The sequence below is a fragment of the Diplotaxodon limnothrissa genome, linkage group LG20 (assembly GCF_057381915.1).
Source record: "Diplotaxodon limnothrissa isolate DT_005_m linkage group LG20, D_limnothrissa_male_GT1.1, whole genome shotgun sequence".
In the NCBI taxonomy this organism is placed as follows: domain Eukaryota; kingdom Metazoa; phylum Chordata; class Actinopteri; order Cichliformes; family Cichlidae; genus Diplotaxodon; species Diplotaxodon limnothrissa.
Window position 1 is genome coordinate 5,288,381 of NC_140615.1, and position 124,121 is coordinate 5,412,501.

General features: G+C 40.6%; 9 protein-coding genes across 16 annotated transcripts; 3 read left to right on the top strand and 6 right to left on the bottom strand.

Annotated features, from left to right (window-relative positions):
* Positions 1–13,654: 13,654 nt before the first annotated feature.
* kcnc4 (potassium voltage-gated channel, Shaw-related subfamily, member 4) lies at positions 13,655–37,240 on the bottom strand. The gene is made up of 4 exons (XM_085345642.1): positions 36,322–37,240; positions 19,107–20,043; positions 18,261–18,437; positions 13,655–13,722 (listed from the first exon to the last, which is right to left on the bottom strand). The coding sequence occupies exons 1-4, from the start codon at positions 36,934–36,936 to the stop codon at positions 13,655–13,657; spliced, it is 1,797 nt and encodes a 598-aa protein (XP_085201768.1). The 5' UTR covers positions 36,937–37,240.
* Positions 37,241–39,173: 1,933 nt separating this feature from the next.
* Positions 39,174–41,881, bottom strand: hspa1b (heat shock protein family A (Hsp70) member 1B). The gene is made up of 2 exons (XM_085344234.1): positions 41,800–41,881; positions 39,174–41,279 (listed from the first exon to the last, which is right to left on the bottom strand). Exon 2 carries the CDS (start codon positions 41,259–41,261, stop codon positions 39,342–39,344), a length of 1,920 nt encoding a protein of 639 aa, XP_085200360.1. The 5' UTR covers positions 41,262–41,279; positions 41,800–41,881; the 3' UTR covers positions 39,174–39,341.
* Positions 41,882–43,290: 1,409 nt separating this feature from the next.
* Positions 43,291–59,327, bottom strand: ahcyl1 (adenosylhomocysteinase-like 1). 2 transcript variants are annotated; one of them, XM_085345652.1, is made up of 17 exons: positions 58,864–59,327; positions 51,013–51,127; positions 50,598–50,741; positions 49,818–49,918; positions 49,606–49,708; positions 49,251–49,345; positions 49,045–49,151; positions 47,588–47,704; positions 47,424–47,487; positions 47,238–47,326; positions 47,026–47,096; positions 46,632–46,726; positions 44,658–44,756; positions 44,458–44,526; positions 44,224–44,302; positions 43,573–43,693; positions 43,291–43,461 (listed from the first exon to the last, which is right to left on the bottom strand). In XM_085345652.1, the coding sequence occupies exons 1-17, from the start codon at positions 59,053–59,055 to the stop codon at positions 43,455–43,457; spliced, it is 1,668 nt and encodes a 555-aa protein (XP_085201778.1). In that variant the 5' UTR covers positions 59,056–59,327; the 3' UTR covers positions 43,291–43,454. The 2 variants fall into 2 exon arrangements, with proteins under 2 accessions (XP_085201778.1, XP_085201779.1); XM_085345653.1 differs by lacking the exon at positions 43,291–43,461 and having other exon boundaries at positions 43,569–43,693.
* A 2,323-nt stretch (positions 59,328–61,650) lies between these two features.
* Positions 61,651–68,395, bottom strand: nfyal (nuclear transcription factor Y, alpha, like). Of its 7 annotated transcripts, none has more exons than XM_085344111.1 (10): positions 68,321–68,395; positions 67,461–67,561; positions 66,056–66,139; positions 64,957–65,103; positions 64,524–64,655; positions 64,305–64,407; positions 64,019–64,188; positions 63,059–63,232; positions 62,793–62,903; positions 61,651–62,649 (listed from the first exon to the last, which is right to left on the bottom strand). In XM_085344111.1, the coding sequence occupies exons 2-10, from the start codon at positions 67,539–67,541 to the stop codon at positions 62,593–62,595; spliced, it is 1,059 nt and encodes a 352-aa protein (XP_085200237.1). In that variant the 5' UTR covers positions 67,542–67,561; positions 68,321–68,395; the 3' UTR covers positions 61,651–62,592. The 7 variants fall into 7 exon arrangements, with proteins under 7 accessions (XP_085200237.1, XP_085200239.1, XP_085200238.1 ...); XM_085344113.1 differs by having other exon boundaries at positions 62,793–62,900; positions 64,037–64,188; positions 66,053–66,139; XM_085344112.1 differs by having other exon boundaries at positions 64,037–64,188; positions 66,053–66,139.
* A 391-nt stretch (positions 68,396–68,786) lies between these two features.
* On the top strand, positions 68,787–70,088 carry ngrn (neugrin, neurite outgrowth associated). The gene is made up of 3 exons (XM_085345143.1): positions 68,787–69,155; positions 69,269–69,379; positions 69,466–70,088. The coding sequence occupies exons 1-3, from the start codon at positions 68,920–68,922 to the stop codon at positions 70,040–70,042; spliced, it is 924 nt and encodes a 307-aa protein (XP_085201269.1). The 5' UTR covers positions 68,787–68,919; the 3' UTR covers positions 70,043–70,088.
* A 1,564-nt stretch (positions 70,089–71,652) lies between these two features.
* sort1b (sortilin 1b) lies at positions 71,653–89,428 on the bottom strand. Its single transcript, XM_085343877.1, has 20 exons — positions 88,808–89,428; positions 87,280–87,339; positions 87,034–87,107; positions 86,843–86,945; positions 86,561–86,722; positions 86,195–86,268; positions 85,095–85,144; positions 84,610–84,737; positions 83,985–84,129; positions 83,349–83,504; positions 82,864–82,970; positions 79,150–79,252; positions 78,842–79,013; positions 77,622–77,812; positions 77,329–77,518; positions 76,931–77,047; positions 75,981–76,089; positions 74,025–74,137; positions 73,714–73,843; positions 71,653–73,372 (listed from the first exon to the last, which is right to left on the bottom strand). Exons 1-20 carry the CDS (start codon positions 89,078–89,080, stop codon positions 73,358–73,360), a joined length of 2,472 nt encoding a protein of 823 aa, XP_085200003.1. The 5' UTR covers positions 89,081–89,428; the 3' UTR covers positions 71,653–73,357.
* Positions 89,429–96,631: 7,203 nt separating this feature from the next.
* On the top strand, positions 96,632–100,021 carry sypl2b (synaptophysin-like 2b). The gene is made up of 6 exons (XM_085344073.1): positions 96,632–96,793; positions 96,938–97,015; positions 97,694–97,812; positions 97,916–98,111; positions 98,459–98,650; positions 98,764–100,021. The coding sequence occupies exons 1-6, from the start codon at positions 96,776–96,778 to the stop codon at positions 98,869–98,871; spliced, it is 711 nt and encodes a 236-aa protein (XP_085200199.1). The 5' UTR covers positions 96,632–96,775; the 3' UTR covers positions 98,872–100,021.
* Positions 100,022–100,630: 609 nt separating this feature from the next.
* Positions 100,631–106,460, top strand: atxn7l2b (ataxin 7-like 2b). Its single transcript, XM_085345154.1, has 9 exons — positions 100,631–100,727; positions 101,220–101,288; positions 102,502–102,814; positions 103,041–103,258; positions 103,459–103,541; positions 103,718–103,902; positions 104,314–104,482; positions 104,712–104,833; positions 105,779–106,460. Exons 1-9 carry the CDS (start codon positions 100,631–100,633, stop codon positions 106,296–106,298), a joined length of 1,776 nt encoding a protein of 591 aa, XP_085201280.1. The 3' UTR covers positions 106,299–106,460.
* Positions 106,461–112,759: 6,299 nt separating this feature from the next.
* Positions 112,760–114,395, bottom strand: amigo1 (adhesion molecule with Ig-like domain 1). The gene has a single exon (XM_085344722.1). It carries the CDS (start codon positions 114,393–114,395, stop codon positions 112,851–112,853), a length of 1,545 nt encoding a protein of 514 aa, XP_085200848.1. The 3' UTR covers positions 112,760–112,850.
* Positions 114,396–124,121: the final 9,726 nt, after the last annotated feature.

Sequence of the window (124,121 nt, forward strand, 5' to 3'; positions counted from 1 at the left end):
TTGGCTTTCCAGTGCACTTTGAAGAACGTCTTCCCATTCTGTCATGTCGTAAACAGATCATTTCCCGCCACAGTGTAACATGGGAGACCCACAGATAGGCTGTGATGACTTAATAATGCACATACAGAGAAACTGTACGTGCACGCGCATTGATGGGAATTACACCAGCAGAAGATGTTTATCTAAAATCAGCGCACAAAGCCAAGACGCTACTTCCCATTTTCCCACTGCCACGCCACCTGATCCGGGAAAAGACTGTGTCTGCGGACATTTTTCACACTTTAACCGGCATTTTCCTGGCAGACTGAGTTTGCGTGGGCAGAGATCCATCAGTCATATTCTCACAGGCGCTTTCAGCTACTGTCAGCTTCCACAGCAGAGGCCAAATGGTCCTGTGCAAGGCCTGTTAAGAGGACCGGCCGAGGGGCCCTGACGGCTCATTAGTGTTTGACCAGCTCGTTGCAAACAACGCTGAGCTTCAGCAACACTGACAGTAAAGAAGGCTACACAGGCAGTATTTTCATCCAGTGAAGCTTTTTATTCGTTACTTTCTTTGAATTCAGCCTCTTAAGAGGTTTTTAGAGACCTCCAGCTTAGAACAATTGTATTATTTAAGCTACACATATTACTAGAATCTATTTCACTTTTTTCTTCTCTGTTGTAACAGAATCTTAAAATGATTTACAATTTGTTGTTACAATAACGTCAGTGAGAGATAAAGCCATATGTATTCTTCAATCTAACAGTAATGTTCAAAGCTGAAAAATTAAACCTGTAAGGTGTCATTTATAATTGGTGATGACCCCAACCCAAGCCCTAAGCCTTTGAAATCAGAATGTCATTTTTGCTATTTTTTAATTGTCTCAAATCTTGACAAACAGGAAGTAAAGGAAATAATCGTCGTTACCTGCACAAATCTAAAGCATTTACTGTTTTTCCAAAAAGAAAAGTCAGTTCTGCTTTTCTTGGCTTGGACATCATAGTAAGCCAATAAAAAAAGTGGTAGAATTTGCAGCTCCTTGATTGTCCACCTCAGACTGGGTTAAAAAATAAAATAAAATAAAATAAAATAAAATACTCACAAACAGTCACGTTAAAATGTCCAGCTCCACAGCAGCATAATCAGGTTTGCAAAGAACTGTTGGGTTTCCTTTGATAGTCCCACCCTTTGTAACAATTGTGATGGTGGCTTTTTTTCTCACTGTGAAAACTTTCTTAACGTTTGAATCATCATCATCACCACACCCATGCCCAATGGATTCTAAATTGGATGCCTGTTAGGCTTAGCCTCCATTAAATCAAATAATTTACCCTTTGATAGGGTTGATATACTTACACACACGTGTTTTGGTACTTTAGTTATTGTATCCCTATTATCAGCGCCTGTGTGACAGCCATAGTTTCTGAATTCACCTATCCAAGCTCCATAGTCAGCTAGTGACATGTTAATCCAGCCTTTCACCCAGTACTGTGTACCTTCAGGCTCTGCAGAGATCCAAAAACCAGTGGCTGATGTCCATCCTCTATATACAGGGTGTGGTTTTAATAGTCTCAAAACTGGAGTGCAGAATCAAAATAGCTCCAAAATGGGACTTTATAACTAATGTGACGGTAAGGAGAACGCAGAGTAGCACACACTCTCAAAATGTAATACTTTGATATATTTTATGCATCTCTCCTGCCAAATCGCTGTCATGTTTTCATACAACTGTGTTGGAAACAATTTGTTCTATAACCTTTTTTAAACTTGTCAGTCTAATTTCATCATATTTAGCTGACAGGCACAGTTAGCTTCAAGCCAACACTACACAGACTAATAACAACAACAACAACAACAACAACAACAATAATAATAATAATAATAATAATAGTAATAATGTATACTTTATTGATCCCTGTGGGGAAATTAGTCTCTCTGCATTTGACCCATTCACTCAGTGAAGCAGTGGGCAGCCACTAAGCAGGCGCACGGGGGAGCAGTGTGTAGGTAGCACTCTACCTACTGAGCTATCCCTGCCCCTTACTGAGGATATTTGGAAAATTCTGCCTTCTGGGTTGTTTATCTTTTAGCCAAACACATGATTGACAGTTTTTAAAAAAGCAGAGATTATACTGATGCTGAATTTAACCTCTTCGCACCTGCAGTGCTGTTTCAACAACTAAGTAGGAAACGTAGCCTCAGACAGAGATTAGGAGCAAGTTACAGAGTTCACTTCTTTCTGACATCTTTCACAAAGCATTCTTCAAGACCTGAAAAAAGACTTTTATGTTGGAAATCAATGGAATTTATTTATAGGGAATAAATAAATACAGTGTTACAAAGTCAGGAAATCAGTTTCAGTTACCGGTATGATGTCTGGAGAATTATAATGCTTTAACTGATGTCTACCAAGTAAATTGGTTTACAGCAACACTTAAAACTGATGTCTAAATATATGCATATATGTATATAAAGTGATGAAGGATAACAGTCATAATTAGCTGTGAGACTATTTGGACACAAAGAAACAGGTAGAGCAGGTCACAAGAGGCAGCTGTTTCCACTCCGTTTGTTTTTTCCTGTTGGATGAGCAGCAAGTTGAGTACAAGGCTTCATGCATTGGTGGGAGAGTTGGAGAGGTCAGTTATCTGACGCAGATAGAAGGGAAGCAGGAAGTAAGGGGAGAAGTTTAAGAAATACCCAAATTTAATGTGCATCACACCAAATAATTTAATGAGATAAAGGGAGACATATGGAGAGGGAGAAGGGTGAAATAAATAAAGACAGAAACCATGAAGAAATGTTAATGTAATGTTGTTAAGCAAAAGATCTCATAGATGATGCCTCTCAGAAAATCCTCAGAGCTGTGGGGACAGGAGCCGTTATCTCGATGCACACTCAATCCCTGCCGAACCACAATGCTTGAGACCTGGACACCAACTGAAAACCAACTTTCCTCAATAGCAGCATCATCAGCCCCAACTGTGAAGAGAAGAACAATTCATATTTACCTTTGCACAGAAGCCACAAATATCTTGAGATGAACAATCAGAGGGCTGTTTTTTAAACTACAGCATTGTAGCAACGCAAGGCAGAATGTCCTGCAAAAGCTGCGAGGTGCATATAGAAACCTTAACGTGTAAACACGGGAAGTTAAAAACAAAAACAACACTCCAGTACTGAGAAATTTCTCCCATACAGTTTCCTTTTTTAGCATTTATGCTCACATTCATCTTCGCATAAAAGCTATCTGTATCTGTGGGGTTGAAAGGTTAGAGGTAAACAGGAAGAGTCTTTGAATAGCACCAGGAAGCAAGAGCGAGTGTAGAGGTGCCAGGATCCATCAGAGGCATAAACAAACAAGCCCATAAACCAACACTGGTCAAATCAGGATTTCAGGAGTGATCAAATCAACAATCTGGTACATTTTGTAAAAAGAAGGAATGACACTGGTCAGCCCCACCACATCAAAAAGCTGGAAGACCACAGAAGACAGATCCGAGAATTATTTCCAGGTCAGGAAAAACAGCTTCACAACATCTGCACCAGGTAAACAACACTCTGGAGGTCAGTGTCAAAGTCTTAAATCAAGTAACACCTTTGTGAATAGAAATACAGCAATTTTACAACAAGGTAAAAAACACTGTTTACACTCAATTATAAAAAACCCAGATTAGACGTTGCCAGAAAACATCTAAAAGAGTTTGCACTGTTCTGGAAAACAATCTTTTTGAGGCTCATAAAATGGGAGACTTTGTGCAAAAATGGTTGTAAGTCATAAACATTTAATGTAACGCACTTATGATAAACCCTTTGATTTAAAGCTGAAAGTCTGAGCTTTAATCACATGTTAGTCGTTTGATTTAAAATCCACTGTAGTGGTGCAGAGAGGAAAAACTACAAAAATGTTGTTTTATTGTCAACAAAAACATATATTATATGATGCATACTTTAATTTCTTTGTGTCTATTTGTAGTCCTATTGGATTTTCTCTCAGGCAGCTTGATTTCTGTTTAACAGATAGCTGTGAATTTGATCAACATTTGAGATATTCCTCTCGAGGAACATTTCCCTGGTAAGTTATTTTTAGAAGCAGTATCCGGCTTTCGGTCTTTTTGTCTTTTTTTAAACGTTAAATAAATAAGATAATCTGTGGAGAGCACAGTTGAAATTGCATTAACAAAGACTGTATTCAGCTCTAGTCTAATGTATTCTACGAGGGCTCCAGTCCATGACCCTAACCGAATAAGCTGTTAAGAAAACGAATGGATGATATCTAAAATTGGTTGCAATTTGTGCAGACGTTTGTGGTTCTTAAACGATGCGTCCTAAAGGATTTTGATAAAGTTTTCTTCCACAACCAGCTGAAGGTTAGCGGAACCAATGATTTATATTCCTGAATCACTGGATTAAAATTCTAATTTCTCTAACACCTGAAAGCTAATCAGCCTCAGCTTTTCTTTGTGTTCACCAGACCGGTGACCAGAACATGATGACAATGTGAGCATCTAAAACCCCCTAGGTCTCTTCAAACACAGCTTCAAGTCACATAATCCACAATCAAAGCAGGACACCTGACATAACTACGATCAGAAAACTAACAATTCTTTGACAACTCGTTAAGAATTTGAAGGTAGCACAGCAGTTCATGAAAGGACGACGTTGGTGCCTCAATGATTCTCTAGCTACCTGTAAGTGGGTGGGGATGGGTGGGGTGGGGTAGGAGGTTATCACTAATGCATTAGGCATTTAATGGCCCCAGTCAAGAGGGATAATTGCACAGATTCAGCCATTGTGTTGGAGTGCAGCTCTGAAACACCCCGTCTTTAATGACAGCTGAAGAGCAGTGGGCACTGATTAGAGCGCCACGAGAGAAAGAGTGTATGTTCTCATTCTCTAACTCCTCATTGATTTCAGAATACAATAAAAGCTTCATTATGCATTCCTAATGATGTACTTTGTACTTTGAGGCTGAAAGTTTCAAATGCAGCGTCACTGTAAAGACAGCGTTTTAACAAAACTTTGCAATATGTGAAAAAGAAATATTTTCAAGGAGCGATAAATATTCATACGCTCCGAGTGTTTACTTCTATTATCCATTTGTTTAATTATTTCCTTTCAGAAATTCAGGAAGTATTTGCATGGGAATAAATCGATCCAGCATTTCAAACACTTGACAAGGCAAATGCACATGCTAATAGCAAAGTTATTTCCCGCCTGTCTTTAGACATAATAATGGTCGAGCTCTTATAGATGACATCCATCCTCTCTGAGAGGAATCTCATCTCCAGTGACGTGAATTTACTAATTGGCAGCATAGAGCTTTAAGCTGTCCAGCAAACACTCAAACTTCTAGAAACTTCCCACTTAGTTAAGCTGACTTAGATTCACAAGAAAAAGTCTTCTTGGAAACAAACTATTGTCAAACTGTTTACAAGGACAGTCCGACAGCTGAGACGAGGGTGGGCTTCTCAGAAAAGCATTAAGAAGAAGCAGGGTGTTTTTTTTTTTGTTTCTGTTTGTTTTGTTTTGTGTTTTTTTTAAACCAGCTGGCGCAAATCCAACCAAGCCATTTGTTGAAGGCACATTATTGAGACGTCATTCTTTTCCAGGGCAGGAACATGACCAGCATGTTTGACTGTCAGGAAACGTGAGGGGTGAAAGGCTGAGTACACGTAGTGTGTTGTTTTCTCATGTAACAACTACTAATGTGTGCACTCTTTTTTGTACTTTATGTAGTGATTCTTTTTTCACAAATATCTAAAAGCTAAATATGGTAAGTCTATATTTTTAATATTCTAATATTTAATATAATATCTTTTAAAGAGACATCCTGTGTTTGATAACTATGCTTATTTCCATTCTTCCTGACAGTTGACACACTGTGTGCCACTCCCATTTACGAACACACATATCTAACACCATGCATCTAGCTCCTAATGCATGTAAACTGGCACCTTCATTATTCACCATTTATTTATTTTTCCATATAATGAATATGATCCTTGATGAGCTTGTAATGAATGCCCGGGCCTTGCTCTGGCTCAATGACTCATAAGCTGCAACTTGATCACTTATTAAGATGTGAATGCACAACATCTGAGCCTCGGGGGGAAATAGAAAATAGCAATTATTTATTCATTTACCTCTTTTTGGGGAAAAAAGAAGCAACAGATTTTATAATTTTATAACTTCTGTGATATAGTGGATGTACGAGGACACATACTAAGCAACAGCGATAAAACCACACTGATCAAACCTTTTGTTTTGGTATTATTTCAGTCATATGCTGTTAGCAACTAACTTAGCTGTTAGTCGCCCTTCCTTTTGAAGCTACATCCAGTAAACTTCATCTCTGTTAGTGCTCAGTCATAACACATTACATCCACCCCCAGCTGAGGATAAGTTGAGCCTTAATCAGGCTTGAAAGCCTGCCAGCTAGAATTCAAGTACCAATTTAAATCAAATACAATGCAGTTTCTGATTACAGAGGTCCGGGGTGTTCAGAGGGTTTGCTGCTGATGGTTTGAGCCATGTTTGTTGTGGTTAGAATAAGAAAAAGACATTTAAAAAAAAGAGCCGTGGCAAGAGTGGGAGTCTGATTTATAGTCCGCCAGGGTCAGCACTGATGGAGCTGTAGATTCAAAGGCCAATATAAATGTTCTTTCATTCCTGGTTCTACTTTTTACACTAACGCACACGCACGAACGCACGTGCGCACAAACACACACACACATAGACACAGGAGAGCAGGGAATGCTGTCCATTAGTGACCTACAAGTGGCCGGCCTTCTGCCAAACATAATGCTTCTGTTGTGGGGGTGAACTCACTTTAGGGTAGTTGACTGAGAAATAATTCTCCTGCTCTTCACAGATCATTACTTCTTCATCCCTGCTCACATGGTTGGACTGCTTTTACTTAATATTTAGCATTTTGTTCTTGTGGCTTTTCAGTTTAAGGCAATCATGATAGTAACACATATATTTGGTCTGTGAGGTTAGACTCCAACCACCTCGTGACCTGAAATATGATAAGTGGAAGAAAATAGATGGATGATTTGATGGCATCACAGCTGAAGACAGATCTGATCATCCTGATAATTGTGGTTTATTACAGTCTGGCTCATGTTTCTTACACCATCATCTCTATTCATCAACAGTCGAACACTAGTTTATCACGAGCTAGCTTTATAGCTTAAAAGTTATTTATTCCTTACTAGCCTAATTGGAGAGGATGTCTCAAAAAATACTCATTTTTAAAAGCGCTACAGAAAAATAAGGATATCTTTAAGTAACTGACATATGACACGCATCATTTCCTTTAGTATTTACTGTACTACTATACACCCAAGACACCATTCTAAAAGCCATTTTATTCTTTCAAATATAAGATAATTTATAGGAAAAGACAGTGTGATAAGTTGTGTCTTTGTGTCCTCAGTGTCACAACCTTACTGTGACCTAAAATAAAGATGTTAGTAATTTTATTTCATTAAGATTTTAATTTCAAACCAAGTACTAAAGAAGCAGCAGATGATAATGATGATGGCGTCTCTTGGGCGGATGTGTAGCTTTACTGAGCATCTGCTCGAGCTCTGAAAGGCAATTTTGAGGTTGTTTTTAAAGTGGCATGATGCTTGAACTAAGAAAGTGAAGAGAGAAAAGTTGAAAAAAGAAAGCTGAGCCCCAAAGCGCCATCTGCATAGCAACCATAACCTCTCTACCAATCCTCTGAGTGTGGTGCAGCTGCTTTGGATTCTGATGTGTTTGATATGGCATCGTTGCAGACATTCAAAGCTGCTTCAACTGTTTTTGACAAAAGAACTGAAACAATAATTACAACATTCACTTGTGATCTTAAATTGCAGAGATAGGTAAAAGTATCTTCTGAATATCTTCTGAGCCTGGAAACATTTTGTCAATCAGAACAGAAAAGCAAACGGTGGATGTGAATAAATGCACAGACCGTCTCGTAACCTGAATAAATTCTGCAAAGGTCAGTTCAATGAATTGATCCAGTCCTATCTTTTCACATGCTTTAATCATGGTAAATGGCCTGTATTTGTATAGCGCTTTACTAGTCCCTAAGGACCCCAAAGCGCTTTACACATCCAGTCATCCACCCATTCACACACACATTCACACACCACAGAGCTTTTAGAATTGCTGGGCCACCGTATGCCAATAATGATGCACAATTCAAACATATGGCAAAAGAGCCTTCAAATAACATTAGTAGTCACCCTCTGCATTACATACACGTAAAGCCACATAAAAAAGAAGAAGTGTATTATGCCACCAGGCAAAATAAGTCAGGATGGTTTCTTTTCCACGGTGTTGCACCAGTGAATCAAACTGTGAAATGGCTCAGGCTCAGCCTCTCTCCATGGAAACTGGGCTCAATATTGTCATGACAACCTTCAACAAAGGAGGAAAAAAATCATGGAAGTAACAAGGGGAAACAATAAAAAGGCCTAATCAAGGGTGACAGGACAAGCCCAGTTTCCATCTCTGACTGGTTTTCCTCTACTGAGCTCATCTTATTTCATGAATCACATCCTGATACATGTCACTCATCTTTCTCCAAGCCCCCCTCCAAAGCTGCATCACTAACGTAGTTATTCAGGTACGGAAAAACGATCAATTACTAGCAGGTGACTGCTTTGTGTGAATATAGTCATTAAAATGCAGCATTCAGCAAATGTTCCAGCTGGGCAATAGTTACCCCAGAGCAGAGAGACATAAAACATAAATTTACAGAGGGCTGTTAAAGTGCTATTTCCCCATGGAGTAAGTGAGATCATTTGTGTTGTATGTTGTAAGCATGTGGCTTTTGCGCTGGTGCATTGACTCCAGTTGTAATATATGAACAGTACATTCTAATATGAAGCAAAAATTACCAGCTCTTACAGACAGAAACTAGAAACAAATAACATTCATGCATCAGTCACCCCATGCACCTCATTCGCCCACAATATAAAAAGCTTAACAGCATCTTAGAAATAAACTGAATTCTGGTGCTTCTTTAAATTGTGCAACTGGCAGCATGGATTTGCTTTGTTGCAAAAAGTGAAAAAAAAAAAAAAAATCTAAAATGTTTAAACAAGCAAAAATGCATCTAGTTGGCACAGAACCAGCCAATCTCTTCTCTTTAATATTTAAAATGTGGAGTCCATTAATAACTCCCATTTTCTCTTGGAGGCAGTGGTTTTAATAAATATAATGTAAAAGCCAGCCTCAATCCCACATAAACAGGAAATCAGGAAAATTGGTTGACTGGAATCTGCTGTATTTACTAAAACACAGTTTACAGGAAGGTATCTTCTCTAAGTGTTTTTGAACCTATTTCAGTTTCTTTTGTCTCTTCTATGTAACATATTAGCTACTGTTACCACTTCCTTACTTACCTGCACTGTATCACTGGCTTATTTGGCATTTTAACAGTCACTCCAAATCTGAGCACTGGCCAAAAGTGATTTCACCATCAGAAGGCTTACTTCAAGTTACGTTTGCAGTATAAATGTAAACAGCTCAGAAATGTTCTTTAGCTGAACTAAACTACTGGTTGGGTTTCCTGCCAGACTGGTTTGTCAGTCTGGTTACCTATTTTTTTCTGGTTGAGTGGTTGGTTGTTTTTATACTTGTTCTGCTTTAGTTATACTGTGCTTTTCTCTTCCTTTACTTGCTGAGTTGGCTGTGACTCAGGGAGTGGAGTAGGTTGTCTGCCAATCAGAACATTGGTTGTCCAACCCCCTATCCTCCAACCTGTACCTCAAAGTATCCTTGGGCAAGATTCCAAGTTGCCCCTCAATGCATCAATCCAAGTATGTGTGTGGGAACATTAAGTTTTTTGTTTTTTTTTTAAGTGTTGTATGCATGGGGCTTGTAGTAAGAAACCACTTGCTCAAGTGAGCTCAAATTGAATAGAAACGTATTTTAAAAGTAGTAGTCTATTTACTAGAGCAGGGCGATGTGACCAAAAATATTTATCACGATATACATTTGAAAATTTGCGATAACGATATAACTGACGATATAATTGACACTAGACAAAATGCTTTACAACTCCACAACTTTATTAGTGTAAAAAAAAAATCATCAATGTATTTTCACTTAAACAAGCAGCTGTTTTTTTATGTGCATTAAAGTTATATAAAAATTTAACAGTGCAAATGCAAATTCCTTGCTGACAGTTTAACCAAAAGGCATTTCCAGAGGAAACTGGCCGACATATCCTCAGCATAACCATGTATAATATCCACAAAACTTAAAAAGAGGTTATACACACACAATAAGGTAATATTATGTTGAAGCACGGTACGTATCACTCCGCGAAGCTCCTGCCAACGATAGCCGTAATGCTCCTACAATCCATCAAGCGGTGCGGCTTCGTAGCTCAGCAAAGTCGTACTAAAACATTTGACAGATTTTTGAGCGCCGTGTACCACAGAAAATTGTTTCGAGGTCAGTAAACACAACCAGAATTCACACATAAGGCACACGGGATTATAAGGGGCACTGTCAATTTTCAGAAAAATCAAAGGATTTACCTTTACAAAGCACTACCAAAAATAGTGCTTTGTTGTGTATCTGATGGACGAAAGCTAAACCAGTTTCACACCACTGGAGTTGCAGCATTTTTACAAACCAATTCTGGTTCATCTGTTTCATTCTACGATAGGCTTTCGCCCTTCTCATTCTCCGTCGCCGGCACGCTTTTTCTGCCATGTGCGAAAACAAAGGCACTGCTCATGCGCGTTTTACCCATGTTCTATCGCGATATTTCATTTTCTTCTCGTTGCCCGACATTATACCGGTATTACCGTGAACGGTATGATATGGCCCAGCCCTACTATTTACCTTGCACTTTTAGAGTATCTTAGTCTCTCTCTTCTCACACAAAGCAGGAACACACACACGAACAACAGGAAGCACACTTGCAAGATAAGAAACATTCAACCACACTTTGCAGCTAAACACCACTATAAACAACTTTCTAACAAACAAGCAGACTCAAAAAAAAATTTCTTTGATTTCTCTTTCGATCTCGTTATCTCAGTCTCACCGTTTCATCTCTCATTTCTATGTCAGTTTTATTCAAAATAATTGATCGTTTTCGCAATAATTTTAACAAAATCCTCCAAACCACAGCAAATTGAAAATTGTTTATATGACTGCATGTTTCTAGTCACAAATGTTCCATGTTTTAAATAACTGGAACTCATTTCAGTCACATCCAGTAGTTGTGCAAGTGCACGTAACTTCCACACTTTTTAATTTCTGTAAAACTGAGATTAGGAAACATAATAAGAGCATCATCTTCATTTTGTCATGCTTCTTATCTCAGTCTAACCAGTCTCTCTCAGTCCTCAGAGCTTTTAGTAAAAGACGGTGTGTACCTTTTTTATGAATACATGCCTTCTTGTTTTACACTTACCCATGACAACTTGCCATCCTCCCTCCCTTTGTTGCCATAGTGCTTTGCATTGTATTGCCAAGCATCAGAATGTTTCCTGTGTGCAACGACAGTAATGACGATCATGCTGGGCTGAGGTGGATGCATGTGTGTCTGTGAGGATGTGTGTGATAGAAAGAGTGGCGCTTCTTGCATGTGGCACACAGAGAGAGTTGGAGACGGAGGCAGCCGAGCAGTAATTAGCGTTGCCTGTCATACCAAATCTCCATGGAGACGTGTTCTGTAAGTCATCTACACCTTTGGTACATAATCGTGGAAGCTCAGGAGAGCAGGAAGCACAGCTGTGACTGCCGTTACACCACTCTGAACAAGCACAGCATCAACCTGTATAGTCTGGTGTTCGCTCTATAAATAGCTATACAGTAGAGGTGCTGTGATGACACAAACTTTGCAACGTGCAGTGGGAAGAATATGTGGATGCAATGCAAGCTGTGAATGAAAATAACAACGCACAACGCTCAGTTTATCTTCAACATCTGTGAAGAAATTGATTTTATTTGATTTTCTGCATATAAATGCATGCCTACATGGTTAAACATCACACCCACACACTCAAACAGGCACGCATACATACACACATGACATCTTACCGGGTTAAAAACCATCACGGTCACCTACACAGTGCATACTGGGGAAATGTTAAACCAGCCTACTGTGCTTGACCGTCATATTTGAGTACACGGAACAGGGAAAACAGGAAATGAGGCTTAAAAGGTGAATTATTAAAATAAGCTTTCATTGGTCAACAGCAATTTTAACGTTGCATCCACATGAACAGACAAGAAAAGAGCTTAATGACCTAGAGTATTGCACTGTGCTACATACATACAGCTGTGCTTATATATTACAAACATCTGCATCAGCATAGAAAGATTCTAATGAAGGTAAAATGAGCTTTCCCTTTGTTTATTTAACATAAGGCCACTATGGTAGACCATGAGGACTAGATTATAAGTCTTGAAAAAAGAAAAAGACTCCTGCTTCTCTTTTCCAAATATGTAACAGAGTTTTTACAATACAAGTAGACGTGTTAACTTACCAATTGAATTACACTACTGCACACATTTAAACTCCATTACTCAACATGAGGCACAAGTGGAGATGATGATATTGTACTGTATGTATCTTTACCAACATGTACTGAAAGTCTTTTACCATCTAATCTAATTGAGTCTACATTTGGTCCTCACTCAACCAGTAATGATACATCAATTGTGTATAGCTAATGTAACAGACAGACAATACTGCTCCATTGATTTTCTTTTCTTTTGTTAAACTCTTATTGTACAAGGATTTACAAACAATGTGTTTCCTGGCCGGGTTCGTATCACATCTAGTCCCTGGCAAAGTATCTGCATGTTTCCATGTGGTTGGTTCTAAAAAGCAGCAGAACAGAGACCACATAATAAAATAAAATAAAAAACGTGGGTCTAATTTGTTGACATCGATCAATGACTTCAAGTTTCCATCTTGTCCTTTTTCACAGTAGGCGTTTTGCTGTACAAACCTACATTCACAAGCAGATTTTCTCACTCCTTATACAATGTAGGGGTTTTGCTGATGTGTGTTGACTCCCAAAATAGACACATGATAATAGAAAGTAACATGGTAACGAATGTAACAACACATAAAAAAGGATGTTTACAACAGACTCACAAAAGCCCCTGAAAACTTTCTTTAAGTTTTAGGTCTGTAAAATGTAATATTCACAATTACTTTTTTTTTTTAATCCAAGTTGACTAAGAGTGTCTTTTTTGAAAACCCAGATTATCGAGTGTGTGGCTTCAATTTGAATTATAGTGACCGAACGCCAGATTCAGATTCAACTGGTGCACGGAGGAATGTGATATCACACTTTCTCGACTTCAAATCAGGCAGAGAAGTGACCTTAACGTCACTTTGGAATAAATCTGTGATGCTTTTTTCAGAGCCTTGGAGTCAAGCTATGACATATCCACTAAATAAAATGCATATGAATGGTAGCCATTTTTTGGAGTATCATACAATGCTTGAGCATGCAGTACATGCAAAATGCTCTCTAACATGTAAGTAAGTGTACAAGTGATAAATGTGCTATGCAACTTAAAACAAAAGTTCTCATCCTGAATTCAAAGAATCTCTTCAGCAGTTCATTCAGGAAGGGAAGTGTACGCCACTGAGGAAATCACGCTCTTTCTCCTTTTCATAGCCAATCAGCATCAGGTCAGAGTGGTGACCTCCGGCTGAGCATAGTTTCCCGTGGCCGCAAGGATGTCTTTACAGCTCTCTGTCAGGAAACACAAAGGACAGAATGACAATGAAATATAGTGACTTAGCATAAAAAACACTGAAACTGACCCAAGCGAGTGTGCTATAACCTAAGAACAACGGGGTCACCACCCTTCCCTCCATTATTAATTAATCCTAGGAAAGAAGAAGCCCTAAATGTGGATGCATATAATAATAATAAAACTAAACGTATTTCTTGACTATTAAAATCTTTATTTTCAACAACCAACAAATCAGTTAATATTTTAACTCTATTTCACAGACAAAAACAATACTTTTATTTGAACTTCACATGGGAGCCAGATGTTTCACTGTGACCATCCGTGTTGTTAATGGAAACCTATTAGTGGGAATCATATCTGAGGAATCACTTGGGAATATGGCGGCTCGCTTGAGCTTGGAAAACCTTCCTCTTCTCATCTGTATAGCTTCCTGCCACTTCCTCTTGCAGCACTTGAACTGTTTGCTATACTATTATGCACACAAACGGGTGGTTATCTCATCACAAATACACAAATACAATGTGCTTTTGAATCCCTGTGATGACCTTAGTCACTGCAAAAGCACTGTCTTTTTGTCCTGTTCCTGATAACCATCCAGGCATCTTCAAGCCTGCATCCATCTATCTATTCCTCTAATTACAGCCACACTGCCCTAGTGAAATATTAGATGTACCTTTATATCCTGTAACCCTGTAACTCACCAAAACCATCTCCCTTTGCCACATAGCTCTAAAAAGCGACTTTCAAATGTTGGCTAACAACTGAGTTTTTTTTCTTTTTAATTCTGCACTGAGCACTAAACACTGAGCACTTCTTGCAGATAATGTGCACTAAAATGTGTTGTGTACGTGTGATATAATCCACTGTAACAGACTGGGATATCATTATGTACATACTCACCAGATACCAGGCTAAGAATTGAATTACCCCCCCTCCTCTCTCTCACACACAGATTTGTATTAAGGTGTTCTGGCTTTTCTCATCTTCCTATTGTTTTTGTCTCTGTGACCAGAATAGCGCTTATATGGTGATCTCATGAGCTGACCAGACAATTTTCCATTATTAGAAAGCTCAGTATGAAACCAAGGTCGGACAGTTTCACCCCATTTGTGTCATTTTCATTGTGTTTGTGAGGCTGTACATTTATATAGTGACAGATTACTTCGTCCCCTGAGTAAACCTGTCCACAAACATCACTTCTTCTCATTTAGGACAGATTTAATTGTGCATGCTTTTTTTATTATATTTTATTTTGTTCATATGACAACATGCCATTATAACTAGCACCAATTTACATCAACATCTTCAGGCAATGACAAGTTATTCAGGAACATTTCTGTATAATGAGCTGTTAAAAAAATACATGGGTGTACTCTCCTAGGAGAAAAGCTACCATAAGTGCTCCAGTTATGATAAACCCTGGTAGTGAAATAAACCTCCGCAAAGTGCAGGGTTTCAGCAAAACACCTTCAGCAATGTTGGACTGTTTGCACACAATTGTCAGGATGTTGACTGGATAGTGCTCAGGGTGTCAGGAATCAATCCACGGCTGCCAAATATAGAGCCTCTTCTCACAAGAGGCTTTTGGGTAGTTTGGAAAGCTCAGACATGAGATGCAGCGGTCATTCAAGCAGACAGAGATGGCAGGGTCACAGCAGAATTACAGCAACTTTGTCTCACCCTCACCCCCCATCTTCTGTTTAAGAATAATAGCGTTGCATACAAACGTGTAGCTTACACGGTTATGTGTGCTGATGTGATCTAGAAGTCAATAAATAAATAAATAAACAATTCAAGTCATGATTTTCATCTTGTGTCTTTAACTGTATCATTTTTTCCTCACATGCTAGGCTTGGTACCCTGCGAACACTTGTGCACTAATCCTAACCTGAGTACTAACTGTGCACACAGAGAGATTGATGATGCAATTAGGGCTCAATTGATTTTCTATTGATCTGAGTGGTAAATAATGGTTGAAACAGGATTTACTCCCTTAGAGGTGAAAGACAGGTGTTTGAATTCAATTCAATTTTATTTATATAGCGCCAAATCACAGCAAAAGTCGCCTCAAGGTGCTTCATAGATACAGAGAAAAACCCAACAATCATATGACCCCCTATGAGCAAGCACTTTGGCGACAGTGGGAAGGAAAAACTCTCTTTTAACAGGAAGAAACCTCCGGCAGAACCAGGCTCAGGGAGGGGCGGGGCGATCTGCTGCAACCTGGTTTGAAGGGTCCTGCGAAACATTCGTTGTGCTGTTCATCTCTCTGTTCTTTTTGTTAGATCAACTATAAGCACAATTTATGATGATTATTGAAACTTTGCTACAAGTAACTACTAATGTTTTACATTTCTTAAACATTTGTGTTTTTGTGTGTCATTTTTTACAGGTATTCATATCTTGCCACACAATGCACACTCCATGTACTGTAGGTATGAAGTTTAGAATAGCTTATAAGCACCACTGAAAGCATCTTAGCACTCTGCATACTCAGAATCAGAAAAAAGACAAAACACTGTGTTCCTTTTAGCCTTGCTAGCAGCAGGAAACTGTGATGGCATTATCTGTCAATCACTCTGTCAATCAAACTCACACTTCAGGTAAGACAAAAACATTCATCCCACAACTATACAACATCTTTCCCAAAAAATTGGTAAAGATATTCATGTTCCCCTCAGGGCTAAATATTTTATAAAAGAAAAAAGAAAACATTGCTCCTCTTCTCATTTTTTTTCTCCTCAATCTGTGAATTATTCTTGTAGTATAAAACAAAAACATTAAATTCCCTTTAACTTTGTATTCTTCATGTATGTCATGGAACCTGGGCTGTTGCCTGAGCTTTGAATTTTTGTTTTGTACAGTCTTTGTTTAGCACATGTTTCCTACATGATTTCTTCAAGATTAGTTGTTCAATCCAGTCTTTCGGTTTCTTACTATTATTTTCGCTTTATTTTGCAATCTAGTTTCTGTTTGTCGGCATGGTTATAGTTTAACTTTAATTCCTGCCCCGTGTCCCCTCATATCTTGGTGTTAAGCCTCTCTATGTCAAGCGTTTCCCATTTGTTACTTATTTTGGTAGCTGTTGTGTTCTTGTCGTTGTGTTCTTGTTGTTGTGTTGTGTTCCTGCTTGACTTCCATTGTCTCATTATCTTTAAATAGCTTCAGCTGTGTTTAGTTCCCCACCTGTTTCCCCTTCCCTCGTTGCCTCTTGCATATTTAAACTCTTTGATCTTTAGTAATTATACTTACTATCATAGCTAATTTATAATATAAGGTGTAATTTTAACATATAAGGTCATAATTTTACATAAAATCAGGAGTTACGTATTGATGCAAAAAATTGGTATTGTTAAAATTTTAGCATGACGATGTTGAAAATAGTCAATTGTCTCCATATTTTAGAATAAACTGTGTAGAAAAATCTACATGCATGTACTCCATAAGTGAAGTTAAGGCTAAAGCCAGCAAGGGGTAATGCTAGTCATTGCAAAAGAAAGTGGAATTGTTTGTGAAAATGATCCTACTTTTCTTTTGATTTTTTTTACCCCAGTTAACATTTTTCCAACAACTTTACTTTGTCAGTTGATGCTTTAACATATCTTGAATATAGCAACAGTGTCATGGTCCTGGGCCATGTTGGCCCAGTATTCTTAGTTTTCTTGTATTTTTGTATTTTGTTCCTTAGGCCATGTTTCCTGAGTTGCCCTGTTGTGTTGTTCCCTAAGTGTTTTCCCTTCGTGGCCTTTACCCCCTGTGTGCCCCTCTGTGTATCTGTGAGCCCTCGTCTCTCCTTATGTTTTATTCCATGTTTCCCCTGCCCGTTATGTCTAAGTTCTCCCCGTGCTCTCTCTCCCCCCTGTGTGCCCTCTGTGTATTTATGAGCCCTCGTCTCCCTTTGTGGTTGTTTCATGTTTCCCCAGCCCGTTATGTCTGTGTTTTCCCCGTGCTCTCTCTCCTCCTGTCTGAACCTCTGTACTTCCTGTTTGACTGCCCGTCTCCCGTCAGTGTTATGTTCACCCCGCCCTGTCTCGTTATGATTATCTGTGTCAGCTGTGTTCCCCGTGTGTTCCCACTTTCCTCGTTAACCCTCTGTGTATTTCTGTCTGCGTCTCCCTCTGTTCGGCGTCGCGTTCTCCCTCATTGCTGTGTGGATTCCCTGTGTCTCCCTACGAGTGTTAGTTTATTGATTCCCAGTTTAGTTGAGTTCTGTATTTCCTATGTTCTGCCTGTCAGCAATAAAGCTGCTTTTGAGTTCATCCCCGTGTTTGTGAATCTTGCGATTGGGTCCTCCTCCCGCCTGCCACACAGCCGATCCATGACAAACAGTGGTCCAATTTAGAGTAAAACAGACACTAAAGCGGGCTATGCTACCATAGAACTGGAAGTTATTTCTGTGTGAGTATGCAGTATCCCTCAGCTTGTCAGTCATATCCAACCCGCACTTATTTTTTCAAATCAACAAGGTAGTGACAGCCAAAATGCTAAACTTGGAGCTTCATATCTGGCTCAAATGCAGCATGTACGTACTCACCAGTTTGAACGCTGGGGTTCTCTGAGGTTAGGAGGAAGCAGGTGCCCTCTTTCTTATTCTTGTCTCGACCTCGGGAACACCGCAATGTCCACTTTTCGCTGGGGGACAGCGGCTGGGTCAAACTACAGCCTTCCTCATCTGAAAGGGCCACATTTGCATCCCCGTTCTGTTTGGAGTCTGGACAGGAAGACAAAAATACATGCCAACATAAATGGCAAAGTTGATACAGACCCGAGGGCCCACACAAAGGCAGACAGAGGTATATTGCACAAAACTGGTATTTTTCTGTGATGAAATCCAGTTTGACTGAGATGCTAGGAGAGGTAATTTAATCCCGGTATGATGCTGTCATTGTGACTAAGTGCAGTTCATCTGTCAAGCAAACTCTACAAAACCTACAAAGTACAAGACTTGAAACACGATAGCTCTTTGTACTACTACTACAGTGCAACATTGATACAGTGCAACTTAAGATTAAAAGGTCAGTTTTCATGGTTCACACATGATGCATAAGTTTGTCCTCCAACCTACTGCAAGTGAATGGATGGGGTTTTTTGGTGCTGCCAAGAACAATTTCAAGTAATAAAATAATCTCCATAGACTGAAACACTTTTTTTGCCCCCACTACTCTTAGTGAGGCCACAAAGAGAACATTTGGCAGGAAGCATCTCCAGTGAAACCATGTTACTGCTTAAGGTTAAATAGTGTGTGCTTCAAAAACAAAACTGCCCCAGAAAACCTGAGCACGTGAAACACCGTCACCTGCATGGTAGCCACAACAAATGGTTTGTGAGAAAACATGCCTCTGACATTTTAGAGAGTTTAAAAATTGTACTGTAGCCTCACCTGAGCGGTTCCTACTGATGTTCTCCTCAGGAGCCAGTGGACACGTGTCACTCTGAGTACTGTCTCTGTGCGAGTTTGTTTCTGACTTCCCAAACGAGGCTGAGTCAGTTGGAGCATCAGGGTTTGGGTTGTGCTTCTTCTTCTTTTTTGGCAGCTTCTGTTTTGCCATAGCCAGCGAGTAGTACATCCCAAAGTTATTGACGATGACGGGAACCGGCATAGCAATGGTCAGCACCCCAGCCAGTGCACAAAGTGCCCCTACCATCATGCCGAGCCACGTCTGTGGATACATGTCTCCATAGCCCAGTGTGGTCATAGTGACCACTGCCCACCAAAAGCTGATGGGGATATTCTTGAAGTGCGTGTGATTGCAGCCTGTGGGGTCATTAGGCTGGATTCCAATACGCTCAGCATAGTAAATCATGGTGGCAAAGATTAGCACACCTAGCGCCAAGAAGATAATAAGCAAGAGGAATTCATTGACACTAGCCCTCAACGTGTGACCCAGGACACGCAGGCCTACAAAGTGGCGCGTCAGCTTGAAAATCCGGAGGATTCGAACAAACCGGACCACACGGAGGAAGTTTAGCACATCATTGGCAGCTTTGGATGACAGACTTTTCAGAGCCAACTCCAGGTAGAATGGTAGAATGGCCACAAAGTCAATGATGTTGAGCGTGTTTCTGATGAAGACTACTTTGTCTGGGCAGGATATTATGCGCACCAGAAATTCAAACGTGAACCAGACTACACAGATGCCCTCCACGGTGAAGAGGACTGGGTTGGTCACTATTTCGTTGCTTGTGATGTTCTTTGTCATGTTGCCCTGTACAACATGGTCCGTCCGGTTTCGCACTTCATAGAAGGCATCGTGGGTCTCCAGGCAGAATGTGGTGATCGACACCAGGATGAAGAAGAGAGAGGCAAGTGCAACTCCCTGGAGGAGAAAGATAATGACTATTAATCAATACAATGTTATGTCAACCCACAATTAGTGAACAGCCAGTATAGGGTTTCTAAAGCTCAAACCACCATCTGCATGATGCGCCCATGCTAGAAACGAGTTTTCAATTAACACGATATATAATAAGACCTCTTTTATCTTCAAACTTCAAAGTTTAAAAAAAAGGATGTGCCAATCAACTATCGTGTGTTGAAGGATTTTATTACTGGGGGAGGTAATGAGCGTCAGTTGACTGACAATAAGCAAACACTGTATTTATGTATCACTGGAAAACTTAACTCAGGCACAACAACTTAATGATTTAAGTTTGTTGTGACTGATCATTGCCTGTGAAGCGAGTTTCACATAGGAGGATAAAAATGAGCCCTCAGTATCCCCAACTATACTGACCGAATGCAAAAAACGCAGGTAAAAAAATAACAATATGACACATACAAACAACCAAATTATATCTGGAATCATTTCCAGAGGAACATTTGTCCAGTAGCTTGACTAATGCAGCAGCAAGATAGCTGTGAATTAATAAAGTTAACATTTATACTCAAACAATTTCCCAGGTTTAACAAACGCAATTTTTTAAACATGTCTCCATGTAAAATTTTGCCAAGTAAACTAAACCCAAATCCAAAACCTTCACAATCATCCACTAATCATCTGTGTAACTGAGATGAAAGCAAAGGTCCTAATGAGTTCTCGTATGGCTTGCTGGCATGCGCTTTCATAATTACTTACAAAGTGAATGTATTTTTTGAACCAAATGCAAGAACATGTTATGAATAGTTAAGCTCAAGAAATAAAAGCTCACAGTTAGTCATCCAGTCCAAGTGAAACCCTCCCTCAGAAACATCAGACTCATTATTCTACCACTTTGCCTCCTCAGGGCATGCTATTTACCTGTCAGGAAATAATGGTTCAGATTGTCTTCAACAGCTCTACTTAGTAGGTGGCATTTTCTTTATGCTTATTTGAAAATGCTCTTTGTCTGTGGGAGAGCGAGGACAATGTTCTCAGAGAAAACAGACCAATTTAACACCAATTACTTTCCATGAACGTATAGACTGAACCATGCTGACAGAAGACGTGATTCTAATAACGCTGGCTGAGACGGGCACAAACAGCAGGGGGTGCTAATACAGTAACAACACCTGCAAAAATAATATGAACAGTCTTTAACATATCATTTTATTTATTTATTTTTTACAACACAAATCACTCTATGACTCACAAAGGAAACAGAAAGGGGAAAACAAGCAGAGTGTCCTGATGCAAAACTGAGAGGAGAGAATGCTGAACGCCTTACAGCCTCCGTACGTGTTTTAGAGCATGTGTTCTGCATGCAAGCCTTCCCTTGTATGAAAAATAGGGTCAAATAGCTTTTATGGTTGCTGACAGGCAAAATGAACAATGTGGCTCCACAGCATTCACCTGGTCCAGCACAATGGCTGTGCGCGTCTATGTTTGTGTTAACGCTGTGTGCTTACTCATACATGATATGTCTTTATTGTTTACTGATACCTGGGCAAATTGTAGTGCCTCTCCAGCCTTTCTAACCTTCCAGCTGGATAAATATGTAACTGGAACTTGCATGCACTTTGCCATTTTTTCTCCCTTGAGGGAATCTCACATATGAGTCAGCTAAATCTCATGAGGAAAAGAACAAATACTGCACTGAAAGGCTCAATGGGGACATTAATTCACAGTGGAATTAGACTAAAACAATAAGAAGTGGACATCTGATGGAGTTGGAGTAAACTTGATACTGCACACTTAAAAAAAACAAACCCTAAATAGATAAATCAACACGCATAACACATATTGTGGAGCTTGTAACCACTAAAACCTTTATATTTGTCCCTGTAGAACACTGAGGTGCTCACTGCTTTGATCCCCTGAGAAGATGACGACTGAGGCACAGGACTATTGGGAAGGAGGTAAAAGCAAAACTGTGCCCCGGGAGGATCTCCTGCTCTGCAGGCACGTTTTCCCCAAACATCATCAGCACTAACAGTGCTCATTATGTGAGAGTCACAGATCGCAAGAGACAAAAATGATGTTTAACAATTATTTTCTTTTAGTGACTGAAACTAAGGGGTGTAACCATGTCAACATAGACTCTAATAATAAAAGCTTTTAATTAAGCGCTAATTTATCTCCATTCATTGTATCTAGCTCACAGACATGCATACTCATATAAAATATATTTTCAATGTGTCGTCTCTTCAGTGCTTTCCTATTAGAAAGCTTTTGCAGACAAGGGCCAGATATGCAGCCGGCACCAAATAATTAAGCTTCTCTGAAGACCCGGCCACTTTTACAGCACCTCATTTTCCAGGCTCAATTAATAAAACATGGTGCCAGCATTTCATCAACCCCCTCTGGACTTCCCATTGTCCCAGTCCCTCTTCACGTGCTGTATGAGGGTCTCAAATGTTAACCCTGAAAGGTGGAGCTCCGTGTAAACACCAGACAAAACCTGTTATAGGACAACAGCGCAAGAACTGATTATAGATATATATGTGTCAAGATAAAAAGGCCTAATAATTTTTTATACCAACACCATAATTATATGATAAAGCTAAAAAATACCCCAATATCTATACATTTGCCGGAGCTAAAAGTAGCTTTTCAGATGCTGCTAGTTTGTTTGAATGTCTCATAAAAGGCTCTCACTAGTCATCTCTTTCCATCTGTCAGCAGTGAATTATATCAAGAGGATGTTGGAGTGGTGGTGTTTGTGGTAGCTCAACCAAATTTACCCCCTGGCTTCCCGCCTGAATACAAAGTTAGCTTTGCATAATGGAAAGGCAACAGAGCTGACTCCAGTTTCTTTAGTGGGGGGTAGAAAACTTGCACAAGATGTATGCTTTGTAATTACACATTTACACAAGCTGCTGTACAATAACTCTACCTAAATACAGCAGAATACCAAACTGAATAATATCCAATCGCTCTAACTTTAAGTAAACGAGAGTAACAGGGCTTCCAAACCATAAGCCCAAGTTGGACATTATTATGTTAACTACTTGTTTTAGGCGTGGCAGCAGAGCTGCACACATTAGCCACATATTCATCTAATGACCTGTCAAGTCTGCTTATGCTCTGTAAACCCATTCAGTCCAGTCTGGTTCCAATCCACTCTTTCTTCACCCCCATCCATTTACCTTATCTCATTGCTCTCTATTCCCATCCATTCATCTTTTCTTCCCTCCTCTCATCTCCTCTTATTCAATCATGGGCATCCCTCTCTTCTCTTTCTTTTTCCAGGTACTATCTGGGGGCCGTAATCAGCTCAGGTGACACAACACCTGCCCCCATATTGAGCCTCCTCCTGCCATTAACTCCAACAACTTCCTCCTCCTACGTTAATTCCCTTCCCTTCATCCATCCATCCATCCTCAACATTCAATACTTTGTCATTTCACAAAAACCTTTAATCACACATTGTTAGTATAATTGAGTGAGGAGTAGAAGACCATTATTTGTAATGAGGAAAGAGGCTGCACTCTCCCAAGCAGCTGTGGAAGTCATAATGGAACAAACTACGCAGAATTCCCACCAGGTTGTACAGCAAATGTCTAACTGACTAGAGACAGGCGTTGTGACAGCGAAAATTTAAAGATCCTTTTGAGATCTGTTGGAAGGATCTGCTTTGAATAATAGCTGCTGTCTGATGGTTTCATAAAAGTTCAATTACCTGGTCATAAATTCTTAAAACTACATCTACGTCTCTTCCCTCACTGAAAGACCCAGAATATATAATGTGCAAAGCTCTTCTCAAAATAAGAAGCAGACAGACTTAACTACATATTCATTACTTCCATGCTAATTAATCTTTTGTGATATCTATCTATAGATATATATAGATTCTAGATGCTATTCTTTATTTAATGTGAGGGTAGAAAACACACATCACACATCAGCTACTGTATCAGGTCATTCCTGAGTTCTGAAATGTGTTCCTTTATGCACATTTTCATGCCGCACAGTGTTACCAAAGACATCTTCTACCCAGCAGTAGAATTTAAAATCTGTACGTGTCAAACTGCAGGTACAAACTAATCACCACAGTGAAACTCCATCATTAACACCAATCATCACGCTTTTAAGTGTGGAGGTAGTTTCATTTTGTGTGACTCTAAATTCACATTAAAACACAGAAATATTCAGATGACACAGAAGTGTTAATACATCTTGTTGGTGCCATTCCTGAACCTGTTGAAGAGGGGGAAAATTCTTCCTCCTTACTTATCATCACTTGCAACAGTGTTTTAAAATAAAATAATGTTTCATCATTAGTCAGATCCAAATGTTGGCTGCACACATCTACTGATAATCTATTTTTTCCAAGTGCCATTAATTATTCTGGTGAGTATAAATAAAGCTCGCTCTGGAACGGTTCGCAGCCAAGTGTGAAGCAGCGGGAATGAGGATCAGCACCTCCAAATCTGAGGCCATGGTTCTCAGCCGGAAAAGGGCGGAGTGCCCACTCCGGGTCGGGGACGAGTTCCTGCCCCAAGTGGAGGAGTTCAAGTATCTCGGGGTCTTGTTCGCGAGTGATGGGAGAAGGGAGCGGGAGATCGACAGACGGATTGGTGCGGAGGCTGCAGTGATGCGGACGCTGCACCGGTCCGTCGTGGTGGAGAGGGAGCTGAGTGTAGAGCCGCCACCCTCCAAAGGGTGGCTGGCCATCCGGGAGGGGCTCAGAGTAGAGCCGCTGCTCCTCCACATCGAAAGGAGCCAGCTGAGGTGGTTCGGGCATCTGACAAGGATGCCTCCTGGGCGCCTCCTGGGGTTGGTGTTCCGGGCATGTCCCACTGGGAGGAGGCCCTGGGGCAGACCCAGGACACGCTGGAGAGATTATATCTCTCGGCTGGCCTGGGAACGCCTTGGTGTTCCCCCAGATAAGCTGGAGGAGGTGGCTGGGGAGAGGGAGTTCTGGACTTCTCTGCTTAGGCTGCTGCCCCCGCGACCCGGCCCCGGATAAAGCGGATGAAGATGGATGTATGGAGTATGAATAAACATTTTTCTTACAGCTGAGGAAATGGTTGGACTTTTGGCTTTGAAAAAAAAACCTAACCAAACAGAAAGTGCTCCTGTGGTATAACAACAGATCAGCAGTCACTTTGAGTCCTGTGGTTGTTCAGGAGCTTGTGATGAGCTTAAAAGGGTCTGACAGCAGTCAGTTTATTCAAATGCCAAACAGTTTATCCCACAACTAAACAGAGCTGGGTACTGCAGCCAGAAGCATCTCTACAGGGAAGAATCTCAGGGGGCCTGACACACGCAGTGACAGCTACTCTTCTCATAAAATAGTCAGTGTAAAGAGTGCAATCACATGACACAGCCTGACTTTACAGCTCTGTGCATGTGCATCATGGCCCATTCACCTGGGGTTAAAGTGAAGTCTACGATGTGATATTTCTGTTATTTCTATACATCCATGTAGGTGACTGTTTATCTCAGTCAGTAAAGCTTCCAGTATTTAAATGTATGTGTATAGTTTATTTAAGAGCTGACATAACATCACGTTTGTAGTCCAGCAACAGATACTCAACGCAACACAGTCACCTTGTTGGAGTGATTGCCATAAGGACTCTTTACAGCCAAAGCACTGTGAGGCCAAGCGAGCTGTATGCCAGAGCTTTTTATTTTTCAGCTTCTATAATCTTGCTGGGGTTGAAAGCTGAGATCGAGACAATATTTAAGTAGCTTAATAGTTATTTGTAAATTTTGAATCTTTCCCAGTTATTTCTGGCCTGTCTGAAATACTTCCATTACCTGCTTCTTGTTTTGCCATAATGGGGATAAATTACATCTATTCGTGGTACTTTTGCTCAATTTTAAACATATTTGTGCTTAAGTGCTTCTGTGTGATTCTGCCTGTTTCTGCCATTTGTATGAGCAGAAATGCTGCAATTTCTGATGACTTTTGCTGACATTTCACCTCTGACACTGTCCTTATACCACTGTTCAGATCAGGGATGTAACTGGTAATGACTGTAATCTGATGACAGCTGAGCTGCTGCCGTCTGCTGATCAAGGCCATACGATCTTACTCAAAGCTCCAATGGCTAGTGACAGTTAGAGCCTCTTCAACCAACTGCAAGAATAAACGGACACTTCAGTTGTTATTGATATATTAATGTATCGATAACATCTATAGTGATATATTGTATTTGTAATAACTGGGTATACTTATATAAAGTAAACTTCTGATGCCACATATTACTATTTTCATACATGCAACTTTTACTTTATAGTCAAAACTTGTAGGAAAAAAGTAAGAATCTAAAAGTGTGACTTTATGTTGCTACATTAATTCAGTTTGAGGTTTTTTGTTTATTAATCTGCAGCCATACCCTCGTATGGTCAAGAGCTCTGGCTAACAACCGAGAGGAGACTGCAGATACAAGCTTTCTCCAAAGTTTGTCTGAGCTCAGCTTTAGAGATCAGATGAGACGTTGAGTCATTTGGGAGAGACTCAGAGCAGAGCCACTACTATTCCACATCAAAAGGAGCCAACTGAGGTGGTTCAGGCATCTTATTAGGATGTTTGCTGGACGAGGTGTTCCAGACATGTCTTACTGTGTTGAGGTCCCAAGACACACTCGAGAGATGATGTGCCTCTGTTGGCCTGGGGTTGCCTTGGTGTTTCCCCACATGAGCTAAATGAGGTGGCTAGGGAAAGGAAGGTCTCGGCTTCTCTGCTTATGCTGCTGTCCAACCCAGCCATGGATGGATGGATGGGATGTTTTTTGATATCTTTGTCTCCTGCTAAGATCGCTTGACATCATTTGAGACATTTATTTTATTTTTTATTATTTTAAGGTGCTTTATTCATTTTAACTAAACAAGCCAAAAAACATTGAATACTATATCATCGCTTTGTATAGTTGATGCAGAACAGTGATTTGTAAAGACACATGCAGCAGGGACAGAGAACGTCACATTCATTAGGAGACATGTTTTGAATCAAATGGAGACCTTCTGTCTTTGGCTCGTGCTTTGGGTTGCCACTTGATCAACAGTTTGTTTCTAGGCTGATATATACAATAGATATTTATTATCTCTATTTATTTTTTTTACAACAAAGTGTGGTAGATCTGAGAACTGCAGAGCTGATAATGATTTGTGGATTGACCACTCATTCATTTAATGATATGGGGAAAATATTAAGTAGTCGACAGCAACGGAGTAGAGAGACACATTTGAGGTTATTTAATACATAACCCGATATCAACAATCTAAACGTGGGGCAAAGAGGATGCGAGGATGCCCAAACCTGGATTGGATGGAGTCGACGTTTAAATGGAAGTTAATTTGTTTTGTGTTTTTTTTATGTGGTTCTCTTTTTACACCTGAGTGTAAAACAACTACCACTGACACGGGTATATATGCATGCATATCATCTTTTCAGCCACCTTTCTCATAAGTGACATTTGTTGACTTTTGTAAACTTTAGACAACCAAAATGCCAAATTATGGGAGAGGGGACAAGAGGATAAAAATGTTGTTCAGTCCAATATAAAGCGAGACACCTGGTCACCCTTTTAATACTGCAGGTGCCAAAAAGACAATCCAAGGTCACTATGCGTGAGCGTCCAGACAGAGCAGAGGTCCCCAGAGGGGACAGCAGCCAGGTCCCAGCTGGGAAAAGCAGAACAAGGAGCCATAACATGACACACAACAGGCAGCAGGCTGTGCATAAGTGCACAGCAGCTGGAGAATCCTATCACAAGCATCACCTCCAGCTGTTGAACAGTACACTCTGTTACTAATATGGACAGGCTATATGCAGAAACCAAAACAATGAGCCTTCTGAACAATCAGCAGCTCCAAAGGCAATGACAGCAGCTACTACCGAGATTTTCTTAGAATTCATGTCACACTTGTTCACGTCTGCAAGCCGGGACGTGAATGAATTAATCTCCACTCCTCTCCCGGCTATCTGGAAAGGAGTGGTTCATTACCAGATATTTATAATTTATAGATTCATGGAACCAGAAATATTTGACAAGCTGGTAGCGAGCATGCATAAAATGAGACAAATTTTTTAAGGAGATCTAAGGGGCAGTTCTAACATTTATTTCCAAATCAATTAAAAGGGGCATTACGTCACCTTCAGTTTTAACTACCATTCATTTCTGATCAGGGTGTGTTAGCAGGGACACAACATAAGATTAGTGACACGGTGCCTCCTCCACAAAACAGAATATACTTAATAAGGAGGTGGAGAGATCTGCATGGACAAAATCAACCAGTGTTGTAACATCTAGCAACAAGTCACAAACAGCCAGCACAGCACCTACTCTGTGAACACTCGAAACATGTGGATAGCATCAGTTGTCTCAATACAAATCTCAACCTCTGGAATTGCACATCTGATGCCAAATACTCCACCAAACGCCTTCCTTCTATTTACAACCACCGACACTCTCCAGCCAGCTGAAGTATATGGGATGTGGTTGAAAGCTCTGGCACTGACCTTTGAGCAAAGACAATCCTGTTGCAGTATCTTAAAATATTGACTGAAGTAATTCCTAACAGCTGAAATTAAAAAAAAGAAAAAAGACTGCACATATATTTGATGTCGGGATTTCAAAAAAATAGTGCAAAGTCAAGCCTTTCAAATGTCAGAATGCATGAAAATAATCAATCAAATCCTTTCAAGTGTCCTCTAATAGCAGCCAGTGAAAAGGAGCCTTTGGCAGATGTAAAAATGTGCAGATGCATTAAGTTAAACGTATTATATCAATGCGGCATTCAAATAGCTTTAAAAAAAAAAAATCTGCATCAATAAATGAAATAAAAAATAAAGAAACATGATATTTTCAGTAATGCATATTTATTTATTTTTTTGTCTGCAAAACAAAGTCTGCAACTATGTGCAGGCATCCCAGACACTGAACTGTTTTCAGCAAACAGCTGAGAACTGAGCAGAGTAAACAACCAGTATAATCACACAGGATTATATCTCTTTCACTGAGACCGGTGGCTGTTAGAAAGTCTCCTTAACAAGGCTGTGCTGCTTTGATGATGTGCGAAAAATCAAATCCTGTGTTCAGTTCACAGAGCAGCCAGGAGAGAGGTGTTGGCATTGTGAAAGCTGATCCCAGAAAGGTTAGTGTTTCACTCAGAACACACTTTAATTATTTGTCAGCTGTGCATCGAACTCTGGATGTTTTTCATAACCAGTAATGTGCAAAGCTGTGATCATCAAGCTGTGATGTGATCGATAGTTAGTTCAATATCAATATAGTTTCAATGAATTTATATAGCATAAAAACACAAAAACAGTCTCCTCATGGGGGCTTTAAAAAAAACTGAGTCATGGTATGTAATCTAGTTTAATGTCACTCATTAAAAATATATATCTATATGTATATCTGAGACAAAATTCAATCAGTCAAACAGGAAACTCAAAATGCAGCAGACTTCAAGAATCCCACATCAGTCTGTCGCTTGGTTTACTGATATTAATTGATTTTTGCCTCTCTGTGGGAGAAAAATGCAATGCTCTTTTCTGTGGGAAAGACAGCTTTAATTGTTCACCACAGATTAAAAATGTGTAGCCCATTACCACAGCCGTAATTAATTATAGTCAACAAGCCTGGAACTAATGAAATATTGCATTATGGAAGAAAGCGCTAGTCTAAACTTAATGCTGATGTCAAGTCTAACTGTCACATGTCACAAAAAGGATTGCAAAGAGATGTTTCCTCAGAGCCTCTTTATAGATGATATAGAGACTCTCTGGATATAAAATCCTATTATGAAGCCTCCAGCTGAGCTTTTTTTTAGTTATCTTAGATTTTTTTGCAATCAGACATCACAAGCCAGCGACCGACTGACAGTTAAACTGAGGGACATGATGTCTGTGAAGGTTCTCAGTCATCCAGGTCATCGTAGTCAAAGGAGCTTGCAAAGAAAAGCGTCTGGACTTCTTTAAGTTACTTGAAGACGTTTCACCTCTCATCCGAGAAGCTTCTTCAGTTCTAAGGTCAAATGGTGGAGAGTCCCAGATATAAACCTAGTGAGAGTAACCCCCCACAGAGGGACAAAAGGACCCCCTGATGATCCTCTAATCGCCTGAGCCAAGGTGTGAAACTGGGTGTGGGTCCCAATCAGCCAGAGTTTCGGGTGAGTTCATTGTGAAACCTGGCCCCACCTGGCCCCCCACGTCTTCAAGTAACTTAAAGAAGTCCAGACGCTTTTCTTTGCAAGCTCCTTTGAGAGACATGATGCAAGTTCATAGGCAAAGAACTGTGTCAGTGACACAGGAACACAAACCCTTTCATTGTCTACCTGCACACTGATTGGGGACCACAGAAAAATAAATTCCAAAATGTAAGACTTTAAGCTATGAAGTCATCGGGATGGTTTCAATGCTAAAAGAAATGAGAAAAAAATGCAGGTTTAAGGCACTTTAATGTTGACCTCACTTTTCAAACCCAGAGGCTACATCCATATTTTATAAAGTCTATGCTTTGCCCTCTGTTGGTTGATTTATGCAGCCAAGTGGGCAGCAGCACATTTAGACCCATATTTTTTCATCAGCAGAGACAACTCACCTCCCAATGGACTGTGGAGAAGATCAGCAATCTTTAATACAGATACAGACAATGATGAAATAATATAATATCAACACGACCTATTTTCTGTACTTTCACCAAAAACAACAAAAACAACAACAGAAATGTGTTATTTATTAGAGGTTGTTGAAAGTATTTAAACCTATTTGTTTAATTCCACTTTAAACTGATAGACTGAACAATTTAGGACGAGCTTGTGGCTAAATGACGGCCCAAACATAGCCTGTATACAGTGGGTAAAATAAGTATTGAAAACATCACCAAATTTCTAAGTTAATATATTTCTAAAGGTGCCACTGACATGAAAATCTCACAAACTATCTAGTCCACACATACAAAGAAATGAATCCATAGATGCCCATAGTTTATGTGTAATAATGAGAAATGATACAGGGAAAAAGTATTGAACATGCCTACTGAAACGTATTTAATACTTTGTCACAAGCCTTTGCTGGTGATGACAGCTTCCTGTATGGAGGAACTAGTCACATGCATTTCTCAGGTACGATTTTGGTCCATTCTTAGAATCCCTTTGGTGAGAATTTCATGTCAATGGCACCTTTAGATGTATTTAATTATAAAATTGGTGATGTGTTTAATAGTTATTGTATTATAGTATGTATAAAAGATGGACATAGCCACCATGAAACCCCATAATGATTTGTGCATTCTGATTTTAGCCTCTGTTGTTGTTAGGATTTTTTGTTTGGGGCTTCTTCTTTTTTTAAAGAGAACATGACCATTTTTAGATTCAAGGATGGAACTGATCAGCTAATGCCCGTACCATAGCCAGTATAAAACATGGATGTGGCTTCAGAAAAATTAAGCCAATGCAGAAGTGCTGCAAGTTATATTCTATATGAAGACCAACAGATGATGATAGCTGTGATTACAAAAAGATTTCTGGTCCTATATAACTGTATGGGACAACAGTTTTCCATCGTAACATCTGTAAAGATTTTCCTGCTAATGTTTTTGGGCTCAGCCACTCATTTTCAGTTACACTGACTGAAATCTACTTTAAAAATCGAATTTAAAATCAAGGGGTCATCTGTGTGCCTCATCCACTAATGCCCTTTCAACCACAAGATCTTAAGGAGCATGCAGTTTCACAGTCAGACCTGCCTCTCCTCGCCGCATCCAATTATTTGCAACAAACCTAGCACATTCTGGAGTCATAGTTTGAATGGTGACCGACTTGTATCGGACTGTGAAAAGTGTGGCACAACCCATAAATGGGGACAGTTTGACCTTTGACCCTCAACACAATCAATTTTTTTTTTTTTCCCCCCCAAACAGAGAACTTTGTCCATGCTAGCCATTATAAAGAATGCATGTTTAACACACTGGCTTCACTTTTTAGGACAAGTTCATCACATACATTCGATGTAACCAACAGATCAACAGTTCAATAGTGCAGAAAAAATATATCTGCAATTTTATGTACATATGAATAAGTATTAGCTACTTTCAGCTGCTCCCTTGTTACTACTTGTTACCACAGTAGTTCCACACGTTTGATCTGGCAGTTTTACACCTTTCCTGATGCAACCGCAAAGATGATTTGTGTCTTCAGCTGGAATAGAAGCAGTGACCTTTCATTCGCCAAGCGAATGTGTAATCCACCACGCTATGGAGCCACTTTAATGTGAGTGTAAACACTCTGAAAATTAGACCTGAGAGTAAACACGTAGCAAAGCTGCTACGCTCAATGGGGCAGCCCTATAAGATCACGTGGTGTCTTTGATGGCGCTAACATAAAGAGCCAACATACAGGTGGCTACTTTTCTTCAGTAAATTGAGTTGAAAACAGAAGCTGAGAAGAACCTGAGGAGAAATTCTTTCTTGGTCTAACATAAACTGGAGATGCATAAAATGTATAGTAGCGCATTCTTCTGGGCTCTATTAAATGTTCCCAGGGGACTGCACTCTGTGAACTCGCAGTATAATGGCCTCATGTGCTCGCTTTAAAAGAGCTGCATCTCCAGTCTTGGTTGATCCCAAAGAGGATGTGGCTTACATGATGGACAGATTAACTTCCCTCCAGCTTTTAGGAATCACATTACCTGAGATGAGCTTAGAGGCTCTCTGAAATAAAAAGGCCATAAAGGTAATGTGAGTCCCTCAAAATTCAGCCCCACATCCTTTCAGAAAGCATGCTCTCAGAATGCACACAGAGTAAACATACATATATGAAGTGGCTGGAATGGAAATGGATAAAGAGGATCTTATCCATTTCCATTATCCGCCTCCCTTCTGCAATATTTCAGAAAGCTTCACATGTAGATCTTTCACAAAACTTCACAAATCCTAATTGATTAATTTACAAATATTCAGCGGTGAGAGACAGACGTGATTAACTGGCAGGCACAGCGCGGGTCATCTTCAGACGACACCGACGCAGTGGCAGCTGTGACTCAGAGATGTGGGCTCCTCAACAGCGACAGCCTGCGAATGCCACCTGGACGAGAAGCTAAAATAAACACTATTTGTAGTGTCGCTGGCGTGCAGCGGGAACATTATTCTTCGGCAATGCTGTGAGAGTGTTTGAACAGACTATTCAACTGCACAAACAGACAAATAGAAATTAGAGTTAGCATGAGCCCCTCTCCTTCCTGAGCTAAATGTATTTTTCTTTCTGCCCGATGAAAGCTCCTGGCCTTTTGCCGAAAAAACTCTTGCAAATGATACTCGATACTTGCTTTCATGTTTACTTCAATAAGCATCCTGCTTTTGTTGCTGAGCCATTAGCTATAGCATGCTTTCAAAATGTTTACAGCAGGATGATACCCCCCGTGGAAAGATGGGAACCTTTTTTTTTTATAAACCAAATCTGATAAATAACTGAGATCTCTGTTTTTTGGGGTTGTTTTTTTTTTATATATCATGCAGATCTTTGCATAAAACCTTACTCACATGTCACTTAGCATTGGCAAAAGCACAGTCAAGTTTCTTAAAAAAAATTTTAACAAATGATTAGCTTTTTTTTAGCCTTTTAGCTTTTTTTATAGCACTAGTGTAAGTACAGCAGATGTCCATCTACTGATTAATACGGTGTGATTTACGGTACACGGGTCTATGCTTCTGCAGCCTTTTAAACACTCATCTTTCTGAGCACCTTTTGAGTGCAAACCTTGAATAGGATGTGTGGGAACACTTCACCGGCTCTGTATTCCTGTCATGAAACAGCATTTTTGCTATTTTCAGTATTTTGCCACAATTTCGTAACGTATATTTAGGGGAGAAAAAAAAACGTTATTCACATGATTGAAAGAGATGTTTAGCCTCTCAGAGAAAATTCAGGTATTGAAATGCATTTTAGAAAAAAAATGAATTTCTTGTACAGATCAATACATAAATATGTAATGTTTTATAGCTATCAACAGCACAACAAATGTGTGGAGAGCACAGTAAAAGGTTTGGATCCTGAAGAGCTCAGGTCCTTAAAAAATCCACAGTACTTAGCATCGCTTTTTCAGAGTGAGGCATCATGAAGCTTTTTGTGTGTTGTTTTTTAAAACGTAAAATGTTTAACTCATGGATTTTCATATGCTCTGCAGCTTTGACTGATGTAGAGATCTTACTTTTTAACAGATCCCTGCACTTCCTAACTTCCAAATACTGCAGTCTGTTTCAATTTCTTTTTGTTTCTTCATATGATATTAAACAGAGACAGACCTCGAGGTCTAACTGACCATTATTATGTACACTTTGCTTTGACTGCCTGCACTGCCTTTTTTGCCTTCAGAATCGCTTTAATTCTTTGTGGCATAGATTTAAACAAGGTTCTGGAAACATTGCTCAGAGGTTTTGGTCCATATTGACATGACAGCTTCACACAGCTGCTCCACATTTGTCTGCTGCACATCCATGATGTGAATTTCCTGTTCTACCACAACTCAAAGGTACACTGTTGGATTGAGATCTGGTGACTGCGGGGGTCATTTGAGTACAGTGAATTTATTGCCATGTTCAAGAAACCAGTTTGAGATGATCTGAGCTTTGCGACATGGTGTGTTATCTTTGCTCGAAGCAGCCATCAGACGATGGGTACACTGTGGACATCACGAGAAGCAGCCTAAACTCATGATACAAGGCAGGAGAGATCCGTGCTTTCATGTTGTTTATGCCAAATTTGGAACCTAGCATCTAAATGTCACAGTATAGATTAAGGCTTGCTAGATTGGGCAACATTTATTCTGTTTTATATTCACCAATGTTAGTGATCCTGTGTGAACTGTAGCCTTAGTTTCTTGTTCATAGCTAACAGGAGTAGCACCCGGTGTGGTCTTCTGCTGATGTAGCCTACCTGCCTTCAGGTTTGATGAGTCTTGCATTCAGATACGCTTTTCTGCTTACTTTGGTTGTAAGGAGTGCTTATTTGAGTTACTGTTGCCTTCCTATCAGCTTGAAGTAATCTGACTATTCTCCTTTGACTTCTGACAACAACTCAGAGAAGTGACTGGATAGACTGTCTTTTTCATGTCATTCTCTGTAAATCATAAAAATGGTTGTGTAGGAAAAGCAGGTCATCTTGACCATGTTTTCATGCTTAAATGCACTGAGTTGCTGTGAAATAGCTGAATAGTGTATATGTCTAAAATCTTAGTAGATGTCTGTCTTGGACTAAAGCAAAAACACTACAGCATTCTCATATATAACTGTCTCAAAAGACCTAAAAGGCATACCAAAGGACTCCCCCACCCTCAGTGGCGTTCTGAAAGATATATTTTCATTTGCTTTTTGCAGCTTTGGATGTTTGCTTTTTTGTTAAATGTGTGATCATTTTAACTCAGTGGGGTTCAAACAGTTTCTTAAATGAACTCACGACTACACAGACTCCTGCACTGTATGGTGTAAAAACTGCAGTGTAAGATAATAAGAAATGCTTCTTAAAAGTATAAGCAGCTGTCAAATAAAGAGTGTTTGAATGATGGGCTAAAAAGATTTTTTCTTTGTGTATTGTAGTAGATGTATAGAGTAGCAAAACAGAGAAAACATGTACTGAAGAACAATGCTAGAGCAGATGTTACATGCTGAATTTGGCTGCAAGACTTTGCTCCAAGCCAGATGGGATTGGCTCCAGCTGCTCTACCAGCCTGAATTGGAGAAGTGGAAGACAACGGATGGATGTACTATAAAGCCTGACTTCATAGCACAGAAAACTCTCCAAGGTCAGACTCTTAGCACACTTTTTGAAACAAAAGAGAGCTTTCTACATACTTTTGTCAATTTATTATTTCAATCTATTCAAAACTTGTCAAACAAAAAGAATATTAATCTCTAAACTATCATTTATAATTCATTTGTAATTGTTTAAGACTAGTGGTTGCATAATGTTCCTTTTAATCCTGATGTTCAACTAAAAAACTATATTTTTAACAGTCAGTGAAACTAATGTAAAGATATAAACTTTGGCCTGAAAGCTGTCATGTCCTAAAAACAGACAGACAAGGCGCAGACTGGATAAATACAGACAGCTACAGCCACGTTACAGTTTACAGATCTGTAGCTGCATCAGTAGCTGCTGCAGCCTGACTGGCTGACATCTGTTGATTTGGACAACATGTGCGCCTTTTTTCCTAGTTGGAATGACACAGCGGGCTTTTGCGGACGCACTCTGACATGTGGCCGTTAAAGGGCCGCCTGCTGAACTCACCCTGGCTGCTCTAGATGAATACGGGTCGTCAAACAGCGCCCAGATCTTTGGCTGCCAAACTTCGCGGCAGCCTCTCGACCTGTTGGGGACGTCTTCGATGCCGAACCTCCTCGGCATCTCTCTCTCGTCGTCGGTGTCTTCTGGGTCGGGCGGTTCAAATATCTCCAGGGCCTCCTCCGCGTCCCGGTGCTGCCGGTAGGTCATCCAGCAGCATGGCTCCACGTCAGTCTCGTCTATACCCCAAAACGCCAGCTCTTCCTCGAATAGAGGCCCGCAGACGTCAGCCGGGCAGTGCAGCTTGCCTGTCCGGTAATAGTTGAGCACGTACGCAAAGATGCCGGGGTGTCTGTCGAAGAAGAACTCGGTGGCACTCGGGGACGCAATGTCTGAGTCGGAGCTGACCTGCGACTCCGAGTCTGCTAGCCATGCCAGGCGCGTCCCCGGCAGGGTCCTGAGGGTGCTCTTGTAGGTCTCGTGTCGAGTGCCGCCTACGTTAATAATAATTTTATCCGAGTCTTCCCCTCTGGCCATGTCTTCCTTCAGACATGATTTAGACGGAGGTTTGTTGCCTGACTTGCGTCCTCGGTAAGACGAAACACAAACCGAGCTTATCATTTAGAAGCAGTGGGAGCAGACCTACTGGCTGTTCGCCCCTGGTTCAAACTGTTGTCCGCTGGAAAAAAAAATCAGAAAATTAAAGCAAAGTGAGCCTTCATTTCACACCCATGTGGCTCGTTTATTGCTGATTGTTAAGGTGCATAGTAATGGTAAAGCGCGATGAAAACCACCTGTAACCAAACTCAGTCTGGAGGCTGAAAAAAGCAAAACGCGGGTGGTGGAACTCGATCGGTGTTTGTAAACGTTTTAGTCGAATAGATTGGACAAGGTGTTTTGAGTTGTTGCCTCCAGATGTTATACTTAATTCCTGTCCACGGGCGCAAAGATGTTGGACTTATTTCCCGTCCACGAAGACATATTATTGCCAGGGAAAAAAAGAATATTGGCTTTTACGCATGGTATTTCCTATAGGAGAAAACGCTAAGTCAGAAAACATGTGACGATCATCTCCCCCTTTCTAAAAAAAAAACAAAAAAATATCCAAATTCTGCAGCGCCAAAATCAAATCCACAACTAATATTGGCAACTTTTCTCGCCCCTGCTCGTGATTTGGAAGTCAGAGATTGATCCACTGGTCCAGTCCATCTAATCATGCAGTGAAAAATTTGACAGATTTTTCCTCCTCAGATTTGGTCGTCCCGCGTGCCAGATGTGGGGTTGTTTTCCAGCTGAGATCTGTTGCTTCTCCACAAGTACCCTATATCTTCCCCTAGCGACACAGCCCGGTTGGATGGTGCGCTCAACTGCCTCAGCAGTTTAACCCTTTGTCTGCCGAAGCCTGGCGCACTATTGAACCACTCCCTCTAATTAGACCGAGAGGATGGACTGGTGGTGAGGTGTGCATCTTTGTGTTTGTGCGTGTGCGTGAGAATGAAACTCGGTTTAATTAAGCCCGTTTACGCTTTGCAGCCTTTATTGTACATATTCAGCTCTGAGTCACCATGGGGACTACTGACCTCTGATTTGTCACCAGCACCTGTAATTGTGTAGCGTCACATTAAGGAAGCGTGCCAAGGGTATAAAACGCAAACAGCCGTGGGGGAGAATAAATAAACTACTGTGTACTGTAACGCAGAATACCTTTATTTCATGGCATTACTGCATGCATGCTGGTAGGAGTTTATATTATAGTCACACAAGATAACCAACTTAAATTGAGTTAATAAGATTGATCACATACCCACCAATATCCAGAAGGTTTAGGTGGGATTTTTATCAGGAGTAGCCTCAAGGTGGTGATGATTCAGATTCTTTTTATTTTTCGGTTGTTATTGTTACAGTGTACAGAGTGCTCCAACAGGTAGCGCTTATGGCCAGTGGTTTTAGTAAACTAACGTCCTGATTTCGCCACCTAGAGGATCATTCAGTGAACAACATGTTTAAATGAGTTGCTTAGTTTTCAGTGAGTGTGATTTGTGTGCAGACCCTTTGACATAAAAGTACTAATATTACACAGAGCTGACAACACTTGCAGTATACAATAAAGTCTGTTTACTGTTTACAGCTAAAGGCAGTTAGCACAGCTCTATGAGGGAAATATTTGTATAAATCTCTTCAGAGAGAGCTGCAGAAATTTGTAAAAGTCTGGGGGGGAATATTAAAACTGAAAATATGAGCAAATCTGGAGGTGCTAGAAAGATGTAAACTTGCTATATCTCTGCAGTCTGCAGCTACCAAAGTGTGATAAACCGGCTGTGCTTGTTGCATTTTGGGTAATGCAGGCAAGAAAAGCATGTTTGGTATAAAACAAAATAAAAGTAGGTTTGGGTTGGTTTGTTTTAACAGAGGTGCAGCAGTAAAACTGTCTGTCATACACACTCATAGCACACCTACAGTGTGCATGTGTTCAAACTCTTGTTTGGCATCTAACATGTTTTCATATACATTTTTTATGCTTTACCTTTAAAGATGAGAACTTGCCTTTTGTCTATAAAGCTCCTCACAAGTCTGTCCTAGAATGACTATCCTGTATATTACTTTTTAAGTACAGCTTGAATAGGGAAAAAGAAATGTGAAACAATGTCTGAATAAGGTTTGTCAACCATCTTTAACAAAAATACTTATTGAGTACCTTTATGAATTCCATGTCCAAATTCATCAAAGTCTGAATTTTCTATCATAAACTCTTGGTACTCTCATTGGTACATGGTTTTAAAGAGAGGCCATTCTCAAAATTATAAACACTTTTGATCATGTGCATCAGTTAAAAAGGTTAGCGCTTGTTTCTTTTTTATTATTCTTTTATTCCATGTTCAAAAAAATATTTATCACAAACAATAATGAAGAGAGATGTGCTTTTATAGAATTTATTGTAGAAAAGGAAACAACATTGAAATCATTTATTTTTACTAAACCGCAGTCATAAATTTTCCCATGAGTGTGATATGCTGAGGTGAATAGCTTTAGTCCACTTCTTCAATAGTAGGGCCCTGGGAGGTTCCTCCTGCCTGGCCGCCGCAGCTTCCTGATGGTGTTGCTCCCTGGTACAACTTTGTCACAACTGGTCTGCACACCTTCTCGAGTTCATTCTGCTGGTGCTCATACTCATCTTTCTCTGCAAGCTGGTTGTTCTCCAGCCAGGAAATCGTCTGGTTGCACTTGTCAATGACCATCTTTTTATCCTCTTCGCTAATTTTACCTTTCAGACTCTCATCCTCAACACTGCTCTTCATCTGGTAGGCATAGGACTCCAGCGTGTTCTTTGCTGCAACCTTGTCTCTCTGAATGTCATCATCATCCTTGTACTTCTCAGCATCCTGCACCATCCGCTCGATCTCTTCTTTGCTGAGGCGGCCCTTGTCATTGGTGATGGTGATTTTGTTTTCTTTGCCGGTGCTTTTGTCCACGGCGGATACATTTAGAATGCCGTTGGCATCAATGTCAAATGTTACCTCTATCTGTGGAACACCTCGGGGAGCTGGAGGGATACCTGTGAGGTCAAATTTGCCCAGAAGGTTGTTGCATTTGGTCATGGCTCTCTCGCCTTCAAATACCTGAATCAATACACCTGGCTGGTTATCTGAGTATGTGGAGAAGATCTGAGTCTGCTTTGTGGGGATTGTGGTGTTTCGCTTTATCAGAGGTGTCATAACACCGCCTGCGGTTTCAATGCCCAGAGACAGGGGAGCGACATCCAGCAGCAGCAGATCTTGGACATTCTCTGAGGTGTCGCCCATGAGGATGGCTGCTTGGACTGCTGCACCGTAGGCTACAGCTTCATCTGGGTTAATGCTCTTGTTCAGGTCTTTGCCATTAAAGAAGTCCTGTAAGAGCTTCTGGATTTTGGGAATTCTTGTGGAGCCACCAACCAGGACAATTTCATGAATCCTGGATTTATCCAGCTTGGCATCCTGCAGGGCTTTCTCAACTGGGCCAAGTGTTCCCCTGAAAAGATCTGAGTTGAGCTCCTCAAAACGTGCCCTTGTGATGGAGGTGTAAAAATCAATTCCCTCAAAGAGAGAGTCGATCTCAATGCTTGCCTGAGTGCTGGAGGATAAGATCCTCTTTGCCCTCTCACAAGCTGTACGCAATCTCCTCACTGCTCTCTTATTCTGGCTAATGTCCTTCTTATGTTTTCTTTTAAATTCCTCTACAAAGTGCTTGACCATTTGGTTGTCAAAGTCCTCCCCACCAAGGTGTGTGTCTCCTGAAGTGGCTTTGACCTCAAAGATGCCAGCTTCAATGGTCAGAATAGACACATCAAAGGTGCCTCCGCCAAGATCAAAGATCAGCACATTGCGTTCTCCTGTTTTGCCTTTATCCAGGCCATATGCAATGGCTGCTGCTGTGGGCTCATTAATGATCCTCAGAACATTTAGTCCAGAGATCACCCCAGCATCCTTGGTAGCTTGTCTCTGGGAGTCGTTGAAATAAGCTGGCACTGTGATGACTGCGTTTGACACCCTTTGTCCCAGGTAGGCCTCAGCTATCTCCTTCATTTTAACCAGGACCATGGAGGAAATTTCCTCAGGATAGAATGCCTTGGTCTCCCCTTTGTATTCCACCTGGACTTTGGGCTTTCCATTATCGTCAATCACCTTGAAAGGCCAGAGCTTCATGTCGGACTGTACGACTGGGTCATTAAACTTTCTTCCAATCAGCCGTTTGGCATCAAAGATTGTGTTATTGGGGTTCATTGCAACTTGGTTCTTGGCAGCATCTCCAATAAGCCTTTCTGTGTCGGTAAAAGCCACATAGCTTGGAGTGGTTCTATTGCCCTGATCGTTGGCAATGATCTCAACTTTGCCATGCTGGAAAACCCCAACACAAGAATAGGTGGTGCCCAGATCAATGCCAATGGATACTCCCTTTGGTGCAGACATTTCGCCGGTTCCTAGTACCTAGACAGATTTAGAAGACATTGCATTTAAATGGATAAAGTCTTGTTTTTGATAGTTTTCAGTATTAATAATATGTTTATTCCAATGATACTAACATAAAGTTTGAGCACTTGTCACACCCAAATCAGGGAGCTGCACTTAGAATTAAGAGCACACTGTCTGTGTAGTCGTTAAAGCTAATTGCTAGGTAGTAGTTTTACAGTGGTGAGGGCTAGAATTCACAAGACCAGTGAATCTAAATGCTTCACTTAAAAAAAATAAGCGAACTATAGATCGGTATCTGGTTATTCATATGTAGCCTTATTTTAATATTTAAATAAATAAACATTCAGACTAGGACTTAGAGACTATCCTTCATAAGTAAAGACTTAATATCAAGTATAACTGTTACACTGTTGCACATAACTGTTAAAGTTCTGGGTTTTTTTAGGAAATGAGTGAATTAGAGTAAGACACCCACACAAAGAAGTCCTCACTGTCTCTACAGTCTAAACTTTATCCAATCAGTGTTGCTACTTACTTTCAGTGGTGCACTCTCTGGTGCTCAGAAGTTCAGAAGGATATCCTGGGGATGTTTCCTTCGTGTCAGCTTTTGCCTCTGTTTCTTCTGGAGTTCATACCTAGACTGGCTGGGGCTCCTTGCTTATATAGTTACAACCAGGTTTCCAGAATGCTCCCGCCCCCTCCTCCTCAATGACTGAAGTGTTAATATTAGAAACTAATGCAGCTGGCTCGGTGCTCGAGGGCCGGTGAATATTCCAGAGTGAGACGGCAATCTGACCCTCAGCCAGCAGGGCCGACTCAGAGGGATACAATGTGGAGAATGTGGCAGTAAGGCACATTTAGGAATTGTGATGTGTTATGTTGAAGTGTGAGCACCCATGAATGTCAGTTTTATCCCCAAAATATTTACCTACTGAGCCAGGGACTCACAAAAGGCCTCTCCTTCATTTTCTGTTCTCAGTTTGTCATGGTAAAAAGACTCGCTTTATTGCTGATTTAATGCAATCGTTTACATAGATAGTATACACTTATGTCATTTTGATCACATGAAATATTAAAGTGATCTTGTTGGATCAAATTAAGACGACTACAATCATATGCCTGACATAAAGTCTAATATATATATATATATTTTGCCAACACACAGCTCATACATTATAGTTATACTTACAACCAGAAGCAGTGGAAGGAAGACAGTTAATGTACTTCTAATAAATGCAGTTTTACAAAAAGGAATGGTTCATATAATTAAGCTCAGCGCTAGTATTATGTTGTTATAAATCATTTAAAAGGCACATTCATATCATGGCCTCAAAGGTACTATCCAGTCAGAAAAACTCTTCAGTGAGGCGTCTGGAATTAAAGTGAGCAAATGGAAACTTGGGATGAAATGAGGGAAGATAAAGCAGTCAAAAAGTGTTTTACCAGCTCTCTGTAAATCTTCTCCAACTGCCTTTTTAGGAAAGACATCAGCTGCTCCACACCCAGACATAAAACAACATCTTAATCTGTCATTAGCAAAACGACATTACTTGATCACAAGACGTGAATAAACAAGACTTCATCATTTTGTTTATGTAACAGGCAACAGTTCATCATCATCACTGCTATAATAAAGGATGACTGGATGTTACCTTTTAGGGCATGTATGCAGATACCATTGAAACAGATTATTTGACGTATATATAAAAACAAACATTTCTAAAATAATCTAAGTTGTAACACAGAGTTTGTTTTGGCTCAGCCTAAACTCTGGCTCATGGAATGTACCTGGCAAATCTTAATGTCACGGTAGACAAAATCGAAAAGGTATCCTCTGTTTCATTCTTACGGCCATCATTTGGCACTGTGCGTAAATGGGGTAAACAAATCAGCAACTCTGTGATCTAGTAACATAATCTGAAGCAACTAAATACGTGCACATACATCATAGCATGCAAGTAGGCTTTTGTTTAAACACCTGACAAGACGTGTAAAATGTTAGTTGGTTATATGTTTTCTACATGCCTTAACTCGTCCTTTTTTATCATTTAACTCTACTTCTGAGGTGCTTTTAATAAGTTACATTCAGCATAAGTAAAATAATTCCTCCATTCTGTAGCTATTTAGAAAATAAAATAGATATCTCTGTTTGTTGCAGGGTAACTGTGCGTTGAGGATCGGGCATTCTCATTAATACCTGTAGAGAAAAAAACAAAACAAAAAGAGAGTTTAATTAAATACCAGTTTAAAAAGTGAAAATATGGACTGGTGCGTGATAATAGAAGCAGAAAAAGGCAGGAGCACCTACCGGTAATAATTAGGTTTGAAAGGGCCATTCTTGTTGAGGCCCATGTATTTGGCCTGCTCGTCAGTCAGCTCTGTCAGGTGGGCATCAAAGTTGGGTAGGTGCAAACTGGCCACATACTCGTCTGGGGGAAAGAGACAAAATGTGTGTGATGTGATCTTTTTAGTGAAGCCACAGGGTGGCAACAATGAGCAGCCTTTCAGAGAAACAGTAAAAACTAATTAGACTTCACAACTATTGTGATCCACACTTGCATACTGCTTATCATTTCTATATGATGATGGGGCGATCGTGGCTCAAGAGTTAGGAGTTCGCCTTGTAATCGGAAGGTTGCCGGTTCGAGCCCCGGCTCGGACAGTCTCGGTCGTTGTGTCCTTGGGCAAGACACTTCACCCGTTGCCTACTGGTGGTGGTCAGAGGGCCCGGTGGCGCCAGTGTCCGGCAGCCTCGCCTCTGTCAGTGCGCCCCAGGGTGGCTGTGGCTACAATGTAGCTTGCCATCACCAGTGTGTGAATGTGTGTGTGAATGGGTGGATGACTGGATATGTAAAGCGCTTTGGGGTCCTTAGGGACTAGTAAAAGCGCTATATAAATACAGGCCATTTACCATTTACCAAAGTAGCACAGTTTCAGTTTAAACAAGGCTGATTCTTACCCATTTTCTTTGGAAGGAGATACACATCCTGTTTGTAACGTCCTTCTGGAGCATTAAACAACTCAATCAGTGCCAGGGCCTACAAAACACAGAGCACACAGTGTTTACATGAGTCACAATCTAGGAAACTATGTGCCTGCAGACTGCAGGTAGTTTAGTAAGAAGGGACACTGTTATTTACTCGCCCAAGAAGTTACTGACACTGGCTCTAAAGGAAGAGTAGAAATTACTAACCTGAGTTGTTGCAGTGATAGACAACACAAATGTCGGCACTGTGGAGCAGCTCAGATTTAAGAGGCGACCCTGGAAAAAAAAAATACAAGATGTCTGACAAAACTGTTTAGTGCTGAACAAACTCCTGTTTCAACCTAGTTATGAGCGATACAAACACAAATTTTTGAGAATTTAAAAGACAGTTTTGTGAGGAAAGCTACCTCTGCCAGCAGGACGACCCTCTTTCCATCAGGCCAGATGATGTGGTCGACCTGAGAGCGAACCCTCTCCCAGGTCAGCTCGGGGCTGCGCAGGCTTGCCTGAGGACAAAAGACGTAAACACCATTGTGCGAACATTTCCATGTGGCTATGTTACCATGTAAACAAAGAATAGTGGAACTCCTTGAATTAGAAACTTCTTCCAATGAATTCACAAAAATTGAGAAGTACAGCCAAGTCCATAAGCATTCATACAATCACACAATTTTTCTAGTTTTACCTCTGTGCACCTCTACACTCTGCATCACAGCAGATCTTAAAACTAAAAAGAGAGAATCAAGATGTGAACAAGGTGGAGGCTTTAAGCTTTAATTTAAGAGATTTAACAAAAGTATTACACTAACTGTTTAGGAAATTGCAGCCATTTTTATACACAGTCGCCCATTTTCAGAGGATCAAAAGGACTTGGAGTACTGGTTGACAAGCAATTTCGTGGTCATGTGAGGACTGTTCCCTTTTTATTAGTGTTGAACTTCTATTGGTTAACTTTTCATGCTCTTGACTCGAGCTCGTTGCAGAAGGTGAAAGCTGAAAAAATTAAACAAAGGCATCAGAGAAAGAGCAAATATTTCAGCAGTCACCAAATCAACAGTCTCAATGAATGCACTGGCCACCTCAGTGACAGCAAAAGGCCTGAGAGATTACAGAAAACAACTAACCAAGTGAACATCACTCTCAAGGAGGTAGCTGTGTTATTGTCAAAATCTACAATCAAGAAACACCTTTATGAATGTAAATACAGTGTTCACAACAAGGTGCAAACCACTAGTGACACTCGAGAATGAGGAAGACCAGATTAGACTTTGCCAGAAAACATCTAAAAAGAGCCTGCACAGTTCTGGAAAAACATCTTTGGATGTATGAAACCTAGATGAACTCGTACCGGAATGATGGGAAAAGAAAAGTCTGAAGAAGGAGAGAAAAAGTTCATAATTCCAAAACATACCATACTAACCTTCGAACATGGTGGCAACAGTGTTATGGGATGGGTATGCATGGCTGCCTGCCAGTGGAACTGGGTCACTAATGTTTGTTGTTGTGATTGATAGAAGTAGCAGGATTAATTATATACAGGGATATACTTTCTGCTCAGATTCAGCCAAATGTTGCAAAACTGATCGAGCAAATGGATAATGTCCCAAAGAATGCTGCAAAAACTACCAAAGAGTTTCTCAATTTAAAGAAATGGGAAATTCTTCAATGGCCAAGTCACTCACCAGCAGAGCCAGTTTTGTGTTCAGTTACTGAATACAAAACCTAAGAGTGACCCACAAACAAGCAGCAACTTGAATGTGGCTGCAGTAAAGGCCTAGCAGAGCATGTCAAATGAGAAACACACACATTTGGTGATGTTAATGTGTTCTAGACTTCAGGCTGTCATTGACTCCAAAGGATTTGAATCCAAGTATTTAAAAAATCATTATATTTACATTTTTTCAGTGTGTCAGATTATTTTTGAGCCTCTGAAAATGTTGACGTATTTGAAAGAATAGTTTTTATACATTTCCTGCGTGTGATGGTGAACAGAGGCGAAACTACAAAAACTGTGTCATAGTCAAACTTGCAATCTTTACTGTATGTTTTGGATCAAAGGGGCACACAGAGATGTTACTTATGGATGTTTAAATTGAGATATTCAAGCCACAGGAAATTCAATGAGGAAAAACAAATTAAGTCACTTTTGATCATTTTCAAATTTCATTTTTGACTGAAAATTTAACAACACAGAGAACAGGATGTTTTTTTGTTTACAGACTCCTTTCTGTGTTTTACTTGTCATTTAGTGCCTGAATTTTCACACCTTAACCTTTCACTTTCACTTATTTAGGCTCCCCTACTGTTTATTCTAAGTGACCGTGCTTAAGAAGCTTTTAAAATCCATTGGGTATTTGTGGGGTTATTTGTTTGAAGTTTACCACATCAATCTCAGTATTGGAGTGTCCCATATTGCAGACGATGCAGCCATTCTTCATTCGGTCAAGCTGTTCTCTGGTGACGACATTCTTGTTGCCTGTATTTGAAGAAAAACACACGTAAGGTGTTGTTAACAGAGTCACCGAAGAGAGAATAAGCCAACGAAGATCAAATTTAAACTTGTGCTGCTGCTATAGCGGTGGAGTTACAGCTATATCTGTACTGGTGTTCATATTGCTGTCAACACACAAAACCAAAGAGCATCTGAGCATTTTGACTTTAAAAAATTTGGTTTTCACCCAAAGCCCTTAACTGTAATATTTAAAAAGACACATGCTGAAAATGTTGTGATTATCAAAGCAGAAGTAATGGATGTTACAGCATGGGGTACAGTACCAGTGCAAGTTATCACCACGTCCATCTGCCGAATGACCTCGCTCAGCTTGACCACTCGGAAACCGTCCATGCTGTGTGAACACGCATATTATAGAAGACCAGATTAGAAAAAAAAGAAAGAAAGAAAGGAAAAATCCACTGATAATATTCACTTGTTTGTAGCTTGCAATGCACAGGTGAGCAATGCTAAATAGTGAGAGTCAGTGAGTCACCATGCTTGCAGGGCACAGATGGGGTCAATCTCTGTGATGCACACAATGGCTCCGAGAGCTTTGAGAGCAGTGCAGCAGCCTTTCCCCACCTAAAGAGCACAAGACAGTGCACTAAAAAGATCTGCTGGACTTGTTAAAGTCATTCCATCTAAAGGTAAAAAAAAAATTAATAAAAGAATGATTCACCTCTCCATACCCACACACAACCACTTGTTTGCCTCCAAACATAATATCCGTAGTCCTCTTCAAGCTGGCAAAGACAACCAAAGCGACACATCATTGTGACCATATTGCTCCAAATACAACAAAACCTCATAACAGCAACTTTCTTGGTGATTAATTTTCCTCACCCATCGAGGATAGATTCACGGCAGCAGTAAAGGTTGTCGAATTTCTGCTTGGTAACCGAGTCGTTCACGTTCATGGCGGGCACACACAGCTTGCCAGCCTTAGACAGCTGGTACAGTCTGAAAGGACACATGGGGAAAACATGTTCAGGCATATATGCTGGCCGAACACACGTGAATCTTTCCACACAAACGTGGATGCAATTCTGTGTGACCTTACACTTGGCAGAATATCTGGCTAATGAAGTCCACTGAGAGCTTTGCATATACAGTTGCTGTGCCCAGCATTTGAGCTTTGCCATGCTTTTCAAATATTCTCCCATCATCTAATCACAGCTGATCAGTAAAACTAACAGAAATGTATGCATTCTCCTGTCATTTTAAACCATTTGCTACACAAAAACTAACATTATGCTTGAGCACATAAAACTCCAATAAGCAAAACTAAACAGAAAATAATTTTAAAGCAGTGCTGGTGATTTTTATTTGTCCTTACCTATGACCAAAAAATTAGTCTGTGCATAAAAAAACCTGAATATGACTTATATAATGGCCTTTGATACAGGTCCAATTTCTGTTGACAAAGTCATTCATTCAAAGTCATTCATCATGAAATGTATTCACTGAGAGCTTAAATTGCTTCTAGTGCATCTCTATCTCCAAAAAAATAAAATAAGGAAATACCAATAAAAAAAAAAAAAGGATTAAAAGCAGCTTAGTTAAAAAAAAGTAAAACGCAGAGGGCATGACTATGTTGGATAGTTTCTAGATTTATTTTAAACTCTAAAGTAGAGTCGTGTTCAAGACATAGGTACCAAACACACTCCACTAAAAGTCAAATCCGTGTGTGAAAAGCACTGCTGCAAATTATTTGTATTTGTTGGCTGCTACGTGCTGAACAGTACATCCCAGTTATGTTCAGGTAATTAGATCCTGTAACTGCCACTGTAGTGCTAATAGCAGTATAGTTAGTTTGTTTAGCATATATTTTGATCATTTTAAAAATGTTTTACACAACTGATATAAAATTCTAATTAGAAAAATTTTTAAATTTTAAAAAAATATCCATTAATGATAATTTAAGTTCTAACCAGTGCACTTGTCACAGCACAATGATTTGTCCTTTATCTTTTAATTTATTAAGTATTTACATTAGTTTGACTTTTATATTTTGTTGTCAGTATATACAGTACTGAATCTGCAAAGAGCTGATGAGTATTAAATGGCTCAAAAACACTGCGACAAGCTTAATTATTTATAATTCATAATAAGCTGCCATACGCACATGTCTATGCTGTAAAGAATATACAGCCTGGGTCTTACTGACATATTTTATAATGAAACCAATGTGAACCAAAAAGAATTACCAGACAGAAATTGCAGTTCAAAATACAAAAAGGCACGTGCTGCAGATAAAATGTAAACTCCACTAAAGCTCTAGATTTGCGACCTCATCTGACCTGTGAACACCAGTGACACTCTCCTCCACAATGCCCCTGGCTTTTTTAAAGACGCTGGGATACTTCTTGTAAACCCAGTGGGTTAAGTCTCCACCATCATCCAGGATCTATGGGGGGGAAAAAGTCAACATGGAAGATGTGCACACAGAAAAGACCGAGAGATTAAGACAGGCATTACATTCATCACATGACTATCCAGGTAATACCATATTGGCCTGCCAGCCTTCAGTGTTGACACAGCGATCAATACACCACCAGAAGTCGTCCTCTGATTCACCCTTCCATGCAAACACAGGTACCCCTGCAGGAAACAAAGCACACATAATTACAGGCAAAGACAGCATGAGCCACAGCTACATTAGTGCACATTACACAGTGAAAGGAGAGGTGCAAAGTGCTCTTAAGTTTTAAGCTTTCTTTGGGTTCATCTAACCTTATGAGCAATAAAGCAAAGAAAAATACTTTATTTTATGTTAGATAGTACATAGTTATTTGGAATTACATATTTTTTGTTCCACCCTATTGTTAATAGGCCTCTTCTTGCTTCTTTATTATACTTACCCGTCTCTGCAAGAGCAGCAGCCACCTCATTTTGAGTGGAGTAAATGTTACAAGCAGTCCAGCGACACTGGGCCCCAAGTGCTACCAGAGTTTCAATCAGGACCTGAGAAGGACCAATGAAATATGAAGATAAAGAAAAAAGTAACAGACATAAGAAGAGAAAAAGATGTCACATTAAAGGGACCGCTGATGAGTAGGATGAGCGGACGTACTGCTGTCTGAGCAGTGATATGGGTACAGCCTACTATCTTCGCCCCAGCCAGTGGCTTCTCCCCCTGGGCTCTCTTCCTCAAGGAGATCAGGGCAGACATGTCTGTGGACGAACAGATCAAGCAGCAGTTAATGGTACCTGAGAGGACACAAAGGCCAGGTTTTGTTTTGGGCGAGATAAGAAGGAAAGACCTTTTCGAATTCAAAAACAAACGATACCTAGAAGGCGGATGTGCAGTACATGGCTGTAAAATGGGTACTAACTGAACAACAACGTTAGCAACAGCTGTTGCAACCCAGGTTTTAAGGCTGAACAACACTTGCCAGGCGCTTACGCCTACTTATCTCTCACATGGATAATGTAAACAGGCAGAAAGGCAGACAAGAACAGAGAAACAGCAAAAGAAACCACACCATTGTGTTTTGAATTGTGAAGAAAAGATCAAATGAAATATCATCATGTTCCAAATAACACCAGCTTTGGGTCATAAACCACAGACACCAGGTAATCTATATTTTAAATTAATAAAAGATGACGAACAATGAAGGAATACATATAGTGTGTAACAGGGTAGTTACATAACTACCCTATTACACACCTGCATCACGATAAAAATCAATATGTGGCCATCTTTTAAATTTAAACTACATCATCCTGTTTGAAAAAAGGATTTCATAAGAAAACTTTAACCTGTTATGATCAAAGTACAGACAATCATAGGTAAAAATCTTTCATCTTTGAAATGTCCACAATGCGCCAGTGAGGTCTGATGCATACATACCTTGTTCTGCAATTTCAATTTCTCGGCGCCCAAATTCAGCTTGTTTGATGTTCTTCACACAGAAGTCGCTGCTGCCGTGGGTGTTGACCTGGGCTTTGTCCCGGGGAGAAGTTTCATCATCGGAGCTGTCAGTGTAGGATGCAGCTTACAAATAGAGAACACAATAGGTCACTTTTGTGGTAAAGCACACAAAAGAGCCAGTTGTGAAATTTATGCTTTCAATGCATTGTGTAAAAGCTGGAGCTACAGTGTGTATTTTTGTGATGTATATGAATAGCTTTTCCAGGTGGACATGCAAACATAACTCAATCAAAGAACTGTTAAGTGAACTTCAAAAACATACAAAAAATGTTTTGTTTTGTTTTATGTATGACTGAAGTAATTGCTCAGTTTTCAGCAATGAAAGTGAAAGTACCTGAGCTGTAGCTGTCTGTGGAGGACTGCGAGATGGACCGTGACAGCGAGCGGCGCCCTGCCTTGGTCGGATACTTGCTGAATTCCTGTTTGTCCTCTGCATTCGCAAACTGAATCTACAGAGAGCCAAGGAAAATGCCACACAGTGTAAACATCAAAAAACAAAACAATCCATTTATTTAGCGATTTGATATTTGAAGTCTTCTATCTCTATGGATTTATCGGACGTCAATGGGACAAGTGGAGGTCAATAGGACAAGGTATCATCGTGTTTCACATCTTAAAAGTGATGACACTATACCTTACACCGTACCTTCACACTTCATTAGTTTATGTTTGCATTCATTGTCCTGTTTCTGTTATTATCCCTTCTAAAGATAAATCAGCTTGTTACAGGAAATCACAGGTGGATCAAGAACAAGGGTGCTGATGCTTATTTTTAGATGGTCCCTTGTGATTTATGTTTTGTTCAAATGCATGCGCTTCAGTTATTGTTGGTTGTGATTCATCGTGTCAATCCAAGCCTTCAAAGGGCCCAAGATGAAAGATCTGGAAAAAGATAAATTGGATCACCAAACAGCTAGTGTGGCTATTTTCTAGCCAGGCATTTGATTAAAGTCTAAACTGTTGAATCTCTAAACCAAAGCACTGGAGAACTGATTTTAACTGGTCACAGAACGGTAAATAGAGGACTGTATGAAAGACACAGTTTAGGCCAACATCACAGGCAGCTCAGTTACTCAGTGCTTATATTATAGGTAATATTTCTGGTACCTTTTTGTTTTGTTTAATTTTGTAACCTAATGATGACAGAAAAACAACTACTGCAAGTTTAGCAAGCTTGGTAAGTATGACCATTATCTTCCATGGAAGGACCAACAAAAGCAATGTTACCTAAACATTACTATGTACTATCACTGTCTGCCTTTCCAATAATTTCTACCCGTGTCTTTGTGTAAAGTCTGTGACCTCATCCATGATATTGTGCCACGTGTCTTCCTCACAACACTGTTTAACATCACAACATTGTATAATGTCATAAAAGCATGCCTAGTGTCCACGCACAAAATACTTTTTTCCATGAAAAATGTTACAAGAAAATTGTTCACTTGACCATGTCCAAAGTTCATGACACCTATTCAAAGGTATTCTTATTTCTTGAGCTTTTTAATTCTTCGTAGTCTTCATGGTCATGCAGTCGAGGAGTGAGGATTTCAGAAGGATAGATCTTTACACAACTCTACCATAAACATTTACTATGAGTCAGTGATAAATTGTGGCAATGCACAGAATTCCCTCTGTCTCCTATTTAAATCTTCATATCATGTGTTTGGACTGCAAACTCAAGTGCAGACTGACAGAGTTGACACAACACACAGATGAAGAATCCGGGAACACATGTATCCCAGATTAACAAGAGTGAGTCAGATCACACTCGAGTATGTGTGTGTACACTGCACATACATCAACCTGTAGCTATGTCCTTCAGGTAGAGCGTACTCTTAACAATTATGAAGAGTAATAACGCATTACTGGAACAAAATCAAATTAACAGATTTTCTTTATACATACAAATTTAGTTCTGATAGAACGTTTTACGGGTGGATGCAACAGCTACACATGACTTCACATCAACAAAATCCCCCAAAAAGCTGAGGCTGATTGAATGGGCTAGCATCAGCATAATGCACAATCACTAGGGAAAACACCCCAACATAACCATAACTTTAATTCTCTGCTTTTATCCTAATTACAATGATCTTCATTAACTTAAAATGTGTGGTCAAAACTAACCTTATTTACTCAGCATTTTAACCCACAACGCCTCTTTCCATGAGCAGTGACACCTGGGCTTCAGAAACCTACCGTGTCAGTATAAAGAAACTCAAGAAGCCTGTGAGACAGGCTAAGCTCAGGAGAGCTCTGCATGTCTCTGTTTTCACAACTGTGAGTGTGCTCCATCTCATATGTTCGCAAAATATGTCAACATGAGTACTTTTATGTTTACTTTGCATCACTTTGCAGCCTTGAGGATTCAACAGACATTTCACACAGTCTCTTGAGCTTTACTGAATTGTTCTTTCTCAATATTCAGACCAAAATCAAGAGGCTAATCGAATTAATGATGAATTACTCAGCGTTGGTGAAGACAGCATTATGTTTCCACTACGCCTACACGGGGAACCTGTGTGAATAACCTTGGTGTTTACTAGGAAAAATTGCGCTACTCCCTGCAGGTAAACTGAAATTTATGTTTCAAGGGGAAAAAAAAGTTTCTGTTAACTGCAGGAAGAAGACAAAAACCTGCGACTGCCAAAAAATACTAAGGCTCCTGTGTGTTTGAGCTATCTAGTATCTAGAAGAAGTTCTCAGTGATACATTAGCAGCAACTCACCCTTTCTCTCCCATGCCCATGCCCATGCTTGTGTGCCATTGTTTCTTCCGTTTTCCAGCCTATCTGCCTGTTGCTGTGTGTCCTCTGTGCAGTAGTACTAGGTGTCCCTGATGCTATTATCCCAGAACACTCCCAGGCAGAGCCAGGGGGAGGTTCCCACCTATTATCATGATTTCTAATGGCCAACCTGGAGAGAGAATGAGAGAGAGAGAAAGACCTAAAGAGAAAGGGAGGGTTTATTCCAACCAAGCTTCTCTTTCTCTTTAGTCTCTCCAGTTATGCCCTTGAAAACTTAACGCTAAAATCTGCAGGTTGTATGTTATGGTGAGTTTTTAATTGCTGAGGCAGCACATGCAAAAAGATTCAGGTATATATGTAGGTTGCGCACGAACGAGAACCGTTTCAAAATCACGTGCACACAAAGTAATAAACAAATTTGCCTCAGCTCTTATTTTACACCTATGCGCCTGATTTGCACAACTAAGGTAAACAGAGATTGACAGAAGGAATTAAACTCTGTTTCCATTAGCCTTCTGCTGCATCAATACGTGTCCCATGGAGTCCCTAAAGCTAAAAATACCCTTTCTCTCCTAGATAGCAGGCCAGGTCAAAGACTTAAGCTGTGGAGTGTGACTTTCAGTCAGTGTTGTAAGGGCTCAATGTAGGCCTGACATAAGGCGACGCTAGCTACTTAGTCAGACACAGCTAGTGCTCTAAATCACTGCCCTGCGGAAAAGGCATACAGTCTTATCCACATCACCTGATCTTTGTATACAGACTACTCACAGTGATTAAAACAGGTTCAAAGACATGTGGCCTGCAATATTTATATAAGTAAAAATGGTGCAGTGACACACTCAAAGGAGTGAAGTCCAGTTGCAGTTTTCAAATCAGGGTACTTCGTTTGGTGCGCAAAGGCACCTGTTTAGATCAACACATGCATGACCGATTACAGTGTTGTGAAAAAAATACAACTCTACTAATCCTTTCTCCAAGACTATCCAACCTTTACATAAGTAAAGAGCATAAGTCCTAAAGCAGTTCAGAATCCTAATCTTACTGTCAAGTTGTTTTTCCCCTGGATTATCTTACTGCACTGTTTATTAAGAAATCCAAACTCCTGATAACAAATACTGTAATTAAACTGTACCTGTACTGTACTTAGTGAATGCCAAGGGCAAAACCTAGAACATAGAAAATGGTAAAACTACTGAATGTGCTTTATTTTTAACCTCATGATGACTTTTCCTTCACTGGAAATGACTGTAAGTTTACACATGTAACACAGAATGTACCTGGTACATTTTATCTTTACATTTTTTCAAAGCACACTCATGTCTGTGTCTTTAGAGATGAATGTGAAGGTCTCTGTATCCGATTCTGGCAGCAGGGCAACCCAAATCATCCCTGCTTGAGCCCCTGCTTCACCTTTAACTTTACCCATTTTCTTTGCTGTGCTGTTTTACCACACTACATTTTCCAGTCTTCGTTACCACTTACCAGGAGCGGAAAAGTTATGTTTGACCTTCATGAATCTCTTCCATAATGTTGGCAGACACGCAGGATGAGATAGTGAAGCTAAGGTATCATCACATTTCAGATCCTACAAAGCAGCCCACAGGAATCAGATAAATATGATGATGCATGAACAGATTCACGGTGAGCAAGTCCCATTCCCAGGGGGCGTATTACATAACCATTAGATGGATTCAGAGAGAGAGGAGGCAGAGGATTGGTGTTCTCTGACTCATCTGCCCTCACGCTAACTCACTCGTTTTTAATTTGTAGCATTGACTTTGTTTACTCACGTCACCTTTCAATGTAGTAGTTCTGCTGAGTTCTAAGTCTTCTTTTCAATATGTCATTTATTGTGATTTCAATCAGATTGACACTCTTTCCAGTCATTTACAGTAATTTCTTTAATCATTCTTCTTTTTTTTTTAAGCAAACAGACTGCTCAGTTTGACACCGGGCTCTCACATTTATTCATAACACAGTGCTTTGTTTTCATAAGCACAGTTCACATTCCTACAATCCAATATGTTCTCATCAGGCACCCTGAGGCGGCTCACAGTCCACACATTATTGCATTCTGTGAGCTAGCAGCTTGAAATCTACGATGTTGAGAAAACAGGTGTTTTTATTATTCAGTTATTTATCAATTATTATAAACACACTTTGGTTAAACTTACTCAATTCACAAATCCAGCCACAAAGACAAGATGACAGGAATAACAAACATACCTAGTGCAATTTTTCCACACTGCGTAATGATACATTGCTTGTAGCTTACTTATGAGTGAGTTTAAGGGCGAGAAAAACCTACTGTTCCTTTAACAAGGTAAGTCAGATGTTTCAGTCTGAACACTGTTTTTTGATGAGCCTTACAGAATTCTAATAAGTGGATCTTTAAGGCATCATACAAAAAAAGTAAGCTCAACCCTGATTACGTAATAAGACAGAACTCGAGACCACTTGTGCATTTGTGTTTTTGAGGTGGCATGAAGTAAGTTTACTCCTGAGTGCTGAAATACTCTTTGTTAAAACACATATGAGCCGATATTTTCATTTCATGCACCTGTTATGCACAAATATCTAATCAGCCAATCACATGGCAGCAAGTTAGTGAATTTAGGCAAATACATGTGGCTAATAATACATGCTAAAGTTCAAAACAATTCACATCGGTGATGTGGGGAGATTTCTTAGCACACTTTGAACACATCGTCTAAATGTCACAGACTGCCTGAGTAATGTCCATCCCATTTATAATACAGTGTAATCATCTTCTAATGGGTTCATCCATCAGTACAACACACCATTTCACAAAGCTCAAATCATCTCAAACTGGCTTCACAGTGAGTTCAGTGCACTCAAATGGGCTCCACAGTCACCAAATCTCAATCCAATAGAGCTCCTTTGGAATGTGGAACGGGGGAGATTCACATTATAGGTGTGCATTCAACAAATCTGCAGTAACTGTGTGATGCTATACATGATAAATATGAACTAGCACCTTGCTGAATCTATGCCAGACTTAAGATAGGTCTGAAGGCAAAGGGGTATCCAACCTGGTAGTAGCAAGGTATATCTAAATCTAATCAGGCTTAATATTAGGATGAATATGATGAATATCTCTTCATCATGGCACCTGTTAGTGGGTGGAATATATCAGGGAGCTATTGAACATTTTGTGTAAGGATTTGAGCGAGTTTGACAAGGAACATTATGAAGGGTAAACAACCGTTTCAGAGCATCTCCAAAACTGCAGCTGTTGTGGGGTGTTCCCTGTCTGCAGTGTTCAGTATCTATCAAAACTGGTCCAAGGAAAGAAAAGTGGCAAAGCAGCGACAAGGTCATTGGAGGGCAAGGCTCAATGAGGCATGTGGGGGGTGAAGGCTGGCCTGTGTGTCCAATCCAACAGATGAACTACTGTAGCTCAAACTGATGAAGATTTTTCTGACAGAAAGGTGTCAGAGTACACAGAGCATTGCAGGTTGTTGTTTATAGGGCTGCATAGCTGCAGACCAGTCAGGGTGTCCATGCTGAACCCCTGTACCCCCAAATGCACCAACAATGGGCACATGAGCATCAGATGAATAATTTTCTATGTGGTATAATTTTCTTTCATACCACATGGATGGCAGGGTGCACTTATCTGGGGAACACCTGGCACCAGGATGCACTAGGGGAGGAGAGCAAACCAGCCCTACGCTGGCAATGTTCTGCTGGGAAACCTTGGGTCCTGCCATCCACATGGATGTTACCTTGAGATATACCACCGAAGCATTGTTGCAGATAATGTACACCCTTTCATGGAAACAGTATTCCCTGAAGGCCTCTTTCAGCAGGATAATGCACCCTGCCACAAATAGTTTGAGGACCACAACAATTTTGACATCTTGACTTGGCCTCCAAATTCCTCAGATCTCAATCCAATTGAGCATCTGTGGAATGTGCTGGACAAAAAAGGCTGATCCATGGAGGCCCCAACTCACATCTTACAGGACTTAAAGGATCTGCTGCTAATATCTTAGTGCCAGAGATCACAGCACACCTTCTAGGGGTCTAGTGGAGTCCATGTCTCAGTGGGTCAGCAGCAAAAGGGGGACCAATACAATATTCGGCAAGTGGTCGTAATGTTATGACTGATAAGTGTATATGCGAGTATTTAAAAGTGCAAAGCAGCTAACATTAGGTCATAACACAGATGTGTGAATCATAAAAATAGGTGTCAAACACAGGCAAAGTCACCCCCAAAGAACCATGGGTATTAGAAGTCAGAGGTCACCTTGAGGAACTGAAATATATCTGATATTACTAACACAGTTGCCAGACATTATAACTAAAAAGTTCCAGAGGGCTTAATCACCACTCTGTGACACAGTCTCATATGATCAGAAAAACTTCCCTGGTAGAAGAGTCTGCAGAGATTTGAGCAGGTTTGTTCTGAGAAACAGACAAAGAAGCCTCTAATCAGGAGTTCCATGATTATCCACTAGCCGGTACCAGATGCTGTGAAGAGCCACCTCATGTGGATTTTTGCTGTTTTCTCAGATTATATAACACGCAAGAAACTTAACATTCACAGGTTCTTCTCACAGGTGCACCCTGTGCTGCTTTTGCATGTTCATGATGCCTTTCCTCCAACTAACACTGATGATGTCCTCATTACCTGCACATGAGAACTAATTAAAGACAGATATAGAGCTCACTACACATTAATGTGATAAAAGTTTAGGTTCAGTTCACATGTTATTACACATTTGCAAATCTCAAGGTTCTGTAACTGTAAACTACAGTTTATGGTGGATTTATTTTTTTTCCCCACAACACAAGGGTACACCTGATTAAATACCCCCTACTCAACTGGGGGACCCCACAGACTCAGTTGCGTTAGCCCTCACACAGTAGTTCTGCACTTTGCTGAGGTCTTAAATCAGAGGTTTAAGAGCTCAGCTTGGCTTTTAGTTGTTTCCTGCCTGCTGGCATAATGTTGACATTGTGCTTTAAACAGACGGGAAGGCAACTTGAAGACAGATTTTAACAATCATCTTGTCTTTAAAATTATATGTTCTTACCCCAGTAATAACACAGTAGAAGGTATTATTAGAGTAACACTACATATGAGACAGTTAGCAAAGCTTTCCTTAATAGCTGGCTTCTAAGATACATGAATATGGGTACTTTAAATGTTTAAGATTATTTTTGCACTTCCCACCTCACATTGGGATGGAGTGTCCATCATTCAAGAATGCATTAAAGCTCCAACAAAATTCCCAATGACAACTTTGGAGCAGACATTCACACTGCACCTTATTAACAATACATCAACACAGTACATTACATTGCCTACACTTGGACTTCACTGCAGCACGATGCGTACCAACGTGAAATCCCCTCCTTACTGTGTCTGTGCCCAATGGCAGTGACTGCTGGGAGCATCACGTTTCTTACCTTCTTGACGGATTTCAGTGTGGGGACTGCGGTGAACGCTGCGGAAGTCATTTCTCCAACGTTCATATTCACATCACTGCTGTTTTTGCTGACAGTCAACACGGAATATTTTTCCGCAACGTTTTCGGTCTCCTTGACATATTTCGTGCCCTGTTTAACCTCCGTCTTGCTGTCCACAACTGTGTCTGTCATTGCATCCGAGTGATATCGATACTGTTACTGGAGAGGAGAGGGGGGGAACAAAAGCCGGTTCTGGATTGAGTTGAAACTAATACCCTTAGCTTCGCCTTCTTGCTCTCTTGGCTAAAGCTTCGTGGCTTAAAAATGACCGAACCGACGCTGAAGCACTACACCACGGAGCAAAGCTAACAAAGTAGCCCACTTCACTAGATATGACGCTTTTTTTCTCCCTTATCTACTTTCTAAAAGACTCGCACGGCCACTTGCTTCGGTCCTGCAGGTCTGCTGTCATCCACAGACGGCAACATCTCCCAAGGTGAGGGAGGGAGGGGGCGTTTTGTTGAGGCTGTCAGACAAACCAGTGGGCAGTGTGTAGGCGGTGATAAGCCAGTTAGCTCCAGTGGACAGGAAAGTGACTGCTGAATGTGTAACGGCTGAGGCCTCGCTACCCATAAGGAAATAAATTACATAATTTATTCGTCATTTGTGAGACTAAAATGTCAGATGTTCAGCACTGCAGTTTTTTTCTTTTGCTCTGTTTTTTATGCTTAGTGCTACACTTGACTGTTATACAGCCCCCTGTTAATCAGCGTAGCGCTCTTAACACAAGTCCCGCCCACTTTTTAATGATTGGCTGATCGGGGACCAGCGTCCGCAAGCTACAGCCCCTGATTGGCAGAGTTTGCTAATCGCGATGCTTTACCTGGGAGGTCCTGTTCAGGGAAAAGGGGAACTAAAGTCAACCTCCGGCTAAATGTACACGACTACGCATGACTACTTTGTTTCAGCTGCCTTACTGAATAAGATAATTAACTGAATTTAAAATTCTTTAAGACTGCAGCAGGACCAGAATTCTGTATTTGCAATTTCAAAGGTAATAAGATAATAAAGGCCTTATATATCCTATATTTCTGAAATTCTTTATATGGGTCAAGAGTTATTTTCACCAGCCTTCTCAGGTGGGATGAGTCTAGTCTCCCCAGCACATTCATCATATTAATGTGAAATGAGGGCAGCCAACCAGACAGGATGTTTTCTTTACCATCTCCTGTTTCGTATTATAAATGTTACGCAGGATCACAGACAGATGGCTAGCTCTGATGCCTTGCCCTGTTGCAGTTTCTCCAGCTGTCTCCTTACCTGGCCAGATGTCACAGTCAAGCAGAGGGTGTTAATCAAATATGGAGGAATCTGATCCATGGAGTTCAATTGGGGAAAAGAAGGGCAAATCACTAAGACAGAGCAGGTGTGGACTCCAGGATTTGTAGGTAGCAGCAGCTTAGTGTGAACTAAACCTGTTGAAAAAAAACGTTAAACTCGTTTGCTCTCTCCATTTGGCCCAGTTTGTCTTTCTGTCACCTTAAACCTAGTTATTTCCCCCATTCCACTCTACACATCACTGGTATTGTTCTGCTGGAGTGGGTTTCCAGTTTCTTTCTGTAGGTGTCCTTTCGTTCTTCCTTGACCCCAAGACCCAAAGGCTCTCTTTTGATTGCATTTCTATACAAGGTCTATATCAGCAGGTCTCTGTTGTCTCTAGTGGGCCAGTGTGCATCAATCAATCATAAAACCACTAGAATGTTGGCAGGTAGGTATTTGTAATACTGATCAAATGTGACCTTTAATTTAGTTATTTGGAGGCTACTGTTCACAGAGTAAGACTTACATAGACGTACAAAATGTACTCTCATCAACTTGTACAAACCCTACTTTGCTAGTCAGCATCAAACATCACTGTTACTCTGCATATTAATTAATTCCCCACTTTTCCCCCTCTTCCCTGATATTTTTATACTGTTCAAGGTGAAAAACCTGAACTTCATCCCCGTTTCAGAATATGTCACAATATAGTTTAAGTTCAACAAATGATTATCCACCACCACTTCTGACCCCCAATTACTAATATTATGACCTAAGTAGTAGTCACTCAATCATCAGTTAGAAACATCTTGAAAATCTGGTAGTTTTAGTTTTGTTTTTTAATCAAAGAATCATATAATGAGATAACTCCTTACGCCTCCTTTTCCTGTGATAGCAAACTGAATATATTTTGTTTTGGAACTTTTGGCTACATAAAATATATTCACAAACAGCTTTTGCTTTGGGAAGCTGTGGGCTATTTTTTGATTGTTTCAAAACATGTTGGTTTTGAAACAAGCTTTACACCTATTCCCCATTTTTCTAGCAAAATATGAAAATGAGGGCTGGTTCAAGACTTTTGCATAATGCTGGACATCTCATTATGAACAAATTAAATACATGAGAGTAAAAAAAAAAAAAATGAAATAAGTGCACAAAGGTTTCACAGACTATACACAGAATTTTAATCATCCTTATCAAAAATTGAAATGTATGTTACTTTGTCCAAAATATCTGACAATTATACTCATGCAACAAGAGAAAAACAGTTTCTAATGAACATAGTTGTGAAAAAAAAAATTCCAGCAAATGTCATCCAAGGCATTATAATGCAAACAAAACTACATGGCATTGGCTAAGACTCAGGGGACATTTTAAATAAATAGATGACAGTCTGAACTCTACACAATCAGGGAGTAAAAAAAAAACAAAAAAAACAGAAGAATCCACCTATAACCTTGAGTCACTTAATAAAATTTAATTGACAAAGGTTACATGAATACAATGTCAGAGTACTATTTAAAAAAAATAACATTGCAGGACTGCATCTGACAGGTAAAAAACAATTCAAACAAAGAAGAAAAAAAACCACCTAGACGGACTGAACGATGAAGATGTAACTACGTGGATAAGAGTGCGTAAGGTGATGCAACACTGAACTACTTTTTTCCCAACAAACACCAACTACTAACTGTATAAAATGCATCCACACAACTGGGCAAATCAGTAGGTATTCCAAACACATTGGGGAAGTAATGGCTGTACAAAATCTTCACATTAGTATTACATTTCTGTTTTTACTCAGTGAACACAGGGCATGCTGAGACCACCCCTGCGCTATGTGGGTTTAAAAAGATGAAATTCCAAAATAAGGGCGCTTACATAAAGAACAGCAGTGTAGCATCAATGCATAAAGAATATCTCTTTTTAAAAAAAGAAAAAGGAAAAAAAAAAACACAACAGGTACCATTTACAAAAAATATTTAAACCAAAAAGCATCCACTGGTGACAAAAATCTCATTTTCAAACAGACCAGGATCTGACATGATGGCTTCATGGCTGTCATTTCCTGTCACTAGCTTCGTTATTTTCAAAACTAATGCTTACGAAAATAAAAAGCTGGTCCTTAGTGCTCAACCAGATAAGCTGAGCATGACAGCATCCATTTTTTTGGATGAACAAGGCCAGAAAAGTTCATAGTCTCAGCAGCCATACAGCCAGCTCCCTGGAAGACCAGTGTAGGAGTAGAGACAACAGAAAAAGCCCAGTGGTAGCACTGTGGTTTGGTGTATGGCGGTGAGGCAGGAGGAAGTACAGATGAAAGGAAAAAGTGGTGGCAGGAGGTCAGCTGCGATGAAGAATCTCAGGCAGGGTAGAGTTCAGAAAGAAGTGATGATGTCAGTGACAGTGCTATGAAACTCGGATCATCTGAGCCACTGTCTCATCTGCTGCTGCCTGGGCGACATCCTGCATCAGAAGGGCAGAAATGGGAGGTAACAAAAGCAAATTGAGCTCATACACTTAAAATCTCACAGTTTTAAGTGTATGACAATTTGCAACAAGCATTATAGGCTTGAGTTGCTATGTTCTTTCTACACACAGCTGCCTACCTGTGATAATCCCAGACCCATTTCCTTGTCCTTAGGGGAAAAGAAACGACCACCATCTCCCCGCTTACGCTGCATTGCATGACGATGGCGAGACTCGTGTAGATATTTCTGCTAGACAGGAAGAAGGTGGATTACTCACATTAAAATTTGGTTCACAACAAGCCCATCACTAAAAATCACACACAGAGTACAACACAGAAGAATTTAAATATATAGGGTTTCCCCCCCCCCCTCTCAAGTCTATACGTTTGACAGAAATGGCCTACCCTCCTTTCCTTGGGAATCTTGCCCTCTGCTTCCAGCTTAGCCCGAGCCTGTCTTCTCTTTAGGATGCGATGGTACTGTTTGGCATTGACATACAGTGGCTCCTCTTCAAGCATTTCAGCCCCTGGCAATGGGATTCGCTGCATTGTGGGAACGCCGCCACCTCCAGGTACCATCTGATTGAAGGAAAAGACAAAGACACAGTGCTTAATATGTCACGCATTTTACAACAGATCCTACTCACAAAAAGACAAATATCAATCCATTCAAATAAAAGAAAAAATTCACACTGCTCTTCCACACCCATACAGATGTTTTAAGTCATTCTTATTTAGACTCCCCAACAGTTGCATACTGGGTCTCCACTGCCAGGAAATTTCACAATGTCAGTTTATTCTACTAACTACTAGCTTAAGGATGCAAGCTGCCCAACCTGAAAAGTCCAGAGCAAAATGACACAATGAAACTGACCATCAACTACTGTTTGTACAAAATGGGTAGCATTCAAAGACAAGCCGGATTTGGATGACCATTCACGTCATTAAGATTACAGTCTATGCAGTGAACACGGCATCTTTTAAATGTGGACTTAAATTCAAGGAACCCTATTTATGCTTTGTTGTTTTCAGGCAATATAAGCACCAATAATGAAACTTCCAAAACATTATTAGTTTTACTTATGAACAAAATGCTAATGTGAATTGTATTTAACATGGATACAGCCCGGGAAGAGCATGTATCCAAAAATCACCTGTTTAGAAGGACCACAGGTTTACAGGGGGGGTTAAACAAACCTAGACGTGTTCATTTTAGGGTTTGATAAGGTGAGCTATAATTATAACTGACCTATGAAAACACCAGTGATCATTCATAAAAAATATATGTTTAAGCCCATGACCTTTACCATATACCCATGTGAGAGTCTAGATTAGGAAAAACAAAGGTAATAAGGTGCTGGGTACCTCTGCACAGGGCCTTACCATGACCATTCCACCTGCATTGACCATGTTGCCAGAGACGGGCAGGGTGACGGTCACAGTGCCTTGGCCGCTGTTGGTGGTGTTGGTGTTGGCACTCCCTGCTTGTACAATCTGGGCACCTGCCAAGCTGGCAGCTGGAATTGTGATCATTCCTGAAAACAGATAATCATCCCAAAACTTTTTGAACATGACAACTCACCCATGCTCCTATTTAGAAAGTCTAAATAGCAGAAGTCAAACACAAATTTTGGAGGACAGCCTAGTTTACCCTGCTGCAAGACAGTACCATCTGCATTGACAGGCTGGTAGACGATGGTCTGTCCATCAGCTGTCTGTGCCACCTGTTGGCCCTGCACGCTGATCTGCTGTCCCTTGATAGAGAGGGGGGAAATTACTTTACATCATTTTATGGGGATTTATTTATTCAATAGATTTTTAAATAAGAAGCTTGGGTTTTTGCTTTTTTAATTTTTTCAAAATTTAGTACTTGGTTCTGTCCAGCTGTCATGCCGGTCTGGGGCTGCTGGATGATGATCTGCTGAGGCTGACCCTGCTGGCCCTGCAGCTGCAGAGTCTGACCACCTTGCAACTGGATTTGACCTGGCTGCACCAGCTGGATCTACAGACAGGTACAAAAACATCAACAGTGGTTAACTGGATTATAGATCAACACCACAGCAAACAGAATAACAAGGATAAACATGGAAAAAAAGTACACTTTGCTACCTCGCTATCAACTTAATCTTACATAAACACTAAAAATAACAACAAGGGGAAAAAAACCTACTCAGTGTACAACGTGCTTCTCAAACTTCAGCGTTTACTTCCAAATCTATACTAGTTAGTTTACTATTAATATTATTCCAGAGTAAACAGTGTTGCTTTAGAGAACAATGTATAATTTAATTTAGATACTTTACCTGCTGTAGTCCCTGAGCACCAGATACAGGGACCTGCATTATGGTTTGACCCTGACTCCCTGACATGGCCTGCACCATAATGGGTTGCCCTGACGATGTGATGAGCTGTCCACCGCTCACCTGAACCATCAGAGGCTGTCCCTGGACCTACAGGGAGATTCAGACAGCTATTATAGCAGCACTGACAGTGTTCGTCTCGGTGTCTCTTGTGACTTGCAGAGCTGCATGCAAGTGGTATGACATGAGAAACATCCAGGATACTACACTGTGGATAAAAGCACTTGTTGATCTCACGTTTATGGTTTCCTAAAATACAAACATGAAAGCATCCTGTTATATAGCATAGATTATTTCTGGACCCAATGTATCTAGTGTATGTTTAATCATTTTTCTCATGAGCTTAGGCTACAGAAAAATACAAAACTTCTGCATGTAGAATTTAGGTCTTGTATTTACAGCCATACTGCTATTGAAACAAGAGCTTACAAGAACGGAATTTGCTTCCTGTACCTTTGTGGTCAAGATGTTGGTAAAATTAATTTGCATTCACATGTTCAACTTGGTACTGATATTTCATCTTATACCATAAAGTGACCACAGCGTACAACTTATGGTCTGTGGCAGCAGCAGCAGCATGACAGGAAGTAAAATTGTAAGGGCAAAGGTACCTGCTGACATTATTCAGCACAACAGTAAGAAAAATATCAGACTATGATGAACAGTGGCAGCCAGTAATGGATGTGGATCCATGCAGACCTCAGAAGGTTGTTCTGTTGTATATTCTGCATATTTTTCTCCACAGCCATCGCACTTGAGAACAAGAACATCTGACTTTCTAAACTTGCTTTTAATAGCAAGAGACAAGCACAACTCAGTTTAGACAGCCATGAGAGCAAAAGCAAAAACCGGAGGCTGACACAGAAAACACTGTGCTGAGGAACGTGCAGTTGCAAGACATGCTTGGGAGGGAAATGATGAACCAAACAGCACAGATGGGTCCTGGAAAAATAAAAATACAAACAGCCCTGGCTATGGCATGCAAACCGGTAGGCTGTGAAACAGTCATGACACTGACACAGGGCGGCGGTGACACCACTACCTGGAGTGTCTGCACCTGCTGGCCTGAGGCCGTCACCACTGGCGCCTCTGTTTGCAGCTGCACAGCCGTCACTGTGCCCTGTGTCTGCAGGCAGGGCAGGATACAGACTCATATATACAGACTCAACAACAAAGTACCAAGAAAATATATTGGAACTGGATTATTGCATCTCAAATCATCATTTTTTTTTAAAAAACAATGTATACTCAACCATTTCCGATTTGCCTAAAAATTATATGGTTTGAGGCTTGGACATATCTATAATGCCTGCTTTGAAGTGTTAGCTTCATGTTTGAAATATATCTAGATTTATTTATTTTAAAAGGCCAGTAAACCCAGTTTTCTGCCTTTTAGGCAGAAAGAATCTGCACAATGAAAACTCAAACAAAGTTTGAACATGATTACCTTAAAAATTTGACCTGAAAAGATAAAAAAGTTTGCATATTTTTAAACAATTATGTTCTTGGTTATAAGTAGAGTAATTAGAAAAGATCTGTTCTATTTAGATTATTAATATTTTTGTGGTATAAATGTGTGTCATGTCTCAATCTAGCATGAAACTTGAATGAAAATAGCATCTTCTTCATGTTTGTGACTGAGGATTTCATGTTAAAAATTATTATACATGTTATTTTGCATTATTGTGAAATACAGCTATATATCGTTGAGAAATTGTCACTAGTTGTCTTTTACAATGTGACTTTTTTATTAGTCTTTACTAGAGATACCACTTTTTTATGTCCGATACCGATATCATAAATTTGGATATCTGCCGATACCGATATGAATCCGATATAGTGTTTTTTAATCAATAAAACTGTTTGTTTAATATATTGCTGCATTTTGTATAAGTTCATACTCAAGTTTAAATAAACAACAACACTAAAGCTATTCTGTTATACCTGTATATAAAAAATACACTGCACCCAAAATATTTCATAGTTCAGCAATACTGATCAATCTAATAAACTTAAACCTACTCCATCCTCCCTATTCTGGTATTTTAAAGAGTACTTAGCAGAAATATTAAGCAACCTAACTAATAGGGTTCCAACTCCCAGCAAAAAAAAAAAAAAATAGGGAACCACCCCCCACCTCATGACGTTTAATCAACGTAATCAACTTTAATTTGATGCAGCGTGGAAAATAAAATGCACAGAAATAAATTATTTTTCAAGAATAATTAAATAGATTCAACGTCTTTCTTCAACAGAACTGCAGACTGCACAGATCGTACCTTCCCAAAGGAAAAAGTACTATAGCTTAGTAGGGTATATTAGACTTAATGGTTACTATATACAGTAATGGACTTCTATACATTTTACATCAGATTAAAATTTTGGGTGTGAGAATCAGATATTATTTATTAAAAGCTAGACAATAAAATTGTCAACCCTAAGCTCACCTGCTGCTGGATCTGTCCATTGGCTGTCTGAACAACAATCTGCTCTCCAGTAGTAGTGGTGGCAGTGGTGTACTGCTCCATGGCTTTTTACCGTGAAAAACCTGATGAGGCAAAGACAAAACATACAAATGAACAAATATTGGATTTCTATGGTTTACAGTGCATTTTATACGTAAACAAATGATAATTTTTTTCGACAGCAAAAAACCCCGTCTTTTTAACCGATATCTACGTGTTTTCAATTTATTGTTCTCAATATTTAAATAGGACCTACTGCTTCCTCACACCGACTTGTGCCGCACTGTGTCAAATGTGAAGTCTACGAATTTCAGCTGAAACATAATCCCCCCAGGAGGACACAGCTGTGTCAGCTGCTGGATTCCTTTAAAGGGGAATTTTATTTAGCGGGTATTTTAGTGGGGAAGCTAACACGGCTAGCGCCAGTCCGCTAGCTAAAAGCGTGGTAAATTCTAGAAAGCGCATAAGGATGCCATTTGTGTCGTAAACTCCGAACGTGTATATTTTCTTGTGGGCAGCTTGTTTATTACAGCTCATTATAATGTACCTGGCAGCGTTTGCTGACGGTCGAACGGTGGCTTTATACCCGATCTTTGTTCGAGAAACGATATTTTAGCGAAGGAGCTAACGCTAGCTAAGGCTTGTGGACCAAGCGAGGATCATGTTTCCTCGCGGTGGCCAACGCTAGAAACATGAAGCTATTTGTAGGTCTTGGGACGCAGCGGTCGAAATCAAACTGCAATTTGAGTTTTTTGCATTAAGCAGGGTTAGTAATTTGGTTGGTCCATGACAAACCAATCCGTGCTGACAACTACCAATGCCTTCAATCGGGGCTTCCTTACCGTATCTTCGCTGTCCGGTTTCCCTCTGATTGGCTCCAGTACAGCTTGCTAAAGCCCAATCAACAAAGTGAGCGGACAAAATGGCGCAAATGAAACAACGGCGACTGGGAGAGAGGTGCGCAGCTGCGTGACACTTGAACAGGGGGGCGAGGCAGCGTGCAGTGTCCCTGTCCCCTCGGCAGATGTCGCCATTTAGTTTGAGTTTTTATATTTCAGCAGACTTCTCCTGACTTGTATTATTTATGTTAACTGGTATTCGATCATGTTAAAAGTGGAAATTAATCCAGCATCAGTACCGTCAAACCTGCAACGCGTCCAATTTAAGTAGTGTTATGGTTCAGGTAATCACCTTTGTTCAGTACAGGGACACGTAATAATGTTACCTCCGTAGCGCTAGTTGGCAGTAGAGCGCCGATTTTATGCTATGAGCCCAGTGTTTGCGGAAGTACTTCTATGAGTGGTGCCATGAGTGCGTGAGCAGCAAGGTTAATTTTAATTTATAGTAAAATAAGTTTTTGTTTTCATGACACCTAAGTGACTCCCTAAAAACAAGAAAAGAAAAACGAAAGGAATAAAAGGACGACACATCGTTTATTGGCATGGCCAGGTCTGTGCAGATACTCTCCCTCCTCTCCAAGTTTGGTGCTCCATCTCTGATTTCCTCAGTGAGCGCTACCAACTGCCGATTTGCAAGCAGAGGGGCCAGCAAGGCACGGATGGGACAGGGCCCTGCGCAGGCAGACAGAGGATCGAGCAGACCAGGATACAGCGATCAGACATCTAATGGAGAACTCGAACTGGAGGACGTGGAGGACAAACTGCAAGCCTTAATTCAGTAAGATTCAATAGGACTTTTCACACATTTCTCCAGTGTAAAACTATGTTAAATAATAAATATATGGTGTCTTTATGACAAGATATATGAAGTATTCTGGGGATTTGTTTCAGGGAAGAAAGAAAAAGACAGAAGACTGTGAAGTATCACATATTGAGGAGGCAGATGACACCATCAGGAGCTCCAGAGAGGAGGTTAACCTGGGATGCCATTGAGCAGATCAGGTGAGAATGAGTGTTAAGTTTGTCCAGACAGTAAACTAAGAAGTGTTTCAAATTAAGCCTCATATGAAATCTCAATCAACTTTCAGACATCTGAAGCAAAATCAGCCAAATGAGTGGACAGTAGAGCGTCTGGCTGAAGGCTTCTCTGTCAGTCATGATGTGATCCTGAGAGTCCTGAGAAGCAAATTCGTCCCCTCTCCTGAAAGAAAAGCCAAGCAGAATGCAAAAGTAATGGCTAAAATGAGCCAGCAGGTGCTGCCTTCAGGTGCTAGGACACAGCAGGACAGGTTGAAACTTCCCGAAAGGAACTCACAAGCCATACTCCCACCTGGAAGCACAGAAGGTGCTTTGATCCCTGTGGCTAATCAGACTCCGGTGATTCAAGGTCATGGCTCACGTTCCCTAGCTAAGAGTCCTGTCCCTGTTACTGTTCAGCCCACACACATTGCAGCTGGTATTAGTGAAGATGCCACAGTGACAGAAACAACAGAACGCAGCACTAATGACAGTGACCTTACAGAGGAGGATGAAGAGAGTTGGGATGGACAGGTGTTGACACAGGAAGAACTTGAAGAGCTTGTGAAAATGGAAAAGCCCTCTCCAGCAGTCCAAGTTGGGAATGATTTCTTTGATGCAGATGGAAACTTTTTGTATAGAATCTGAGAACATGTTGTGTTGTTAGCTCAGCATGTACAATGTTGGGGTCGTGCAAATTACCAAATAAAAGTTATTTTGAATCTTTGTGCAAAAGATATTTGCACTTATATATTTTTTTCGTCCAGATATTTCATGCCCATTTCACCCATGTATTGACTTCCCAGTTTATCCCTATGTCAATTTTTATTGACATAGACAAATACACTCACAAGCCACTTTATTAGGTGCACCTTGCTAGTACTGGGTTGGATCCCCTTCTGCCTTCAGAGCTGCTTTAAGTATTAGTGGCACAGATTCAACAAGGTGCTGGAAATATTCCTCTAAGATTTTGGTCCCTATTGACATGATAGGAATTATGACATCATAAAGTCATACAATTGCTGAAAATATGATACATATGTGATGAAAACTTCCTGTTCCACAACATCCCAGAGGTACTCTATTGGTTTGACATATGGTGACTGAGTGCAGTGAACTCTGTCATGTTCAAGGAATGAGTCTGAGATCATTTGAGCTTTGGTATCCTACTGGTGGGTTTAACTTGTGCATACATGGATGGATGCAGTCAGCAACAGTACTCAGGTTAGATGTAATCTGACACTCTAGGGATCCCAAGTCTGACAAGAAATTATCTCCCACACCCTTTCACCACAATCAGCAGCCCAAACTGTTGTGCCTTCAGAGATACTCTCCTGCATACCTTTGTTGTAATGAGTGATTATTGGGTTTTTGTTGCCTTCCTATCAGCTCAAAGCAGTCTGGCCATCAACAATTCAATGCCAGAGGAATGATTACTTCAGTTGTTGTTACACAACCACAGTTCTGAACTTATCCCTTTACAATCTTAAAACTGGGACGCTTTGTAAAATGTAAACAAAAACGGTCTGCAGTGATCTGCAAATCTCATAAAGCCACTTTTCATCCACAGTCAGACACAAAACATCACATTTAAACTGAACCACAGGGTACCATCACAAGAAAAATATTTTGAATTTGATGGTAGCAACAAATGTCCAAAAAGTTAGGAGAGTGCCATCGTGTAACATCCCCTCGTCTTCTAACAAATGCATTTTCTTTGTTCTACTGTGAATAAAATCTGGGTTTATGCGACGTACAAATCACTGCACTGTTTTTTTTGGAACTGGGTTTTTATAAATCATGTGAAAATATCCCCAGTTGACAGTTACCCATTATTATTGTAAGTCTCACATTCTTGCATTACTGCCGTTAGTGACAAACCACCATGCAGCACAAATAGAGGAACATATGAATTTATTGGCAAACCCAAAGAAAATTGTCTCAAATATACAGAAAAGAGAAACATATCAGATAAAAAGGTGTAACCTTGTATATGTACAGAACCATCACAATGACTTCTTCATTTATACAGCAGTTTTAAATTTTAAGAAAAAGTGTGTTACCTTCACCTAAAGCAATAAATGGTCGTAATAAGAACTCGCCAGGTCTCTTCCAGTGTAAAGCGGCTACATGATAACCCTGTGTCCACTCTGCTTTTATTCAAGATCACTTTCTTGTCAAAGTAGCCAGTATTAAATCTCATACCAACATAGAAAAAAAAAAAAAAAAAGAATAACCAAGTTATTACAGGTCATTTTCTTTTCACAGCTGTAGATATAAGTATTATTGAGAGTTAACATGCAGTTCGGTGGGAGCTCATATAAAACAGACATTTACTGCTGAAAAATTATTCTTAGGCAACAAGTGCAACTTAGAGATGTCACTGACATACAGGATGAAACTGATTACATATCAGATGATATAAATAAAAACAAAAATCAAAAATAAAATCAGTAAATAGATGCTGGCCACACATTAGGTCCTCACACCAGGCACTTGTATAACCACATCCAATTTACTGCACTCTGAACCAGCTTTTCACCAATAAATTAAACTTTAAAACAAGACAGACAAATAATTGTGCAAAACAACAAACATCATAAGACAGAGTCGTTAAGACTGATTAAAAACAAAACAGTAGTTCACTACAGCTTCAAATGCAGAGATCCACCCACCAAACAAAACAGTCTTGGCATGGCTTTGGCTCTTATCCAGCCATGGTTACAGCAGGAGTTATGCTATACAACATATATAGATTTGTTGGTTTTCATATTGCTATATTTCCAGAACCAAATAATGTTGATTAACTTGGTTATATGTTTGTGTGGTTTAAAAAACTCTTTAATTCTGTAATTTTTACTCTAAAACTATATTTGTTTCTGAACATCTTTGAACTGCAATCTGTCAGTTGTTATATAATTTGCAAAAGTTGATTAGTACCAAAACTGCTGAAATTGTTACAAACATGACAATTATATGACTACAGTGATCATTTGTCTCATCACAACAGGTCAGGTTTAAGAAAAATGTTATACTACAAACTCTTAGCATTACAGGAGGCCTTGTGCTTGAGGCAATTCGAACTGCAGACAACATTTTAAACAATTTCTGTCCTGAAACAGACATACTTCACTACCCTTGCAGTTAATGCACAACGACAACGATTCATCCAACAAACCTAAAAATAACATGTTACTACAGAATTTTTTTTGATGTGCACGGAGAATTTTATTGCTATAAAATGCTATGGACATGGAAATTTCCACATTCCTTATTACTTTAAAGAAGACGTGTGCCAAACATTTGGACGCTGGTATTCCAAAAACAAGATTTTACATTTTGGTCAGGCTTAAGACCCCAAATTTATAAAGCCCTCAATATTGAAGGACAGTTTTTGACAAACAAATAGTTTGTTAAAACTAGGTTAAGAGTCAAGTGTTCCAAAAGAATTACCAACCATTCAACAACCTTTTTTTTGTTTTGCTTTTTTAAACACTTACCAAACTGATACCACATCAAAAAATGGCAAAGAAAAACAGGTTTATGTACAAGTGCATGAGAAAAGAAGTGTGAAATATTTCCAGGTGCACTCCAAGGTGATAGAGAGGGAGAACCCGTAATGCGGTGGCGATGGATTTATACAACCAGCTTTAGATTACGGCATAATTTCTTTATCTCCTAAAAATAAATAACTTTGGGATTCAAACTCACTCAACAGAATCAATAACTGAAGCAAAACACAGTAAGACCTTCGTTGTAATGCTCCTCAACTGTGGCATTAGTCTCAGAGAGCCTCTGTACATTCATCAGACTGAACCAATGACAGCAGAAGGACAGATTCTTCATCTGTAGCCAAGGCCAAAGTTTATACTAAAAGGTGAAAAGAAAAGTATCTGGAGACAAAAAGAGGTCACGGGGCCCTGTAAGAAACCTGTTGCTCAGTTGCTTGACAGGTTGTGCCTGCTATTCAAGCAGATCCTGTGCAAAGAGAAGACAAGAGCGTAACAGGGAAGTCAGAGAGAACACGTAAGCAAACAAAGGCACATATGCAAACATTTACCTTTCCCTTTAAACACCAACCAGTTATCTATACTCCCCTACAAAACTTGCATACTATTTGAAAATTTTCTGAAAAGCTGAAACATTTAAAATTATTATTTTTCTATTATGTTGACGCTGAAAAACGGGTAATGAACAACTCGTTTCTACGACCATGAAGCTGCCCAAAAGCACCATTAACAGTAGCTAATATTCTTAATGACCACTACTCGTTCTTATTACCCATGTTCCAAAAAGGGAAGAAAAGTTAGCCACTGTACCTCATCTGAGTCATCATGAAACTCTATTTTGCCATTTTGAGTGTGGTTGGTCTCCAGCGGTTCGTCTATCCCATCAGCAGCATTGGCCTCAACATGCTGCTGTAGCACAGAGTACCTGTGAACCAAGAACCTGCAGGGCACATTCACACATTGCTCAGGTTAATCACAACCATTTGAAAACTATGCAAAGCAAACATGAAGAGCATTTTTTCAAAACTAGATTATAAAGTTTGTTATGCTCGACATATTTTCCTGTAGACAGCTTAAGGTTATCTGCTGGAGTAAAATCCTGTGTGCCAAGGTATACTAACCTGCCACCGCAGACATATTTCTTGACAAAGACTACTCCTACTGCAATACTCAGAATCAGGACTATGACAACTGTTATCACAACGGGCACAGACTTGGAGGCCTTATTGTCCACCTGTGAAAGTAAGAGCAAACAAAAAAGAAAATGGCAGTATAAGAAGACATACACTTGAACATGAATGGGGGAGGGGGGTGCAGGGGGCTCTTTCAGCTGCTCCCTTTGCTTCATAAAGAGTCACTACAACAGACTGGTCTGCATATCTAAGGAGAAAAAAAAAAAAAAAAAAATGAATTTCCCGCAGGGGCGATTCTAGGATTAGAGCTTTGGGGGTGCTGAGAGAGAGAGCTGCCCAGCCAGGCAAGATAAATCATATGATTCTTAAATTCATCAAGTCTCTCTGTCCCTGGGTCCTCGTCTCAAAACATGACATCACTGTTTTGTACATTTTAACACAATTTAATCCCCACATTTGTGAAAGAAAAGCAAAACACTTTTTTGAAAAGTCTGTAACAAAACCATCAAATCTGATCAAGGTTATTTAAATGCTGCAAAAGAAGAATGGATTGGAATAAAACAAATACATATCCTAACCTTAATTACTGCGGGAGAATAATGAATGATGCTCATAGTGAGTAAAAAGTAAACTGAGTGCATTTTTTGGACAGAGATTCACTTTTAATGTGTATGTATAATATAATACAGATCCATATTAAAAAATAAATAAATAAATAAATTTTTACAAATAAAAATCTTTACTGCAGATACTAATTTTACTAATTTAATAATACTAATTTTGTGTTGTAAGATTTATGGGTTTCATGCTTTCATAGTGGTCCTTGGGAGAGCTTGACATTTTTATCAGGTGGTCCACACTGTAAAAAGTTTGAGAAACACTGGTAAGTGTCTGTGTGCTTTTGGAAAACATTTAAAGCTGCTGTACAGAATCTTTGAAACAAGCTTAAAAGATTTTTAGAAACAGAGCACTCTGCTTCTCTTTACAGCTCCTCACTCCACCAGGGCTGTTTGGCACTTTCTGATAGTGTGCAAATGTGTACGTACTGCGGCAGTCATACAGACAACTGGACGGTCCAAAAGTTGGCCTACCTATTACTGGCTGAGGTTTCAGTAGAGTTGTGGCTGAACCACATAAAAATATATCGTTTTTGGGGGTGCTGAAGCACCCCCAAAAATGGGCTAAAATTGCCCCTGATTTCCCGCAGGAACCTACCCGAGGGATTAATAAAGTTCCATCTATATTTGATTTGGCATTTTTACACCAGATTCTTTTCCTGGTGAAACCCCATAGAGGGATTTGTGTCTCCTCCCAGTCTTGAATCGAGGAAATTTGTGTAAACCACTACACTACGGAACCACTAGCCTTGGGAGCTTGGGGGGGGGGGGGGGGGGGGGGAGAATGGCAATTGGAGTTCTTTAGGCTTGTGACATTTCACAAACTCTTCCCTTTTTGGAGGTGGTGCTCAAGGTTCTTGACCCACTACTGATCATGTGGGTCGTGATGTCATTAGCCAAAATGTGGAAAAAGGGGGGCGATCATCACTGGGGGTTCAATATGTGGGACTCTCCACCATTTGTTTGTAGGACTGAAGAAATGGCCTGTATTTATATAGCGCTTTACTAGTCCCTAAGGAGCGCTTTACATATCCAGTCATCCACCCATTCACACACTGGTGATGGCAAGCTACATTGTAGCCACAGCCAACCTGGGGCGCACTGACAGAGGCGAGGCTGCCGGACACTGGCGCCACCGGGCCCTCTGACCACCACCAGTAGGCAACGGGTGAAGTGTCTTGGATGACAGTTGAAACGTCTTCCTTTGTTCAAGCTCTCGAGACTACCTTTAAATCGATGACTGAGAACCTAAACAGTCATTTGAAACAACTAATATGCTTACATGGATAAATATGAACAATAAGTCTTAGGATGCAGAGATACTGACCAGAAGTTCCGGGCCGACTAGGTCACTCACACATCTCTTGCTGAGGTCGATCTCTTTACGCATATGCACCTCTCCTCCTTCACATTTATCCCCAGGGATTTTCCTGTAGCTGTGGACCGAGAGCACAGTGATGACTGCATGATCCGCCTATCAAAAGTGCATGATTGCTGTGGTTTTGGCTGTGGACTGCATAATAACCCAGTTTTAAAAGTTATTCCCAGCAGGCTGTATTTACACTCATTCTACACGATAAGAAGTTATGTTACATAAGCAGAATCCTGAAACTAAACAATTGACATTCAGAGGTTCTTAGAGCATCGTTTCTTCTTCTAATTTGGTTCACTTAGATTCTTTTTATACTCAGATTATTCGATAAGCAACACCAGGAGGATGCATTACAAGGGTATCCTTTTAAAAGCATCTATATATTTTAATACATCTATTAATATTTCACATTAATTTTTTGATAAAGTTTTAAAATAAGACGAGATATGATATATTGCCTCACTCTCAGTCCATAAGGGTTGAATTCAACAATTACTCACTTTTATAGATTGGTAGGTATGCAGTGAGACAACCAAGCCTAAATAAAAATGTACTTTTTCATGCACTCTTACTTTATGGCGTTAGTCTAAACTGTCACCCTTATCTGCTTCCTCTAACTACTCTATGTGTGACAATTACTTCCTCATTCTAAAAACTTTCTCTTTTAGAAAAGAAAAACAAACAAACACATGTTACACTTGTGTAATCATATCTGTTTAAATATTGTAAAACAAGAAGAATATCTCTGATCAAAGCTCAGTGGCAGCATGCTGCTTTGAATAAAATGATGGTGAAAGACGCTGTTTATAGGATAATATTGCTGCCAGTACCGCCGTTTAACATTAAACTAACAATAGTGGGGAGCAGAGATCTCTTGGATACGAAGGTTGAAGCTGGAACCTTACCCACTAGTCTGCAACTGCTCCTCTTTGCCCTGCAGACAGAACTCCAACACTTTGTCTCTCAGGTCCGGCTGCTCCACACACTCCGAGCTGTTCTCTTTACGGTAGTACCCAAAGTCACTGCAAGCAGTCACACAATGCCACATTTGATAAGTCCTTGAAGCCCCAGTTTGTTAATGTGGAAATAGCCATTCCAATTTGTTTTTACGCTGCAATTTGATCTCATTTCCTCATGCTAAAATTCAAATCATTTCTGTTTTTAAAGTCCATTCATTACAAAGACAACATCTTGAATGAGCTCCAGCAAAATATCTACAACAGTCTGATCATCAATAACAACACTCAGTTGCAGTTAGTTAGCGGTGCTTATACTTCAGCATATTACCGTCTCCAAGTCTTACCACATGAAGTCATCCAGGGTGCATAAACACGGGGTTGGCTGGGTGTTGACTATGTAATCGCGCCCGTTCCAGCAAACAGAGTCCTTCCTTAGACGCAAGAACTTCTCTTTGTAGCCCAGCAAGCAACCATCATTGGGATCACTGATATCATCAGAGTGGGCCAACCACTGCACATAGTCATAGTCTCCACCTTTATAAAAAAAAAATAATAATAATAATAATTTGTTAGTATTACACCATGTTTAATTTAAAATAAAAACCTACTGACAATATGTTTAAATCGCATCACTCACATGTTCTAGTAAGAAGTTCTTTGAAGTCAATGGTAAACGAGGTCCAATACTGGCTGAGGTAAGAGTCTCTGTAGCCCCAGATACTAACATTCATAGAACGTGCTCCTGGCTCTGATGCAAGTCCAGTAAAGAAGATGGGATCTTTGGTGAAGTTGTACTCATTCCAGCACTGTCCTTCATCAGTAGAGAATCTGGCAGAAAAATATTCCAACATCAGCATAATCAGCATAAGCAAAAAGGCTAAAACCAACAGCATTTTATGGATTACACATAAGACTTTTTTACATTCATGTTCCTCAAGGCTTGGTTCAAACAATGTCCATGACAGTGATGACAAAGACCAAGAGTTTGCATACATATTCCTCATCCCCAACCAGTCATGGCAGATGGCCGCTCCTACCTGAGCCTGGATTTGTCAAAGGTTTCTTCCTGTTAAAAGGGAGTTTTTCCTTCCCACTGTCACCTAAGCGCTTGCTCATAGGGAGTTACATGATTGTTGGGCTTTTCTCTGTTCTTTCGTATTGTAGTGTCTCTGTGAAGGTTCTGTCATCCAGGTCATTGTAGTCAAAGGAGCTTGCAAAGAAAAGCGTCTGGACTTCTTTAAGTTGCTTGAAGACGTTTCACCTCTCATCCGAGAAGCTTCTTCAGTTCTAAGGTCAAATGGTGGGGAGTCCCAGATTTAAACCTAGTGGGAGTATCCCCCCACAGAGGGACAAAAGGACCCCCTGATGATCCTCTAATCGCCTGAACCAAGGTGTGAAACTGGGTGTGGGTCCCAATCAGCCAGAGTTTCGGGTGAGCTCATTTGAAACCTGACCCCACCTTATCATTCGCAAGCTCCTTTGACATATTGTAGTGTCATTACCTTACAATATCAAGCACTGAATTGAATATTTACTAGCCTCTATGCAAGAGTTTGCATAGATATTTACTACAAGCAAAAGGCTACATGTCACTACACCGTAGTTTTGTGCATGCACATTGATTGTTTGTGGCAGTTGAGACCTGTGCTAAGTGAAAGTAATACATAAAAGGTCAAACTTAGTAAGAATACCATTGTAACATTAGTGGAAAAGTGCCCAGAGTTATGATTATGGCATGAAAGAAAACATGTTCGTATTTCATCAAATTAGTGGAAAGGTGTGAATTTCTGCACACAGTCAGCTAAATCAGTAAATACCAGTTAAACAAGTCTGGCGTTCCCTTTAACTGCAACTCACTTAATCTTGTTGACAGGGTTTGTCACGCTGTGCTCCACGGCCACCAGCAGACCTCCCGAGTCCAGAATAGCATAGTGATGGGGTCCATCAAGAGCCTTTATCCAGGTATAGCCACCATCATCAGACACATACACATCTGGTCTCATCACTGAGATAGCATCACCAACACTTCCTGATAAAGCAAATACAGATAAAGAAATGTTAGAAGGGGGAAAAAAAACCCTCTTATTTATTAAAAGATAAATTATGCTCAAGTTTATTTAAAAAAGAAAGTTTAAAAAATATTTTTATGAAAGCTCTGAGTTTACCGTGAGCTATGATGAGACCCACAGCATTTGGTTCAGTCAGAGGGAGCATGGGGATGTTGAGCTTCTGAGAAGTACTGTAGGCAGCATGGATGTGAAGACTGCACTGCAGATAATAAACCAAACACAGCTATTTATAGTATTAAGTAGTAGATGTGCTGGTCCTAGTTTCCTAGTTTTCAAATAGCACTATAAGGTACCTGTGAACACAAACACTGAGGTTTTTCAAGTGGCTTTAATGTTTTATATTATTAGCTACTAATAAGAATATATGTGAAGGGCCCTTTAAATCACATTGCTCACACACATACACAATAATAATATAAAAGACAGCAACTAATAATATACAAATAACTCCTTTAATATATTATAAGAGACTGAGGTGAATGCTGAGTAAGTAGCATAACAGTGTTCACAGATGGGAGGAGCTCTGCTGCTACACTAGTAAAGAACGATGGCACGGTTGGGGTAAATTTCTAAGGAAGCTTGGTGAAGCTTCCATCAAGCTTCCATCTGCTGCGCGCGGACCGGCAGGCCGCTCTCTCCGGTAAGTCCAAAGGTGGAGGTCTCTGCTTCTACATCAATAGTGGCTGGTGCACAGATGTGACAGTGATTGCTCAGCACTGCTCTTCCTCTCTGGAATATCTTTTTATCCACTGCAAACCGTTTTATTCTCCGCGGGAGTTCGCTTCATTCATCCTGGCCGCTGTTTACATCCCGCCAGACGCAGATGCGCAGGCAGCTCAGTGCGCACTCGCGGAGCAGATTCTCCACACGGAGCGGACATTCCCGGACTCTCTCATCATTGCTCTTGGGGACTTTAACAAAGCCAATCTGAGCCATGAGCTTCCAAAATATAAGCAGTATATTAAATGCCCGACCAGAGAGGAGAGGACATTAGACCACTGTTACAGCACGATCAGCGGGGCCTATCGCGCGGTGCCCCGCGCTTCACTCGGACTTTCTGACCACGTCATGATCCACCTAATCCCCGCGTACAGACAGAGGCTGAAGCTCTCCACCATAATCCCTGTCCCCAAGAAACCTAGGATCACTGGACTAAATGACTACAGACCCGTGGCTCTGACATCTGTGGTCATGAAGTCTTTTGAGCGCCTAGTTCTCTCCCATCTCAGGACCCTCACGGCCCCCCTCCTGGACCCCCTGCAGTTTGCATATAGAGCCAACAGGTCTGTAGACGACGCCATCAACACGGCCCTACACTTCATCCTGCAGCATCTGGACTCCCCAGGAACCTACGCCAGGATCCTGTTTGTGGACTTCATCTCTGCCTTCAACACCATCCTTCCAGACCATCTCCGAGACAAGCTTTCCCAGATGAATGTGCCTGATCCCATCTGCCGGTGGATCACTGACTTCCTGACGGACAGGAAGCAGCACGTGAGGCTGGGAAAGAATGTCTCGGACTCCCGGACCATCAGCACCGGCTCCCCTCAGGGCTGTGTTCTTTCTCCTCTGCTCTTCTCCCTGTACACCAACTGCTGCACCTCCACCCACCAGTCTGTCAAGCTAATCAAGTTTGCAGATGACACCACCGTTATTGGACTCATCTCGGACGGGGACGAGTCTGCCTACAGGAGGGAGGTTGAACGTCTGGTGTCCTGGTGCAGCCACAACAACCTGGTGCTGAATGCCCAGAAGACAGTGGAGATTATTGTGGACTTCAGGAAGCACACAGCCCCACTCCCCCCCATCATCCTGACTGACACCCCCATCACCTCTGTGGACTCATTCCACTTCCTGGGTACCACCATCACCCAGGACCTGAAGTGGGAGCCCACCATCACCTCCGTCATCAAGAAAGCCCAGCAGAGGATGTACTTCCTGAGGCAGCTGAAGAAATTCAACCTGCCAACACGGACGATGATGCAGTTCTACACTGCAATCATCGAGTCCATCCTCACCTCCTCCATCACCGTGTGGTACGCTGGAGCCACTATCAGGGACAAACAGAGACTGCAGCGTGTTGTGCGCTCTGCTGAGAAGGTGATTGGCTGCAGACTCCCATCTTTGCAGGACCTGTACACCTCCAGGACACTGCGGCGTGCAGCTCGGATCTCAGCTGACCCTTCTCACCCTGGACACAGTCTGTTTGACCTGCTCCCCTCAGGCAGGAGGCTCCGGTCCATTCGCACCAGAACCTCTCGCCATAAGAACAGTTTCTTCCCCTCTGCTGTTGGACACATGAACAATAACCATATGACTGTACCCGCCACTAACACATGACCCTACGCTGTGTCACTGCATCATTCTATGTTTGGCACTGATCACCACCTGCACTCATGTATATATCTTTCAACGTAGCACTCTCAATTCTTATTCTCATGTATATATCTCATGTATATCTCATGCACATATCTTTCCACGTAGCACTTAATTCTTATCCCTACTTTTATTTTTTTCCATGTCTATTTAAGTGCTATTTATGACAGCATGTTTGCACTGAAGCACCGCAGCAATTTCCTAATGTTGTAAACCTGCTCAACATTTGGCAATAAACCCCATTCTGATTCTGAATCAATAACCTTAAACCACTGGGTTATATTTCACACAAATCCTCTATCATACAGGCACACGGCCTTGTTATCCAACCAGCGCTCATATTTACTGACACAGAGTGTACACTCCCTCTTTGTGCAATTTAAAAAAAAAAAAAAAAAAAAACACAAACAAACCCAGAAGCATCCCTTACTAACACATTCAGGGCAATCAGTTTCATATCCACGATTGAGCTCCTGTACTTACATGAACTAAACACAAGTTACACAAGTTTTCTTTGCTTGATATACCAACACACTGTCAATGCTTCCTTAACAATTAAAACTACATCAAATGTTCACTGCCCAACATGACCGACAGTTTCCAGTCTGTAGAGTTTATAAACAACAATCTGAATCCATTTTTGTTTCCTTTCCTCTTCATATGAAGAGAGGAAGGTCTGGGTTGGAGTTTTTGTTATCAACATAAATCGGACTAAAGGAAGAGCTGCATCTGCTTTTTAGAATTTGTTTAGGTTTAAAAACCGCACTCGTTTTACTTTATTTCTCATTACACTGCTTCTGGGCTGAACCTTTACTATGGGCAGGGCTTCAATAGTTAACACATGCCAGAGTGACAGAACCAGGTAAGGCAAAGGTAACACATTACTCAAGGCTAACAAGTGTTTTTCCAGATGACAGAATTCCATGAAGTGTGAAGGAATATCTCCAGGAAAAATAGCTAGTTTTTAAAGCTACACTTCCCAGGCCTGCTGCAGAAACACTGTTTAAAAACATCAGCAATAAAAAGACATTACAACAAGCAGCGTTTTAAGGCCTGACACCACAGTCCTGGGCTAAACATTTAATGTTTGGTAATAAAGCTTTAAAGTAGATTATTTATTGATTAGTGTGGTTTTATTTTATTTATGCTTTAATGTCATTATAAAAAAGAAAAACCGTTTATTTTATAAAAAATATGTCACTGTAAACATCAAGGCTCAACTGAAAAAGTAGAAGAAGAACTGAGCCCTAGTCTCAATAACATAAGTTTTGATCTGTACTTAAAAAGTGATTTCTCATAGCAGTTTGACCCTGTACTTTATAGACATGTACAACAGTTTTCACAAGGACACATCAATTTTGTTTTTTCTCTAAACAAAGCAACTTCTTCCATTTTCCCCTTTTATTTTATTTATTTTTCTAATATTTTATTTACCTTGTCTGGGTCCTTGGCTGTAGCATCACACTTGCTGTTGGCAGGTTTCTGGAGGGGTACCCACTCCCCTCCCTGGTCAAAGGACACCACAGACTGCACAGAGTTATCTGGAACGACAAGACAAAACTTCTACAGTTGCAGAAACTTTGTGGGAACTCCTGTCTGGAAATAGCATGCTGGGGAAAAAACTTCAATATGTTTTTGTCCCCAGCAATATTTAGTCAGATTTATACTGTCTGCAAGGTTTAGGTGGTGCTCAGTTACTTCAGACAGGTAACACATCTAACACTGAGCAGCTATTTAAATATTTATACAACACCATCTCTCTGGTGTAAAATAGAGCAGTCACAGGTGTGTGTATGTGTGTCTTTGTGCATGCATGTCTGTGTATTGCGTCCATGCATGTGTGTGTTTCAGGGGGAATCTGATTACATGTATATGTTGTTACTTCTTTATCTAAGAACATTCGAATAGAATAGAGCTACCTTCAGCCAGGACGCTGGTGATAAAAACTCCTCGTAGAGAAGTAACATTAGTGAAGTCTGTATCTCCCCCCGTAGTGGTGTAAAGGTGGCGCTCCAGTGACTTGGAATACACAGTACCTCGGTCGTCTGACACATAGATTGTACCAAATCCAGTATCTGTAGAAAAAAAAAGTATTAAAATGTAATGTGAGGTAATAATACCCATTTCAAGATACTGTTTCAGGGCTGGTTCTGTAATAAGATCTGCCAAGACACACTCTCTGACGCATAGGTGGGGTGAAACAAGCTCTAGGGCCTTTTTAACAAAAGCCATTTGCAGGCACTGTTCAAACTACCACATAAAACTTTGGCTCACTCAGAAAAGTCCCTGCATCTAAAAGAAAAATCACATTTGGCTTTGTGTGCTAAACATGAAAGTCATCAGAAGTGCTGTGAATGACAATTAATGATTGATGTATGACTTTTGAATGTAACTTATTACTCAGTACAAGGTTAATATGTTGAAGGTCTAGTTGCTCACGTGAGGACGAGTAAAAACCTTCACACTGTAATATAGTAATAAATACCATGCTTTCAGTTCACTCAGTTCTCTACATTCACTACAAGCAAAAGTACAGAGTTTCTTTATCTGCTGACCTCCTGGCTCGTCGACATGCATGAAGACCATTTCATCGTTCGCTGCCAGGATAGAGTAGAACTGCTCATGACCAACAGGAGGCAGCTGGGCAATGTTCCAACTATCACCCTGATCCACTGACACGTGGATTGTCCGCAGAGTGCCCTGTGGAAAAGGTGGGGAAGGAAAGAAAACAGATGAAAGGAGGCGAGGACAGGAACAGCTCACATACTTTTATTACTAATACTGTTTACCTGTACTGGGGCAAATTAGAAGAACACTTAGCAAGCTATTCTCATATCTAGGCTCTGATAAATTGAGTAAAAATGACCTCTCCTGAGGGAGGAATATGAATATGCTTATGATTGTATTGCTTTCTGCTAATTTCTCCATCAGTCGCAATGTCACTTTTAAACTTCCTCATAAGTGTGTAGTTACATGAACCACGTGATATCTCTTTAAAAAACAAACCAACAGAAGGAACAGCTATTTTGAATACGCTTGTACTACAACATAATGATAATAATAATAATAATAATAATAATAATAATAATAATATCATGAACAGAGAAAAGCAAACAAACAATATTTCGCCTGATCTAGTTTGCATATTATTATCTAGATTACAACCCGCTGTACACTGACCTTTCCCGTCATTACAGATGCAAAGAGGAAGCGTCCGCCAAGGCCAAAAGAGTAGATCTTACTGGCAACAGTCTTGATGGTTTTGCCGTAGTTGGTCGTCCTCCTCAGTTCCAGCATTCCTCGATCACCTGAAAAATTGAAGGAAAAAAAAAAAACCAAAAAAAAAAAAACCCCCACAACTTAGACGTGCAAGAGCAAGAAATACATGCAAAAATATAAGTGCAGCTAATAGTTATGTGTAATTTTTAAGAGAAATGACAGCCTAAATCGTGAAAATATGGAGGAAGTTAGAGCTGGCTGGGAGTATACATCAGTGTGAAGCATGTTTCCACTTAAATCTTTTATGTGAAAAATTCTACACTGCCCTAAATAAATTCAAGAGACATTTCATGCACTGCTCCCCAGTCATCTACAACACAAAAATAAATGAGATTAAAGTACATGTCGATTTACTCCAGCGTTGGTTAGATGGGGGAATTACTTACTGCAGGAGCCGTTGAGGCTGGCTGTAAAGTAGATTGTATTTTTTCTTCCCCTAGAAGGAGAATGGAGATCATAGAGTGATTACACAGTCAGTGACATATTTAGTAAAACAAATGCACACTGCTTTATTATGAGTATGTAATGGTATGCTTGCATCTTAATAAACAACAGTGCATGCAGAAGCATTCTCGCAACAAGGAAGAAATCTGGTCTAATACAGGACTCTGCTGTTGTAAGACTACTGTGAAGTCTTGCTTCACAGTGCAAGTCACATGATACTGCTTATCGTATACAACCAGCCCTTTATAAATATGTACTTTCTGTTTCTGTTGAGTGTTGTGTTCAGAAAATTCCTGACCCAGATAAAAGTGACCCATTTTCCTGCAGCCTTTTAAGCCTAACTTCTTTATAGACAATAATCAAAGGTTATGTTTCAGGAAGACTTTTTTGAACGCGCAGTTCCTCTGGACACCTGAACAACACAGCCTTAAAGCTGAAACTTAAAAGACAGAGATGCCAAGATAAGACTGTGACAAATACCAGGAAGGGCCATGAAAAACAGCATTTGTGCTGCAAGGGCTTGGCCACAAAATGGGTAGTTAAACAGCCGATGACTGCAATGTAGTTTTAGTGCCCATTTGGGGGGGAAGAAAAAAGGTGCAGCAACAATAAACCCTGATAGAAAACCACTGAACATGTATGTCCCATAATGACAAAAATTGTATATCTTCCTTTGCTTATCTTAAATCATCAAAGGGGCATGTTTGAATAACTTTAAACACATTAAGAAGAGAGTAAGTTTAAGCATATTTTATTTTGATAAACAATGAAGCACTATATTAGAGACAGGTGGAACTTCACCGTCTTCCCCTGTCTGTAACAATGAGGCTGTTGGAAAAACTAAAAGTCATGCTGCCTTTCAGGTTGTACAATCACTTCCTGAAATACCGCAGCATGCCATACCAGTAAAAAAGCTCTACTTCCCCCTTAAAGTGACTAAAAACAATTCCATGAAACTTTTTGCTATTGTGGTTATAAAGTAGGTACTTGTTCACTGCACACCTGAAGAAGATTCTGGAGCTATCAGTTTGTCTTTTCTTACCATTTTACCAGACACACCATTCTGTGAATGTTTTTCCAATTTATGCCAAAGTCTTCAGACAGCCACAGCTCATACTGAGAAAGGAAACAAAGAATAAGTCAGTACGTATCTGCAACAGCCCCACATTAACATGGGGCAGAACAGAATTCTATAAACCAGTTCACTGACTCAAAAGCCATGCTTATAAATGCACTGTGTGCAAACGTACAAAACAATGAAGACTGCTTGACCTTCATTGAATTATTTGATGTAATATATGCATGCAGAGGCACTACTTGAGCTTTCAACTTGACAGAAACAGTCCACTTTGAATCCTAACTGGTTCCTTTTCACACAAAATACAGGTCTTTAGTATTCACTCCTTACGTCGTTGCTGAGGACAACCAGCACACTGGAATTCTCAGGGTTGTACGTGATCTGCGTCAAGGGGTTGAAAGGCAAGTTCCGGTCGGTGAAGCTCTTTCCAAAGTCCTCAGAGACAAAAATGCGGGTCTTGAGGTCTCCAGACACTTCAGCTGTCAGAATCACCTAAAAGCCAGAGTTCAACAGGTTCTTAACTGCAGGAACAGTGGTTAGTTCACGTCTAAAAATACTCTTGATGAGTACATGAAGTACATGTGGTGAGGACTTGATCAAGATAAGGCTTACTTTGCCTGAGTTATTGGGGCTGATTGCAATGCCGAACTCTGATCTTATGAAGGTGTTGTTGATGAGGCCGGTTACATCCTGAAATGACTTGCCGTAGTCCTCACTGGCAGAAAAATTGTTTCAGTCAAATTAAATGCAAATAAAATGTAAGCCATGTGCATTTTTCCAGATTAAAAGGTAAATTCCATTACCTTCGATAGAGTTTCGACTGTCCAAGTTTTACCATGAAGAACGGGACCTGAAATGTCGTCAAGGCCAGAATAACCTGCCAAGAAGGAAGGTTAGCTTAAGGAAAGTGGACCATGCACCATTTATTAAAGTGCACAAGACCCTTAAGTGTGTCATCTGCATTCAGTGTACAAAGCCAAGTTTGCAAAAACCACACCACATAACTAATGGAAAACAGGTTAGGTGCAAATGGTGATAAGTACACTCACCCCTGTGCCATCTCCAACCCAAGCCAGCGACACCGAGCCACTCAGGTCATGGAATTCAAACTGAGACAAACAGCCAAAACATGTTCATAAATATATAAAACATAGAAAAGGCAACAATAGCAGTGTGAACTGTGTGAAACAGCACAACTATTTCAGCTGAGCTCACAAAAAGGGACAAACTGACATTGCAATTATAAACTGCAGCCACAGCCTATTTGAGTTTTTGCTTCAAATGTATTTTTGCTTTGACAGGCAGCATGTTTCACCTCACCATGTGTTCTGGCATAGACAGTTTAGTGTACAAAGTGTCTGTTCTGTTAGCAGAACAGGCGAGCAGACCTAAAGCTTCAAGCAGTTACTTGAAAGACTTCCGAACGCAGCTACAAAATACCACAAGACAAGTAATTTAATTTTGGGGGAAATTAAACCTTAGCTGTATTTAGCTGAATTTAGCTGTAGGGCTAGGGCAAAAGTTAAACAAAGAAAACTTGCTTTAATTGTCAGTCACGAAAGCTTTAAATCTTAAGTTCTATCAAGTGTCCCATTATTCATCAACTGCATGGATGGTCACAATGGGTCTTTTTCAGCATAAGTAGCTTCAGTACTGGTTGAACCTGCAGCACTATCCTCAGGGCAAGGAGGCGGCTGAGCCACTGGGAATTCTATCAACTCCAGATTACTGGGGACAAGTATACAAAGACTGCAATGCAAAGTTGGTCACATGGCAGTGAGGAGCTAGGGAAATAAGCAGCACAGGACTCTCGTTTGCTTTGTGGAAAGAATTGCATAGTTGTGTAGATCAGATGTTTTATCTTCCTGGATAGAGTATATGCTATAAACAAAGAAGAAGAAGAAGAAGAAACAATCTCTGAAGCTTAAACTTTGCTTTTGATACCACACAAACACAGCTTTAATTACAAAATAACTGCTGCACAGCAAGTCACATGGATTCCCACTGGGCCAATTTTCCTGGAAACATTAAGGCATATTCACTGAGTGAAGGCAGAGGAAAGATTGGATAGTTTAATACCAGAATACAGTTCCATGCTTAAAATGACAAATAACATACAGGTCACAGCCTTTAGTGCAACGCTTGAAAAAGCATTGATGTCATTCTGTGCAACCAATGCAAGTCTAAAGCATGAGGAAGACTAAGTACAGTGTACCTCACTGCTCCAAATATTAAAGAAAAGAAATCATTGCAGCCTAGAGGTGTTAAGCAACAAGGCAATGGGATACCTGGCAAGACTGCCTGAGCCCGGGAAAAGTACTAGGTACATTGCAACACCCCTTATGGTAACACGTAAGGTGTTTTGTTTTGAATCTATGTTTATTGACACAAAAATACTGGTTTATGTATTTTAGGCTACCGGACATACAGGTAATAAGAGGACATGGGAGTCCACTGATGAGTATGAGTGCAATGAATAGCTTATTAGGCCTAGTCCCTGCACTTGCTTAGCACCTGCGTATCATCTTCTCGTTGTCAGACGTGTGAAGTGTAACAGGACCTCAGAGGGTAACTTACATCGTGGGTGTTGGCGTCCAACTTGGTGACATATCCTTGAAGAGCTTTACACGAGTCGTCCTCTTCGGTGCTTCTTCTTTTTATCTTGTGGTTTGGTGATGGAGCCAGCCATGCGGGAAGAGACCTCTTTACGATTTTCGCAGCTTTCCCTTCAGTGTTTGAACGCCTCACAAAACCTGACTGCCCGAGGGGCTTGGAGCCCAGCTGAAAATCTACACCTGCTGTGAAAGTGCAAGCCGATAACAGCAGGATGCCGCGGAGCAATAGTCCCATCTTCGTTCCTATTGCCACTGACAAAACAAAGGAGAGGGGTTTAAAAAAAACAAAAACACGTCTTTGTTTTCTTGTCTAGAAACTGAAGGTCGCTACAGCTCTGCCACGGATGACATCAACAAAACAGTAGTCCTCCTGACAGCGACTATTTCTATTTTGGGCTTTGGAAACACGGAGCGCCCTCGAAGCTCCAACTGTCTCACTCCGCGGTAGCGCAAATTAAATCAATTTAAAAAAAATAAAAATCGTAATCTTGCAAATCAGCCGGCGTGCTACCGCCAATTATCCACAGAGTAACTCCTCACCAACATGATACACTGTGACAAACATAGGAATTGTGTCTGCAGGTCGTAATGCTCTATGCAGAGTGACGCTGCGATTGGCTGGTCTTTAACTGTGGCCCACCTATCAGGCCTTCCAATTGGTTCAATTGTGAAAAGGCAGTGCCAAAAGAATGGAATGGAGTGGAGGAATGGTCTGGCATTTATACACGAGCCACATTTAACCATACATTTATTTACTCTACACCAGGGATGTCATGCTCATTTTCAAGTGGGCCAGACCAGTGAAATTGCTCTTTCTGTCTGTGTAAAGAAGCTTAACCATTTCCTCAGTTATCTTTACATACAATCATACAGTATGATACAATTTTCTTTAAATGAATCAAAGTCGTTTTTTGTATGGCCTGGCACCCTCTCAAAGTACATTTAGCAATTCTGTTTCAATTCTGACTAATTTAGAATTCATTAGACTTGTGCATGTGATGCATAATAATCCCATGACTACTGGTCATGTGTTCAAAATAACTTAAAATAACCCTTAACCCAAATTCAAAACAATCCTTAGCTGTCTGGATATGCAAAACCCCAACCCAATACCTGTGATCACATTTGAACTCTGGGTTTTAGTTTTTTCAGAAAATCTGTTGTGAAGGAGTAAAATAATATCTTGTCATATAAATGAAGGTGGGTAGACTAGATCAGAAGTCATGCTACTTGAGTGTTGTGGCTCAAGCCAGTCCAGCAACTCTGCCAGCAGCAAAAACATTGACATAGCATGGCAGCCCAAAATAAAAAACCTGTTGAACAAGTTTCAGTGGCATAAAACTCCCTGAAAACTTGAGTTTGAATCTAGAATTTAGCTATTCCCAAATGTTTCTTGGGTCATCAAGAATACCCCATTAGTTTTGTTTATTGAAAGTATGTTTCTTTATTCAGATACATTCAGGAAACCCGACAATCACAACTGTGAAGCAGGATTCCTTCACAAAGAGGACTTACAATGGACCTGAACTCCCTCCCACTGCATAGTCAGCTAATAAAAGGTAGGGAACAAAGGCAGTCTTATTCATTCGAGATGTGACTTGCAAAAACGAGACCAGAGCTTTTCTAAAAGAACCAGAATCTTCCAGTCCTGCTGTACAGTGTGCTGAGGAAAATTAGTCATATTAATAGATGGCACAGTGTACCTTAATTTGCCTGAGCACCCAGCCCATAAACAGGCGTTGCCATTCACTGAGACTGTGGGAAAGGAGAGCCTCTGTGTAAATAAGTTTGACCCACATTGACGAGAGTCATGTTAATCACATGACATGAGTTTAATAATGCTCATTTAACATCTGCAGAAATCTCAATATCTATCAATCACTCTTACTGTGCAGTCACTTAACATTTAGCTGTTTGCTATGATATCAGGCATCGTTAAAAAAAAATCCTCCTCACCTTGTACTGTCATTAAAACAAATTAAATTGTTTAGTGGAGCCTATCAGCCATAATTAGTGCCTGAACAATTGTTTGAAAGAAAAGTTCCACTTTTAAGAAGCTCTGACATATAAGCATGAAAAAGCATAAAATACCACACCCAGATTAATTTTGGCTCTGCAATTCATTAATATATAAAAGAAGGTAGGATCTAATAGGGGATCACACCTGATCCCCATGCATGCCTATTTACAGTGCTTGATACAATGTTTAGACCAGGTCACGGCTCACGGGCCACATCCAATTATATCTGGCCTGCGAGATAATTTCATATGTAAGTTATTTGGTATGTGGGAGCTGAATCTTTTGCCCTGCTGACAATCCATGCACACAGGGGTGGAACTTCATTTTGAAAGGTTTCAGTAGTAGTAAATGCATAAAAATAAGGCTTTTATGAAAACACTGAATAAAAATTGCTTCCTTGAAAAAAAGCCAAAATTTACAGTTCACTATTAAATATTACATCAAATAAACTATATACAAAGTGTCTTTAAAAAGCAGAGATGCAGAAAGGTCTGCATGTAGCATATGTATTGTCATGGTCCGCGGCCCGGTGTCCGAGGAGCTGATGGGATGCCCACGCCCACGGGTGTGGCTGTCGACTCTACACCTGCATCCCATTCCAGGCGATCATCAGGTGGACTATTTAACCCCGCTCAGCCAGCTGCTCCACGCCAGTCTGTTAGTCACCTTTCAGCGGTAACTTGGCCCCCAGGTGAAGGTGGTTGTGAAATTCTGAACAACGCTAATCCTTTCATTGTGTGCTCAGGTAACCGTTCGGCATGTTTTGAGCCTCCTCCTGTCTGTCCTCCTGCCCGCCTGGAGTTCGGATCACCACCGGTCATCATCTCCTCTGTTTCCCTGCAGCTCTCCCGCGGACCCTCACCCCTCCCTCCGGTTCCCACGGCCCAGCCCTGATCGTGAGATTAATAACTCTACCCCGCGTATGCTGTTATTCCCCCGCTCCCCAGTAACTCTCTTCCTCTTTCTGTTGCAGCCTCCCACGGTCCTGATTACGGCGTTCCCGAGTTGCTTATCTCCCGGTCCCTTTGTTTCCCATTTACTCGGCGTGTTTTCCTTTGACCCTTTCGGGACACCCGTAATTAGAAATAAAGTTTATTTTGCGTGCACCTTGGCGTATTGTCTCTGCTTCTGGGTCCAGCTTGTGTGCTGAACTACGGCTCTTGACATGTATGGTTTATCCACAGCTGCCCTAAATTACCAGTATTGGTAATAACCTTCTTGAATCGCTACCTTATTGTGGTGGACAGGTTTGTGTGTCCCAGGAGCTATGTTGTCGGGGGGGTGCCCCCTGGTAGGGTCTCCCATGGCAAATTGGTCCTGGGTGAGAAACCAGACAAAGAGCCATTCAAAAACCCTTATGAGTAGAAGATCAAGAGAACAGTTCACTGTGCCTTTGGTTTGGGGAACAAGTTGGTGGACTCTGTCATCTTACTGGGAGACTTCAATGTTCATGTGGGCAACGACAGTTTGACCTGGAGGGGTGTGATTGGGAGGAACGGCCCGCCAGATCTGAACCAGATGAGTGTTCCATTACTGGACTTGTGTGCAAACCACAGTTTATCAATAGCGAACACCACGTTTGAACATAAGTGTGGTGAGGCGTGGCCCGTGGTGCCATGCGGACACACCTGCGCGGCATCTGCAGATCACGCAGATGCTGTTAAAACACGGGGACTTTGTTTTTTGCCCTTCTCCCCCGTCCCTCTTCTCAGCAGTTTCTCTTTCCCTCTTTCTTTCTCCCCTTCTTTCCCCCAGTCAAGTCTGTCCCGTATTCAGCAAGTGAAAATAAAATAAACAAAAGGTGAATCAAATGGACCATTATGGCAAGGCTGGGATGGTCAATTTGGTAAAGTAAATCTTTTGGGCATCTTTCTTTGCCTTTAGACAATAATTCTGATGGCAAAAGAGCCAAATGAGACAGGCAAAAAAACCCAACAAAAAACAAACAAACACGGGGACTCAGGGGTTGGTGTTGTTGTGGTGTGACGCATGTCAATAAAGATGGCTCAAAACTATGATCCTTGGACCCGTCGTGTCTCATTCACACCACAATAAGTTTTTCCATAAGTGCACGTAACACCAGGACACCCTAGGTTGCAGGTCGATGATTTATTTTGTATTCATATCATCAGATCTGTGTCTGTATGTTCTGGACACTCAAGTGAAGAGAGCAAGTAGTTGCTGAAGCAAATACTATGGGAGTGTGGGAGTTCAGAGAGGCCTTGGAAAAAGACTTTTGGACTGCCTCACAGACATTCTGGCAAACCGTCAGGCCGTTCAGGAGGGCAAAGGGGTGCTGTACCTGCACTGTGTAAAGTACTGGTGGAGCACTGCTGACTTCAACTGAGGATATTGCACTGATAGGTCTTCCATAGATGAAGCAGAGTCTGGACACAAGGGGAACAACTCGTCCATTACCAGGGGTGAGGTCACCGAGGCAATTAAACAACTCCTTGGTGACAGAGCTCCTGGGATGGATGAAGTCCGCCCTGAGTTCCTGAAGGCTCTGGAACTCTTCGGACACACCTCTACACTGTTGCATGTAGATCAGGGGCAGTACCTCTGGATTGGCAGACGAGGGTGGCGGTTCACATCTTCAAGAAGGGGGGACTGGAGGGTCTGCTCCAACTACAGGGGGATCACACTGCTAAGCCTCCCTAGCAAAGTCTATCCCAGGGTGCTGGAAAAGAGAGTCCATCTGTTAGTCGAACCTTGGATACAGGAGGAACAAGGAGTGTTCTAGGTCACGGGACACTGGACCAGCTCTTTACCCTATCAAGGATATTTGAGGGTGGATGGGAGTTTGCCAGTCTACATGTGTTCTGTGGGTTTGGAGAAGGCATTTGGGAATACTGGGAGTCTGGCCCATTGCTATGAGCCATTTGATCCTTATACACTCTGCCAGGGTACCTGAGATACCCTGAGTGTATGTCCACATCCCACCTATGGTCACGAGCTTTGGGTAATTACTGAAAGAACAAGATCGTGGATACAAGAGTCAAAAGTGAGCTTTCTCCAAATTATGGCTATCCTTAGGCTAGTGTTCTGGGCATGTTCCCCTATTTCGAGGCCCCAGGGCAGACCCAGGACATGCTGGAGAGATTATATTTCTCAGCTGGACTGGGAATGCCTTACTGTTTCCCTGACCCCCGGACAAGCAAAAGGAGGTGGCCAGGGAGAGGGAGGTCTGGGCTTCTCTGCTTAGGCTGCTGCCACCATGACCCCTGGTTAAGCAGAAGAAGATGGATGAATGGTAATAACCCAAATCATTTGTTATGTTTCATGGCTAATGGCCAGTCAGCCAATATGCATAAGCTCTTGAAATGTTGGTTTTAATGTTAAAATATAGTTATTGTCAATATCCACAAGTTTTACAAACAAAGCTGGAAAAATTGGACAGCACATTGTTATCTTTTGATTAAGATGCCAGATTGCATTTGCTTACTTTCACCTGTAAAGACAGAAATAAAATCTGTTTTTTAGTGTTTGAATGTTCTCTTGATTAATTTCTGTCCAGTGTGCCAGCTAAAATGGGTGTGTAAAAATATGAATTCAGTTTAGTGCATTCAGTCATTTTAAACATGTTTTTGACAGATTTCTAAAATATTTATATTTTCTTATTTTTGTGGTAGATGGTCTCACAAATTTGTTAAGCACTGGAGGCCTAACCTGCCACGAGATCAATTAACTAACAATATAATTGATAATATGCCAAGAAACACAAAGAAACAAAAAGCAGTTTGTTAAGTTTGTTAAGCGCTAGATTATTTGATTTTCGAATATGTCAAATTTTATTGTGGGATATGCACTTTATATCCACAATATGAAGTAAAATAAAACTGGTTCCCACTAAATAAAGAGAAGCATGATTAGGGCAGTAAGGAAGAATATTCAATTATACCTAACCCCTAGTCACATTCTGTATCTTGATGTCACAAATTCCTTAAAAAAAACAATCAAATTACTCATCTATATGTGAATCTTTGGTTTTGGAGCTGTTGAGAGTCACAGCTGTCTTTTTTAATCCAGTTGGTAATTCATTGTGATATAATACACATCAACATCCATCCATCCATCCAGATGCGCAGACCTCCCTCTCCCCAGCCATTTCCTCCAGCTTGTCGGGGGGAACACCAAGCCATTCCCAGGCCAGCCGAGAGATATAATCTCTCCACCATGTACTGGGTCTTCCCCTGGGGCCTCCTCCTGGTGGGGCATGCCCAGAACACCTCACCCAGGATGCACCCAGGAGACATCCTTATCAGATGGTAAATGTATTTGTACCTGTCTTTGTATAGCGCTTTACTTGGTCCCTAAGGATCCCAAAGTGCTTTACACATTCAGTCATCCACCCATTCACACACTGGCGATGGCAAGCTACATTGTAGCCACAGCCACCCTGGGGAGCACTGACAGAGGCGGGCCCTCTGACCACCACCAGCAGGCAACGGGTGAAGTGTCTTGCCCAAGGACACAACGACCGAGACTGTCCGAGCCTGGGCTCGAACTGGCAACCTTCCGATTACAAGACAAACTGCCAACTCTTGAGCCACGATCGGTCCCAGATGTCCCAAATGCAAGTGTGGGTAGCCGGGGATTGGTCCGCAAGGGCCTCCGCTCCTGGCCACTGCACGGCACACATTGACCTGACCCCCACTGTGCCTCCAGCTGGTCGCCTGCAGGAGGATGGGCCCATGTCCCCTTTTCAGGCTGTGCCCGGCCACCAGATGCTCACCCTTGGGCACCCTCCCCGGGCCTGGGGTGGGGGGCGCCCCAGTAACCCTATCCCGGACAGGGTGAACTGTTCCCTTGATCTTGCACACATCAAAATCTTGGATTTTATTGACTTTTCTTCCATGGGCAAACAAACAAATACAGGCTCAATACTGACTCTGAGTCACAGCAGTGTCAATGCCATCACTAATGCACCAGTTTAACCAATAAGATTTTGTAGCAAAATAGTTAAATTTAAAGAATTATTTGAAAATGTGACAAGTAGATTATAGACACCGAAATAAATAAATCGCTACTTTTTCAAAAGGTCAAATGGTCATCACTTTGGTAAGCGAAGCAAGAGTTTCTCAACAGGCTTAATAAAAAAAAGAGCCAAATTTACTTAAGTGTTAAAAGGCTCCTCCTTAAGTCAACACATCCTGGTTGGGTTTTTTTTTTTCATTATATGCAATAAACTCTGCACAGCACCATCAGATGATTCACAGGAATCATAGTAGGAATCGAATTTGCTTCCACAGCATGTCAACAAATTTAACAGAACCTGACTGCAATTTTCAGAAACATTAAATACACTTGGACACAGTGCAGCTGTGGACACATATACAGGCCTACAGCTCATACTATATACACACTAAAGACATCCATGCATGAGGGATGTGAAGCAAACGTGAGCAAACTTTAAGACATATACGGGCAAGTCTTAGACAAGAAACACTATCAGGACGATTAAATTAATGGTACATCTCACTTAAAGCTCATGTAAGTCCACATGAAAACTATAAAGAATAACTTGTGTGATCTCAAATGTTCTGCAAATACCACGTTTACTTCTGGCACTTACACTTCTGTGTCTTTAGGGCAACTAGTAAAATTTAATTTCACATGTTTTTTGCATTTGTAAGCTCTGAAAAACTCTTTCTTGTGTAGTGTAACCTACAAAGATGAACGCCTAGTGGCGAAAAACAAACAGGAGCTACCGGATGGCATTTCCTCCACTTTGAGCCCTGCTGTTAAGCAGCGCCCCCCTTCGTCGGGGATCACGTGTTGTCAGCTCCAAGTCAGCAAAGTTGTTGGAAAAGTTTTGACAAGACCAAGGATCTTCGACGCAGCTGCAAAGAGACCAGGATCGGCGATTCATAACCGCTCCTAAACTCTGATTTTGAGTCTGGGGAAACAATGGAATCCGTTGCGCAGGTAAACGCGCTACAGGAAGAGTTTAGCAGTTAATGACGTATATCTGATGAATGGACACTTTTGAGCAAACACTCCTATTTACGCCCGACCCTCCTCGGCAGTGCAACTCCGTCTTTCTCACGCTGTGTCTTTATTTTCGATTAGAAAGTGATGACTTCGGGATTCAGTCTTGACTTTGGACCTCTTAAAGAGCCTTTGGCATTCATCCGTTTGCTAGAATGGGTAAGTTTTTTCTTCACTTTTCTTTTTTTTGCTTTCTTTCCTTTTACTTTTTACCATATGGCCTGTATGGCGGGGTGTGCTTTGCGTAGGAAGCCTCCTTGGCTGCAAAACTACTTCATAACTTGATTGTGTTATTTGTCTTGTGACCCACTGCTACGCCCAGATAAGCCATCCAATTCATCATTTGAGCTGTAGCACTGTTATAAATACGGCATGCAGTTGCACTCGAGTCAAGATGCCTTCCTATAATAGGCCTTTATGCGGCTCAAACCAAAAACCAACGTGTAGCAGGCAGGATGTTCAGTGTTCTGCACGCCAGAGGGTTTACAGTATAGGGTCCGATTAACATGCGTAGCCGCATAAAACCAAATTTTATTTCATATGTGCAGGTTGATATTCATTTCTGCGCTTCCAGCTACTGGATAAAGCATTCTGGCAGCATTGCATGACTTTAAGACCGGATTTTGCTACTCTGTACAGCTGTCACCCTGATAGTTTTGTGTAAGACTTCCTGTCTTACACAAAACCAAACCAAAAAAAAAGTTAATTGCATAAAATCTGGAAGGAAGTGTGGGTACATTTGTGTGACAGTTATGTTCAGCACTCTATCCTGAGCACCTAATTTGTATCCCTTTATCTTATATATTCGTGTGTGTGTGTGTGTGTGTGTGGGTGCAGGTCTTCTCCATATTTGCCTTTGCTACAACCGGAGGTTACAGTGGCTCATCCAGCATCAATGTCAAATGCAACGGAACAGAAAATAAAGAAATAACAGCAAACTTTAACTACCCATTCAGGTGCCAAAACAAACAGTGCCACACCTCAGATTCCAGTTTACCGGAAAGTGTGTTTTCTTTAACGATTGTCATAATTTCTAATGCGTTCTTTGTGTGTACACAGGTTGATGGATCATCCCTACGCTGTCCCTAACTGTAATGGAACATCCACTAATTACTTTCTGACTGGAGACCACTCATCCTCTGCGCAGTTTTATGTCTGTATTGGTGTGTTTGCGTTCCTCTACAGCACCGCCACGCTAATCATCTATTTGTGTTACAACCACTTGTACAGGGAACCTAGTCGGGGCCCAATCCTGGTAGGTTTGACTGGATTCACTCTATTTCTCTGTTGTTTTGGCTTAGCTAGGTCGTCCTCCAAACAGCTCACAGGTCAAGATGACATTACAAAACGACCAATTTAAAGCAAATTTGAAGTAAGGACATATTTTATGATTTGTAATTATTCACTTTAGTGATGCAGGAGAGCAGAGATAACGAGATGTCCACTCTCAAGTTTGAGGATTTAACAGAGATATGAAAATGAAAAACTGGGGAGGGCGTGGTTTCCAAGCAGCTGGACACTGCTCTGTTCTCTGCTGAAAACATTTCAGTTGGGTCTCCTTGTGGGTTTTGTAGTGACATGTATTTTTTGCTGCTCAATAAGGACCTGGGGTTGACTGCAGTGTTCGCCTTCCTGTGGTTGGTATCATCTTCTGCTTGGGGTAAAGGTTTGTCTGATGTCAAGAGGGCTACCGATCCTACATTCTTGCGGACTCTTATTGACGTTTGCAAAGGTGGCGTGAACACGTGCGCAACGGGGGCTCTGCCTTCCATGGGTCGATTGAATGCCTCTGTGGTAAGCTTTATGCAATTTATTTTAAGTAATAAGCCTTAAATGGATAATTATCCTTGCTTTTTTTAAAATTACCCATGTACAGTTTTGACTTCTTCTGTTTTATTTTTCGGCAGGTATTTGGTTTTCTTAACCTCATCTTGTGGGGAGGCAACTGCTGGTTTATTTACAAGGAAACGCCTTTCCACAAATCGGCCAACCCACCTGCAAATGTGGAGGGGTGACCGAAGCCATTCTAACTACACAGCCACGTCATTTTAAAATAGTCTAACATGTAGTGCTCCTACACAAATGCTTTTGGTTAGGACTGCAAAAGGAAAAATACTATTCTACGTATAACAAATGTATTTCAAACTGACTGCTCTTTTTTTTTTGCAGTATTAATTTCAGATCTGGATTTTCTCTCAAGCACATTTTACAAAGAACATTTTTATATCTATGCATCAAATATGAAGGGCCCCTTATTTCTAATGAGACTATGGATGTGCAGTATTTTGTAACCATACATTCTGCATTCAGAAATTTTTTTTTAAAGGCTCAGGGCTGTTGAGTGTATGAAGTGCAAGAAACCTAACAAATAAAATATAGTTTAAGTGCATTGATTCTTAACACAACTGTAGACTGTGGATACGAATTTCAGCACAATCTTTATTATAAAGGCCTGAAAATATAGAGTTTCGAAAAATTCATTAAAAAAGTAGCCAGTGTGAGATTGTTTAAAGTGGGTCAGAGTCCCGTTTAATCTTTTTTGTTATTACGCCTCATCATCTCTTCACGTCAGGCTGATTTCACTTGTTTAGACTAACGGCTAAATATTTTGTTGTATGTGATGCCTCTGTTCATTAGGAACATGCCAACTCTTTAGGAATTTCACATTTCTCACGATTGCTTGGAATTATAAGATATTTATTGGGCGCTTCTCCCAATAGGACTTGCATTTTTCTGTTTCTAGATCTTTCTAAATCAAGGAGTGTGTTTAAATTGAGGAGTTTGTATTAAAATTACATTGTTCAATACACTATTTCAGTAATGTTGTCAACCCTCTTGTGTGAGCTTAGCTACTCATTGGTTCTTTTATTGTTTTGTTTTTTTCTTAAATGGTTGACTAATCTCTTGCCTGTTTTCAGTAATTGTATATTTCTTATCTCTCTTTTGCGAGGCTTCTACCTCCTCTTTGTTATAAGGGAATGCAAGCCATCTGCCTTAATTTCCACCACTCTTATGATTTCCTACTTTTTGTGAGCGGGCTTGATTCCCAGTTTCCAGCTTTATCAATCAAATTGTTGTTAAAATGCTACAGAAGAGAATGGAGTCTGTGGTCGAATACAGAAAGAAATTGTGTGGACATGAAATGTCTTGCTTGATTAAAAGAAAGAACCATATTTGTTGTCAGATCAGTTTTTTATGCCTGTTATTTCAGTGGCAGCACATATTGCATAACATGTTTGTAAGGCGGGTACACTGGAGTTCAGGTCTTACACACATTAAGGGTTACGTGTGTAATGGTTGAGCCCCACTTAAAAATTTTACAACCTGTGTAGACCTGATACCTGACCTTTGCTGAGCTTCATCACTGCATAAAGTGCAGAATATTTTTGAACTCAAAAACACAGCGTGTATATGTTTAATTTGTTTTACTGGAACACTTTTATGGTTTGCACAGTTGTTCAGACACAAAAAAAGCATATGACCAGCTTTGTGAAATTGCTGTGGAGCCATTTTTCGTCGAACTACAGCGCTGCAGAATAAGTTAAACTTTTACTACTAAACTAATATATATATATATATATATATATATATATATATATATATATATATACACAGTATTTATTTAAAATAGGTAATATAAAGCGATGCAAAATCTCAAATTTTGTACTTTTATAATAAAAACTCTGGCAATATATGAGTAAACATGGATCAGCACGGTCACGAGCTTCGTGAACTGCGCGTGAACTGGCGAATCGTGAGCGCGCAAGAGCTGCAATGGCCGCTTTGGATCGGCGAAATCCTAATCTCGACGACTTTGTCGGATTAAACTGGAGCTGTTGGGTAGACAGAGTGAATGTTTTATCATCTGACGGTGAGTCGTGCACCCCAGCTCCAGACCTGATTCCCAGCACGTCATAACGTCAGCATCCGACGATTTGTTTCGTTTTTTGGTACTTAAACACACACAGCGACACAAGGCACGACCCAAACAAAAGACGCGCTGGGTCCTAGTGCAGCGAGCTTTCGTCGTTTGTTGACAACCTATGAGCACAAATGGAAAGAATTTCCTCCTTATTCTGTTATGTGGTGAAAACAGAATGTTAAAGTCTTACTGAAAGACGCGGTTTGTTTTGGATCAGAGACAAGAGCATTAATTTAGTTGAAAATTTGCTCAACTTAAAGCTTTTACAGCAAAAGTGACTGTAATCAGTTGGCAATAGCTGTGGATGAATAATTCAAACTGACGCGTGAAACCCTCTCATGTGTGATATGCATCTGTTACTGTATAACCAAATAAACCCGTTTGTGGCAAGAAGATACTAGAATTTAGTATTTCATGCTCACGGGTTTGCTTTGCCTGCAGCTGGGTCTAAGGTTGAAGATGACGAGTATGGGATGAACTGCTCAGAGACCATGACGCTCGGAAAAGAAGGTGAGGACTGTGACTGGGCGCATTCAGTTAGAAATTTGCTTACAATCGTCACGGACATGAACGTCGTGGTTATTTGTGGATTTTAATAATTTCTTTGAACTTTTGCTTTTCCGGGGTGTAATGATTGTACAGCATACATCTTAAATGACTTTAAAAAAAACAAGAATTGGATGTACATGTTTGAATTTATTTTGGATTTTTTTTCTCATCCACACAGGGTTGAAATAATAGGCTCAAATGTAGACATACAGTAACTTACATTTTTAATAAGTGTTGCTGAAGTTTTTACGGTATCTTTTAACTTGACAAGGCCAAGGCTTATTAACTTCTTGTTAGTGATCATGATTAATTACAACTGGTAGATTTGCTTGACATCACTCATTGGCTTAAGCGATACTGACTGCAATAGGAGTGTTTAAAGAACTCAGTGAAGATCTAAGAAGGAGAAACCACCAAGGCTCAAGCTTGTCATGCATTGGAAACTCCTGGAGCACCAATGTCACTATGTTTACATTGCATTGGTACGAGAAGGTGCCTGGTCCAAAGCTGACGGCTTCAAACTCGACTGAAATTTGCAGCCGCCTGCATGGACAACCCATATGCCTTCTGCACAAAGGTTTCATGGTCACGTGAGACAAAGATTGAGTTATTTGGCCACAATGAAAATTGGTATGTTTGGAGAAGTAAAGGTAAGACTTTAAAACATAAGAACATTGTACCTATTGTTAAGCATGGTGGTGGTAGCATCATGTGGCACTGGTACAATTCACAGAAAGAGGACTAGCTTCAAATTCTTCAACTCCACGTCAATTCAGCAGCTAGCTGGTTGAAACTTGGATGGGTGTTCCAGCAGGAAAATGATCCCAGGTGCACATCAGAGCTGGTTTTAAAATGGATAAACCAAGTTCACTTTAAGCTTCTGGATTGGCCTTCCTGAAACTCAGACCATGGCTGTGTTGAGCCCGTATTTATACTTCTGACCCTGTGTGCTTTAGAACATTTCCAAAATAAATTCAAACTTGTGCACCTAATTCTTGTTTTTTAAAGCCAGTAAAGATGTTTGCTGTACAATCATCCACCCTGGAAAAAAGAACAGTTCAAAGAAATAATCGAAAGCCGCAAATGACATTCACATCATGTTGTCATGAGTGTATGTAAACATCTGACCATAAATGTACCTAATTTTGTCTCTCCTTCTTTTTCTTCTCTATAGATATGCACATATATGGCCACTGCCCAGCACACGATGATTTTTATTTGGTGGTGTGCAGCCAGTGTGGTCAGGTGGTGAAACCTCAAGCCTTTGAGAGGCACTGTGAAAGGTTGCATGGTTCTGTTACAAAGATATGTAACCCGCCATCCGCTGTGGCGCCTCAGCAGCTAAATTGCTCCAGCCTCGGTCTTTCTAATAATTCTTCCTCTATGGAAAGGAAGAAGGAAGGCAGATGTCAAAAGGGCGGCACCTCATCTGCAACCTCACCTGCCCAACAGCACAAGTCTACAAAGACCCACAAATATATAGTGAGGTACTGTTTACGAGTGCCCGTTCAAGAATTAGTAGTCAATGCTAAAATTAACAGATTAATTGTTATTGGAGAACTCTTCCCTGCTCTTCCTGGAGATGTAGGCAAAAACACATTTACATCTTCTAGTTTATATCTTGCATAAATATCAGTGTTGTCTCTCGTGTAAGTCTGAATATCATGAATCTAATAAGTTAATTCTAAGCTCATTTTAAACTTCTTTCTGTAGTTTATCTTCTGTGAAGTTCCCTGAGGAAAACCCTCACTCGTCCTCCATGCCTTGCCTTCCTCCATTCCATTCAGCACCCCTGCCCCCTGACGACTGTTCCACCTCCACTCTGTTAGAGAAATCCTCTGTGCAGAAGTTGACAGCTGGACAGTCCACTGAGTCTCACTGTCCTCAGCGGGGCATAAGAACCTACAGCCGGATTTACAAAAACATCCACAGTAAGTCAGCTTTTTCCCCCCAACTTTTGTCTATTACTTCCCCTGCTGCTTTCTAGGAAGTCTGCCCACTTAGTGTGTTAACTTGGGCTTAATGTGTTGTACATCAGTATTTGCATTTTTAAGTAACAGCCTGCATGGATCCTCCTGACAAGTCCTGCTGTTGCTGACTGACCTTTGTGTTTGTGCTTTTCTCCACATAGAAAAAGAATGTGATCTGAATAAACACGGCAGAGTTTTGGACCCCGAAAGGAAGACGCTGTGCAACAGGGAGCTAATGTGCAATGTAAACTCTCAGTACATTGTCATGGCACATTGCCCAGAGTTGTTATCATTTACTTATTGTAGTTAACTGTATAAAAGTTTGGAAATTGCATCTTTTATTATTTCATACAAAACCAAACTATGTCACTTTTTCCTTTTCTCTTTTGCACTGCTCTCTCACGGTTCTTTCTTTCATAGGCTGATTCAGTCAAGCATCAGCAGAAAGTGTTGGGAGAGACTAAGACCACTGATCAGAGAACTACCTCAGCTACAGATCAAGATATGGAGAAGCTTCGTGATGAATCAAAATACAAAAAGAAACATGTGGAAGCTGACGGGGAAAAAATAACAAATAAAGACAGCAACAACTGCCACATTCAAGGGTATGAGTCTTAGTGTATACCTTAGCAGATTATTGCAGTAAATTAAGTATTTCTTTCAGTTATATAAGAAAGCAACATACTACTGCATACTCAGCGTCGTACGGTGATGCAGGATAATTGCAAATTGTTGAGCTGCAGTTCTCCCATTGTAGTTCAGTCTGTGTTAGTCCACGCTATAATGAGCTTTCCTCCATTACGAGTAAAAAAAACCCCAAAAACACTTTGAATGGAAATCTTGAGGATTACCAGACAGATGTTACAGTCCTGATAAGTATGCATCGTCTTTTGCATATCTGCATATTTATTTTATCACATGAAACTGATGTAGGTTTTTTATTTTAATGTTTTTTTGTGGGCCATGCGCTAGCTGTCACAACAGTCTCACGTTTGCATTACTTTGCCTTCACACAGGTCCAGGAATCCATCAGGAAGCTCTCCCGAGGAGGAGGGTAACGGCACTGTGGAAGCGGAAGTGCAACCTCCGTACCCGTTCACCTTGTCAAGTGACGACAGTGAAGAAGATGAGCAGGATGAAGCCACAGACCTACCTGCTACACCCTGGCACCCCAAACCTCTTGGGGTGAGGGCGAGATATACAAAATGCACAGCAGCTGGTTGATGGGAAGGTTGTTACGTTAAAAAAAATCTTTAATGACTGTTTTCAGAGGGGCTGTGTGATAATCTTTCTAATATAGCATAAAATCCATGTTATATTTCTCAAAACAAAAAAGGGTGGTGTGGATGTTTATGTACTTTCAATTCTTTTTAAAGATGTTAACGGTGGAAATTTACACATTGCTTTCATGCAGCTATGCACTTTTGGATGTCGCACGCTCGGTTGCAGCATCTTCACATTTGATCGGCGTTTGCACCACCTGCGCTTTGCACTCAGTGCCATGTTGGAGCGCCATGTCAGCACACACTTGTGGAAGTGAGTATTACTGTTTTTTAAATGGCACCCATTTGCCCAAAACAAGTTGAAGAAAAGACCTGCTGACTGAGCTTAAAAGACAACTATCCACAATATGCAAGAGCCTCCACTGAACTAGACACTGAAATCGCTACAGGGAGGAGGTCTACTGTGGATGGCCTCAGCTACTCCCTGGTAATTGTCTAAATAACAGAAACATCAGCTTTTTTTTTTCTTTTCTATTTCCTACCTTTGCTGACGGGTTGAAAAACATCTGTTTGCACTGCATGTCTTCACTTATATTACAAAGAAAAGCCTTGATGCCTGCCGTGAGGCTCATTTGCAGCTTCATAGCTTTGGATGCTTTAATGCTCAAAGAACACACTGTTTCAAATCCTTCATCTTGATGCAAACCCCCACCAACCGCATCCTCTGCTTTTTAACCACAACCATGTTGGTTACATTTATAAATAACACCCCTGACAAAACTCAGAAGACTGGAACACAAAACCATACCTGGAACAACAATGCCATGGTATCCGTCAGCATTACAATTTTGCCATTGGTCTGGCATAAGGGCATAAGCTAACACCAATGTTTGCCACAATATAAAGAAACATCTCTTTTTGTGTGTGATGTGATTTTGCCCGATTGTGCCATATTTACAGTACAAAATTTTAATTTTAGCATTGCAGCGCAGTGAGGTGAAAATAACTCGTGACAGCTGGTTTCCATGAGTATTATTGGACTGTGTTTCTTTTTGAAGTCTAGTACTAGAAACAGTTCAGACCTTAAGCCTGCAGATGTCAAAGCAATCACAGCTAACATCTTGAGGCCGCTGTTTAATTTATCTAATAACAAAATGAGGCTTCAGCTAATAGTGCAGAAAACTCATGGTAAGTGAATCTGCCTTTGAGTTTTATTTTATTGGAATTACCTTCACTTTTTTTTTTCTTTTACTTGCAGGAAAATGCCTAAAGTATCATCAGGTCTCAGGTCACACTCCCACAGCCTTGAGTCTACCTCACTGGTACAGTTTGAAAACAATCCTTGTCAGCCAAACTCTTACAGTATTAAACCGCCTTATCCTACCACGTCTGCAAGTGTCGGGTCAGGGAGAGTGTGTAGTCCCAGCAAAGCTCAGCTTATAGAGGTGGAACTTATGCAAGATGCAAGCGCAGCACAGAAAGCTGTCAAGAAGTTACAAAGCAGTGAGATCAAAGCCTCCAGATACATCAGGGATCCCTTATTTCATCAGAAGGGCCAGCCTCAGCGACCAGACAGTGCTACCTTCTCAAATGGAAAAAAGCCACGAGAGTCTACGAAGAGACAGTCAGATGTGAAGAAGTGTCGCCCTTTGCCTGTACCAAATCAACGCTCTCCCCGCAGCAAAGGGAAGCTCCCAGGCGATCAGCAGAAAGTGGTGGCCTATGACCACATGAGTGTTGCTCAGAAACGCAAAAGCAGCAGCGAGTTACTAACCTGAACTTCTTCACTTTCAACGATCTCTAAGTTGAAATGTTTGTCCCATTCTTCCTGCTCCAGCTTTGCCTTCTGGAAGGGAGAAAATATCCAACATGTACTTACATAAAGGTTTGACAAAAAGCTCGACCCCTAAACACAGTATTGCTTTTATCTTATATTCTGAATCCATTCCTCTTTTTTTTATTTTAAAGTCATGAATGGACAGTACGTCTTCTTCATTTTAATTTGAATGTGATGTAACAACAGTAAACGTGTTTGGTAAGTGACAGTTGCTGTTTACATCTCAGCTTTTCAGCCAAACAAGAGGCCAGTCTTAAAACGACCACTTGGAGATGAAGCGGTGCAGGACAGCTGGTACCAGCATAGTATGAGTGTGTGAATGTGTGTGTGGTTTTTGTCTTTTGTGTATATTTGTCTTCAGGTTTTTATGCAAAGATTTCAGGAACAAGTGTTTGTATTGACATATTTGTAATTGTTCTTGCTAAATTTATAAAAACTGTTTAAGAACATAAGTATACCTCAGTCTGTTCATAATGCTGCTAAAGTTACTAAGTTTTTTTGTTGCAGAACAATTAAAGTCTTGCATTACTCTTGCTCTCTGATTTTCATTATTTCACAGCGGTTCTGTACAGATGAGTCATTAAAGACTAATGACTAAAACTTATTTTGATAAATTGAAATCCACTCAATTCATAAAAGCGATTGCATCTACTCGTCCGATAATTTTTCATCTTTAAACACCAGATGGTGCTATATATGCATCTGGAAAATGTACTGCTTTTTCTCTAACGATATAAACGACATTGATCTCAAGCCACCTCTCATTTCTTTATATTTTGTTTCCAAGGAGCCAGACTCTTATAATTTGTTGTTCATCAGTGGTTCTCCAGGCTTTCTGAAGGTCTTTCAAAGAGGACTTTTTTGTTTGTGAAGCCATTTAAAATATTCAAGTGTTAAAAGACAGCTAACTCAAGGGATAGAGCTGTGTTGAGTCTACATGTAATGGATAACTTGGCAAAGAACCAATTTTAGATTATATCTTTGGACACTTTGTTACTAGCAGACTGTTGCAAAAACACTTTCATTCCCATTTATCAGCTAGTAGCTGAAGACTTGGCACATCTCAGCAGGATGTGCAGTGTGTCCTTAAAAAAACTGAGTCTAGACAAGTGGAGGAAAAAAAGAAAATGTGCTGGGCCTAAAAACGATTTTCAACAAATGAACAGTACCTGAAAGTCATGTTTTCAAGAAAATGGAAAAAATAGGACTTGGGTGATGGCCCTTAAGTTGATCCTTCAACCAAGTTCCCGGAAGTCTCGTCAGATATGATCTCAGTGGAAGAGTGGCTGTCAAGCATCCATTCTTAAGGAAAACAAATGTGGAGAAAAGGCTGAGGTTGCCAAATTATACAAGAACTGGACTGAAAATCAGTTACAACAGGTGATGGAGAGAGAGTGGAGGCTGCATTTCAGCCGAGATCTTTGTCAAAATTGATAGAAAGTTGAACACAGAAAAGTACCATCATGTTTTGATTCACCATACAATATCATCTGGAAAGCCTCTGATTGGTAACGGCTTCATGTTCAGCAATGACAATGATCCCAAACAGACTGCTAGTGCAGTAAAAGAGAAAAACGCAATGAAACACTATCAGTCATTGATTGGCCTCCCGGAAGCCTGAACCTGAACATTATTGCAGCAGTGTGGGATGATCTAAAGACAGTCAACATCCAAAGAAGAGCTTTGAATGTCCTTGTAGAAGCCCAGGGAACTATTTCTGAAGACTAGTTAAAGAAATTAGAAAAAAGCTGCCCAAGAGAGTTCAGACTGTGTCGCATAATAAAGGTGGTCACAACACATATTGACTTTTAAGCTTTTAGAATTGTACAAACTCTGATTGTGACTTAAATACTGTATTTCCATGTATGTTTGCAGACCTCAATAGAATCGCTGCAGCTGAGAAAATGTGAAGAAATCATGGCTGACTCGAGATTTTTACACAGACCTGTAGATCTACTTATTTATATCAATAAATTAAATCCTGCTTCCTGTTTTAGAACATTGTGATTGTGGTGCACAGTCAAAGGTTTCTGAGAAAGTTTGCAATCATTTATGAATTCATTTGTAATACACAAGGGTGCCACTGATTAATTTTGGTGTTCTCTGCATAGATAAAATACCCGCTATCATCTAAGTGATCCCAGTTTTTCCAGCACCAAATATAGATTCAGTGGAACCATTATAAAAAGACATAATGCTCCTATGAAACTACTTACCTTACTTTCCTAGTGAACAGCAAATGTCAATATTTACAGACTGTAGTGTTTTACATAATGTTACCACTAGATGGTGTCAAGGCATCGATGATGTATTTCATATGTAACCAACAGGATCTCTTCTATTCCCTCCACACGATACAAGCAAAATGTAACTTTGGAAACTTCGATGTATTAGTTTCATATCCAAACTGGTACTAAATCTGAGAACATTGCTCCATACTCTTTATTTAATGCAACACCTGCTAAGATGTGTATGCGAAGAACAAGTTTCATGAAACAACAATTTCTGATAAAAGTGAAATCAGAGGCAACAAAGAGTGTAAATTTGAATCTTTTATTAAGTCAAAAGATATATCAGTATTTTTTGTCTTTAACGCCTACTGGTTTATTCTTATGAAGTCAGAGAAGCTCCTAAGCATACCATGCAAAGCCATTCAACTTTAGCTGCGAGACCTTTCATTTCTTAGGGCAGTGACCAATCGTATCATCTTTGAAGCAGTGGTAAATAAACTTAGTGCTTTGTATGCTGTTAAAAGCTTCCTTCATGTCCTTTGGAGACTAGCAGCACTCTTTTAAAGCACCAAGCTTTTAGCCTCAGCAAATCATGAATGTTCCCTTAACTGCTACTTCATAGCTAGATGAGTGGAGATGTGTGCTGGGCAGCGAGAGATCACTCTCCTCCCTAATTGGTGAGTCTAATGTACCATTAGGGTAAATAGCAAAGGGCCTGTAACATGCACAGATCTCGAGACCCAAACTTTGTCTCATTGATAGTACAAATATGAACTCTTTAAAATGTGATCCCTATTGTGTGACATAGTCCTGAGATTTACTCACCCGCTATGTTTAAAGCCATTGAGAACCCATTACATTTCAGGAATTTGTTGGTGTGCTTGGAGATCATTCCTGATTTTTATTTTAAAAAACAGGAAAAGATTTGTACGTACAGAAAAGCTCTCGCTTTGTTACAACACTGCTGCTGCAAAATGCACCTACTTGCACCTCCCTTCATCATCTGACATGTCACCAATGTGATAAAGCACTGCGCTGCTTATGGCTTTATTAGCAAAGTCAAATACTGGCTGAATATGACTGGAGGCTACATACTCACTGCCCATTAGGATGTCTCATATGCAATTATGCAGTTATTTCAAAAGTGTCCCCTTTTTCCCATGCAGAGTTTGTTCAGATATATTCTCCGTTTAGCCATATTCATCACCAGATGACGGTAAAATACATCCTCTTTCAATAAAAAAACAAAAAAAACAACCCCCCCCCCCCCCCCCCCCAAAAAAAAACCAACTGAACTCCACCTGGCTTAAAAAATAAACACACATATCCAGACTTGAATGTTAAAACAACTAACAAGATCACAGTGACAGACATAATGCAAAATGAACATCATCAGATTATACAAGGATACAGTCATTACACTGATAGAACATAGCAGTACACAACTAAGCAATACTGAACACACAAAGTGAGTCTCACTACGTATATATACTGTATATATAGTTATTAATATATATAGGAAGGCAGGTTTGCTTTGAAGAGAACAAAGACACTCTTTCTTTCTATTTTAGGTCCCTTGCAATAGCACTAATTTATACAGAATTGCAACCTGTATTTTAAATGACAACACAGAGGAGTAGACCACCCATTACCCACAGCAGATTTAACTGGACTGACATCGGGTTCATGCAGGGAAAACACAACCATTTCCCAGTGATCTGGTAATTTAGCGTGCTCAATAGCGGTAATATCTGTGTATTGTTTCCATTTTTAGCTTCTCAGCTTTTGTCTGGGGCTCAAAAAGGTGAGTAGTCTGAGTGGGGAACAGGTTAAAAGCTCAAAACGGGATTCTGTGAAATGTGAGCATCCTGGCCAAATGGAACCAGTCTGCGGTAATGCTAAATGCGGCTTTATTTAAGTAGGATTTTAGGTTTTTTTGGTCCTCTTCGTTTCTCCACCTGGTATTCCAATGTGTGAGAGAGTGGAATGATTCACACACACACCACCTCTCAGATAAATGTGACTTCCTTTTCTCGCCCACGCAGGAGACGTTTAGTGGTGCACACAGTGTCTGTGACTATTCCACCTATTTTGCGTACAAGCCTACTGCACCCACAAATGTGTACGTCTTTGTGTGTTTAGCTGCAAGATATATTAATAACTATCATTTCTAATAGAAGGTATTCTTTGAAGCTGAATTCAAAAGCGTAATGAATTATCATATCTTACAGTACTTTTCACCCGTGTGACTAAGTTGGAGTGTAAATGTGTAAAGAAAGGTGCAGGCATTTCCCTCATTAACAAGCTGCAGACTACCTAAAGGGCGTTGCATTCATTGCCTAGTTGAACGATTGCTTTTGAACTAAGTAAGGGCAGCTTCAATGACAGCGGTACACAAACAAAGCAAACACATCTGGGCTGAATTGTGGCTGTCGGTATACAGAGAGCCAGGGAGAATGGTTTTGTGTTGCTGTGACTCATGATAACACACCAATCCCCTTCAGCTCAAAGAGACAAAGACACAGAAAGAAGAGGGACGCTACATCCCATCAAAGGAAGCAATTAGCATTTACTCCAGGCTGGCCTTGTCGTATTATGTCACGAACACCGCGCACGTTAATGAAATCTTTCTTGTTTTTGCTAAGAGACAGTCTCCTGTTTAAAAGTTGTTAATGAAATATGCGCCGCACACCAGGTGTCTTGCACATGAAATTACTTTTACAGTTAATTCAGTAATATGTGTTGGCAAAGGGATCTTTTCAAAAGATCCCGGGTCCCCTGTGTTAACTGAAAATTTCCTGTCAGCAGCCACAAGCACTAAAATGAGCCTTTTCTTGTCAAATTATGCACAGCCTCATGTTACGCATGAGCTTAATTTTCTGGTGGAGTCAGGAGACTTTTTATTGTTATTTTGCCTTCAGTGTTTACCTGTTAATACAACCTAGATCCTTTTCTAACCACCATAACAAACAGCTACATTTTCTGTGATATGAGGATCTGCCCATCTGAGCAAAATGCAAGATGAAATACTTTATGACAAAGTTTAAGATGTATGGGTAGAAATTTGTGCTATTCGGGGATTTTGTGCAATGTGCAAAAATGCAATAAAATAAACTCTGCAGCTTTTTTTTTTTTTTAATGTTGCGGCTGACAGAAACTAATGCTGTAACTTGACCGGGAGAAGGAGTTAAACTTGACGGCAAGTGGCACCTCGGTGGACGACAAACAGAAGCCTTGTCATCCTTGTAAGGAGTGTGGCACCTTTCTGTATACAGAATTCAGACGATCTGTTGATAATCAGTCATAACAAAATACTTCCCTGCACCTAATGTGTATCTGTTGGAGGTGCTCACTGCTTTTAATCGTGTAAGACTGCAAATGTTTCTTTGGGGTTATACTGTGCAGCAACTAAGAGGCAACTTTTTTGATGAACAATTCATTTGTGAAAAATAATTAGCGTGGAGTTAGTTAGCAGTTAAACTGATTCCCTTAACATATAGCTGCTGGAGTATGATGTAGGATGAATATGACCTGTGGTGGTTTGTGCTACGTCAGTGAATGACTAAACATCTGAAAAATCTGTATCTTTCTTTATCTTACTCATCCAGTTCAGGCTGGGATCTCGGATAACATTGTTTTATGGCGTGCTGTTTTACTATAGAGGACTCAAGGTTAAGGTCAAATGTATTCATAGCCTAGTGACGTCAGTCAGTCTAAATCTCTTTCTCCTTGATAGAGGAGAGGTACATGAATCTGTGCTCTAATGTTTACTTACAATACAAGCTACTCTAATCCTTAATAATAAATATAATTATGAGTTACCCATGGATTCAGTATGTATACTATTTGTGAACTAAAATTCTTCTTACATCTAATTTCCGTCTATGCCTTTTATTTTCCCAACTTTTTCAGTTTTATTGATCACTTCCTGAGTGCTGACGTCAACGACAGGACATCTACGTTTCGCTCTCGTAAGACTCTTAGTTTTCCCTTTCCGTCTACACTGATATTCCTTCACAGTATGAATATTAAGTGCTACAGATCAAAATGCTGGAAAAGTTCTGCCTATTGTCCTTTTTGACAATGAGACAGTTTGATTTTTACTCCCTTTGAAATCCTACTTTCACTCGCCAGCGACCGCAGGTGAACATTTCTCGGCAGTTTTCTCCCACAAGGTCACAGTTCACATGAACTAAAACATGGCTCACGTTGTATCACCTACATCCAGTCATGTGGCATCCACTGTCTTTGCCAGTCTCATCTCAGACCACCATGGGAGTGTCTGAAAACACGGAGCTGATGGACTCTGCCACTGACTTCTTCCTTTTGCCCTTCATTAGAGAACCAGCCTCTGCATCCAGATCATCATCATCATCATCCTCATCCCCATTGGGGTTCAGCTTACCATTTTGTCCCTGCAAGTCCTTGGAGTCTATGAAAGCCACATGCCTGTTCAGTTCGGCCTTGAGTGCCGGGTCCTCGTGTGTCGGTGTCACACTCAGCATTGAGGAGTGGATGCTGTCCTCACCCCGAGTTTTACCCTTGTTAGGGCAGCAGAAGCAGCGACATGGCGTCAGGTAAAGATACATAAGCACCAGCACCACACTGGCCAGGCAACCTACCAAGGTGGTGTATGCTGTGTTCAGGGTCTCCCCAGCCCCCTGCATGGTGAAATTGTGAACCTTGAGCACTACGTAGATAGTCTCATTAAAGCTCTCACTTGTGGCAAAGCAAGTGTAGGTCCCAGAGTCCTCAGACCTCACTGAACTAATCTGCAGACTCCCATCTGACAGGACTTTAGCTGTCTGGTTGCTCCCAGGTGTCACCAGAACATTACCGGGCAATGTCCAGGTCTTTAACATATTTCTGTGTTTGGTGTCGCAGCTAAGAATCAGTGTTTGCTCCAGAAAAGCCTCTTCGTCTGCCTCCTTGAATGTGCTGCAGTTCATAGTATCACCGCTGAGGTCAAAAACGCGTGCTTGGGTTTTTTGTGGGCCAGGTAAAACACAAGTGTAGTCGTCTTTAAAGTCCACAGCAGAATTGAGCTTTCGCATGTACCAGTGTACCAGGAGGGTGTAAAGGTCACAGTGGCACAGCAGAGGGTTACTGTGGAAGTAGAGGCCATTTTTAATCCAGGCGGGCAACACCTGGAGCTCGTCAATGGGCAAAATCTTGATCCTGTTGGTGGATACGTCCAGGAGGCTGAGTTTCTCTAGGCGGGTCTTTTCTTTGACCAGCTCCACAGGGAAGCGGGAGATTTGGTTCTGGCTAAGGTACAGCTTCTGAAGGTTAATCATGCTCACAAAGGCTGTGCGGTCAATCTGTGAAATCTTGTTATTGTACAGCAGGAGGACTTCTAGGTTGACCAAAGGCTCAAAGATGAACTCATCCAGCTGCTTTAACTCATTAGAGGACAGGTCCAAGTAGCGCAGGTGCTTCACATTTGTGAACGCCTCTGAAGACAGGAACTGGAGACCATTGTGACTGAGCAGGAGGTTATGCAGATTCGGGAGCTTGGCTGGGGTCCACTCAGATTGCAGTCGGATTATCTCATTATAGCTGACATCCAGCACAGAAGTGTAGAGAGGTAGACCAGTCGGGACGATGGTCAGATTCATTTTGGAGCAGCTGACGATGTTCGCGGCGCAGATGCACATCTTATGGCAATTTAGTGTAGAACCCGCTGCCTCTGGGAGCCAGAGGAGAGTCGCGCAGAGGGCGAGAAATAAGGCCCATCTCTGGGACTTACTCCAGTGAGGTAATGTTTCCAACAGGCTGTCACCTGTTCTGGTGGAAGGCTGCAACATGCTTGCAGTTGTTCTAAATCCCAGAGAGTTTCACTACAATCCCATTCTCAAAAGAAAAAGCACAGAAGAGCAGCTGGAGGATTCTCAGGCACATTGCTAACTGAAGGCTGAAAGAAGCAGAAAGATAAGGCTTTTAGACAGAGTGTTTGTAAACACAAAAACATCCATTCACAAAGCGGAGGGAAATGATTCAAGTCATAAAAATAGGACAATGGAAAATCCTGCATTTAAAAAAAAGGGGCGACCACATCACAATTTCAAACACTCTCTCTCTTATTGAATGGTCTTCTAACTGGCGACCTGATTCATGTTTTATTGAAATTTTAGCTATCGTTGTTTTATCTGTTATACATTAACTGCATTATTATAATCATACCTACCTACTGCAGACCACCAGAGTAAATAACCACATATATTTCCCCCCTCCGAACCAGTTTGAACCTACAATACCACATCCGCGGTAACCACTGTCTCCCAAGCTCACATCTCCCAAGCGCACGAATAAAGACAACAAACTTTCCTCTGCAGCTTTGCACCGTGCGCGTCTTTCTTTAAAACAAGTACACAAGCACGCCGCAGACGGTTACTCACGCTAACCCATGTGCATTCACACTTTCTGGAAGACAAGAATTGACACCCCCCCCCCCCCCCCCCTTCCCCATTTCCCTGGCTCACATTATTTTTCTGGCGCACATAAAAAGACACAAATGGCACTACGTTAAAAAACACAACTAAAATATATAATTGTTTACATCATCACCATTTTCTGAAATACCCTTGCCCATTTGTGGATGAACAGTTCAGTCGTTGCATTGCACCATTCTGCTGGAAAACAAACAGACATCACACGCCGTGAGGCGAGAGATGGGGAGGGAAACCGAGAAGGACACGTACCTTCAACCGGGATGCAGCGGCGCTTAATTTCATTAAAACGGCCCCTTGTTTGTTTACAGCGTTGCTGCATTCAGATATCCGCCGTCTGAGTCTCCGTGTCTGCCGTTGAGGACGGCAACGGATGCAGGGAGGAGGGAGAGCACTAGAGATCTCCTCGCCAAAATAATAATCCCCGTCCACGAGGCATCCAACTCTTGGTACAAAAAAAAAAGATTATATAAAGAGAAGACAACTACACGTTCTTCTAACTAACGATCATCAACAGATAAGCGACCGCGTTCTAAAACCTATGATTTCATTCAAATGTATTGCTCGGAACACGCACGACCGCACATCCGTCTCTTGAGGATAATTGGCGCATTTTGCGTTCGGATCTCGTCGGGTCTCTGCAGCTGCCACTGAGATAATCAAGAGTGAGCAGTCTGTATCTGACAAGCTTCCCGTGGATCCTCATAGGCCTGCTGCTTTCGCCGTGCAGTGCTGGTCTGCAGAGGTTGACGTGTGTTTTTCGGCTGAGGCAGCGCGCTAAAACCCAGAAGGCGCTGTTTACAGAAATTAGCTTCACCAAAGATACCCAGGAGAGGAAACCAACCAACTGAGAAAATTAGGCCAAGTTTTGGGGGGGTTGCTTTTTTTTTTTTTTTTTTTTTTAAAAAAGCTGAAGTATTTTTGCAGGTTTATATCTGCGTGGTTGTGATTATGTAGTATATATGGTAGTTTTACATCACCAAGATTACCACTAATTTCAAGATTTTGTGCACATCTATGTTTTGCTAAAAACAAAAAAGACCCAAAACAAAACATTACATTAAATATAAAAAAAATATATACAGAGGCCTTATTGACTGCTTGGCATTTCATATCCTGACCCATCACGCCAGGCAGACACTTGGACATGCTTTTAACAGGGCCTGCATGCAGATGTTGATCAGGTATGTTGTTAACCAGAAGCGATACAGTTATTTGGGATTAAAACAGTATCTGGTACAGAGAATCATCTGGTGGCTGGATGTCCCGATCTGGTAAATAAGAGGCAGATTTCACACACATGTGTGTCCCACATTTTTCTCTGCTTGTTCTGGTCCGTCATCACTTCCCATCTGACAGATGAGCGCGTTAACAGTGACTACATGTCCTGAATAGGGCTTCTATTTTTATTTTGGCCCCATGGAGGTACCAATAAACAACCCCAACCCACCCAAAAAAGTTTGGATGCTGTGTAACATGTTATAAAAACAGAATGCAGTGAATGGAAAGTGGAGCATATCAAATGTTTTAAACTAGGACATTTTACTACGTCATGAAACATATTAGTTATGGCAGAAGCACACCTTTAAAAAACTGTGACAGCTGCAACAGAAGGCTGGAAAAGTGGTACTAAAAATAATAAATAAATAAAATAATTTTGCAGTTAATTAGGTTAACTGGCTACAAGTCAATAACATGATTAGGCATAAAAAGAGCATCTTATTTTGCCAGAGTTTCTCAGAAGTGAAGATGGGCAGAAGTTAACCAATCTGCAAAAAAATAAAATGCTTTTTCAAAATGCAGGACAATTTCAGAATAGTGTTTCTCAGCACAGAAAGATGTTCAATATCTTATCATCTACAGATTCTAATATCATCAAAAGTTTCTAAGAATCTGGAGAAATTTCTGTGCGCAAAGACCAAGGCCGGAAAACAGTACAGTACTAGATGCCTGTGACGTTCTGACCCCTGGGAAGTATGCATTAAAACGAGGCATGATTCTGTCATGTAAGTAACTGCGTGCGATCAGGAACATTTCGAGAAATCTCCAAAAATCATTGTATGTGATTTCACTGTGCCATCTACAAATACAGGTTAAAGCTCTATCGGGGGAAAAATAATCCAGAGCATGGTGCTGTCGTCTTTTCTTTGTGAAAAAGAAGATTGTTCTGTAATTTGGAAAATAAAAATTTTAAATTCTTTTTGGAAAATCCACTTGACAGCAAAGGTGAGGGAACATCCAGGTTGTTATCAGTACTAAGATCAAAAGCCTGCATGTCTGACAGTACAGAGGTGTTTTGGTGCCTATGGTATTTGCAGCATGCAGATCTGGAAAGGCACCATTGTCGCTGAATAAGATGCAGGTTCTGGAGCAACATCTGTTCCCATCCTGTCCTTTTTAAAGATGGCCTCGCATATTTCAGAAAGAGAATGCTAAACCACCTACTGCAGCTAATACAACAGCCAAGGCTGTTGTCCACAAACTGAAAACATCGTGCAAACATAGAGCATCGTGGAAAAAAAATACAACAAAATAACTGGTAGTTTATCTGACTGATAAATTCATGAGTCAACCTTGATTAAAAGGAGCTTCTCAGCAAAATCATCTTTACATGTTTTTCCTCTGCCCTTTATTACTCTTCAATAGTTTGTTCTGGCATGATTTGCCAGTTCTGAAGATTCCCATTGCAGACATGTGTGCTTTGATTTTGAATGTAATTCTGTTCCTGAAATCCCAAACAAACACATTTGAAAAAGCTCAGCTTCGAAGCCTCTTTCCAGAAATCATGACCCACTTACTCAAAAAATGCACAAACCTCGCTGTGAGCACCTTTATGTAGGAAGTATTTTCCCCAGTGTTGGGACTAATGCGTTATTAAGTAACGCGTTACAGTAACTACGTTATTAGATAGGGTCGTTACTCGTTACTTCGTGTGGTGGCTATCGCAGAGCTTCCACAGATTCAGTAACATTAGCAAGTGGTGGAGGCCAGCAGGTGGATGAGGGAAAGATAAGATAAGATAACCTTTATTAGTCCCACACGTGGGAAATTTGTTTTGTCACAGCAGGAAGTGGACAGTGCAAAAGTTATGAGGCAAAAATTAGAATACAATAAGAATAAATACAGTACACAACTGTACAGAATAGAATAAAATAAAATACTATATACAGTAGAATAAAATAAAATAAATATACAATAAGATAAAAATAGAATACAAATACAAATACTATATACAACTGAGGGGAGGCAGGAGGAGAGACCCGAGGCAGCCGCCGGTCCGAGTGTGAACTGGACTTCAGGTAAGAAGTTATGACCTGCAGTCTATCTGGGTCAGATATAAACCAAGTTTAGGTGCAGTTTATTTTCGTTATTCTGACTTTTTCCGTACTGCTACTAGCTAGCATGACGGAGTTTCTATACAGCTGGGTGGGTGCTATGATGATGTTGAACTTTATTTTGTTCACAAGGTTAATTATTAGAGTTGCCAACAGTCCCGTAAAAAACAGAATCGTCTCGTATTTAGAGAAAATATTACGTTTCGTGTTGAGGTGAAAAGGAACAGTTTGTCCCGTAATTCACCTTCAATGAAAAAGACACAAAGCTGGATTTATTCTGTCTTTGCTGCACAGCTGCCTCTTCTTCTCTCATTCTCTCCCCCTCCCTCTCCTGTTTCTACTTCAATCATGAAAACTGATCAATGATCAGCTGATCGGCTTTTCTCTCTTGTTTATTTATCGCCCACTTTGCGCCAGAAAGAGGAAACCGCCGGATGTCGCGCTAAACAACAGCAGCACGTTTAAGCTTGATCAGCTGTTGTTAGAATTTATTTAATATTACTTTCTAGTATCAGCTGATGTTTGCTGGAGCCACAGCTGTAAAGCTGCTGGTCATGATATCGGTTTGGTTATCTGGTGAGAGGGAAACATGAAGATGAAACCAGGAGATGTCCTTACTGAATCATCAGAGCTGAACAGGTGATGGAGAAACAGGTTTACCTTTTAGGTGACATAAATGAGTTGAAGGGAAGTTATGAACAGTTTCTGAGAGACAAATAACACCAGGATCCTTTTCTAAGTAGCTGACAGCTGGTAACTGTGCAGGGGCGGGTCTAGCAAAGTTTTGCCAGGGGGGCAGGTAGGGCATTAACAGGGAGAGGGGGACACAAGGAAATACTTTTCTTTCTTATTCTCATTTAAAATGTCTAGCTTTTAAAAAATAATTATCTGAATCTTACAACAAACGATTGATAGATTGATGCATATATACCATCAAAACAGTGTACATCACTGTCACAACAGTGTTTGTTTTCATTCAAAGGCTTTATGATTTTTGCTATAATGGTGGACCAGTCTCTAGTCACAATGCCCGGGCCGATTTTTTGTCCCAGTCCAGCCCTGTATGCAACTCATCTGCAGTCTGGTGTTACCTACATCTTCCTATTCAGAAGGCAGAATTTCAGAGTTCTGAGTACAATCGAAAGCACCACGACTGCAGTTTTTGTGTTGGATGTAAAAAGCGCACATGATGCTGTGACGTAGGCTAGAATCATGGCGGCGGTCAACGACGGTCCAGGCGTGGGATTTCTCTCGTGGAAATGTGCACATTATTATTATTTTTTCTATTGGTAGGTGGCACAGTGCACTTGTGGCAAGTAAGCAAGCTAGAAGACTGGCAAAGTTATGGAAGCAACACATTAACAAGAGAATTCTGAGTAAAACCAAAGTTACTTTCCCTAGTAACTAGTTACTTTGAAAGTAACGAGTAACTTGAAGTAACTGAGTTACTTTTGATAGAAGTAACCAGTAATGTAACTAAGTTACTAATTTAAAGTAACTTACCCAACACTGATTTTCCCTCTACTGAACTACACCCACCAATGTATCACTGCACTGCAGAAGAAACTGCAGAAAAATGTAAGAAGAGGCTCGTACTACTGACATTGGGACAGTTTCTAGGACCCGGAGGAAAATAGATATATTTGATTACATTTGAGTGGCATCTATGAACCCCACAGACTCTATGTCTCTAGGCAGCTCGCCATGTCTACTCTTTGAGCCCTTATAACATTGAAAGCACATAACCTACTCCTTAAATAAAATTTTTATATATTTAGTTGGTGATTAGGTTGCCATTTTAAATCTGCACCTTAGTGCGTTATTACATGTTTGAGGAGAGCAGGTGGCCACCAAGCTTTACAATGCTTCCCTGACGTAGCCCATCATAGTCTTCTTCACTGTCCACACTCTGTTTATATATTTGATTAGGTCTGTTTCTGTGTGCTGACTGAGCGGGAAAAACCTTGTCATTTTTTACTCAAGCGAATCCACCCACATGCTGCTTTTTGAGATGCTTTATTTCGGGTTTTCCTCAATTCACAGATCTGCTGCAGCGATTCCTAGCTTTGGCAAAGCTGTGAGAGCCTGTGCATTGCCAATAAGCTGCTACACCAGTGTAGCCTCCTACTCAGAATGCCACCAGAAATCATTTAATAAATGAAAGTCACAGCAACAAGAGACATTTTATTGTCAGATTTAAAAAATTTTTATAGCAACAAATTTAAAAATAATAATAATTTTTTTTAAAAAGCACACACGGTAACCGACGCTTGTGATGGACCCTCAGTTTTGTGGCACCCTGAATTTCATCCCTGTTATTTAAGTATCCCCTTGTCTTTAGTGCGTCCTCATGTTATTCGTGTCCCGTACATAAATGACATCAAGCACTCGTCTCTCAAAAAAAGCAGAGAGGCTTTCTGTTGCTTCAGCGTCACCTGGATTTCGTGCTTTAGCAAGACACATTTCTGTGTTGGTGCAAGGCTGGATCCCACCTGTCTGAGACATCAAACCATAGCAGAATAAAAAGGCAGAAGCTTTGCTGGAAGCTGGAGTTGCCTTAAAAAGATGTGCTTTGGCAGGTGTAACAAACAGATCTAAAGCAGAGCATTGTAGATGGACACCACTCATTATTTGCTTTAATGATATTCAGTGCCAAATAATTTCTCTAAGCACAAGCTAAATCCTCTGAAGAAGCTTTCAGCAGGTTTCCAAGTAAAAGCAGACAGTGTTTAGACTACACACGCTCACACAGACAGACTATAATACACTAGTGTGAACCCCATTAATTCTCTAAACATACACCAAACATGACCAAACTCTTTCTCACTGCACCTTAAGTAAAATTCTAGGAAACACAGGTACGACTCTGCGTGGCTAAACATTGTGCGAAACCGCTGTCTGACCGAAGCTTTGGAGCTCTGTGACTCTGGTGAGATGGAGCTGAAAGTGATTAATGTTCTGTTCGACTCCACTTCCTGCTGTGATAGGGATAGTGTTGCCAGGCAACTGCCGGCGGCCTTTCGTTGACTGTTTTGGCTCTGTGTTAAATCTGAGGTGGCCTTGCCTTCTCTTGTTCTTGCACGTACCTGCTCAGATGGGATTTCTCGTACAGATCGATGTTTTGATAAATGCAAAAAAAGAACGAAAAAAGAGCTCCAGGTAAATCAGTGTTCCTCCACGAGCTCAGAGACTGTTCGACAAATTATAATAATTCATCACCATGTATTAAAATATTTAAGGGATGAAAGTGTGGCGGAGCATCTGTCTTTGTCTGCAGGGCAGTCAAAGCAAGCAGAAACCTCTTAACTCCATTAATCATTAAGTAGTGGCATAACTATTAAGTGACTCTTGCGGCAGCCAGGAAGTCATTTTTTCCACCTCAGACGCTGAAATGAAGTCACTAGAACAGAAACAACTAGAACCTGTTTCTGCACCTGATAGCGTGTGTGTGGGGGGGGGATCTTCTTTTTTTTTTTAGATTGCACCAATGCAAACGTGTAAATGTTTACATAAAGCTGTGTCTCTATGTGCTCCACCTGGCTCCTCTGCTGACATGGTAAACACATGCTCTTGTCACCAAGCTGTCTGGTTTACACAACAGAGAACTACATGTCGTCCGCAGTCATCACAGCTACCTCTACACAATGGCACAGAATATGACTTATTATTATTTTTTCCCCATACTTGTGGTTGTCCTCATTAACGCTTTGCATTTGTTATGAAAGTCTGAATTTGCAGCAAAAGATGTTTTCTAGAAAACAAGTGAACCGTAGAACTAAAAATAGCAAATTTATTCTACAAACATGGCACACCATGGTTTATTTACACATCCAGTATAATTATAGATCAAGCTGATCATTCAATTGGAGTTATTTTTGTGTTCATATAGGTTTCATTCAGTGGTTATTTTTGGTGTCTGTCAGCTCCTTTTAGCTGCTAAATGGCCCGGTATTTTTACTAACCAATCACTAACTATCGCTTTTTTGTTGAAAAAAGCAGCCTGCTATAGGCTGAGTAAACCTAGATACTAGTAGATTCAGCTAGATGATGTTTGATCTGTTCCAATGGATGACTTTGCAAAGCGTAAATATGACAGAAAAGGAGGGCAATACTTTTGGACTTTTAGCCATATTTTGCAATAAGATGTGTTGCATTGTACGCCACTAGGAGCCTTGAGAGTGACTGCGTAAACCCCTGCTTTCATCCAAGGAAGAATTCACAATCGTTGTGGGTTTAACAGCCTTCTGACTGACAGCAGCGTTGCCTATGGCCTTTGTAAGATAATGAAACCCAGGGGCCAAGCTAACGTGTTTTTTTTTTATATAGGACAGAAACATTTCTGTGTAATAACAGCAGACTGACCAAAGACATTTCTTTCCATCTTAGGAAAAAAAGCCTGTCAACAGATATTAAAAAAACACATATTGTCGCACTCACGATGTCCCAGGCTCAGGTTTATGAAGTGTAAACATTTTCAGAGCTCTTGAAATCAAATTGTGGTCCATGAAGTCAAATGAGTTTGACACACCTGAACTAAACACACTATAAATGCCAATAAAACTGGCATTTCACCACGTCAAATTGATTTTACATCACCATTTAATATCATCTCATGATAAGTAATAGTGGATATTAAATACACGTTTGCTTCACATTGCAAAGATGCTTCCCAGTGAACTAATGGTTCATTAATTTCTCACTTCAAGGGCTAAAGTGTCATTTTTTAAACATCTGGTCTAGCTTCTGGAGGTAAACCTCAGGGCAGCTTGCACCACAGACATCAACTGGTCATTATCAGTGTTTTTGATACAGGTAAATGGATGTAAGTGAGGTGTTAAGCTGTTTTGGCTTCTAGTTATCCTAGCAGTAACACTTCCTCGAGACAAGCAGATGTAGAAAAGGTCTCGTGAGAGAGGAAGAGAAATAAAATGTAGCACTGATCTTTGTTTAGCCCGAGTCTGGCCTGCTCTCGGTTTCCATAGCAACACTTTCAGTTTTGTGTTTGAGTAGACGAGTAGGGATGAGACGAGGTCACTCGACAATCACGTCTTAGAGAAAAAGCCCACATGGACGGCACATGCTTCAGTAAAAGCCAAGCTGTTTGTAATACTGGCACATCTTATTTTCCCATCACTTAGCAACAGGCCGTCCTTTAGCCATGTGCAGATGGATAGCAGAAAGCAGTTACTCTAAATCACGGAGAAAGGGCTTCAGGTGTCAGCCTACATGAGGCACTGTGAGCACTAACAATGGATACAATCGGGAGGCATTGTTTTCACTAACCAGTTAATGTCGTCACAACTGCAGTTACATGCTTTGTTATTAGAACTGTGCATAATAACATCTGTCAGGCAAAACTGACGTGACTGATGGCAGATCTATTCAGTGCAAAAGGCAACCTCTGGGGCGAAAAAACCAAGCAGTACAACGTAAGCGCCAAAACCTGCAGTTCCTCATATAGCCACTTGAGGCTGGCTCCAAAAGTGAGTCAATTCCCATAGATTCCCATGTTAAAATGACCAACTTTACAGCAGTAAATTTTCATATAACACAACCATTTAAACTCTTTAAATGTTTAAAGTTGTCATTATTAGGGATTCGTTGACAGGTGGATGCTGTCACAGGCTGCTGTAGCCTTGACCTATTCACTGGACTTAACCTTAGCGAATTCGACTCACTGAAGTTAACTGAAAAGCCCTCGACTATGTTTATGGTGTAGCGCCTTTTGGAGCATTTTCGCTGAAATTAT

Bases quoted from the DNA above. Each gene is read 5' to 3' on its own strand.
- sort1b (XM_085343877.1), bottom strand. From the start codon at position 89,080: ATGGGACTATTGCTCCGCGGCATCCTGCTGTTATCGGCTTGCACTTTC. The intron at 86,946-87,033 runs GTAATGGAATTT...TTTTTCTGCCAG, and splicing joins CAGTCGAAACTCTATCGAAG to TGAGGACTACGGCAAGTCAT. The intron at 76,090-76,930 runs GTAAGGTTCCAG...CTCGGTCCACAG, and splicing joins GAGCAGTTGCAGACTAGTGG to CTACAGGAAAATCCCTGGGG.
- nfyal (XM_085344111.1), bottom strand. From the start codon at position 67,541: ATGGAGCAGTACACCACTGCCACCACTACTACTGGAGAGCAGATTGTT. The intron at 65,104-66,055 runs GTAGTGGTGTCA...ATCTCCCTGTAG, and splicing joins AGCAGGTGCAGACACTCCAG to GTCCAGGGACAGCCTCTGAT. The intron at 63,233-64,018 runs GTACCCAGCACC...TCCTTCAATCAG, and splicing joins TGGTAAGGCCCTGTGCAGAG to ATGGTACCTGGAGGTGGCGG.
- hspa1b (XM_085344234.1), bottom strand. From the start codon at position 41,261: ATGTCTGCACCAAAGGGAGTATCCATTGGCATTGATCTGGGCACCACC.
- sypl2b (XM_085344073.1), top strand. The intron at 98,112-98,458 runs GTAGGTTTGACT...CTGCTCAATAAG, and splicing joins CTAGTCGGGGCCCAATCCTG to GACCTGGGGTTGACTGCAGT. The intron at 98,651-98,763 runs GTAAGCTTTATG...ATTTTTCGGCAG, and splicing joins GTCGATTGAATGCCTCTGTG to GTATTTGGTTTTCTTAACCT.
- amigo1 (XM_085344722.1), bottom strand. From the start codon at position 114,395: ATGTTGCAGCCTTCCACCAGAACAGGTGACAGCCTGTTGGAAACATTA.
- kcnc4 (XM_085345642.1), bottom strand. From the start codon at position 36,936: ATGATAAGCTCGGTTTGTGTTTCGTCTTACCGAGGACGCAAGTCAGGC. The intron at 20,044-36,321 runs GTGAGTTCAGCA...TTTCTCCTCCAG, and splicing joins ATTCATCTAGAGCAGCCAGG to GGAGTTGCACTTGCCTCTCT. The intron at 13,723-18,260 runs GTGAGTACGTAC...GTTTCCTGACAG, and splicing joins GAACCCCAGCGTTCAAACTG to AGAGCTGTAAAGACATCCTT.
- atxn7l2b (XM_085345154.1), top strand. From the start codon at position 100,631: ATGGCCGCTTTGGATCGGCGAAATCCTAATCTCGACGACTTTGTCGGA. The intron at 100,728-101,219 runs GTGAGTCGTGCA...CTTTGCCTGCAG, and splicing joins GAATGTTTTATCATCTGACG to CTGGGTCTAAGGTTGAAGAT. The intron at 104,834-105,778 runs GTGAGTATTACT...TTTTACTTGCAG, and splicing joins GTCAGCACACACTTGTGGAA to GAAAATGCCTAAAGTATCAT.
- ngrn (XM_085345143.1), top strand. From the start codon at position 68,920: ATGGCCAGGTCTGTGCAGATACTCTCCCTCCTCTCCAAGTTTGGTGCT. The intron at 69,156-69,268 runs GTAAGATTCAAT...GATTTGTTTCAG, and splicing joins AAACTGCAAGCCTTAATTCA to GGAAGAAAGAAAAAGACAGA. The intron at 69,380-69,465 runs GTGAGAATGAGT...ATCAACTTTCAG, and splicing joins GATGCCATTGAGCAGATCAG to ACATCTGAAGCAAAATCAGC.
- ahcyl1 (XM_085345652.1), bottom strand. From the start codon at position 59,055: ATGACAGACACAGTTGTGGACAGCAAGACGGAGGTTAAACAGGGCACG. The intron at 50,742-51,012 runs GTACTTTCACTT...TCTATTTGTAAG, and splicing joins CACAGACAGCTACAGCTCAG to CTGCATCCTACACTGACAGC. The intron at 46,727-47,025 runs GTACTGTACCCC...CTTCAAATACAG, and splicing joins CGTGGTGATAACTTGCACTG to GCAACAAGAATGTCGTCACC.